Source organism: Trachurus japonicus, chromosome 10, assembly GCF_045865225.1.
Source record: "Trachurus japonicus isolate A0001 chromosome 10, Traja_1.0".
NCBI classification, from domain to species: domain Eukaryota; kingdom Metazoa; phylum Chordata; class Actinopteri; order Carangiformes; family Carangidae; genus Trachurus; species Trachurus japonicus.
Window position 1 is genome coordinate 18,427,744 of NC_140916.1, and position 136,275 is coordinate 18,564,018.

General features: G+C 43.4%; 17 protein-coding genes, 2 non-coding genes and 1 pseudogene across 37 annotated transcripts in view; 15 read left to right on the forward strand and 5 right to left on the reverse strand.

Annotated features, from left to right (window-relative positions):
- The first annotated feature begins 5,144 nt into the window (after positions 1-5,144).
- Positions 5,145-6,677, forward strand: LOC146979741 (uncharacterized). Of its 2 annotated transcripts, none has more exons than XM_085788732.1 (5): positions 5,145-5,209; positions 5,298-5,353; positions 5,435-5,719; positions 5,907-6,538; positions 6,618-6,677. In XM_085788732.1, the coding sequence occupies exons 1-5, from the start codon at positions 5,184-5,186 to the stop codon at positions 6,627-6,629; spliced, it is 1,011 nt and encodes a 336-aa protein (XP_085644858.1). In that variant the 5' UTR covers positions 5,145-5,183; the 3' UTR covers positions 6,630-6,677. The 2 variants fall into 2 exon arrangements, with proteins under 2 accessions (XP_085644858.1, XP_085644857.1); XM_085788731.1 differs by having other exon boundaries at positions 5,159-5,209; positions 5,420-5,719.
- Positions 6,678-8,816: 2,139 nt separating this feature from the next.
- LOC146979742 (uncharacterized) lies at positions 8,817-10,318 on the forward strand. 2 transcript variants are annotated; one of them, XM_085788733.1, is made up of 5 exons: positions 8,817-8,857; positions 8,946-9,001; positions 9,079-9,378; positions 9,566-10,182; positions 10,261-10,318. In XM_085788733.1, exons 1-5 carry the CDS (start codon positions 8,832-8,834, stop codon positions 10,270-10,272), a joined length of 1,011 nt encoding a protein of 336 aa, XP_085644859.1. In that variant the 5' UTR covers positions 8,817-8,831; the 3' UTR covers positions 10,273-10,318. The 2 variants fall into 2 exon arrangements, with proteins under 2 accessions (XP_085644859.1, XP_085644861.1); XM_085788735.1 differs by having other exon boundaries at positions 9,094-9,378.
- A 3,082-nt stretch (positions 10,319-13,400) lies between these two features.
- Positions 13,401-14,969, reverse strand: LOC146979743 (uncharacterized). 2 transcript variants are annotated; one of them, XM_085788736.1, is made up of 5 exons: positions 14,889-14,969; positions 14,745-14,800; positions 14,368-14,667; positions 13,551-14,179; positions 13,401-13,472 (listed from the first exon to the last, which is right to left on the reverse strand). In XM_085788736.1, exons 1-5 carry the CDS (start codon positions 14,912-14,914, stop codon positions 13,461-13,463), a joined length of 1,023 nt encoding a protein of 340 aa, XP_085644862.1. In that variant the 5' UTR covers positions 14,915-14,969; the 3' UTR covers positions 13,401-13,460. The 2 variants fall into 2 exon arrangements, with proteins under 2 accessions (XP_085644862.1, XP_085644863.1); XM_085788737.1 differs by having other exon boundaries at positions 14,368-14,652; positions 14,889-14,929.
- Positions 14,970-15,542: 573 nt separating this feature from the next.
- On the forward strand, positions 15,543-15,614 carry trnaw-cca (transfer RNA tryptophan (anticodon CCA)). Its single transcript has one exon. It is a non-coding gene; the product is annotated as a tRNA-Trp (tRNA).
- A 403-nt stretch (positions 15,615-16,017) lies between these two features.
- On the forward strand, positions 16,018-16,089 carry trnaw-cca (transfer RNA tryptophan (anticodon CCA)). Its single transcript has one exon. It is a non-coding gene; the product is annotated as a tRNA-Trp (tRNA).
- A 2,407-nt stretch (positions 16,090-18,496) lies between these two features.
- Positions 18,497-22,177, forward strand: smtnl1 (smoothelin-like 1). Its single transcript, XM_085789736.1, has 5 exons — positions 18,497-18,786; positions 19,854-20,455; positions 20,558-20,672; positions 20,778-20,929; positions 21,418-22,177. Exons 1-5 carry the CDS (start codon positions 18,694-18,696, stop codon positions 21,806-21,808), a joined length of 1,353 nt encoding a protein of 450 aa, XP_085645862.1. The 5' UTR covers positions 18,497-18,693; the 3' UTR covers positions 21,809-22,177.
- A 1,140-nt stretch (positions 22,178-23,317) lies between these two features.
- On the forward strand, positions 23,318-27,023 carry LOC146979747 (uncharacterized). Its single transcript, XM_085789737.1, has 4 exons — positions 23,318-23,699; positions 24,123-24,223; positions 24,301-24,376; positions 26,206-27,023. Exons 1-4 carry the CDS (start codon positions 23,405-23,407, stop codon positions 27,021-27,023), a joined length of 1,290 nt encoding a protein of 429 aa, XP_085645863.1. The 5' UTR covers positions 23,318-23,404.
- A 2,682-nt stretch (positions 27,024-29,705) lies between these two features.
- LOC146979748 (catenin delta-1-like) lies at positions 29,706-48,967 on the forward strand. 12 transcript variants are annotated; one of them, XM_085789739.1, is made up of 21 exons: positions 29,706-29,815; positions 34,883-35,006; positions 36,420-36,586; positions 38,851-38,919; positions 39,017-39,408; positions 40,570-40,851; positions 40,946-41,186; positions 41,306-41,528; positions 41,874-42,066; positions 42,183-42,300; positions 42,435-42,588; positions 42,848-42,865; positions 43,194-43,262; positions 43,998-44,125; positions 44,262-44,412; positions 44,527-44,719; positions 44,815-45,017; positions 45,131-45,172; positions 45,272-45,339; positions 45,540-45,644; positions 47,184-48,967. In XM_085789739.1, exons 3-20 carry the CDS (start codon positions 36,425-36,427, stop codon positions 45,597-45,599), a joined length of 2,766 nt encoding a protein of 921 aa, XP_085645865.1. In that variant the 5' UTR covers positions 29,706-29,815; positions 34,883-35,006; positions 36,420-36,424; the 3' UTR covers positions 45,600-45,644; positions 47,184-48,967. The 12 variants fall into 12 exon arrangements, with proteins under 12 accessions (XP_085645865.1, XP_085645876.1, XP_085645867.1 ...); XM_085789750.1 differs by having other exon boundaries at positions 45,540-45,594; positions 47,184-48,948; XM_085789741.1 differs by lacking the exon at positions 45,540-45,644.
- Positions 48,968-54,590: 5,623 nt separating this feature from the next.
- LOC146979749 (uncharacterized) lies at positions 54,591-61,889 on the forward strand (annotated as a pseudogene). The gene is made up of 6 exons (XR_015036808.1): positions 54,591-54,763; positions 55,864-55,979; positions 56,591-57,888; positions 59,168-60,115; positions 60,241-60,354; positions 60,950-61,889. The product of XR_015036808.1 is annotated as an uncharacterized LOC146979749 (transcript).
- Positions 61,890-63,586: 1,697 nt separating this feature from the next.
- Positions 63,587-66,092, reverse strand: LOC146979750 (beta-crystallin A1-like). The gene is made up of 6 exons (XM_085789752.1): positions 66,001-66,092; positions 65,478-65,560; positions 65,235-65,353; positions 64,868-65,009; positions 64,610-64,752; positions 63,587-64,306 (listed from the first exon to the last, which is right to left on the reverse strand). The coding sequence occupies exons 2-6, from the start codon at positions 65,550-65,552 to the stop codon at positions 64,159-64,161; spliced, it is 627 nt and encodes a 208-aa protein (XP_085645878.1). The 5' UTR covers positions 65,553-65,560; positions 66,001-66,092; the 3' UTR covers positions 63,587-64,158.
- Positions 66,093-67,563: 1,471 nt separating this feature from the next.
- Positions 67,564-69,436, forward strand: LOC146979751 (beta-crystallin B1-like). The gene is made up of 6 exons (XM_085789751.1): positions 67,564-67,687; positions 67,859-67,956; positions 68,053-68,171; positions 68,271-68,403; positions 68,504-68,646; positions 68,774-69,436. Exons 2-6 carry the CDS (start codon positions 67,864-67,866, stop codon positions 68,943-68,945), a joined length of 660 nt encoding a protein of 219 aa, XP_085645877.1. The 5' UTR covers positions 67,564-67,687; positions 67,859-67,863; the 3' UTR covers positions 68,946-69,436.
- Positions 69,437-70,830: 1,394 nt separating this feature from the next.
- Positions 70,831-83,045, reverse strand: cabp2b (calcium binding protein 2b). 2 transcript variants are annotated; one of them, XM_085789753.1, is made up of 7 exons: positions 82,932-83,045; positions 82,022-82,339; positions 72,469-72,499; positions 72,240-72,374; positions 71,622-71,731; positions 71,355-71,502; positions 70,866-71,251 (listed from the first exon to the last, which is right to left on the reverse strand). In XM_085789753.1, the coding sequence occupies exons 1-7, from the start codon at positions 83,013-83,015 to the stop codon at positions 71,226-71,228; spliced, it is 852 nt and encodes a 283-aa protein (XP_085645879.1). In that variant the 5' UTR covers positions 83,016-83,045; the 3' UTR covers positions 70,866-71,225. The 2 variants fall into 2 exon arrangements, with proteins under 2 accessions (XP_085645880.1, XP_085645879.1); XM_085789754.1 differs by lacking the exons at positions 82,022-82,339; positions 82,932-83,045 and adding an exon at positions 75,357-75,813 and having other exon boundaries at positions 70,831-71,251.
- Positions 83,046-86,922: 3,877 nt separating this feature from the next.
- On the reverse strand, positions 86,923-94,102 carry LOC146979753 (zinc-binding protein A33-like). Its single transcript, XM_085789755.1, has 6 exons — positions 93,502-94,102; positions 92,677-92,772; positions 91,068-91,301; positions 90,919-90,941; positions 88,885-89,000; positions 86,923-87,702 (listed from the first exon to the last, which is right to left on the reverse strand). Exons 1-6 carry the CDS (start codon positions 94,018-94,020, stop codon positions 87,137-87,139), a joined length of 1,554 nt encoding a protein of 517 aa, XP_085645881.1. The 5' UTR covers positions 94,021-94,102; the 3' UTR covers positions 86,923-87,136.
- A 3,291-nt stretch (positions 94,103-97,393) lies between these two features.
- LOC146979754 (endonuclease domain-containing 1 protein-like) lies at positions 97,394-99,467 on the forward strand. Its single transcript, XM_085789756.1, has 2 exons — positions 97,394-97,827; positions 98,605-99,467. The coding sequence occupies exons 1-2, from the start codon at positions 97,537-97,539 to the stop codon at positions 99,208-99,210; spliced, it is 897 nt and encodes a 298-aa protein (XP_085645882.1). The 5' UTR covers positions 97,394-97,536; the 3' UTR covers positions 99,211-99,467.
- Positions 99,468-103,138: 3,671 nt separating this feature from the next.
- Positions 103,139-104,575, forward strand: LOC146979755 (uncharacterized). The gene is made up of 2 exons (XM_085789759.1): positions 103,139-103,437; positions 103,736-104,575. The coding sequence occupies exons 1-2, from the start codon at positions 103,423-103,425 to the stop codon at positions 104,363-104,365; spliced, it is 645 nt and encodes a 214-aa protein (XP_085645885.1). The 5' UTR covers positions 103,139-103,422; the 3' UTR covers positions 104,366-104,575.
- On the reverse strand, positions 104,568-109,689 carry LOC146979756 (uncharacterized). Its single transcript, XM_085789758.1, has 5 exons — positions 109,466-109,689; positions 108,548-108,958; positions 106,989-107,272; positions 106,287-106,398; positions 104,568-106,111 (listed from the first exon to the last, which is right to left on the reverse strand). The coding sequence occupies exons 2-5, from the start codon at positions 108,888-108,890 to the stop codon at positions 105,081-105,083; spliced, it is 1,770 nt and encodes a 589-aa protein (XP_085645884.1). The 5' UTR covers positions 108,891-108,958; positions 109,466-109,689; the 3' UTR covers positions 104,568-105,080.
- A 312-nt stretch (positions 109,690-110,001) lies between these two features.
- On the forward strand, positions 110,002-111,425 carry mif (macrophage migration inhibitory factor). Its single transcript, XM_085789760.1, has 3 exons — positions 110,002-110,190; positions 110,838-111,010; positions 111,147-111,425. Exons 1-3 carry the CDS (start codon positions 110,083-110,085, stop codon positions 111,211-111,213), a joined length of 348 nt encoding a protein of 115 aa, XP_085645886.1. The 5' UTR covers positions 110,002-110,082; the 3' UTR covers positions 111,214-111,425.
- A 1,540-nt stretch (positions 111,426-112,965) lies between these two features.
- LOC146979758 (uncharacterized) lies at positions 112,966-117,865 on the forward strand. The gene is made up of 5 exons (XM_085789761.1): positions 112,966-113,175; positions 113,611-114,030; positions 114,375-114,502; positions 115,024-115,084; positions 115,744-117,865. The coding sequence occupies exons 2-5, from the start codon at positions 113,697-113,699 to the stop codon at positions 116,922-116,924; spliced, it is 1,704 nt and encodes a 567-aa protein (XP_085645887.1). The 5' UTR covers positions 112,966-113,175; positions 113,611-113,696; the 3' UTR covers positions 116,925-117,865.
- A 90-nt stretch (positions 117,866-117,955) lies between these two features.
- Positions 117,956-122,848, forward strand: LOC146979759 (uncharacterized). Its single transcript, XM_085789762.1, has 4 exons — positions 117,956-118,984; positions 120,646-120,764; positions 120,898-121,015; positions 121,155-122,848. The coding sequence occupies exons 1-4, from the start codon at positions 118,561-118,563 to the stop codon at positions 122,150-122,152; spliced, it is 1,659 nt and encodes a 552-aa protein (XP_085645888.1). The 5' UTR covers positions 117,956-118,560; the 3' UTR covers positions 122,153-122,848.
- Positions 122,849-129,688: 6,840 nt separating this feature from the next.
- The window catches only part of LOC146979760 (serine/threonine-protein phosphatase 2A 55 kDa regulatory subunit B gamma isoform), a 20,881-nt gene continuing 14,294 nt past the window's right edge, over positions 129,689-136,275 (forward strand). Inside the window, exons 1-3 of one of the 3 annotated variants that reach the window (XM_085789764.1) lie at positions 129,741-129,970; positions 130,390-130,738; positions 132,489-134,193. In XM_085789764.1, the coding sequence (XP_085645890.1) occupies positions 134,112-134,193 (82 nt within the window). In that variant the 5' untranslated portion in view covers positions 129,741-129,970; positions 130,390-130,738; positions 132,489-134,111. Of the gene's footprint in view, positions 129,971-130,389; positions 130,739-132,488; positions 134,194-136,275 lie in introns of all 3 variants that reach the window. The other 2 variants (XM_085789763.1, XM_085789765.1) reach the window with 2 other exon arrangements.

A 136,275-nucleotide genomic window follows, 5' to 3' on the forward strand; every position in this document is an offset into this window, starting at 1 on the left:
TAAGCCGCGCGCGCCTGTCGTCTTTTTAAAATCGCCTGTTTGGTTTTTGGTCATTTTCTCCAAAACCACCGGCCCGATTTCAACCAAACCTTCTGCGTTGGACTCCCCTCGGACCCCCAGATGATATATCCGAGTTTGGAGAAATTTTAATTTTTGGTCAAAAAAAAAAAAAACGTAAGCCGCGCGCCTGTCGTCTTTTTAAAATCGCCTGTTTGGTTTTTGGTCATTTTCTCCAAAACCACCGGCCCGATTTCAACCAAACCTTCTGCGTTGGACTCCCCTCGGACCCCCAGATGATATATCCGAGTTTGGAGAAATTTTTATTTTTGGTCAAAAAAAAAAAAAACGTAAGCCGCGCGCCTGTCGTCTTTTTAAAATCGCCTGTTTGGTTTTTGGTCATTTTCTCCAAAACTACCGGCCCGATTTCAACCAAACCTTCTGCGTTGGACTCCCCTCGGACCCCCAGATGATATATCCGAGTTTGGAGAAATTTTAATTTTTGGTCAAAAAAAAAAAAAACGTAAGCCGCGCGCCTGTCGTCTTTTTAAAATCGCCTGTTTGGTTTTTGGTCATTTTCTCCAAAACCACCGGCCCGATTTCAACCAAACCTTCTGCGTTGGACTCCCCTCGGACCCCCAGATGATATATCCGAGTTTGGAGAAATTTTTATTTTTGGTCAAAAAAAAAAAAACGTAAGCCGCGCGCCTGTCGTCTTTTTAAAATCGCCTGTTTGGTTTTTGGTCATTTTCTCCAAAACCACCGGCCCGATTTCAACCAAACCTTCTGCGTTGGACTCCCCTCGGACCCCCAGATGATATATCCGAGTTTGGAGAAATTTGAAGAAATTTTTATTTTTGGTCAAAAAAAAAAAAAACGTAAGCCGCGCGCCTGTCGTCTTTTTAAAATCGCCTGTTTGGTTTTTGGTCATTTTCTCCAAAACCACCGGCCCGATTTCAACCAAACCTTCTGCGTTGGACTCCCCTCGGACCCCCAGATGATATATCCGAGTTTGGAGAAATTTTTATTTTTGGTCAAAAAAAAAAAAACGTAAGCCGCGCGCGCCTGTCGTCTTTTTAAAATCGCCTGTTTGGTTTTTGGTCATTTTCTCCAAAACCACCGGCCCGATTTCAACCAAACCTTCTGCGTTGGACTCCCCTCGGACCCCCAGATGATATATCCGAGTTTGGAGAAATTTTAATTTTTGGTCAAAAAAAAAAAAAACGTAAGCCGCGCGCCTGTCGTCTTTTTAAAATCGCCTGTTTGGTTTTTGGTCATTTTCTCCAAAACCACCGGCCCGATTTCAACCAAACCTTCTGCGTTGGACTCCCCTCGGACCCCCAGATGATATATCCGAGTTTGGAGAAATTTGAAGAAATTTTATTTTTGGTCAAAAAAAAAAAAACGTAAGCCGCGCGCCTGTCGTCTTTTTAAAATCGCCTGTTTGGTTTTTGGTCATTTTCTCCAAAACCACCGGCCCGATTTCAACCAAACCTTCTGCGTTGGACTCCCCTCGGACCCCCAGATGATATATCCGAGTTTGGAGAAATTTTTATTTTTGGTCAAAAAAAAAAAAACGTAAGCCGCGCGCGCCTGTCGTCTTTTTAAAATCGCCTGTTTGGTTTTTGGTCATTTTCTCCAAAACCACCGGCCCGATTTCAACCAAACCTTCTGCGTTGGACTCCCCTCGGACCCCCAGATGATATATCCGAGTTTGGAGAAATTTTTATTTTTGGTCAAAAAAAAAAAAACGTAAGCCGCGCGCGCCTGTCGTCTTTTTAAAATCGCCTGTTTGGTTTTTGGTCATTTTCTCCAAAACCACCGGCCCGATTTCAACCAAACCTTCTGCGTTGGACTCCCCTCGGACCCCCAGATGATATATCCGAGTTTGGAGAAATTTTAATTTAAATTTTTGGTCCAAAAAAAAAAAAAACGTAAGCCGCGCGCGCCTGTCGTCTTTTTAAAATCCCCTGTTTGGTTTTTGGTCATTTTCTCCAAAACCACCGGCCCGATTTCAACCAAACCTTCTGCGTTGGACTCCCCTCGGACCCCCAGATGATATATCCGAGTTTGGAGAAATTTTAATTTTTGTTCAAAAAAAAAAAACGTAAGCCGCGCGCCTGTCGTCTTTTTAAAATCGCCTGTTTGGTTTTTGGTCATTTTCTCCAAAACCACCGGCCCGATTTCAACCAAACCTTCTGCGTTGGACTCCCCTCGGACCCCCAGATGATATATCCGAGTTTGGAGAAATTTTGATTTTTGGTCAAAAAAAAAACGTAAGCCGCGCGCCTGTCGTCTTTTTAAGATGTTTTTAAACACCGCCCCACACACACACACGATAAACCAGACTGACAGAGGATGTCCACGCACAAACACAGGCATCACACTCATACAGACAGACACACACAGACACTCACACACAGTCACACATGCACACATACACAAACAAACAAATACACAAACACAACACTGTTCCACACAGTAAAATGTAAGCAGTTAGTTGAGTCGCCATGGTAACTTCTGAGGGCAGGCTGCCAATCAATCAGATCATTAGGGAGAGAGGAGTTCTGTGGCTTTCTGCACATGTACACGCAGACAGAGAGACCGTCAGACACACAGACACACACACACACAGGTTTTCAGCTCACATTCATCAACCTCTCAATTATTTTATACTTTTGATGTAAACATCTCCAACAATTTATATTTTTCTCATGAATTTAAGTTCAGACGTTTAGTCTTTCCAACTCTATTAATAGTAGTACAATTACAGGTGGAGCCTGGGACATAGGACGCAGCTTTTAACATCTATCTATCTATCTATCTATCTATCTATCTATCTATCTATCTATCTATCTATCTATCTATCTATCTATCTATCTATCTATCTATCTATAAACCCTTTGTCTCTTTTTTTCTCTCTTTTTCTTTCTTTCTTTTACTCCTTCATTTGTATTTTACATAACTTCTTTCTATCTTTCCCTCCCTATCCATCCATCCATCCACCTCTTTATATCTATCCCCCTCTCTCTTTTTCTTCTTTCTTTCTTTCTTTCTTTCTTTCTTTCTTTCTTTCTTTCTTTCTTTCTTTCTTTCTTTCACCCCATTTCTTTTTACTTCTTTGTTTCTTTCTGTTTATCTTTCTACTCCTTTTCTCTTTCTATGTTTCTACCCCATTTCTTTCTTTCTTTCTACTGCTCTCTGTATATCTCTCTCTTTCATTTATCCACCCCAATATCTTTCCTTCTTTCTTACTACTCCTCTGTCTCTTTCATTCATTCTCTATTCTCTTTATGTTCTATTATTCTGTTTTTCTTACCTTTTTCTTTCTCTATCTACCCTTCTCTCTGTGTCTTCTTTCTTTCTGTCCTTTTGTTCTTTCTTTCTTTCTCCATCTACCCTTCCCATTTTCTTTCTTTCCTTCTGTCCTTTTCTTCGTTCTTTCTTTCTTTCTTCAGCTCATTCAGCATTGTTTCAACAATTTCTTCAGCTCATTCAGCATTGCTTTCAGCATTCACACCATTTCCATTCTTGGAAATGTTTTTTCTAGTTAGTGGATGCTATTGTCAGATTCTGCACTGAACATGTAAAGGTTTTGACCTTACATGTAAAGCTATTCCTTGAACTAGTAGCCTAACAATTTGTTCAGCACTAGTGGGCAACTGTGCACAGCAAGTGAGACTCAGCGTTAGGACTTTTTGTCACACTAGTTGACATCTTCTAGGGGATATATTGGCTTTCACTAGTTCAACTAGTAAATGTTTTTACTTCACTAGTTAACTAGGGAGATCCAAAAAAAGGTGTTACTAGTGTGACTAGTGAGCAGCTTAGAGTTAACATTTTAAGCCCCACTAACTAATAAGGTCAAGGAGACTTTTTCTAGTTTAACTAGTAAGGTGCAAATTCTTACTAGTCACACTACTGGTGATTTTGGCTTTTACAAGTGTAACTAGTGTAAAAAAAAAAAACTTGAGGTTACTAGCAAACAAGTGAGGTGAATAGCTGTTATTAGTTAGCAAGTCAGAGCTTTTGCAGCTCACTAAGACTTTAAGCATTACTAGTTGAGCCCAGTGGGCCACTAGTCTGTCAAAAAGCTGACGAGTTTGGATTTTGGTGCCACTAGTGTGGCTCTTGGCTTCACTGGTAAGGCTTAAGTTGTTACTAGTTTTAAAAGAGTGACTATTTCAGACTCTTTGTTCAGTTCGACAAAATGTCTAACTAGTGTGACCAGATGTCCAACTACTGCTGACAATTCTTGAACTAGTGACGCCTGATATCAAGGATATGGAATAAATGCCCAAACGGTTTGCCATAGCACATCTTGAAGACTAAAGCTGGTCAAAGCCTTGCTGTGAATGTGTGCATGAGAAATGTACTGATCTGATACTGGCTTTTGAACATGAACACATGCAACTGGCAGTCAGGCAGTCACTAATGCAGTGGTGGTATTACACCTCACTAGAACTGAAATTGAATGGAATTTTCACACTGCGTCACAGCTCACTCCTTTGCCTGTGGTTGAACATCTACTTTAAACTGGAAGTGCTCCACTAGCAAACAGAAAACCATTGTCATGTGTTAAGGACATAACTGTCAGCTGCTAGCCCACTATGGTACATCGCACATCGCGCACTCACTCGAGCTCAAAAGGCCAGGAAAATCTTGTCTGAATTTGAGCACAACTGATGACTGAACTCATTCTGTGGAAATGTTAAGGAAAAGCTGCCACACCATGTTTCCCTTAGTTGACCCAGTGGACTACTGAATTTTGTTTCAAAACCATCTCTCTAAACTCAGATCGTGATTTAAACTTGGCAGTGGTCTTTCTGGGCATCAACCAAAACTCAAGGTGTCACCGGAGTTCAGAAGTTAGGTGTCAAGGCTTCTGCTGCTGTGATCGTCTTTGCACTTGTATGGCCCAGTCTAAATCCTATAACAGCAACTTGATGCTGACCTTGTGATACACAGGCAAATAAAACATGATTTCTTTATGTATGAGCATGGGCACAAAGTGAGATAAGACAGCACCTGATCCTTGTTTAGACTAAGTGATGCTGTTTGCTCCGCCTTCACTGGAGCCACTGACCAGCAGCTGCTCATGGTTAGCTCATTAAACTCTAACTAATTAGGGTGGCATCCTTTATAAGCCTGCATGGTTCACTGCATCTTCAGTGTCGGCGTTCAACATGATGTCTGCACAGGTTTTCTTGGGGTAAGTAGTGCTGACTCTTGTGTAGCCTTTTGTTTTCTTGTTGGTGCAGTTTTTTCTTTCAGTTGTCTTGTTTTTAAAACTGTTTCAGGGCTTCCCTCTTTGCTCTGCTGGCTGTGAGCGTACACTGTGGCCCTGTCAAAAAAGGTAAATGACTTGTCCATGTTTTTAAACTGTTGTAATTCACTTCTGATTAACCTTTCTTGTTCTCAGGCTTCAACCCCTCAGGCTCCTATGGTGGTGGTCACACAAACGACTATGGCTATGGTACTTCTTCTGGCTCCTATGCACCTGGAGATGCGTCGTACAATGTTCCTGCTGAAGTTGTCTCCAGAGGATCTTACCAGCCGGTGCCACAGCCTGAACCTCAGCCTGCTGTTCATAGAGCGCCAGCTGCACCGGTTGCATTCAGCTCTGTTTCAGGACCTGCTGAGTCAGGACACGGCAGCGGTGCAGTGAGACGGCCTTTTGGTGCTGCACCCCCAGGAGCTGCTCATCACCCTGGTTCTCTAGGTAACAAATGTTAACCTTTCTGGACAGCAGCAGAAAGAAACTACTGTAAACATGAGTTTTGATGCATTTGTAGGCAAATGGGTAGCTGCAACTAATATTTAAAGGTCATGTCTCTAGAAATTTTGGTTTGGGTTTGCCAATGGTTTCAATTGCCAGGTCATAACTCTTGTGGTCTTGTCTCTTTCAGAAACTGAATGGGCTGTTGCACCTCCAAGTTTCTCTGGTGGGGCAAGGCCAGCTGCTGCTGCTGCTGCTTCTGGTTACGTTAGTCCACCTCTTCCACCACCTGAACCTCTGTACCAGGCAGGAGAGTTGGCCCATTCTGAGCACAGCTTTGAGGCCGGTGACTTTGAGAGTGAGACAGAGGAGACGGGCTTCCAGCCCCCACTGCCACCACCCCCTCCATTTCCTGTTCACAACTCTCCTGGACCAAGCCACACCAGCCCACCTTACCCGATGCCCGGACCGATGCCCGGACCGATGCCTTACCCTGGCTGGGGTTTCTATCCTCACTACGACTACATGTTCCTGAGTGGCCAGTATCCCCCCGGCACATTCACTCATGCCAGCAGCAGCTTTGAGCAGGGGCGGGACCACTGGCAAGATGTTCACTATGTGAGAGACCACTACCCGCAAAACTCTCCATCTGTGCCACAGGCCGAGCCCGTCAAAGGTCAGTTTGCATCCCATCAAAGCGTGAAGGCAGCGGGACCTCCTGCAACTCCCTATGGAAAAGGAGCTGCAGCAGCTTCACCTGGGCCTTCCCATGGACGCCCTGCACAGGCACCTGGCAGGCACATGGGCTACAACAGAGTCAAGGTAAGCTTGCATAACTTGGCACAAATGACATGTAGCTCTGATTATCATGTCCTAATGTTGTCTTCTTCCTGTCTTTAAGGTTGGCTACTAGGTGATGGCTCGCTCCAGCACAAGAACAAATGTTTCTGTAACAATAAATTATTCTTAAAGTACTTTGGCTTGTTTGCTCTTTGACCTCTAAAAGTGGCACCTAAGCCGTTTAAGCATTTATTCCATATCTTTGATATCAGGTGTCACTTAGTTCAAGCATTGTAAGTAGACTTTTTGTCCAACTATAGTTGAACAAAAAGTCTTACTATTTTCAGCAACTAGTGAAACTAGTAACGACACACTTCAACCTTCATATAATTTCAGAACTTTTGGGATGGTACAGCACTTGAGGTGGATGTAAGAACCCCTCCACACTAAAAACTACAAATGTGCTGACTGTCATGCCAAGGTGCTTATCCCTGATAGGAAGTGTTCCTCTCGCCGCAGGAGCATGATCGCATCAAACATCTAAATAAAGGGAACTATTGTTCATTAGTTTATCACCGGTGGCTCATCTATTAAAATGATTTAATCTGTAGTGTATGTGTTATTCAGGGTAGTATCACTTGGGCAAGCACAGTTGTTATAATGCACTGACACACTTGAGTAAAATAAACTCCCCTTTCAAAATCAAGATCGCTGTAATTATTTGCTGGCCTCGGATCAACATGATGTGATTTGTATTGTGAGTTTTATGTTGGGACTACAGATGGAATTAGCCTAGAGGCTAAATCTGGTACAACCATCCCTTCGTCATTAATGGTATTGTACATTCCTGTAATAATAAACTAAACTACTAAGATGCTCACTAGTTAGTGGATGCTATTGTCAGATTCTGCACTGAACATGTAAAGGTTTTGACCAAACCTGCTGGAAGTTTTTCTTACATGTAAAGCTATTCCTTGAACTAGTAGCCTAACAATTTGCTCAGCACTAGTGGGCAACTGTGCACAGCAAGTGAGACTCAGCGTTAGGACTTTTTGTCACACTAGTTGACATCGTCTAGGGGATATATTGGCTTTCACTAGTTCAACTAGTAAATGTTTTTACTTCACTAGTTAACTAGGGAGATCCAAAAAAAAGGTGTTACTAGTGTGACTAGTGAGCATCTTAGAGTTCATCTAGTAAACATTTTAAGCCCCACTAACTAATAAGGTCAAGGAGACTTTTTCTAGTTTAACTAGTAAGGTGCAAATTCTTACTAGTCACACTACTGGTGATTTTGGCTTTTACAAGTGTAACTAGTATAAAAAAAAACCTTGAGGTTACTAGCAAACAAGTGAGGTGAATAGCTGTTATTAGTTAGCAAGTCAGAGCTTTTGCTCAGTGTAGCCACTAGTGACGCCTGATATCAAGGATATGGAATAAATGCCCAAACGGTTTGCCATAGCACATCTTGAAGACTAAAGCTGGTCAAAGCCTTGCTGTGAATGTGTGCATGAGAAATGTACTGATCTGATACTGGCTTTTGAACATGAACACATGCAACTGGCAGTCAGGCAGTCACTAATGCAGTGGTGGTACATTACACCTCACTAGAACTGAAATTGAATGGAATTTTCACACTGCGTCACAGCTCACTCCTTTGCCTGTGGTTGAACATCTACTTTAAACTGGAAGTGCTCCACTAGCAAACAGAAAACCATTGTCATGTGTTAAGGACATAACTGTCAGCTGCTAGGCCACTATGGTACATCGCACATCGCACTCTCACTCGAGCTCAAAAGGCCAAGAAAATATTGTCTAAATTTGAGCACAACTGATGACTGAACTCATTCTGTGGAAATGTTAAGGAAAAGTTGCCACACCATGTTTCCCTTAGTTGACCCAGTGGACTACTGAATTTTGTTTCAAAACCATCTCTCTAAACTCAGATCGTGATTTAAACTTGGCAGTGGTCTTTCTGGGCATCAACCAAAACTCAAGGTGTCACCGGAGTTCAGAAGTTAGGTGTCAAGGCTTCTGCTGCTGTGATCGTCTTTGCACTTGTATGGCCCAGTCTAAATCCTATAACAGCAACTTGATGCTGACCTTGTGATACACAGGCAAATAAAACATGATTTCTTTATGTATGAGCATGGGCACAAAGTGAGATAAGACAGCACCTGATCCTCGTTTAGACTAAGTGATGCTGTTTGCTCCGCCTTCACTGGAGCCACTGACCAGCAGCTGCTCATGGTTAGCTCATTAAACTCTAACTAATTAGGGTGGCATCCTTTATAAGCCTGCATGGTTCACTGTATCTTCAGTGTTGGCGTTCAACATGATGTCTGCACAGGTTTTCTTGGGGTAAGTAGTGCTGACTCTTGCGTAGCCTTTTGTTTTCTTGTTGGTGAAGTTTTTTCATTCAGTTGTCTTGTTTTTAAAACTGTTTCAGGGCTTCCCTCTTTGCTCTGCTGGCTGTGAGCGTACACTGTGGCCCTGTCAAAAAAGGTAAATGACTTGTCCATGTTTTTAATCTGTTGTACGATTGTTTAAATTCACTTCTAATCAACCTTTCTTGTTCTCAGGCTTCAACCCCTCAGGCTTCTATAGTGGTGGTCACACAAACGACTATGGCTATGGCACTTCTTCTGGCTCCTATGCACCTGGAGATGCGTCGTACAATGCTCCTGCTGAAGTTGTCTCCAGAGGATCTTACCAGCCGGTGCCACAGCCTGAACCTCAGCCTGCTGTTCATAGAACGCCAGCTGCACCGGTTGCATTCAGCTCTGTTTCAGGACCTGCTGAGTCAGGACACGGCAGCGGTGCAGTGAGACGGCCTTTTGGTGCTGCACCCCCAGGAGCTGCTCATCACCCTGGTTCTCTAGGTAACAAATGTTAACCTTTCTGGACAGCAGCGGAAAGAAACTACTGTAAACATGAGTTTTGATGCCATGTAGGCAACTGGGTAGCTGCAACTAATATTTAAAGGTCATGTCTCTAGAAATTTTGGTTTGGGTTTGCCAATGGTTTCAATTGCCGGTCATGTAACTCTTGTGGTCTTGTCTCTTTCAGAAACTGAATGGGCTGTTGCACCTCCAAGTTTCTCTGGTGGGGCAAGGCCTGCTGCTGCTGCTGCTTCTGGTTACGTTAGTCCACCTCTTCCACCACCTGAACCTCTGTACCAGGCAGGAGAGTTGGCCCATTCTGAGCACAGCTTTGAGGCCGGTGACTTCGAGAGTGAGACAGAGGAGACGGGCTTCCAGCCCCCACTGCCACCACCCCCTCCATTTCCTGTTCACAACTCTCCTGGACCAAGCCACACCAGCCCACCTTACCCGATGCCTGGACCGATGCCTTACCCTGGCTGGGGTTTCTATCCTCACTACGACTACATGTTCCTGAGTGGCCAGTATCCCCCCGGCACACTCACTCACGCCAGCAGCAGCTTTGAGCAGGGGCGGGACCACTGGCAAGATGTTCACTATGTGAGAGACCACTACCCACAAAACTCCCCATCTGTGCCACAGGCCGAGCCCGTCAAAGGTCAGTTTGCACCCCGTCAAAGCGTGAAGGCAGCGGGACCTCCTGCAACTCCCTATAGAAAAGGAGCTGCAGCAGGTTCACCTGGGCCTTCCCATGGACGCCCTGCACAGGCACCTGGCAGGCACATGGGCTACAACAGAGTCAAGGTAAGCTTGCATAACTTGGCACAATGACATGTAGCTCTGATTATCATGTCCTAATGTTGTCTTCTTCCTGTCTTTAAGGTTGGCTACTAGGCGATGGCTCGCTCCAGCACAAGAACAAATGTTTCTGAAACAATAAATTATTCTTAAAGTACTTTGGCTTGTTTGCTCTTTGACCTGACACCTATGGGGAAGCACATTGAAGAATGTCAAGCTGGTCAAAGCCTTGTGACTAACCCTGAGGGGTATTGCACAAAACCTAGATAAGGGATTAAAGCCGGGATATGTTGGGTATCCTTGGCTGAATTTAGCCTCAAGCCGGTTGTTCAAAAGCAGGCTAAATGTATCCTGGTCAAGTTACTATGGTGATTTATTCTCTGCAGCCAGTTGGTTGATTCTGTTGTCTTTATCTGTGACTCTGATCAGAAATCAATGTGTTTCATACAGTTATTCCATGTTATGTACCTATGGCCTGATTTTTAAACACAAAATGCATGTGTTCATCTATAATTTCCATGACCACTAGTAGCTATACATCACTGGCTTCTCATAAAAAGCAATGGAGCAAAAATAGCATAGATTTTATTTTTTTATAAAATGTTAAACATATTGGTTGAGGTAAAGAGTGAGTGTGAGCACCTTCCAATTTATACACTCATCTGAATATATCAGCAATTTATTGAAGCACCAGACTGCATAATGTTCTTATTTAATCCATTTTCACCTTTTGCACTTTTGAACTTGTATTTGTTATTACAAGGAATTTGTGCATTATCAACTTCCACTGCTCATCATAAGGCAAAGTGCAAAACTGTTCATTTGTGACAGGAACATGAGTTGCGATTATAATTTTTTTTTTTTTAAGGGGTGTGTCACCTGACGTCAGCATTGAGTTCCTGATGATTGGAGGAAAGTATAGCCACACCTGTCCTCTCATCGGTGAATCTGTGATCAATCTCTGTGGTCTACTGACTTACATTATTGGACCAACTGATTAATCCAGGTGTGTCTGAGGAGTCACAATGGTCAGACACACCTGGATTAATCAGGTTGTCCAATAATGTAAGACAGGAAATGAAGGAGCAGCATTAAGTTCAGGAAGTAGTGGAGCTGTGCAAAGAGCCCATTTGAGCACAACTTGATGGCTGAACTCATTCTGTGGAAATGTTAAGGAACTTGCCACACCATGTAGTTGACCAGTGGACTGCTGAATTTTCATCTGCTTTATGACAAGAACTTTATGCAGGTATGATGCAAGCATATAGCTACATACTGATTTATTTTTCATGAGTTATGAATAGTTTTTTTAGTGAAGATGACTCACTATCTACTGCACTGTAACTGCAGCCAGAGTCAGAGCGAGTTGCCTGTTCCATTATGGCCGACTGTGAGCTACTCCTACGCTTAGTCCGACCCCCTTGATACCATCAACCAAAGCTCAAGGTGTTACTGGAGTTCAGAAGTTAGGTGTCAAGGCTTCTGCTGCTGTGATCATTTTTTCACTTGTAAGCCCAGTCTATATCCTAAATCCTATAACAGCAACTTGATGCTGACCTTGTGATACACAGGCAGATAAAACCTGATTTCTTTATGGCTGTCTTTACACTACAGATTTGTTGCCTATCCTTTTTTTTTTGGACTGTCTATTTACATGTTCTATCAGAAGTGACCCATATCTGATATCTGTATTTACACCAGCTTTGCTTGAGTGAAACAACCCACTGAAGAATAAGCTAGTGATTTCTTTTTAAAGCTGACAGTGATGGTGACAGTTGTGCCACCGTCCGATCCTCTGTCACTCACGTATAGTGAGGATGGACAAAGTCTCTTGGACAAATCATTTCAGTTTTGCCAGTAGGCACCGACCGAGGGCAAGGAACGCTTGCCCTTGGTCTGCTTATAGGCTAAATGAATGTCAGTTATGAAAATAAGAACTAGTGAGGGGGAAACAACAGACACACGGACACCACGAATATGAAACAATAATCCCTGCATGTGACAGTGACCACAGCTGGCCATGGTAGTCCAGGTAAGTCCCAGGTGTCAACCATGGGCTATAGGTTCAGCAAAACGTGTGGGCATGTGAATTAATATCTGACACGAAAGGTCTGATCTGTTTGTCAAATTGTATGATTTATTTCCACATACAGGGGCTGATCTGACAATATCCTCCATGCGTATCACGTTCATGTTACAGATCCAATCTGTGCCATCAATCAAGAATTGGCTACTTGAGTGTAAGGACAGCCTATGGTCGCTGGGCACAAAGTAAGACAGCACCTCGTGGTCTGAGTTTAGAGATGTTTTGGAACCAAAATTAGGGTCAACTTAACCAGTGAAGAAATGCATCCAACATGGTGTGGCAACTTTTCCACAGAAATTGAGTTCAGCCATCAGTTGTGCTTGATCTGATTTCCTTGAGTGAGAGTGCGATGCAGCATGTGTGGGCTGGCAGTTATATTGAAGTCAACACAAGACAAGGTGTTGCTAGTGGCACACTTCCAGGCTAAAGTAGATGTTCAACCACAGGCAAGGCGTGAGCTGTGACGCAGTGTCAAACTGCATTCAATTTCAGCTCTTAATGTATTACCACTGAATTAGTGACGCCAAAACTAGTTGCATGTTCAAGAGCCAGTATCAGACCAAAGGGGCAGTTGTCGGTCTGAGAAGTGAAGCTCACTTCCGCGTTCAAAAAACTGCAATCCCCTCGGATTCCTCTGGGGGCTGGTGTCAGAAGGGAGCATTCCCCATAGACCCCCATGTTAAAATCGCCGACTTTACATCCTCAGTAAACATGTTAAAAGCCTGGTGTCAGAACGTTTTTCGATAGTTTCTACCCCCGCACACACTCTGAGGGGGGTGAATTTTTTTTTTAACTCTGCCGTTTTACTGTTATAAGGTTAAGACTCTGGCCAATTAGGGCGCGGAAACGTTGAGTGACAGGTCCGAGCAGCTCCGTGGACAGCTGCTTCGAGGCCAGTGGGCGGGTTCTCGGCCGGCCAATCCAACATGGCGCTGTTCAGGCCGCCATATTTGAGTCACAAAAACGACTCCCCAAAACCAATGGGTGACGTCACGGACGCTACGTCCATTCTTTTTACAGTCTATGTATCAGACACATTTCTCATGCAAACAGTCACAAAGCTTTGACCAGCTTGACATTTAGTAATGTGCTTCCCCATAGGTGTCACCGTTAAGGTCAAAGAGCAAACAAGCCAAAGTACTTTAAGAAGATTTATTGGTTCAGAAACATTTGTTCTTGTGCTGGAGCGAGCCATCACCTAGTAGCCAACCTTAAAGACAGGAAGAAGACAACATTAGGACATGATATCAGAGCTACATGTCATTTGTGCCAAGTTATGCAAGCTTACCTTGACTCTGTTGTAGCCTATATGCCTGCCAGGTGCCTGTGCAGGGCGTCCATGGGAAGGCCCAGGTGAAGCTGCTGCAGCTCCTTTTCCATAGGGAGTTGCAGGAGGTCCCGCTGCCTTCACGCTTTGACGGGGTGCAAACTGACCTTTGACGGGCTCGGCCTGTGGCACAGATGGAGAGTTTTGCGGGTAGTGGTCTCTCACATAGTGGACATCTTGCCAGTGGTCCCGCCCCTGCTCAAAGCTGCTGCTGGCGTGAGTGAATGTGCCGGGGGGATACTGGCCGGTCAGGAACATGTAGTCGTAGTGAGGATAGAAACCCCAGCCAGGGTAAGGCATCGGTCCGGGCATCGGTCCAGGCATCGGGTAAGGTGGGCTGGTGTGGCTTGGTCCAGGATAGTTGTGAACAGGAAATGGAGGGGGTGGTGGCAGTGGGGGCTGGAAGCCCGTCTCCTCCGTCTCACTCTCGAAGTCACCGGCCTCAAAGCTGTGCTCAGAATGGGCCAACTCTCCTGCCTGGTACAGAGGTTCAGGTGGTGGAAGAGGTGGACTAACGTAACCAGAAGCAGCAGCAGCAGCTGGCCTTGCCCCACCAGAGAAACTTGGAGGTGCAACAGCCCATTCAGTTTCTGAAAGAGACAAGACCACAAGAGTTATTTGACCTGGCAATTGAAACCATGGTAAACCCAAACCAAAATTTCTAGAGACATGACCTTTAGATATTAGTTGCAGCTACCCAGTTGCCTACAAATGCATCAAAACTCATGTTTACAGTAGTTTCTCTCCACTCCTGTCCAGAAAGGTTAACATTTGTTACCTAGAGAACCAGGGTGATGAGCAGCTCCTGGGGGTGCAGCACCAAAAGGCCGTCTCACTGCACCGCTGCCGTGTCCTGACTCAGCAGGTCCTGAAACAGAGCTGAATGCAACCGGTGCAGCTGGCGCTCTATGAACAGCAGGCTGAGGTTCAGGCTGTGGCACCGGCTGGTAAGATCCTCTGGAGACAACTTCAGCAGGAGCATTGTACGACGCATCTCCAGGTGCATAGGAGCCAGAAGAAGTGCCATAGCCATAGTCGTTGGTGTGACCACCACCATAGGAGCCTGAGGGGTTGAAGCCTGAGAACAAGAAAGGTTGATTAGAAGTGAATTTAAACAATCATACAACAGTTTAAAAACATGGACAAGTCATTTACCTTTTTTGACAGGGCCACAGTGTACGCTCACAGCCAGCAGAGCAAAGAGGGAAGCCCTGGAACAGTTTTAAAAACAAGACAACAGAATGAAAAAACTTCACCAACAAGAAAACAAAAGGCTACGCAAGAATCAGCACTACTTACCCCAAGAAAACCTGTGCAGACATCATGTTGAATGCCGACACTGAAGACACAGTGAACCATGCAGGCTTATAAAGGATGCCACCCTAATTAGTTAGAGTTTAACGAGCTAACCATGAGCAGCTGCTGGTCAGTGGCTCCAGTGAAGGCGGAGCAAACAGCATCACTTGGCAGTGGCTCAAGGTGTCACTGGAGTTCAGAAGTTAGGTGTCAAGGCTTATGCAGTGATCACCTTTGCAATTGTACAGCCCAGAAAAAAAAAAAAAATGTACAGCCCAGCCTAAATCCTATAACAGCAACTTGATGCTGACCTTGTGATACACAGGCAGAGGCATCTACCTCCATCTCAGAAGCTGCGTGTCGTGGTCAAACAGTTGACTTCATGGAGAATGTTGACTGTGCAATTGCCAGACCTTTACTGTAAGGGGCAAATGGAAATTAGAACAATGAAAGTGAGATGTTTAGAATCTGAGCCAGTGAAAGCTAAAACAAATTCTCATAAAAGAAAATATATAGCGTTACAAACACCATGGCATATGGGATAATGACTCACTTCAGTGAGAACCAAGACAAACTGCAGCAAGCGTCATAGCTCAGCATTCAGCCCAGCTTCAGCAATTGCCATTCATTTAAAGGGCCATTACGTCTGTTCTTCCAGACCTTGTGGCGCAACGGTAGCGCGTCTGACTCCAGATCAGAAGGTTGCGTGTTCAAATCACGTCAAGGTCAGATAAGTTTCTCTATGTGCAACATTTAATAGACCATGAAAGAGCACTTATATATCTATGAACGTATATACAAGTGTGCCTTCTAGTTACCGTCTCATGTAAATTTAACAGCTCTGATAAACACTGAGCTGTTGTATTAGATGGCACTTTCCACACTCTCCGTCACCATCATTAGTTCAAATCAGAAAATATTATTCAGACAAAGACCACTCTAATAGGTAAAAGGTTGAATCCTCATTTCTTCAACTTCTTCTACTTCATCATGATTTTATATTGGGGAGTGATTACATACACTATTAGACAACACACCATATTGAGAAATACATGAGCTAAGATTAGATAAACTTCATACTGAATCCTGCTGTATTGATCCATATAAAATGCCATTGCACATACAGCTTCCAGACCTTGTGGCGCAATGGTAGCGCGTCTGACTCCAGTTCAGAAGGTTGCGTGTTCGAATCACGTCATGGTCACTGCAACAGAGTGCCTGATTGGTCTCTAGAAGACACTTCAGTGACACATCAAGCTGATTCACTCATCTCCTCCCATGCACCTTGATGTGTTGTTGAATGTTCCACAGGTGATGATGACTTAATTTTATCCCTGCACATCCATCTCCTTCATCCTGCAAATTCCTGTGTTCAATCACATAAAGACTCTGCATTGTTTTTCCTCTTTGTTTTTGAAGTTTCCATGTGCTCACATTACAGTTTTTTTTTTTTTTTACAATCGCTATGACCTGTTTGTCAATACTTTAAACACTTTTTAAAAAACTGTTACGTAACGCACATCACACCTAAAACACACAATTCCCAAAACAGTTACTATAATTTCATGCTCAAAATCAGAAAGTCTATCTAGTAGTTTCTTTGAACCTCTCCACAGTTTGCTTTTGTTGGGTTTAGTAAATGCAGGTATTTTGTATATTTTTTGCAAACACTACAAAAAGTGAACAACCATTCTCAGATCAGCTTTGCAGAATTACAGTAACACCTTACAAAAAAAGAGGAGAACAATTTCTACAGTATTGCAAAAAATCTGCATCATACTGTAACTGCTGGTCATTCACAGATGTGTGAAAATGCAATTTACAAACAGAAGAAATACAGTGAAAATGAAAAATACAAAGTCAATGCTAATCTGCCAGGTCTTTTTTTCCCCACATCTTTTTTTTTTTGTACAAGATCAGCCCTGAAAGAGCCTCAATACAGTGTGTTTCCTAGATGTTACAGTATAAAAATGGGATACACATCATATACATTTGTTTCAATCTACAAAGTGAACTGCTGCTCCCTTCGGCCTTTAGGTTCAGCTTTGAACATGAGGTTTTCTGGTTTGACAAACTGTGTGAAAGCAATTGAACAAATAGCTGCTGTTGTGGTCCTAATTGAGCTTGTGTGTAAAATACGTTACAACTAATTTTAAATGTGTTAAATGTATGTATTTTGTCTCAAAAGACCAAAAAATGTGTTAATTGTATATCCCACACAGGCTGATGTTGTGCTAACTGTGTGAAAAGTTTTGAAAAAGTGTCAAAAGTATTAAAAAACGGGTCATAACGAAAGTTTAAAAAAACAACTAAATAATAAAAAGAAAAAAACTCATACTGTACCAGGGTGCTGCCACTTTTATGGGTCCAGCAAGAACAAGAAGAGTGGTTGACCATAACCCATCATAAAGCATGCTATTCAAGTCTGTCTCTGTTGTGGACACACACACACATTCAGAATATGAGAAGCATGAGGGAGTCAGTGTAAAAACAATAATTTGAGATGACCCATAGGCTAACAGCTTTAACATGCAATCATGTCACTAAATCCATGAACACACACGCACACATTCAGTCTTTTTTTCATCCATTAATCAAAGACAAATCATAAATCCATTAATCTCTCAACATATCCTTTGTTTTTCATATTTTAGTTCATCAGGTCTGATTTTACAACTTTTACTGTGACAGATGCGGAGTTGTGCTCCAGTGATTGGACCGTGAGCCGGAGGGAGTGGAAGAGATACACAAGAAGGTGCTGACATAATTATAGCATCTCAAGACTTAGACAGAGGGGAGGAGGAGACCAGGATGTGGAGGGCTGGAGAGGGTAATGACAGACAGAGTGGAAATAAAGATAGACATTTATTTTTAAAACCATCTGTTTTGTGTTGAATGAGTAGATGCAAAGTTTAGCTGGGACAGTGAGAGAAGAAACTGGACTGGTTTGACCATGTATCTAATGTATACTCTAAGCTTTTAATGCTGATGGAAAATTTACATTTCAGTGTTTCGTATTTACATTTTATGAATCAAGAGTATAGCTCTTTCTACATAGAATAAAAAAGATAGATTCTTAGTGGGGATATAGGCTGGTTGAAGATCTTCTTACTGTAATCCAGATTGAAAGGTAGGGAAATTACTGTATTTCTGATAGATAAGTGTGTGTCTCTAATTTACTGGTGAGTGGATCATTTTGCACAGAAGTTGTTTCCTCAGAAACCAGCAAATTTGTATTTATTTTTCAAATTCCTATTTTAAATTAAACTGGTACTGCACTCACTTGGATTCAACCACATTAGCTCTACACAACTTGATCCATATCCTCGTTTTATATTCCAACCAAACAAGGAGAGATATATGCTATATATGTGTTTAAAGGACTGCATGCACCCACGTGTTTGTGTATACTGTATGTGCGTAGCCACGGTTTCCACAGCAGACGCAGCTGTCCGGCCCACTGGACTGCGCCTATGTCACTTTGACTCTATTTCGGGACCATGTGTTGTTCAAAAGGTCAGATAAAGAAGCGGAGGAATCCTCACAAAGCAGAGGGTGGGGGGTGTCGGGTGAAAGGGGGCGAAGGCGGATTTCCACAAACCAACACACAGACACATCACACAAACACATGACAGACAGTGAGGACAGAGAGGGAGACCAGGACAGAAGAGAGAGACATCAAGCAGGACTCCTGTGAAGAGGATTCACCTCTGAATGACAACTTTCTCGGGAAGAAAAGGGATCATTTAAGAGTCGTGGTTGATCTTATTTGACCTCTAATCTTTTGATTAAAGAAACTTCTCTGATCATGGATGGAGAATCACCGACCCAGGAGACAACTGAGTGTACAGGGACGTCAAATCCGACTGACACCAACAACAACAACAACAACAACGATCAGGTGTGTGTTTTGCATGTTAAGATTTAAGTAAAGTAAAAAGTTGTTCCTGTTTGTTAAAGCCTACAATGACCGGCGTTATGTTCTATACCAGGAATAGGCAGTGAGAGCATTTGGCAGGTGGTTGTGTTAGAGTGAGGAGGGCAGGAGAAGGAGAGAGACTTCGCTGGTCTGCTGTGCAGCTACACCTGTTCTTACACACACACACACACATGCACGCAGGGAGGTTATGCAAAGTAATGTACATGCACAAACACACACTGGAGTTTCCTATTCCCTCTGATGAGTCACCACTGAGATGGGTGACCTGGAGTGACTGTTGCTGCAGCAGGTCATTAATAAACAGAGCACACTAGTTTAACAGTGCTATTTTAATCAGAATGACAAAATAGTACAATCTAATTCTTAAATGAAGTATTCTATCAGGATGTGTGTATTAAGAGCTCTAAAATGACTGAAGATTGAAACAGATCATTGAATGAGGGTTTTATTTCTGTAAAGTTTAAATGATACATATATTTAGAGAGCGAAAAACATTTTGGTTTCTGATTAGTTTCATTTCATTCAACATGTGACAGTTCAACCTCTGTGCTCGACAGAAGTGAGATACTCAACATACTAAAGCTTCAGGTCTCATATTACATTAGTGATATCCCATGAGTGAGGTGTAGGCACTAGATTTAGGAGGCCAGCATCTTACATAATGTTACTGTCAAACACAAGGGTTACATAGAAATCAAAAGACACGAAATAAAACTGTGCCACTGAAATTATCCATTAGAAAAATATCTAAGCTATAGCCTACTCTATGTGAGTGTGTAGATGCACAAATATACTCTCATAATTATATTTAACCTGAAAAAACGTTTTGTATTTTTCAAAATTCAAGGTCAAAACTTGAAATTTCAGTTTCAGATTTTACTTTTTCAAGTACAAAACATTTGACCCCGATTTAGCTCAATAGAAATCAAAAGACACAAAATAAAACTGTGCCACTGAAATTATCCATTATGCATACTCTGTTACAAAAGTACATAACAAATTACAGATTTATATTTCCTGTCATGCAGGCAGATCCACCAGCGCTGGGGGACAATGAAGACACAAGTACCGAGCACACGGAGGGAGAGACGGCAGAGGGTCAGGAGTCAACAGAGGCGGGGGAGCAGAGGGAAGAGGAGACAGTAGGCGAGGAGGACGGTGCTGGAGATACAGATAAGTGTCCAACAGCTTCAAAGCCTGTTGAAGGTGACAATGAAGAGACGGGACAAGATAAAGACAAAGCATCAACTGACACAACAGATACTGAACCGGTAAATGGAGAAAAAGAAGTGGAGGGAGAGGTGAAGGAAGATAAGACAGGAGGGCAGGTGGAGGAGAAAGACACAGAAGAAGTAAAGGACAAAAATAAAGATGAAGAGAGGAGTAAAACTGAGGAAAAGCCAAATGAAGAAGAGAAAAGCAAAGTGGAAGAGAAGAAAAAACAAGTCAAAGAAGCAGATGTCGAGATGAAAGACAAAGGAAAGACTAAGGAAGTAGAAAAGCAAGGGAAGCCTAAAAGAAAGAGTGGTCCTTCCCCCGCTGCTCTCTCACGACCAAGACCCTCTGCACGCTCCATCAGGGCTGCCAACAAGAATAACATCATCGCCAAGTTTGAACAAGCTGCACCACAGTAAGTCGTCAGGCAGAACTTCAGATGGTTTGGTAAGTGACACTGAAGACTGGTCCAGTGTGGGTTTGATCAGAAACTGTGTTTTACTGTGACTGTATTTAGATCTGCGATACCGCGCAACTTCAAAGTTCAGAGGTCAGCTGCAGCCGCGGCCACCGGAGCTTCAATCAAACAGAAGATGCTTCAGTGGTGTCGCAGCAAAACTCGGAACTATGAGGTCAGTTCATCGTCCTCTTCCTCCAGTGAGACAGATTCAGCTAATTCCTGGATTGAGGCTGAGATGAAGATGAGTCTGTTCAGTTCCTGTGTCTTGATCTTTCAGGGCATCGACATAGAAAACTTCTCATCGTCCTGGTGCAACGGCCTGGCCTTCTGTGCTCTGATCCATCGCTTCTTTCCAGACGCATTCGACTACAGCTCCCTCGACCCAAAGGACAGGGAGAAAAACTTTACTCTGGCCTTTGAAACTGCAGAGTATGGACTATCTCATTCTCCCTTCCTCATTCAGTCGCTCAGTTCAGTTCAGTTCAGTTCAGTTCAGTTCAGCTCAGCTCAGTTCATTGTCTAATACAGAGAAACTAATTTAGCAGTAAGTGGTTTATTGTCAAATGAACACAGCAGTAAAACAATTAAAAGCATTAAAAGTGCTGGCACGACATACAACACAATAAAAGGTTTATTTAAAGACACTGAAAAACGGTGACAATAAGAAGAGGAATGATATATAGCAAGGTGGGGAAAACATGAGGCAGTTATTGACATCAGTGTATGTGTTCATCTCTAATTTTTAATGTTGCAGCTGGTAAAGATTGGAATAATTTTAATTAGTTATAAACTGTTGGGTATAGTCTGTGAATTTCTCCCCCATGAGCAAATAAGTGGGAATAAGAAAATATGTTTTTTACTAAATTAAAGTGAAGTTGAAATTACAAATAAAGTGGATGTCCCGCTCTTCTTCCCAGGTCCCTGGCTGACTGTTGCCCTCTGCTGGAGGTGTCTGACATGATCATGATGGGCAACAACCCGGACCCCATGTGTGTGTTCACGTACGTGCAGTCCCTCTGCCACAGCCTGTCCAAGATAGAGAAAGAGAGGAAAGACAAAGAAAAGGAGGAGAAAGAGAAGTCTGGAGATGGAGGAGAGGAAGGGGGAAAAGGAGAGGACGCAGCAGGAGAAGAGGCATCGACAGAGCAGCATGAAGAAAAGTCGGCTGAGGACGGGACGATGGACGACCAAGAGGAGAAAGAGAGAGGAGAAAGAGCTGAACCAGAGGGAGCTGGAGAGGAGGAAGATGCACCAAAGAGCTGTGAGACGGAGGAGGGTGGAGCAGCGTTAGTCGAAGCAGAGTCCTAGAAAATACTCACAACACACAGAAATACTGAAAAGACCAAAGAAGCTGTTGATGGTTGCAGTACAACAATAAGTAGGCTACAATGTCTTAGTTTGGTGTTGGACTTAATACTCTCTGAGTTTCTACTCAAAAGTGTTAATGTGATTTTACAGTTAGCTGTTTGTTTATGTTTGAAAGTGTATTACACAGTTTTTTATTGACTGCCATGCTGTTTGTCTTTGAGCACATAAACTAGAAAATCTAATTATCCTGTTTGTTCTGTGGTTATACAACACTATAAATGAAATAATGGACTTGTGTGTTGCAGAGTTTTTTGAACAACAATAAAATCCTTGTCTTGAGGGGATGTGAGGCCCAGCCAAGACAAATGAGTTATGACAACAGTATAATGGATGGTGTGTTCACCAGGGCAGTGGTTTGTCATTTTCACCACAGACAAAGTAGCATTTGAAGCAGCTATGCAAGATATAGCCTACAACACTTTATAGAGAATTACAATAGCCTACAATGAAGAGGTGTGAGAATTTAATTTGATTATGATATTTACAGCAAAGTGTAAAAGTAGGCTAACTTCTAGAGGCAGCTCAAGCTAAGTGATCACATGACAGATCACATGCAAGAACCAGACAGAAAGAAACTTGACCGTGCATCTGCCATATTTTACATTCGTACAAAGAAAGTTATACTTTGTGTAGGATTGTTTTGCAAAAACAATACAATTTTTGAGAAGGTAATTATGCGTGATCTCAATTACGTAATTACCAACATTGGGATGTTTAAATGTAATTAGAGATAAAATAGCAGGAAACTTGCTGACATATTGAAATTATATTTAGCTACAAGACCACAGGTTGAACAACAGAGAAATCATTTAATAAGAAGAACAGTGGATACAGTGATTGCAAAAATTTGATGCCATATTTTATAATCATCATTAGGCGAAGCCTACTTTTAATGTTGTTGTTGTTGTTTGGGGGTTTTGTTTCTGCACAGCAATCACTGAAGTGAAGATCCACTTTTAACAAATTCAATAGACTTTTTGTGCATACCAGAGTATTTTACTTCATAATTAATTTAGGCTACTGTTATCAGTTTGACAAACCCTGAACACTGTCTTGCAATGAGCAGTAAGAATGAATAATCTACAGATGAATATAGGCTATGAATAAAATGTTTTGACTACATCTAAATACCTTTGTAGGAGTTGCATTAAACATAAGTAAACAGGAGTTTAAATTCAGTTATGGCCTAGCCTACTAAGGCTATAGCCTACTCTCCCTCTATGTCATAATTGGTCTCTGGGTCAAAAATATTATTGATTGGTTTTTATTTTATTTTATCAATGATTGTTTTTTAGATAGGCTACCTGAGTTTGTGTCAAGTGTTAAAGATGTAGCCTACGATGTGTTGATAAAAACCTCAACACTGACCATGCAAGGGTCAGGTAGTCAGATAGTGGGAGGCCTCTGCTTTCCAGTAATTACGGTAATCGACGTAATGCTACCGGAAGAGCCATTGTGTTTCTCCTCTTGTACGCTCGCCCAGCGATTGTGTCGCGCTGTTTTTCACCGTAATTCTCGGCGGCAGCGGAGTGAAACATGTCCACAGACATGCCGCCGGGCAGCCTCAACCTGGAGGCACAGCTCCTGTCCGTCATGGACGTGCTGGTGAAGGCGGCGGTGGCGGAAATCAGTCAGCTGTTCTCGGAGAGCTCGGCGTCTGTCCGCCTGCATCTAACCCAGAGCCTGAAGGAAAACGAAACGCTGAGGATGAGGATGAAGGTGATGAGGAGCGAGCTCTTCTCCCTCCGGCTGCAGACCAGGACCAACCGGCCGGTCAGCCGCTTCTCTCCGGTCCGAGGAAACGTCTCCAAACCACGGGCGAAACCGCAAGGTAACGAGGGCTTTTACTTTGAAAAGTAGCCTAATTCATAGGCTACTCGAGTACCAAAGTAACGCCTTCTTTTTGTAGACCAATTACAGAACCACTCCTGTTGCGTTTACAGTCCAGACAGTTTATTGCTGCCATAAAAAAAAAAGCGAGTGAAGCAGATTTTCTGAAAATTCAACTGCTGATCAATAACCTTTAGTCCCAATCTGTCACACACGTCATAGGCTATAGGCCACTGATCAGAAATAACTTCATCACAAAGCCCAAAACCATGAAGTGATGTGTGGAGGTTCAAACTTTTATTATGTTGTCCCCCCTCCCCATTTTTTTTTCCATTTGACAGGTAATCTACACAGTGATATCCCTCTTCTATTCATCATCAATGATCAATGATCCTGATGTTCAGCTTTTGTCTTCCCCCTCTAGTTGTCATCAAGCCGCCAGCGGGTCAAAAGGTTGTTGGAGAGGCTGTGTCTCTGTCTCTACAGGCTGAGAGCAAGACTTCCTCCTCTGCCACTCAAGTGCAGGTAAACACACAGTTAACCTTTACTTTTGAGTAACTTTTATTACTGTTCGCTCATGCACATGTGTTATTCTGTCTTAGTGCGCAGATGTGGACAGTCCAGATGTCATTCTGATCAAAGATGAAGACGACGTTGGAGCATGTGAACCAGTTGTAGGTGAGTAGTTTTTTTTTCAGTTTGCTTTTCGTTAATGTTATACCTGACTGTTAGCAGCGGGGGGGTTTCCTGTGTTTTGATTAAAGCCATTTATCAGCTAAAACAGGATTAAAAGCGGCAGACTTCATTTGACTACACCAGGGCTGCTGTGATAGACCACGCTCCTAAAGTGTGAGTGTGTATGTTGATATGACTTAAAAGCTTGATACTCCATTCATCCTGTGTCAGATCATGTAAAGGAAGCATTTTCTTTTCTTTTTTTAACATCAAAACCTGCATGAGTACATGTTTCCAATAGTAAATTAGGAGAATATCAGCACTGGAGGACATGGCAGTTCACAATAGAAAATGTGTATAGATATAGTTTTATATACTATATGCTTAAACAAATTCATACTTGCATTTTTCCAAGTTTTCCAGGGGTCACATAGGTATCAGGGTAAGGAGGTGATATACCTAACAATTCAAAAGAATAACCCTTCTGGCAACGTGTGTGCAGCCAGCGCTTACTCTCTGAGTAGAGAGTCAATTGGCAAAACACCAAGCCAAGTGGTGGAGGAAGTGAAATAGTGATGCCATATATATCCAAAAGACATTTTAATATCCTGTCCCAAAATCCTGCCACTTGGGGACAGGCCCAGAATTGATGATATAAGGAGGCTGGTGCTAATTTGCATGTAGTGCAAGTGTAGTCGAGTCTGGTTACAAAGCAGTTTATCTTGGCTTTTTAAACCAGTGAGCAGTGAACCGAAGTTTAGTACAGTTTAGACCTGCAGAAAGTGGTGTCTGGCATTAAAGGAAGATTTAAATATCCTGTCCTCTGCTCTACCCCTTATGTAATCGTCTAACTCTTGCCACTCCAGGTTCTGTGAAATTGTGTCATTGATGCCCAGGACCCCAGAGAGGCCGCCTTAAAACTTTGATCTCACACCTCTTGACATCTCGGCCCAATTAAAAATATCATCTATTACAGTCGGTGGGGGTTTAAGAGGGAGGGAAGGTGGTAGTACAGCATGGAGTAAAATGTCTGACTGGGAGGTTTCTGAAGGGATAATATAATTTAAGGTGGTATTTATTCTGGAGCTCAGTGAAGGAGGCAACATGAAACTGAGAGAGAGATCAGAGGTCATGGGTTTGGCAGATGGAAAAGCCAGTGTGAGCTGTGGAGGCCGAACAAGAGGATGAGGAACTATTTAATCTGTATTTAATCTGCAAACAAACACAACAGGCCGGCTCTTTAAAAACACTAAGACTTTTATTACCGCTGCTATTTTATTATTTTATGCATGTCATGTCTGTTGCTTTCTGTTGTTGTAAGAGCTGCCCTGAGACAACTTCCCTTATAGCATGGCAATAAAACTACTTAGTCTTCGATCAAGACAGACCCTCACTTTAGTGTTGCAGGTTTATTATTTTCATGTATGCTTCCTATGTTGAGGTCTATGTCATGTTGGAGGATACTGCACTGCCTCTTAGGGTGATTTATTACAACACAGTGTGTTTTTAAACCATGATGCATGGTTTGACGCATTAAGTACAGCACTGGCTGATTCATCTGGCTACCCATGCGGAGCAGTGGGTGGGGGCATCACAGAACTTGTTCTTTTTAAACATTTCTTTCAACACTTGAAACTCAAACTAAAACGTTGCTGTGCAGCTATATGCACTTTTAAATTCTGTCTACAAAGTGTGTCATTTTTCGACACAACTAAAAGTTTGAGGCTATTCTTAGGAACTGGCACCTCTGCAATATATATATATATATAGTTTTTTGAAGACACCAGCCCTGATTCACAAGTGTCGTTTGTTGTGTTGTTTGTTCTTTTCAGGTCAGAGCGACTTTGGGAGCCGCGGTACGCAGGAAGACGTCGCCACAGGGACTCAGAACGTAGAGTCTGCTGCCGGTTCCTCCTGCCTGACCGACGAGAGCAGGGAGCTGAGGATCGTAAGCGTTCACGGCCGAGGAGAAGGGCCCCTGCAGGAGGAGAGCGACACCCTCTTCTCCGTCTCTGAGCTCCAGGCGTTTAGCTCCTTGTCTCCAGACCACAGCATCACCCATGACAGCCTCCTCAGCTTCACCACCGGGGCCAATGACAGAGCACCGATGAGAGCGATGCAGGATAACAGCGCTGCCCTGGTGAGAAACACTCAGCTGGACAGAACTCACTCCACTCAAACGGCTTCAACCACATTGAATTCTGCCATAAAAACACTAATGGGAGCCGAGGGTCAAGCGGGGCACCCCAGTCACATCGGCCAGTTCTCCCAGCAGCAGAACATCTTCCCTCACGCCGTCGGCAAGTCTCTGGATTGCAGCTTCTGCGGCGAGCGCTTCCTCAGCCGCGAGGACCTGATCGTCCACCGGGCGACTCACACCGGGGAGTCGCCCGTTCCGTGCGCCTTGTGCGGCAAATCGTTCGTCAACAAGACCACGCTGAACATCCACATGCGCATTCACACCGGCGAGAAGCCCTACGCTTGTCCGCAGTGCGGGAAGCGCTTCACGCAGAACGGCAGCCTGAAGATCCACCTGAGGACTCACTCCGGAGAGAAACCGTACACCTGCGGCCAGTGCTCCGCCAGCTTCAACAACCCCAGCAACCTGCGCAGACACATGATCACACACAGTAGTAATGGGGTGCTCTGATGAAAAGATTGAAAGTTTTTTTTAGCCACAGTTTGTTTTATTTGTTTTTTTATTTGACTTACACTTTTTGCTGCAATATATACTGTATTTCGGCGAAAGGTGTGTGTCAGGGGTCACTTGTACTTATTAACCCTACTACTAGAGTGTGTGTAGCGCGTATCTTGACAACTCCCCATTAAAATCAGTGGACTGTTGCAGCTCAAAATGCTCTTTGTTCAGTGAGACAAAACGTTCATTCTTTTAAATTGTAGGAAAACCAGCAATAGGAAAACAACCTCCAAAATTAAATGCCTTCTTTGTTTTGTAAATTCATACACAGTTTGAAAATTAAACATTTTTTATGCATCACCTCAGCTCCAGTCCATCATATACTGTAGTAAAACTATGGCTTTACAGACTCATTACATTGCAGCATTGGACAGCTGTAGCTCTGCTCCCTGAATGTGTGACAGAAGCTTAAATTAACAAAATCATGGACAGTGACATTGGTAAAAAAAAAAAGAAAAAAAAAGGAAACACACAACAGCTTTGTGTCTGCCATATCGATACATTTTCTATCTCTGTATGTAGTTTTATATTGTGATATATATATATATATATATTGTGATACAATAAATTTTGTGGAAAAAAGGGAGTTGAGAAACTGTTACTTTATAAAACAACCAAGCAGGAATAAGTGTTGGGCTGAATGTCATCATGTTGATACATAGCAGTTACGCTTATTGTTCTGGCCTTTCACAAATGTTTGAGGGGCTGGTACTATACGAAAAAATCGACTTCTGATATGGTTGATATTCTTTTGTAATATCTCATGACATCACCAAACTCCACTCATGACAGAACATGTTACGTGCTGTAGGTGTTTTAAACTGTTTATAAAAGTTTGCAGAGTTACAACAAGTTTACTCTTTTCACACTTGACAGACACTCAGACACCAGACACATTGACTATTGACTAATCTTTAGATAAGCCTCAGACCATTATGACTAATGAGGAATTTAAAATGTGTGACTTGTCTGGTAGTGGTCACCATACCTACTGTATGATAAGGAGAGGGCCATTTTTCCCTCACTCCTTTTTCACATGCTTCATTTCAAGATGAACTACCTCCACTGTTGACTCTGTTTCAGCTCTCCTTTCTTTCTTTTTATACTATTAGATAGTTTCAGACTGGGCAATAATCAATTTAGTGTGGATTATTTCCCCTGTGGATTTGTAGTCTGGATATGCAATTATGAATAAATATTGATTTTTTATACACAGATTTTGGTGTCGGACAAGTTTCATTGTGCACCTCTAGAGTGCAGCATTGTTTTTGTTCCTGGTAAATATTGTGACACAGGTTTACTCATACTGTAGTGCTATCTGTGGGGGTAGGTTGGGGTGAGGGGAGGGGGCGACTCTCAAGGAAACAGGGGGAAATTCCTTGCATTGTTCCTCTTTCCATCCTGCCCACACTTAAGTATTGTTTTACACATTCCCACTTGTTTGGCTTTAAATTAACCCTCTACATCTATAAAGGCAGAAATGCACAGCACTTTTGAAAGGGGACTTTAAAAAAAGAGAGAATTACTATAAGCTGGTTATTTATAAAATGAGATGAAATGTCAAGTTTTAGTTCTTCTTAAGAATCATAATTTTGCAATATAATCCCAAAATAGTTCTCTCAGACATGGTTGGATGTGATTCATCCATTAGTTTATGTGTTGCTGATCAGACACATGCAGATGATGTGACGGTCAGTGGTAGTGGTTTTGTGTGTCAGTAGGCTCTATTTGTCGCATTGGTGAGGAATGTAGTTGTAACTTCCCCAAGAAATGCTGCTTCCCCTCTGGCTATTGTTCTTGCAATCAATGAAATAACATTAGTGGGTGGTGTATAGGCCTATGTGAGGGAGAGGGGGTGACAGATGCAAAATGGGAGGAGAGAGGAGGCAGTGGGAGGTAGCCCATTTATTACACGACTGCAAGATAATTTAAATCCCCTACTCACTTTTTTTGATAATATGCTTGCTCATATCTGACAAATAGGCTAAAGGAGCTCTGTGTTTAAATCTAGTTTGAACACCTTAGGTTTTTGAGTTTATGTAGGCCTAGTTTTTTTTATTTGTGGTAAAGTTGTGCTTTTGCTGCATTTGAAGTAATTTAGGGTGAGTTTGTATTAATTGATCACAGAGTTACTTAAAAGCTGCAATTACTTTTCATTCCCAATAGGCCTTCCTACTAGCTATCTTATTGATTGTTTTTTTTGAATAGTTATACAATAGTTGGAAAAGCCTTTGTTGTCTGACCCAACGACTAAAATCGTGAACATGGTTTATTTTATAAGCTATCATAGGAAAAAATATAAAGAACAAATTTTGTGGATCCGGGGCAATTCATTAATTTTAATCCAACTGACAGACCAGTGGAAATGATTTCTGGTTTACTGGTTGGTGTGTGGTGACATATTCAGGCAGCCATATGTAATGCGGGCCCCGCATGGGAATACAAAGGCTTTGTTCCGGTGTGCTGCTGCTGCTGACGAGCACACTGAGTGTTGCCTCTGACTCGCAAGTTATGACAAACAAAACACCTGTATCATGAGAAGGGGATTTTATGCGTGCGCAGTGTTTACGGTAAAGCCGCTGGTTGACCCCGCCCTCTCTTTGATAGAAAACTCGGCGATGTCGCTTCGTCTTTAACGAGCTTGACCCAGAACCCGGAGAAGGAGGAGGGGAGAAGAGAAGAGGGGAGAAAACACACCGAAAAGCGGAGTAGTAGGCATTGGGGGGCAGGCTTTCCACAAACAGGTGAGTGAAATACTGAAATGTTTTTTTTAATGGTCGATATGACTTGGTCAGCGTTGTTGTCGTCCTTCCCCCCCGCTCTTTCCACAAACACAGACACACACACCGACATAGCGGCTGCACTGCAGCGTTGGCAAGGAGTGGTCACATCGACATATCAGCAACACGACTCTCCGTTGCTAACGTTAGCTTAGCAACACGAATCTCCGATGCTAACGTTAGCTCAGCAACGCGAATCTCCCGTTAGCTTCCGATGCTAACGCAAAGTTCACAGCTCCAGACTCGTTGTCTGCCCGCGATTACCGGCTCCAACCGACCGACCCCCGCTGATACCGAAAGCTAAACCACACAACGCCGCCTAAATTAGCTTAAAAGGTCGCTTAGCTGAACACACGCCAACTCAAGCTCTTGTGATTAATTAACCTGTGGTTTTTGCTATGCTAACACGCTAAAGCTAGCACCCGCTTGTCTTGCGGGCTATGTGGGTTATTGTGATGCTAACGTAGCAAGACAGACAGACCAAACCAGGTCACACGGGTGCTGCTGAGCTGAGCTGAGCATTGTGACCGAGCCGAGGCTGATTTGATCTCCAACATTGTCATTTATCTGAGCTGAAGTGAACTGAGTTGGCAAAAAAACCCAACCGTGTAACACAAACAAAACGCTCAAATTGCTCAAGAGTCTTTGTTCGGGAGAGTCATTTTTACACCAACGTGTTGAGATGTAACACTGTCTGCTGCTGCTCGTCTCTCATGCCCCAGATTGGTGTGTTACGTTGGCAAATCAATTCAGGATTGCATGTGGGATTTTTTTAAATTATTATTTATTCTTAGATCAGAGGGGATGAGTGTGCTGTGTAAGTGCAGTCTGTTGTAGATGGATCAGGACAAGGTCTGGTCTGCTGCTGTTATTAAGGAGAAGAAGGCTCAGAGATCAACAGGGGGCAATGACAACGTGACGGTCAGGCGGGTGTAGTGTAACCCTGACATACATAATAACCCTATACATTTACAGTTGTTTGACCCAGTTAAGGCTGCTGCTGTTGATACTATCTAACTTTTATTTATGCGTCTTTCTGGTAGAAGCAGACGGTTTTTAATCTGCAGAGCTCATCACCTGTGTAATTTAAGGTAACTGGAAACCCCCACTTCTTGTTTGACTAGATGTGTTTGTATGCTGTATCTATGTATGTTTGTTGAGCCTGTTTTGTGTATTTGAGGCGTTTTTTTTTTTTTTTTAAGGGTGGTGGTCCTTGCTGTTGGAGTGTGTCACATAACCTGGGATTTTTTTTTCTTTTTCTTTGGAGCTTGTCAGTCTGTGAACCTGTTGGGTGGGTCCTGTGCGAACTTGCTTATGTAGGAGAATACATGCCTGGGTGGGGATAACTGTCAGTCTGTGAGTGTGAACAAGTAAACTAGCTCCTCTGGCCCGTAAACACCGGTTCCATACAGGCACTGCACTGTATTATAGTGTCTTCCTTGTGGTCTTTCGGTACAGTCATGGTTTATTGTTGTATAGTATGTATGCTGGAACAAGGGGCCCAGTGGTGCAGGTGCCGCCGGCCACTAATAACACCATATGTCACCATGAAACAGCCAGGTATCAGCCTCCCCTCACCACTTGTCTCCAGGTCATTGTTTGACTGTTGATGCATGATGCTCCCAACACCGACTGCAATTGTGTCTGCTCTCTGTAGGTGTGCAGGTTAATCCACAAAGGGACTAATGCGTGCGTGCGTGTGTGTATGTGTGTGTACGCATTTGCGTGCATGTCAACATGATGTGTGTATGTGTTAGGAGGTAAGTGGATTACCGGGCTAAAGCTTCAATCTCATTACAAGCCACGCTCGGCTTAAATCACCGGCAGTGGCATCTCACTGACTTAAAAAGCAAATTGCAGTGTCGGTTACCTGGAGATGCGTGAACAGATGTGTGCACTTTGACACTGGATGGGTTGTTGTAAGTCTGTTGGGGGTTTTTTGCCACTGGTGGCAGGTGTATAGATGGTTATTGAACTGAGCGGAGTTTCATTAAGTCGACAAAGGCTGAATTGTTGGGTGCGTGTGTGTACTGTATGATCGCAGGATGACTTCTGACAGGGTCGAGTGAGTCATGCTGACTGATGGCTCCAGAAGCAGATGGAGATATGTGACTCGTGGTGTGTCAGGGCTCAATCAGATGTTTGTGGAGTTGTTGACCTCGAGGCACTGCGTTTGGCATTTGGACTGTTTGTTACAGTTGGGACAGTGGGAGGTGACCCTTTCCTTATTTGCTCCTGGTTCCCCACCCACTCATCAAAAATACTGTGCGTCTCTGTTGATAGCGACTTGGTCACTTGATGCCCATATAGTGAAGCGAATGATATACACTGTTATTTTGTCAACATCATCATCCATGGACTTTAATCCAACATTTGACCTCCTCATAAAAAGGGAACATGTTTTAAATAAACAAACCTAAGTTTATTTATTTCATTTTCGAAAGCAGAACAGAAAATGTTGGCTTAGCAAAGTAGGAAGTGGTCTGAAGTCAAATGATCAACATATTGACCAGTGGGGATTTTCGCCACAGAAACACTGTTAATGGAGGAAGCCGCCACGGTTGTTATTAACGTGTGCGTCCCATGGGTTTGCATGGTTTTGTATACTACAAGCGGTTGTGTTGAGGGAGCTGTTTCTTGGTGAACCAGTGGAGCCACCGCGTCCCTTTTTTTTTTTTTACTCATCTCTGATGTTGAATCCATAACATCCTGTTTCTCAGGAAGCAGGTAAGAGGGGAAAAGGGGAGGGGGAGCGGTCGTGGTGCGACGCTGATTGTTTTCATTGTTCAACGAAACTCGGTGCTGACTTCCAAGGCTGAAACTAACAGCTGGGAGAGAGAGAGGGACAGGAGTCATGACTGTGTATGTGACATGAGCTCGACCACACATGACGTACACACACACACACACACACGCTGACAAACACAGATGCTCTCACAATCAAATGTGTCCAGAGATGTCGGTCTCACTCTCCAACTCTATTCACACTTGCGTTCATGTTCTCAGTTGCACAAACTTCTCATTGTTCTCACAACCTCCCGGACAGACAGCTGCAAATTCCCTCCTCGGACTGTGGTTACACACACACACACACACGCTGCTTGGCAAGTAAACTCGCCAAGCAATATTAATCATAGCACATAATTATTCTTGTATGAGTGACAGTTGAGCTCATTAGCGTAATGTGATATCATGTGGCATGTTAACGGATGACATGCCGTGTCTGAGGCGACAGGAAGAGTGTGACCGTGTTTACATGTGACGTACAGTTACGGTCGTAAAGTTTGTGTGTGTGTCTCTTGGTTCTTGTGACTGCTGAGACGGACGTCTGGACGAGCATTAGCCGGCGTCCCACGTAAGGTCACTTCACAGTGGACGAGTGGGTGGGCTGCTGTGTTGAATTGGCAGGAGACAATGCAAGGAATGCAAGATGAGCTTTTTTTTTTAAATCTTTTATTCATCACTCCTTTCCTTATCTCTAACCCCCCCGCCTCCTCCTCTTTACTCCTGCTCACCCCCTCACTCCTCTTTTGTCTTACTCCACTGTCAGTCTTTCAGTTTTATTTGTTTGCAGATCTCTGCCCGTCTCTCTCTCTCTCTCTCTCTCTGTCTGTCTGTCTGTGGTGGATACAAGCAGCCCCGTCCTGGCTATGACCATATATAGGCATGTGTGGTACAGGACAGCAGTTTGTGATTTGCTCAGGTGGGAGGTTATGGCTTTGGGGCGTGACAGCCACCAAACACAGGATAGTGAGTGTGTGTGTGTGTGTGTGTGACATCATGTCTTCCTGTCAGTCAGTCTTATCCCGCATGCAAATCCCAGTTTTGGCTCTTTCACATTCCTTTGTCTTGCGAAACACTCGGCCACTCCTTATTTTCTCATCAGGCCATCCCACTTTCCTCCCTTTTTTCCCACACTGGGCACACCCCAAGCAGGGTTTTTTTTTAAATAAGCAAAGTCACATACATACGTGTGTGAGTGAGTATTACTCATTCATTTGACAGACATCCAGGAACCAGACGCAACCTCTGCAGGCTTCATTTTACCAGCTTAAGGGTGTCGTAATAGTCTATCACACGCTGATATCATCTCGTCTGTCTTTATGTTTTTTTGCACAATCTGACGCAGGTGTTAACACTCTACCTGCTGTGTGTACAAACACCTGCAGCAAAGCAGCGTCAATGCAGGACTGCGTTTGTTGACCAAACTTACGACACTCAACAGTGTCTGTACATGTTGGCTAGACAGAGTCACAGAGGAACCAAAAATTTGATTGCCCCTCCTCTACCCTGTCCAACCGGTCTTGCAGGTGTGTGTGTGTGTGTGTGTGTGTGTGTGTGTGGCAATGCCTGGCTTTATTCTACTTCCTAGCCAGGGCTAAAAGGGAGCTGCTGGCCGCTGTAGCAGAGGGTGTATCAGCAGATAAGAGGATCTGAGTCTACACTTGTTTGGCTCAGATATAACAATGTCTTTTTCTCAGAGCACAGCCGGGATAACAAAGATCTGTGAGGTGGGAGGGGGGGGGGGGATAAAAGGCAGTTAAGTTGAAAGAACAAGAGTAGTGGAGTGAAAGAGTTGGGGTAGATGAAGACTGATTAGAGAGGAAAGGCTGGAAGAAGGAAAAAAAAAGCTAAAGTTAAGCCAGAGAAAGAAAAGATAAGTAGATAAGTGAATATATGAACTTGTTCTTGAAGGCTGTTACTATCTCTGGAGCGATCTGTCTCTTTCTGCTGACAGTCAACGCTCTCTGGCCCAGAAAATGCTGCAGGTTGGTCAACTCACCGCAGCCAGCTGCCGTATGCAGGCCAAATGTTGAGTAAATACAGGGTGTGTCTAAAAGCTGGAGCTACTGTATGTCTCTGTCTTTCCTTGTGTTTCTCTGCTCAGAGCAAACAACCGTGTTGACACACTTGTACGGTATTCTCACTATGTTGCTGTTTTTCAAACAGAGGTGCTTTTGGCCTCGTCTCTGTCCCTGACCTTATTATTCCCTCACCCCTCTGTATCTCTCTCTCTCTCTCTCTCTGCAGTTCATTTCTCCTTGTTTCTGGGCTTGGTGGTTTGGTGACCTTCTACACATGAGCAGCTAGAGCTTGACCTCTGACCTTGGCGTGATCTCTCACCTCTTCTATCAAACCACGCCCACAGGCGAAGGTGTGTATCCCCTGATTTTCCTCTGAAATGTAACGTGTATCGCTGCTGCTGCTGCGTGTGATCTGCTTTGTGCTTTGACTGTGCAGAGAAGTATGCAGCTCTCTTGTGTATTGAATGTCTTTTGTTAAGTGAAACTTCCTAAAAAAAAAAAGCGTTTCTCTTTGTGCGAAACAGGCTTCATCCTCTCTGACAGCCTTTTTGTATAGTTGCTGTATCACCATGAATTATTCTGCTGATGCATAGATAAAACGATTTATGTCACTGCAATTTTTTTGACTAACAATGGCATTTTCATTTAAAGCTACACCAAGCTTTGGGATTTTAAAATTGGTTCTATCTTGAGTTTATCAACTTTTTTCACAATGTGAACAGTATATTGACTCTGGAGCATCTTAAAGAGATATTGTTTAATTTAAATAAGGATAATGTCTTGCATTGTCCTGGTATTTTACCAGCGCTGTTTTTTGCAAAGTCTACAAACTGCAGATGATTTATCATAAAATCTCTTTCTCTGCTGTTTGTATTGAAGCAAATATTTTCCAGTCTGGCATCTGAAAGCCCCAGAGGCCATGCATGCGTTAAGTGGTCATATGTTTATTGATCCGTATGTGGGGAATATTACAATAACCATCTCCACATTATTGTGATCAATATGTTGCAAAATTCATGCTCAGTGCAATAAGCTGGGTTTTCAAGACTCAGCCTCTCCCCTGTATAATGACTACCGTATTTCCTCTAATAGTAGCCGGTATCTATTTAATAGCCGGGTCTGTTATAATGGCCGGGGGCGTGGTTTACACGAACAAATAAAGGCCGTAACCTCTTCCTACACTGTTTGCATTATGTGCTGTTTTTCCACACCTGATCAGTTTACAGCGTTGTGCTATGCGCGTTGCAGTCGAATATAATCCTGATGGAAGTTTATCATTCGTTAGTAAAGGACGTAACGCACTTCCTGTGATGCAAGTTATGAATTTTTGTCAGAGCACAGAGCAGCCGCTTTTACGTTTCTTTATGGAGGAAAAACACTGAATGAATCATGACCCACGACAGATTTCCTCATAAATAGGTGTACACAAAAAGATGGCGTAATGGAAAAGCATGTCCTGTCTACAGAGGTCACTGCTGCACGGTCATTACCGAGGGCGTTGTGCAACCCCCCCAGTGGTGCTGATGGGGGAAAAAAAAGGCACTTCAGTCCGAGTCAAAATCTGTCAGCAGACAAATCAGATCCTACTTAACACCAGCCCAAGAATTTTGCATCCCATGGGTGTGGACAGACTTTGTACGGAGAGGTGTGTCTGTTTCTGTTAGCCTCGCTCTTCCTGTGCTCTGTGTGTGTGTGTGTTTGAGGCTGTATGGATGTGTGTAACGCCCCCCTCCTCCTCCTCTCTCCCCCTCGGGGCCGTGTAGTGTGTATGGAGCAGTGTGAGAGCGCAGCAGCTCTGCTGGAGTCGGTCAGGGAGCAGGAGGTGCAGTTTGAACAGCTGACCCGGGCGCTGGAGGAGGAGAGGAGGAGAGTGGGCCTCCCTGCCACCAGCCCCTCGGCCCTGGGTCACCACCACCTCCCTCACACACAGGTAACACTCCCCGACAAACATCCCCATCCCCACAGTCTGTTGTAGCCGTCTTTCATTCCCAGTACATGGATCATCATCATCCCCTCCGTCTTGAATCCTTCCAGTGAAGTCATGCATCATTTTCTCCCTCTGACTTCACCCGTTCATCGTTCATTCATCCCTCCTCTCTCCCGTCTCTCCTCCTCTCCACCAGTGCTCAGCAAGTGTGTGTCCAAGTGTGTGTTTGTTTTATCATTAAATGTCTTTCCTTTGTTGTTTATGTATCTTTTAAGAGCATCTGTCTCGTTGCCTTATCTTCAAACATATCGCTCTGTGCCCGCACGTCGCTGTGTTACTCTTAACATGCCTGAAGTTGTCATCATCACATACATTCAGCTTCAGCATGCCTTCACCGTCGCTCACCGGATACGCTCTGACACACATGTGCACCTTTCGTCGGACCCCGCTGTGGAATCTCAGTTATTTCCCTCTCTGTTTCAGCATGTCGTCCTTTGGCATGCAGCCATCTGTCCTGCATGTGTCACATAGTTTTACATTTCGTCAATTTTTTTTTAGCCTGATAATTTTTTTTTAAATGTAATTTATTAAACACTTGTCTAATGTCAGAGATTGAACATAAACTGTTTAGGGATTCACCTCACTAATTCTTGCATTTAATTTAACCTGCTTGTCATTTTCTGGATAAATCCTCATTGCAGTTTTACCAGAATCCAAGCTGATGTTCATGAACCAACAGTCAGAAATACATACATTTAGTTGTTGAATGTAGTTTTTAAGCATCAGATTTGAATGGATAGTTTAAGCTCTGAAGCAATGAATACAAATGGCAGCTGTCACTTTAATATCTCTTTGTTTGTTTGACCACAGTGAGTCATGTTGCAAATCAATGAGGAGGACAATATTTGCGTTAGTGCGATGAAGTAGAATGATCTTTAAAGTGTTTGATATGGATGGACGAACCATTCCCAGGTGATTCTTCAATTCAACAGTTTCCCATTTGATTTTCCAGAAAATGTACTTTATCACAATATTGATTTTTGCAGTGTAATGTAACACATCCTGAGAGGTGTTTAACGGTCTTGATGGTTGAAGACTTCTGCTCTGCTGTTTTGTTCACAGCCCAGTTATCTACTAGTATGTGCTCCTATACGATTTCCTTCTTCTTATTGTTGTAGTCTGTGCTCTCACTTGACTAGCACCTCACTCAGGTGCCTGTGGGCTAGGAGGAACAATTAAAGCAGCGCCATTGTCATTATCCTCTCAGGTAACACGTCAGGAAGTGCAGCATTCAGGGGTTGATATTTGAGCGTGTCTCTTTCAGCACTGGGTGTAGAATAGTTTAAAATCTATTCCTAAATATTTCCTTTCCTCTGAGGGCTTGCTGACATAGATTAGATCTAATGTTTTGTCTCTTTGAGTCCTTGGACGGGACTTCTGTGATTAGTGCGTAGCAGCTGGAGGATGAAGGCTAAGACGGAGAGATTCTGTGGTTTTGGCCTTGTCCTAACTGTTCATGGTTTTATGTCTAAAAATATTAATGGCGGTGAGCGAGGATATATACATCCTCTGCCAGCACTGCTCGTAATGCATGATAGAGCTTCTTGTAAATGGGGTAGTATTATAGGATAAAGCAGCTGCGCCTTTTCTTTGAAAAAAACCCACTTCCCATTCACTTCCCTTTGCTTTTTAAAAACAGCCTGCCTCCTTGTGGACATAGTATAATATGCAATATGATGTACCCCAGCAAGTGAAGTGGGATTTTTGTATTTCATGAGGCTCATAACATGGTTTTGTTTTGTATATAAGTCATGTCCTACACAGTAGTGGTCTGGTTATCTTGTGTTCACATGTGATTCATTTTGATGTTGTTGCTCATAACCGAGGCAGATATGTTGCATAAAAAGTATTACTCTGGGTTACGTAGAAAATGTCCGAGTTACACAGAGTGACGACCATCGATTATGTAACAGCTTAGAGCAGGAGGAAGTGGGCTGTGAGGATGGGAGAATGGCTACACTCCAAAATGTCCTTCCCCCGAGTCTGGCAGTGATTCACAGACCATGAACACACAGCGGCGACTTGGTCAGCAGTGAATGTGCTTCAGCAGCAGGAATATCATCTGGGTGGCTGTGAGAAAGTCGACCACACTGGTTACTTGGAATCTGGCCTTCACTGTCACTGCAGTGAGTGTATCAGCAAAAACCGCTGGTGGTGTCACAACATCTTTACACTGTAACTCACAGTAGTTTCTCCTTTTGTCCCAGAACGGGCGTTTAGGGGATGCAGACATAGAACGACTGAAACTGACTGACTCATACATAAACGGCACACAGGTACGTGACGGTGTTCTCAGATCCTCATGTACATTTAGTTGTTTTTCTTAATTTATGCAGTGATTTAAAAAAAGAATGTGTTATGTGTCTGCTACAGTACAGGATGGTTGACCCTGCACACGGCGCTCTGGACGAGAGCTACACGCCAGAGGACGACTCCCACGAAGTCCATTCAGTCTTTTCCGAAGAGGGAACAACGCGACGGCCCGACACGACTCTCCCTCAGATGAAGAAACCAATCTCTCGCACAGTCATGCCCTCTGACTCCATGTCCATTGACGGGGGCCTGTCGGTGTCCGGCATGGGCGGCTACAGCGCCACACTGGACCGACCGTACAGACAGCCCGGAGCCGGAGACTACCCCACAGCCACAGTACCTAGGAACTACCACTACGGCCCCGTAGGGGGCTACGACGACTACCGGGGTGGCCCGCCGTCAGAGGCATACACTAGTCTGAGCAGAGGCTCTCACATGGATGATCGTTACAGGTATAAGCCACCTACATAAAGGAGCAGTAAAAGTCTTTTCAGGGGGCACATTTTCCTCACAGCTTGTTTTTATAATATCCAGTAATTTGTAGCGGCAAAACATTCACATAAGTCACCATCAGTTTTTTGTTTTTGTTAGTGCACTTTGAATTACATATTGCAGCATCACATACACACAGGCTCTTTGTTTGAATCAGACGGGCGTGTGTCAACACTTTTACCATTCAAACAAACCTTAAAGCAGAAGTAAGTGATCCGGTCGTTTTGGCTAATGCTGCGTTCCAGGCAGGCTTTTGAAACCGTAAATTACAGCTTCAAGTCACGACTTACGACTTTGTAGCGTTCCAGGCAACCCACTCGTGTTTTTCCGACCTGTTTTACCTGTGAAAGTCACTATAACAGCCACTCTGAACTTTCGACCCGTGAACTCGTACCAGATCGAACTGGTACCACTTCACAGGTCGGAAAAACACGAGTTACGGGCTGCCTTGAACGCACCATAACGTCTTGTCAGCCGATGGAGTTAGCAGCCCCCGCCCTCGCCATGGATCTATTGGTCCTCGTCCCTACATCACCATATTCAGGCGCATCCCTTGGCTGCACACACAGCCCTTCATGCCGTTCTCTCTCCTCATTGGATAAAACTTGTAGGATACGAGAAAAGTTTTCTCCTCTGCTCAGAGCAGAGCAGAGTGACTGAGGGACCCGTGTTTCAGACCAAACACTCTATGTAAGTGATTGCTGTGGGAAGATATAACTATTTAAGACTTATATTAACACAAAAATATTGCTTACTTCTGCTTTAAGTAAGCACTATCTATTTGTGAAGCACTATGTTTTTCAGTTCTTTTAAAAGTGGTTACAACAAGATTTGCTCAAATGATTGAATATGCATTGTGGTTAAATTTGATGTCCTTCCCTTTATTCTGAGCTTATGGAAATCTAATGGAGGAAGCTACGTGTCACGGTAACCAGACAGTAACCCATAGTTCTCTTAGAAGTATCCCGTCCCCTTTCACACCAACATCAAGTCAGATAACAGGTGTTGAGATGTTTAGCTTGATCTCACGTAGAAATGTGTCCTGTGTTGGTATGAAATTGATTAAAGGGATGTGACTTGGAACATGTCTGATCACGTCTCTCTGTCGCTCCTCTCCACAGGCCGGTCGATGGCTACAGGACTCTGGATTCGGGCTACCGGGCCCCGAGCCGCCAGCAGCTCGACCCGTACGCCGCGCAGCCCCAGGTGAGCCGGGGGATGAGGGCCATGGGCTCAGCGATGGAGATGCGTTATGGCCACGGCCACTACGGTCTGGAGGACGACCAGCGCAGCGTGGGATACGATGATTACGGCATGGGGCCGCCGCCCATGCACCCCGGGGGCTACGGCACCATGCCACGTCTGGGGCCCGGCCCGGGGGGCATGGACCGACGGAGACTCAGGTAAATCTCATACTTGTTTCGTCAATGGGACAAACTATGTACGTTTATACACCTGCACTGCATTTAATCTGTGACATTCTTGCACGCCACGCAGGAGCTGCGAGGACACCTTGGATGATGTCGTGGGAGCAGTCGACCATTACGCCTGGGGGGCTCCCATGACGTTGGACAGGGGGAGCATGGCTTCACTGGACAGCACACTAAGGAAGGGTCCCCCCGCCTCGTGGAGACAGCCTGAGCTGCCAGAGGTCATCGCCATGTTGAACTACCGTCTTGACCCTGTCAAGACCAACGCTGCTGCCTTCCTCCAGCATCTCACGTTCAAAAATGACAAGGTGAAACAAAGTTCACGTTCAGCCGCAGCAAAACAGCTTTTTGGAAATACTTTTTGAATTGTTGCTCGTTGGCAAATCCTTGATGTGCGCTTGATAATGTTGCCTGTGTGTGCGTCTAGGTTAAGTCAGAAGTGCGTCGCCTGAAGGGTATCCCATCCTTGGTGTCGATGCTGGACCACCCCAGCAAGGACGTGCACCACTCAGCCTGTGGAGCGCTGAAGAACATTTCATATGGACGAGACCAAGACAACAAGATCGCCATCAAGAACTGCGACGGAGTGCCTGCCTTGGTCAGGTTACTGAGGAAAACCCGCGACCAGGAACTCACGGACACTATCACAGGTATCACTCATCACTACTCGTGTGACGCTTGTATGGATTAATTGTCTGGTATTTTTATCAATACTTTTTTTTTCTATTATTGTATGTTGTAGCCGTTTAATTTCACTTATTACTTTAGTATTCATTGGTCATAACAATCATTCTAGACAGATTATATGTCAACCAAAAAGAAAACAAAACCAAAAAATTGCATGCGAACCGGCACAGATGTGGGGAAATATTACAGATGATCAAAATCTTGACTGTGTGAGAGCAGCAGCCTGTTTAATTAATTCATTTTATCACTTGTGAGGCCAAATTGTCTTTTATTTCATTCATAATAACGATATTATTATATCACCCCAGGCACCTTGTGGAACCTTTCATCCCACGACTCGGTAAAGATGGAGATCGTGGACCACGCCCTGCACGCCCTGGCCGACGAGGTGATAGTTCCCCACTCGGGCTGGGAGCGAGGGAGCAACGGAGGAGAGGAGAGCTGCAAACCACGCCATCTGGAGTGGGAGACCGCCTTGACCAACACTGCTGGCTGCCTTAGGTATGCATGGTGTCGATGGAGGCAAAATAAAAGAATGTCAAGGAAAGGAGAGAGAGAGAGATTTATTTTGAGAAGAAAACATGCAATTATGTGCTTAACTCTCTCTTCTCCGACAGGAATGTGAGTTCAGAGCGCAGCGAGGCCAGGCGAAAGCTGAGAGAGTGCACGGGATTGGTGGATGCACTCATGTACGTTGTCCAGTCGCAGATCAACCGCAAAGACGTGGATAATAAGGTACGTATTCACTCAAAGTTAGAGTTTTTATCTGTGCTGTGTTTTTAACTGTGACGAAAGCGCCGTTTTCTTTGCGTCTCCGTCTTATCACTGTCGTCATTGTCTTATCTCCACGTCGTCTCTTGTCCCTGCAGTTGGTGGAGAACTGCGTCTGCCTCCTGAGGAATCTGTCCTATCACGTTCACCGCGAAGTCCCCGGCTGTGAACGCTACGCGGAGACAACGCCCCTCAACCAGGCCCCGGCCCCCGCCAACAAAGGTGGCTGCTTCGGCTCTCGAAAGGGCAAAGGTCAGTTCCCAGACAGCTGTTCCAGCCTCGAGTTACTCTGTTTGAGAGATGTGCTGTTGAAAGACGGGATTGCTGCTGGTGGGTTTGAGCTTGTTGGTGGCAGAAGCACCTGTCGCTGTTTTTCACACTCTACCACTGTTTCCCTCCTTTTTCCTCTCTCTCTCTCTCCCTCTCTTCCTCCTCCTTCCTTCCTCTTAACTTTCTCCCTTCTTTCCTCCCACCCTCTTCACTTGCTCCTCTCCCTCTCTGCTGTGTTTAGATGAGTGGTTTTCCAAAGGTAAGATTCTCCTCTTGGTGTTCTCATGAGCTGTTTTGAAATCATCGACCACTCTGTCGTCACTCACTTTTACTAACGCATAATAAACATTCACCAGAGAAACAAGAATGTGTTGACTTCACGTGCAGCACATGGGCATGATCACTTGATGTCACTGCATGAGTGCTTGTTCCACGGGTTGCATGGTTGCGTTTTACATCATAATGAACCAGAGTAGAGGACGGAAGATAACTGGATGCTCATCTCAACCACCCTCACATTATCAGTATCATTTCTTCATCAGCTCGGTCTTTCATGCTCTGTCGTCTTTTTGTTTTCTCGCCTGCAGGAAAGAAGGATGGAGATGATGGGAGTGGAGATCAGGTGGATATTCCAAAGAGGACAACACCAGCTAAAGGTACTTGTTCTCTCTTTACTTCAAATCATGAATTCAGAGTCTTTAGAGCAGCTTGCAGTTGTTTTAGAGGTAAATGCAGAGACTGCTTGCTGAAAAACTGTCCCTGAAGGCAACGCGCATCAGCGGTTTTGCATGAATTTACCTCTAAAACAACTCTGTCTCGTAACGTTCCATTATTATCTCATAGCGTGGTGAATGTGCAGGTGATTTGATGAGTTTGATGAGGCTCACGGCTCGGCCGTTCTAAAAATATCTTGCACTGACAAATAAAGGTAACAAACCTACTCCTAAGACTATAGGGATCATTTGCCAAAATGTTGAACTGTTCCTTTAAGGCTCAGGTCAGACCTGGCACTAACCTGGCTCATGTGATCTGATCACAAGTGGACAGCTCTAAGTACATCACCTCACACCTGCCGTTAGACTGTGTCTCCACATGGAAAGCTTCACTATGTCCAGTTCATGATAAAACTGTGACTGCATTCATCGTGTCCCAGCTGAGAGACCAACTCTGAATGACCCCCGTTCAAATGTGGTCGGAGTGATCAGATTTCACTTGTCACCTGTGTTCAGAGCCGTCCACTTGTGATGTGAACATCACTCGTCGCCCGTGTTAATGCCAGGTCTGAGTTCTCACCACGCTCAGCTGGTGGAAGTAATTCTTGGTTTGAGGCTTCACCTGCGTTAGTTGAACTCCAGTCGGTGCTGACGTCCCTCTCTGTCTGTCGAATTCAGGTTATGAGCTGTTGTTCCAACCAGAGGTGGTTCGCGTTTACACATCACTGCTCAGAGAGAGCAAGAACGCCTCGGTGCTGGAGGCCGCCGCTGGTGCCATCCAGAACCTGTGTGCTGGCCGATGGACTGTGAGTACCGTTCTTCAAAATAAAAACATCTCATATTAGTCAATTTAGGTTATTAATGATAATGTAAAAGGTGTCTTCTTAAATTACTGGACATTCATTGTCTTTGATTTATTATTCTGTGCCGTTTCCTCCTCAGTACGGGCGATATATCCGGGCCACCGTGCGCCTGGAGAAGGGTCTTCCCATGATGGCAGAACTACTGGCTCATGGCAATGACCGTGTCGTCAGAGCGATGTCTGGAGCCTTGAGAAACCTCGCCATTGACAACCGCAACTGTGAACTGCTCGGTAAGACTTAAATTTCAGACTATCGTCGGTCATATTGAATTTGATATTTGTTGTTCTTCGGTTTGCATGAGCAACTTTGTGGAAAAACTAAATGATGTTTTGTGTCTGATGCAGGGTTGCATGCAGTGCCTCACCTGGTGGCCAACCTGCCTGGAGGCCAGAGTCAGTCTGGTCGCACTCTGTCGGAGGAGACGGTGGTGTCTGTACTGAGCACGCTCTCCGAGGTGCTAGGCAACAGTCTGGAGGCGGCGAAGACCCTCCGAGCCTCGCAGGGCATCGAGAGGCTGGTGCTCATCAACAAGGACGGGTAAGAGTTTAGTGAAGCGAGCTGAAGTTATCGACACAAGGCAAAGATTTTTTTTTTCTAAGACTCTAAGGTAGCGTCTCCCTCATGTCCCACAGCAAACGTTCAGAGCGCGAGGTGCGGGGGGCCGGCCAGGTGCTGCAGCTGGTCTGGGCCCACAAGGAGCTCCGTCGGCCTCTTGAGAAGGACGGCTGGAAGAAGACGGACTTCATGGTCAACCTCAACGCCGGCACCACCAACGGCCCGAGCACCCGAGCCAACGGTACCTATGAAGACAGCACCACGCCACTGCTGGACAGAGGTCGGTGTCGGAGAAACAACACACACAGAGTTAATAGTGTATTTTATAGAAGGTGAAAATGTGTGTGTGAAGTTTTTAGTTTGTTTAACTCGGGATGTTCTGCTTCATCTTAGGAGAAAAGAGGGATCTGATTCCACTAAATGACCTTGGCCCTGGTTAGTACATTCATCACCACTGCTTTGGACCACAAAGAACTTGTAGAAAATGTTTGGTTTGTTTTTTTTGTCGGTTAATTTTCATCATCTTGTCTTTAGACGCCTACTCTACACTGGACCAGAGGGAGAGAAGACACACTCTGGATGAGACCACGGACACTTTACCGGTACTTGACGTCATGCTCCACGCACATTTCCACACTGGATGGCTCATTTAACTGCACTAACCCCTGATCTCCTGCACCACTACGAAACTCTCTCTCCTCACTTGAACCTTTTTTTTTCGTTGGCAGCCTCACAAGTACTGACAAGTTTCTTTTCTCACACTCACTTCCTGTCTCTCTCTGTTTTTCTGGTTGTCTCTCAGCGAGGGGTGTACGGGGGCAGAAAGGGCTCTCTGCCTCTGTTGGACTCCTACGATGGTTAGCCCTCCCCCCCTCCCCTCTACCCCCCCTCTGCATGTAACAGCATGGTATGTCCAACTGACCTCTCGTCCTGCATGGACTCTTCTTTTCCTTTGTCTCTGAAACATCTAAACCCTCAGTGGAACCTGGTCTCTGTCTATGATAGTGAACTGAAACTCTGGTCGAGGTTTTACCGTACCGACACTCAAGTATACGACACCCTGATGTGATGTGTACATGCTGGTATAGTATGCTGCAAGGTGCTCCATGCAGTCTGTCAGTGTAGCCAATCCCAGACTGACAATAAAAGATTCAAATCCTTTTTATTAATAAATGTTTGTGCAGTTGTGTTGTCACAATATCAGGACGTAGACTTTTAAACCAATCGTAATTTAAATATAAAAAAAGAAGAAAAAGTAACAACCACAAAATAAGGTCAGAGAACAAAAGTAATGCTACATCTCAAAACATTTTACTTGACTCTAACAGCTTTAAAACCTTTGCGACAGTGGAGTTTTGACATTTGCTGTGATCTCCGTCGTCTCAAAATAGATTTGAGTATCTTTAGTGGCAACTGCTGGAGGGGATTTACACTCGCTACAGGAATGTGGCGCAGGGTTAGAGACAAATAACTCACAACATCCAAATAGTATCAGAGTACTCTGTTGAGGCTCTATCCATTGTTGCCTTTGGCCACCGGCCCAGAGTTGTGAGTCAGAGCGCTCTCTTGTGGCTCTGCAGTGAACTACAACAACAACACGTGGCAGAAAACACAGCAGCACTCTGTTCATCTTTTCGGTGTGTTAAAGAACTGATGACCCAGCCCCCTATTGAGACTTCATATCAGTTTGATAAGTAGTATTAGATAGTAAAATAAAGTTGGAAGGAGTAGTATTGATTGATTAGTGTCCAATATCGATTACAAACTTCGGATTCAATGGATTGTAGGTTAATTTTGCCAACAAGTTGTTTTTTAGGGCTAGGTGTCGTCAGTGATTTCCTGAATCGATTCAATTCCATTTCACAAGGTCCCGATTCAATTTGATTCGATTCGATTAAATATCGATATTGATTCAATGAGGGGTATTTTATGTTCCCAGAATTTCTGTTTTGTAAGTCAGCCAATATTTGTATCACACAATCAGGTGTGGACACCAGATTCTTCAAAAGAGGAGGCTAATGGTTTAAGTCATGAGTCTGATCCAACACTGGGATGTAGCATCTCACTCGTCACTCGAGATTAACGTGGGAAACAGGAAAACTCGAAAAGGTTGATTCACAGAATTTTGAATCGATATCGCATTTTTTAATGGAAAATCGATATTGATAGATGAATTTTTCGACACACCCCTACTCATTTTAAAGTTTTTTTTTACTAGAGGGAAGTAGTAAGTAGTAGGAAAAGTAACATTAATCAGCTTTCTGATATTAAAGTATAATTGAATCACTAGTTATTGTGACAGCAGTACTGTGCTACGTGCCATACTTATACCACACAGTGAGTCTTTGTCCTGCCTCCTTGTTTGGTGTGTTGATCAACTAAATTTAATTCTGTGTTTGTATGTTTTTCACCATGTAATCGCTGTGTTTTCACTTTGTTCCTCCAGAAAAACTGATAGTGTGCATCACCCAGACTGGGCCGTCCCTGCCCTACCACTGCTACTGAGGAGAGAAGACCCAGATGCACAGACTCTCTCCCTCGCGCCCTCTCCCCCCCTCCTCCCTCTGTCTCTCTCTCTCTATCGCCACACAGATGGGATCAGAAGACGAGGGTTTGGCATCCAAAGAAAGTGGTTGTTGTTGCATTCAAAAGGTTTTTCGTGCAACACACACGTCCACATACATAACCTACTTTTTACAAATTCATTCAAGTGTAGCAACAAAAATATATTCTTTTTTTGTTTTCTTTTTTTTCCTAAATTATAGTTCTTCTGTAAAGGCAATCACCTTTGTTGACAATCATTTAATTCTGGTGTTTCATCCTGCTTGTTTTTGTTTTGTTTTTTTCTTCTTGCTGTTAACATTTTCGATGAGTTCTGTTCGTGGTCGACATGTTGCTGCCAACACCCACATCCCGATGATGAATTTGTATGTAGACTTCTATGTAGGGTATATATACTGTATATAAAAAGAAAATGGGATGACTGCATTAGTTTTGGCTCATTAATTTAAATGGTTCCCTGTACTGGGATCGTTGGGAGGTCTGGGACTCGCCAGCAGACCGGCGGTCGCCCTGTAGATTGAGAATGTTTATATAGGAGTTATTTTCCTGTCTAGAGTTATTTTCTCTCGGTTGGGATGAGCACAGGCACGGACAAGAAAAGGCAGGTGTGTGTATATTTGTCATACAGTAAACCTGTGTGTGTGTGTCTGTGTGGGGGGGTAAAAAAATGAATATGGACCTTTTTTTTCTTTCTTTCTTTCTTTTGAATGAGTGTGATTTGTGTGTTCACGGACCAGACCCATAAGACCACATGTTGATTATTTCATCCGTTCATGTTGTCTGTTTTTATCATGTGCTCCTGTTCCTGTGACAAAGCATTTTTTTTTTCTTAATTTTTAATGTACCAACTGCCTCTTTTTGTTTGATACCTTAATTTCTGGCTCTTTCTTTTTCTTTCTTTTTTTCTCCCTGTGGAAAAAAATGTCATTTTCAGCTGCTGTGATTTCGCTTGGACCAGTATAACACATCAAACTGTTTCCTGAAATGTGAAGCTAGGAACATGCACCACTAAACCTCCAAAAACTTTTAGGCGTCCTGCTTCAGAAAACCATTCCTTGCTCTGTCAGCCAACATTTACACTACGGTCGAAGTAACAAACACTTTAGGAGGGACTACTCCTTGGACTAATATTCTTTTCCGCAAACCTGTTAACAAAAGAAATCACTACTTGCTGTTCTTTATTTGCTATTTAGCCATTCATGTGTGCACATTTGCATTCGTGTGCTGTTTTTACATAAAAACACTTATGTGGGAGGCTTCTTCTTCACTCAGAGGAGACTCGAGTTTGAACAGACAGACTGGGGAGATGTTGATGTTTAATTTAAGAGGTAGACAAAAGCACATTTTGGTCTATGATATTTTTTTGTACTTTTTTTTTCTGTCTAGTTTGTATTTCAGGTGTACATGGGGGAGCAGTGGGTGAGAGCATTATGCAATGTGTTCTACTTTTTAAAGTTCCAGTTTTACCGCTGACTTGTTTTAAAGGCAAAAGAGACCAATCATCTTTGTTTTTTTTTTAAACTCTCCACACACATAGTATATTTGTACTGTTGCCTATCCATGTAAAATGATACCATTCATACCTGCCTTGGCTCTGAGAAGTTGCTTTTTTCAGTATGTAACTGGTAATACTTGTTTTTATAAATAAAGATCTTTTCTTAGACAAGATCTGGCAGCATGTTGATTGATGTGTGTGTATGGTGGCTGCTGTGCGGTGTAGATAAACACATCTAATTAAAGAGAGGCCGTCTGTCTGGCAACGTAATGTCATCCCAGCGCTCTTGTTAATACAAATGGCAAATGTAAAAACTTGACACTTCGTCAGGTATTCGCTCCCTAATATCAGTAAGCTCAGTTTGGTGTTTTCTTTTTTCTTCCGCTAATTATTGAGGCTTATTATCTGTGAAGTCAGCTCTGTCACCAGACCTTTTTTAAACTCACTACAAGGACAATAATCTCCCGACCTAAGACCCCAGACTGTCCACAGGTCGTGTGTTCATTCCTGCATAAAGCTGATTAACTTTAAATCACAACGTGCACCGGGCGCAGTTAAAGACTGTCGAGTGTTGACGTTCTCAGCTTTGCTGTCGTTTCCAGTTTCACCCTGAGCTGCATGCTGACAGGGACTACATGTTTGTGGGTGTGTGTTTCTCAGGTCCCCCAGACACGTCAGGAGGGGAACGCACGGGTTGTACGAGGACGAGAAAGTGTCCCGGCGTCTCCAGTATGCAACACATCTGAAATTCATCCTGCACAGATTGAGAAGCAGCTGCTGGATCACGAGGGCCCTAAGTGCATGTCAGCGTGAGAAAGTCTGATATTAGTCAGGCTATAATGCGCATGTGTGAGGCTGTGACCCCTAACAACTCTCACAATTTAATCTTTAGATGTTCATGTTGATAGGAGAAAAAAAAAGAAACCACTTTTCCAGGTATTGAATATTAGGCTACATGTTTACTCTCATTGGACCAGGAAGGATTTTAGAACTTGATCATGAATCATGTTCACTCGGTGTTTGTGCATATCAGATACCTTGCTGTGGGACATACAGTGGGAATATAAATATATCAAAGTTTTCAATTGGAAACACAACTAATCTAAATACGAAAATACCAGACTACCAGCATACTAACTAAATTCACGATTGATGGTGTGATATTTTATATTTAGTACTAGTCATTATACTACTAAAGTATTATGTTTCATTTCAAAATGATTTGTGTTTCATGATGCCACGCTTGAAATTTCCAAAAGGTAATTAAAGTTTTGCCAGGTTAAAAAAAACATTATGTATTTACTGGTGTCACAAAACAAATGTCACAGGTCCAGTTTTAGGAACTCGAGTGATGAGTTTGACCAACTTGAACTTGAACTGCACATATTTTCAGATTTCAGACAGGAATTTAAACCAGACTTTTTAAAGCAAAAATACTTTACTGTTTATGAAATAGTATTTCACTGGAGTTTCTTACATGTCAACATTGTGCTACAATAACGTTTCTCATATTGTATTTGTGATTTGATTCAGTCCCAGCCGTGTTAACGAAGGCAGATAGAGCAACACAGCAATTTTCAGTCACAACCAGCGGCAGTGGCAAGATGGCATCTATACATTTGTGTTGAAAACATCATTCAACCCCTCACAGGGTCTGCTATATAAACCTTTTTGCTAATGACGTTGACAAAAACTCCAATGTGACAAGATTACAGATATGAGCAACTTTGATGGTTCTGTGGGGAAATAGACTATTGTTCAACAGTCAAATATTCTGTATATACTTTTATATATTGATGTTTATACATGTTAATCTGACCTGGTTGATTTTTAATTTCTTTTGCAGATGCCTGATGCTTTCAACTCTGACTGACATTCTATCAATGTAAGTTTAACTTTAAATAAACATGTTGTTAACATATTATTTGCCCGTCACAAACATTCCTGCTAGTGTTTGCATAGGCCTACCTTCTATTTTTAAGGACGAGAGCAATTTTCATGAATCCACCTGAATCATTAAGAATAACCAGTGACGATCACATCTTTGAAACATCCATGTGCTTGGATACATGACCTCGGTACATCGAAAACCTTGGCTGCAGCCTCGGTAAGATGAGAAGTGTCAAGTTTATATAGGTTATTAAAACTCCTATAGGTGCACCTGCCCGACATGAGGTCTGTGACATCTCCCAGCCACAGTGCAGTATTTTTATTAGAGCTGTAATTACCTGTAGAAAATACTGAGCAGTAATGATTTTGTCCTCTGGCTGCAGCAATTGATATTTAATAGTGAAGTTAGTCACTGACTGTGTGTAATATCTAACCTGTGCAGCTGGTACTCAACACACACACACACACACATGCAGACACACCTCTTTAAACTTGAGACGACCAAACGCAGCAGATTCTCCCTCCCTCCCTCCCTGTGTCCTGTCATTCGGTGTCATATCTATTTAAGGCTCCCCCGCTGTTCTTCATTTCCTCTCTGTCTCTCTCTAAAGCTCAAATAGAAGCAGCGACTTTTAACTCCGGCTTCTGAGACCTGGGGAGGAAATCACTGGGAGGACGAGAGCGAGGGGGGAAATACAGCACATGTTGACAGGAATTTAAATAGTCCACCTTTCTGGCGAGACCACCAGCATGCCTGTGACCGTGCATGCATGATAAGGTAGGGAAGCCACACCGCTGGGAGAGTATGTGTGGCCCGTTCCCTTCTTTATGATCTGCGGAGCTGCTGATTTGTGGAGGAAAACGTGACACAGTCTCAGAGCGAAGAAGGAACTGCTTTCTGCTTTTTGCCCTCTAACTCATGGATTCACTCGACGTTCCTAGTCACACAGATGACGAGTGCCCAGACCTCACCCCGGCCCCGGACTCCTCCCGCCACACCTCCCACACGGGGAAAGACAACGGCTTCAGCGGCCTGGGCTACGGGTTCGGGGTGGCCTGGGACCACCTGAGGCCCTTCATCCCCTTCTTCCTCATCAGCTTCATGGTGGTGGCCCTCGTCTACCTCATGCAGGCCATCATCTTCGGAGGGCCCTTCAAAGACCCGCTCTTCTTTGTCAAGTTCAACGAGCGATGGCCCCGGCCCACCCCGGCACAACAACAGCAGGACTCCCCGACGCCCACCGGCGTTTTCAGTCCAGTTCCCTCCTCGTCCTTCCAGCAAGTCCTCTTTGACCTGCAAAGAGACAATGAAACTAATTGAGGTGTTTGATCGTGGAAACTGGAGGACATGACTTGTTTCTTCTCTCTGTGGATATGAGCAACGAGGGGAATCTCACTGCTGTTCAACGAGCAAAGACTCACAACTGACTATAAATGTAATGTGTTTTTTTTTTCTTTTAGCTGTGTATATGAGCTTTACCTTTTCTAATTCAATTATTATGGTTGCTACATGTAAGACAGGGCCTACCTAATATGGTCACATTTTCTATAAGCTTCTCCTTTAGGACATATTTGTCCAAGTTGGTTTTGTCAATCATTTACATTAAAGTAAATGGCCTCTGTTGGGTAAAACACAGATAAATCAGTCCACTGTTTTAATTAGTAAAAAAGTGTCTGACATTCATAGTAAAACAGCATTCACAAACCAAAAATAAATGGTGTATAAAACTTAATGATATACACCAGAACATTCACTGTTCCCCCTTTAGAAACTCTTACTGCACAGTTTGATACAACTTTTTCTGTCCTGACACTGAGACCTCGGCTCAGGTTCATTGCTGATATCAAATATTCAATCTGACATGAGGGTTTCCCCCTTTTCCCAAATTTAAAATCTCACTGCACAGAAATTGCTGGAATTATTTTTACACAAGGAAATGTGACACCAGAGATCGCCGTGGCTCTGAAAACTCTAGAGGTGTGATTGAATGAATGCAACCGATGACCAAAACACACACTTTATAATGAGAAAAGTATAAAAACAAATCAGATACGACCTTTGCCTCCACTGCTGTTCCCTCTTGTGACCTTGGCACAGGCTTGAATCGAGTTTACATGTAATAATAATGTCTTTGTCAAACTAAACCATCAGTGTCTGAAATGGACCTGCAACAACCATTTTCTTAACTCTGCAACGGAAGTGGACTTTGAGTTACAAGAAACACTCTCATCTGAACACCTGGACCAAACCATCATGGTACAATTAATCTGATGTACAGTACATGTAGAAAGCATTCATCATCTCCCTCAAATAACCTGTAGTTAAAGTTGTTCAGATGCCTGCAGGGCTGTATCTTATTTCCACTGATCCCATCACCTTGGGTTATCACCTACACAGATTTGCACGAGCTTATAGAGACTCCATCGGTACCCATGAATCACATGTACTCATATGCTATTGCTGCCGTTGCTGTCATGCATGGAGTGGTGGTGTGGCAGACGGTTAGCTGGAGGTGGGTAAAAATAACATCTTGTTAATTTGTTTATTCATATTACTCGGTGGCAGGATATCCAAGGTCAGTCATTACTGTGGTCTTAACTAGGCTGTGGTAAAGTTGGGTGGGAACAATTAACACAGGATTGTGTTTTATTGTGTCTCAGTGCAGACAGTGTCTTCATCAGCCACAGTCATGTCATTTAAAAACGCTCCACCATAGACAGAAATTGACATAACCATGTAAAAAAAAAGAAGTACAATTTGGGGATTTTATGCTTTTGTTACCAAACTGTTTCTTATTAAATAAATAAACAATGAACCATATTTTGATTGAGGAATTTTTGTGTCTGTAACTTTTGCTGAACAGCTGCTGATGTGGTCACATGTGACAGATGTGGAATCATAACTATGAAAATATAATCTTAACAGTAGCACAGAAAAGTCAACTAATCACAAACTAATCTCAATTAGCTACCAGCAACTATTGACTAGTAATACAGACCAAGTGATATACTGTAGCAGCAACAACCCTGACTATATCGAACTAAACAAGGGTGTGATATTACCTTAGAATTAAATGTTCCTTCTTCTTTTTTCAATATGTTGTCTTGCGGTAGTTACACAGTCCCACTTAAGGTTTTGCCTTCAAGAAGGTGATAAACTGAATTTAAATTGACAAACTTCATCTTAGAGGTTGTAGTCTATCTGTTTAATTAATAGTTTTACAATGACCTGTGTTTATTATGCTCTAATCTCACCTACACAGATTGTAGAAAGACCATAATGCAATACAAGCTAAAAACCAACACGAACCACAGCCTCCAATAATTAGAAATGGATGAACACAGAAGGATCTCCAATATCACAGTGTCAAATGTTTGCCAACCTCAGAGTGATGCTTTAATTCAGACTTCACTGTGCAGGGGCATCCTGTGCAAGTGAATTTATGATTATAATTTATAATGATTGTAATATACTTGTGCCACATCTTGTTTTATTCAGGTAGGCCTACTTTTCCAGAGACTATGTAAATACTTATATTTATGTATATTCCCGCCTAGATTCGTTTAAATATTATTTAATTTGCATCTTACAGCCTTTATGTATTTGATACAACAACATGGTCACAGGTAGACTAGCCTACCTGTGACGGCTAATGAGGATCCAAACAATAAGACATTTTTATTTTATTTTATTCTTTTCTTGTCTTTCTTCTTTTTAATTTGCATTTATTTGTTTATTTATTTATTTCGTTATTTATTTATTTATTAACAGTGTCAAATGAATTATTTGTATGTTTTTTTTTTTGTTTTTTTTTATGTAATGTTGCCTTTAGTTTCCAGTCTGCTCTCTCTCTGACTCTCCTGCCCCCTAGCGGCGCAGCGGCAGACCGCAGTCACCGCTGTTGACCACCACGCTGACCCGTGGCTGACCCCGAAATGTACAGACAAAAACGACCGAGAAACAAAAGCATGAACCGGTTATTCACTTCTCATTGAGGAATATCGATTTTAAGAGCATCTTTGTTCACTTCTGTGCCTTGGGAGAAGATTTATTGCAGAGTATTTGAGGCTCGCAGACGGTGAGTGCGCCCCGCCGCGTCTTTATTGCACCTGCCCGCGTTTATGTGTCCGTGAGTCCGGGAGGAGGGGGCCCCGGGCCCCGGCAGCTGCCCACCGGGCTCCGAGGGGTTAGTTGAGGCTAGCGGAGACAATGCGGTGCTCATGACATGTTAACTAGCATTATTATGGTCTGTCATGACTGGGTTACACCTGGTTCCTCCGGGCGGGCAGACGTGCACCGTTAGCCGGCTGCTGCTAACACGTCGTCAGGTATGCTAACGTGCAGGTGTGCTCTCATAACAGTAAGTTAGTACAGGTGAGTCTGGGCTGAGGACGGAGCACCGAGGCAGGGCGTTTTACCAAGTTTTGGGCCACGTCAAAAACGTTTTAATTGCTATTTTTTAATCAAATAAAAAATGCAATTTTGGTTGTGGAAAAAACAACAACCTCACAAGAGAAATAATAGTGCTCAGGTATGTTGTCAGAAAAAGAAGTAGTAACACCACACGGTCCCATAGTCCTGTATTCAAGAGAGTATCCAAGTAAAAGTACTAAAGTGTTTTTAAAAAATATGAAAAATTAACAATTAAAAGTACTTCTTATACAGACTCCCCTTTCAAAATGAGAGTTGTACCATAGACTGTATATAAAAGTGAGTTGTACTTGCTAAAAAATAACGTAATAGCCTACCAGGAATTGTTTTTTGTTTTGTTTGTTTTTTTAAATTATCTGAATATAAACATTAAACATGAAGAAAAAAGAAGAATCAAATCAATAGTTTATGTGAAACCAGACCTTACATCTGTTAATGTAATAAAAAAAACAAGAGTTCTCCTCTACAATAGAGCTGACAGCTCTTGTGCATTGTTGTTGTTCTTATTATCATCTATTTATTTTCCTCTTAAGCACTCTTGTTCAACTCTACACTTCTATCTGGTTTTTCTCTAGTGGAGTTGTTTTGCTTTCACTTGTCTAAACTATGTACATTTATCAGTTTCCTACGCATATGGCAGTAATACAGAGCTCTATGGATCTATTATGTTCTTTGTGTTACCTTTGTATTACATAATAATCAACATTTTGCCTCTATCTCCTCCTCCTCTCTGCTCCTGCTCTGAAGTGAATGGGGGGAAATGTGGTGTTACCAAAAACCAGGATTTGAAGCCCTCCTCCTCGCTGAGCTGCAGAGACAACAACAGTGCAGCCAGTTCTGTGACACACTGCTCAAGGCAGAAGGTACTAACTTTTTAAATGTTTATTACTGTTCTTATTTATGTACCAACATGGGCTAGTGAGAAGCAGTTTTTTTTTATAGTTTCACTTATTTACTGTATGTAAATGCTCTCTTGAATCTTAAAGGTATAGATGACAAATGACACTTTTACATCCTCACATCACATGTTGTTATTTCATGTATTTGTGGGAGCCACTATCATAATTACTAATATGACTTCCTGTCCGGTTCAGAATTGATTTTAAGATCCTGATGTTTGTTTTAAAATGTTTGAATGGTATGGCCAATGGCCCCCATATATCTACCTGAACTAATACACACGGACTGGATGTGCCCAAACACAGGATCAAAACTAAAGGTGATTAAGCTTTTTCAGTGGTTGACACTCTGGAGATTTTTAAATCTTCACTAAAAACACATTTTTTCTCTTGGGTTTTCGGACCTGTGGGAGACATAATAGTTTTTATGTACAATTTTGTCTCTTTGCAGTCTATAGTGTATTGTCTCATTTTGTACTTTGCATTTTAGTATTTATTGCTATTTATTTCCACCTAGGTTGTTTAAAAGGTGCTGTGTAAATAACCGTGACCTTGACATCTGTCCCGTCCTCCAGGCGTTTCAGTGCCGGCTCACAGTTGCGTCCTCTCAGCTATCAGCCCCCATGTCTCCTCCGCTCTCTCCTCCACGCCGGCGCCCCCTGCGGGACAGAGTCGTCTCCTGGACTTTCGGGCTCTCGGCGCCTGCACCCTCCTCCACATGGTCAGGCTGCTGTACTCCGGAGAGATGGCCGGGGAGGGGGAGGAGGAGAAGCAGGGGGCCATTTCCGCCGCGGCCAAGCTGGGCATCCACGGGCTGGTGGAGGTGAAGAAAAGCGATGATGATAAAAAAAAGCGAAATGAGGAGGGAGGGGGAGGGCAGAGCGTGGAGGTGGGAGTTCAGACTGAGCCGCTGGAGCAGGACGAGGGGAGGCGGGGGGAGTGGAGGCGGGAGGTGAGGGACGGGACCACCTACCTGTGGAAGGATACGGCGTCAAGTGTTGAAAAAGGGATGGGGACACAGACAGAGGAGCTGCAGGTGGACGCAGCTCCCCCTACTCACTCTGCAGCCGCCTTTGAGACCATTGACATGAGCGCTCTCCAAGGTGTAGTACAGACAGACGCCCATCTGCCCCCCCCTCAAATTCCCTATGTTCCCCTTTCCCTCATCTACCCCCCACAGCAAAACCAAACGCCTCAACCGTCCTCCACTCCTGCAGCCTCAATGCACGACGCCACAGCAGCTGGACACACATCTGTAGCTATGTTAGCACCACCGTACACACCCAGACCCCCGACCGAAATGCCCTCCACCAACCAGACAGCCGTGTGTGCCACCGACCCCCACAGCTGGTGGGCCGGCCCCCAAAGAGCGGCCGCAGATTTCGTAGAGGGCGAAGAATGGGAGGGCGAGCAGCTCAAACATTTCCAAGGCAACATCCCAGGGTTCATAAACTACTTCCTCAATCCGGAACAGGAGGAGGAGCAGCCCAGCAGGGGGGGGCGAGCGAGGGGGAGGCGCGCGGGGGCGGGGGCTGCCAAGAGGGCGGGGACAGGTGAGCGGCGAGCCAGGAGACCAGCGGCCAGGACGGGAGGGCGGGGGCGAGGAGGGTTAACGCAGACGGTGGACGTGCAGGATGTCGGAGTCAGCAAGCTGCAGAAGCTGTTCCTGCAGAGGTCGGGGACGAGGTCGTCCACGCCGGGTCAGGGCGGAGGAGCGGCGGGCAGGAAGTTGTTCCTGAAGACACGGGAGTTTCTGAAGCCGACCAGGAGGAGAAGGAAGGGCGACATGCCGTGGGAGTTCAGCCAGATCGGAGACATCAAAGGAGGAGGAGCGCAGCGTGGAGGGAGGAGCACAGCGCAGCAGTTTAAACAGGTGAGGGTCATGTCCTCTGAGTTTGACAGAAGGACTGTGACGGTTTTTCAAAACAACAGGAAATGTCAGATTCCTCAACAAAACAAAGTTTTTCAACAATTACCATCTTGAAATCCAGATATGTTTTATTTTGTCCTGGTCCTTGTTTGGCTTAGGACTGTAATAAGGGAAACTTGGGAAGATCCTGGTAAGTGACCTATTCCCTTAGCTTCATTAAACACCTGTTTCCAGTTTACCCTCTAATAATGAGGAAAAGGTTTTATTAAAATGTATACTATAGTCATCTTCTCCTGCAGCGCTACCGCCAGCCATATTGTCGATGGCAATTTTTATTTCAGACTGTGATATTGGTCCATCAAGGTCTTCTCTGTCTTCATTGTTAAAGCAGGCATTTCTATACGGCCAAAGAATCTATCCAGGTCTTCTGAAGAGGGTTTAAGAATAGAGAGATTCATAATATTCCTTAAATCTTTTATTGATGTCTGTCTAGAGGTGTTTTTAGTACTTCACCCTTTTCTGATTTAATGGCAGGAATGAGACGTGAGAGTAATTTCCCAGCCTTGTCACCATATTCAGAATATTTTGATTTCAAACGATACAAATCAAATTCAGTTTTTTTATTCATTAAATTTTTTACTTCAAATTTGGCCTTTTGTAGCTCTGTATACAGCTTATTGTTTTTTGGGTTTGCCTTATGTGCAGCTTCTAACTGATCATTTTTTGGTGGAGTCAATTCGTTTTTTAGCTCTTTTTTGTGTCTGTTGTTGTTTTTGTTTTGTTTTCCTTTCCTCTCACTTTTACTTTATATGAACTGAAAAATGTATTGGTAATTACAATTAATTTGATCGTGTTGCCAATAAAAAATTTAAAAGAGAAAAAACATGTGAACCTACAAACAGACTGGATTGGGACAATGTTGCCCACCAAATGGGCGTTAGTTTACAATAAATTACCACATTATATGGCCTTTACTTGTTGTTCTTTACACATGCAATATTGTGTAAGGTTATCAAACTGTCTTGTATTGTCTCGATTGATCCTAAGAAAGTAATTAAAACAAGTAATTTGTCACAATCACAGTTTTTTGAAGCCATAACCCAAAGATGTTCACCACAAAGTAAAACTAACCACATTTGACGAACTTGGACTGACTTCAACAAATGGATGAAAAAATGTTGCTCAATGATTTTTCAGTGTATAAGTTCATATCCATTAATCCCCTGAGTGTTTTACATTTTGTATTGTTTTGTAATTGATACACTTCTCTCCCTGGCAACAGGACGGTCTCCCGGTTGGCAGAGCTCCGAGCGTGAGGACCAAAGCATCTGTTGCCGTTCCTTCCACCCCCATGCACTACTACAGTTTTCACCCCTTATCTGCCCCCAGCCCCTCCTTTAACCCCACTCCATCTCCCATCATGCTGTCGGCTGCGTCCCTCCTCCACACCACCGGCCTTCCTCCTCCACCCCCTCCGCCCCACGAGGAGCAGCCCGAGCACATTGAGCGTCTCCTGGAGGAGGTGATGATGGGACTGGACATCTTACCAAACGTTACTCCACATTCCCAACCTCCTCTTCCTGTCGCCTCCTCCCCTGGGAATCATCTGGCACAAAGCAAACAACAAGGCTGTGGCAGCGGCCTCCTGCACGCAGGTCCTACGCAGGTCGTTTGTGTAGCAAGAGGAGGGAGTGGTTTCTCTTCAGGTGAGGTGCCTGTTCTGCAGCAGCAGGGAGTGGGAGCGATGCCCGACATGCTCGACCACTTCCTGCAGACCTTTGAACGACATGTTGGCAGGGACGAGCAAAGGACGGACGCTGAGAGCTCCGCAGAGCCGAGCAAGTCTGGCACTGTCCTGAACAAATACAGAGGAAGAGGAACCACGAGGCGGACCACAACAGCTAGAGATCGGCTACAGGACACACACACGCCTGGTCCGGCCAAAAGAGCACAGCCGAAACATTCAAAGACAGACAGAGCCTTGGCCTGTCTCGATCCCTCCAAAAACGCAGAGGGAAAACAAAACAAAAGAGAGGAGAGAAAAAAAAAAAGAAATTTTAAAGGAGGATACCTGTTCTCGTTGGAGAAGAAGAAGGTGAAGAAGCAAGACACGAAGGCCAAAATCCGTTATGACGGAGAAGACAAACAGCTCCAGAAGATACCTGTGGTGAAACTGAAGCGCGGCGGCCCGCTGCCGGTCAGTGTCAGCTGTCAGAGTCTGGAAGTCGGGGTGAGAAACTTTCCCAACTACTCTCTGTTAATGCAACTATCAACACCAAAAAGTCTGATAACTGGTGTTTATCGGAGAGTGATGTTGGATTGTGAGTGGTTTGTCTCTGCTTGTATATATTTCAGGATCCCGCTCCTGTGAAGGTGAAATGGCAGCGTCGTACTTCATCTCAAAAGTCAGAGACGTGGCCCACAAAGACTTATCCAATCAGGAGTAGGTTTAGAGATGCAGATATCCTGGTGAGCACTGGCCCAAGATCATATGTGTCAAATCAAATGTGTTTTCCAATCACGGCAGTGGCGATTGATCAGTCGTTCCACCACTTTGAACAACCTCGACGACTGTTACGCTGATTATTACATTTTACACAGACGTTCATGGTTGAAAGTGGAACCTCGCTGCTGTTTCCTCCAGCCTGTCATCACGTATCCTGATAAATATCTCAACATCTTCTTAATGGATTTGCACACAACAACACTACTCAAAAAAAGTTCTGAAACATTTGTCCAGTCAATCATTTCTCTCCTTTAATAATACCAATTGGTGTTGTATTTTATATCGTTGGAAAGCTTGATTAGTCAACTTTCCTATGAGGGATAACTTGTAAGGATTGTGCATCCATAAAAGGAGCAACACAGCTAAACGTGTGGGTAGCACCTGAAAAAAATATGTCAAAATCCCCATAACATGAATAAGAACAATTTCTGCAGCCTGACATTTGCAAAATTAATGATATTTCTAACAGTGTCAATCAGGGAATGGCACTAAAAACGTTTTCATGTTGTTATTTTTGTATTTGTCTTTATAATCTGATGAAGTCAATTTGCTTTGCAGGACACTTTGCCCTTTCTTGAGGAGAATCACTCGCCCACAGCACGTAAACCAGGTGGCGGTCGAGGCAGGCGCAGGAAAATTGAACAACTTGACCGTTTGTCTGACAGTGAGAGTTCGACACCACCGCAGCTGCAGCCTGAGGAGCCCTGTGGCGTGAATGGACAACGAGAGGAAGCTCAAGAGAGACGGGAGGAAGAGTTGACCGTCCAGCCAGAGGAAGAGGCAGAGGGTGCCACAAGGAGGGGAGAGAAGAGAGGAGCAGGCGGGGAGACGAGCGATGACGCCACCGTGGCCAAAAGGTTTTGTTCTGAGCAAATGTCCCAGTCAACCTCTGAGCCAGACACCTGCTCTGAATCTGCAGCTTTTGTCCCTGAGCCGGCAGCCACAGAGGCAGACGACGTGATCGATGTAGAGACCGTGTCGCTGACCGACGTAGTAGAAGAACCAGAAGAAAAAAATGCAGTGTGGAGAGAGATCACGCTCAGAGAAACAGAGAAATGCCCGGTGGAGTCAGAGGGCAGCGACGATGAGATAATCGATGTGGGGTCGACAGGAAGCTGGGAAGACGAGGTAATAGACGTGACTGGAGGGTCCAGCCCCGCCCCCGATCCAGAGGTCATCACCTGGACAGAGACTTCAGAGGGCGAGGAGGAGGAGGACGGAGAGGAGGACGTGGACGTAGTCGGGGAAAAGACAGGCTACATCTCATCGATACTCTCTGTGCGATGATCAAAGGTGAGCTCCCTGACAAGAAACTGAAGACTGAGGTGATCTGACATTTGCGTCCGTCCGACCCGGCACAAACGTTCTTTTCTTACTCGTCTGTTTTAGTTTGTGCTATTTCTTCCATTTCCCCTGTAAACATTCCTGAGATTGTAACTATGAGCTTTACGGGCAGGGAGAGTCAGGGATAGTGACAAGAGATCAAGACAAACCTGGTTTCATCGCGTCCGATTTTGTTGTCTGCTGCTGAAAATCACGTGGGGGGGATTTTTGTTTCCCTATTCAAAGAAAGATTGTGAGCATCTTGGTCCAATTGAAAGAGACTAATGTGATAAAAGACTGAGGCAGATTAATATCATTGTGCATAAAGATGCTAACAAGATCAACACAACAAGAACCGTATCATTTCATTTAGTCTCTGCTCTTGAATCAAGGATGCAGGAGACCGGGGTTGTTCAGGTTCAGCAATTTGTTACTGTTAATGTGTTAGGAGAAATTTGTTTTAACTGTCAAGTGTTGAAAGCAACTGAACACATACCAAAAAGTTTCACTGAAAAAAATAATCAGGTTGATCTGTCAGAGGATCCAAAAGAGTTTTATTAGTTGTAAATATGACTATGACTAACTTAGTTGTAAATATGGTTGATGATGTCGCCTCTGTTCTGCCACAGTTTGTAAATGTTCCAGGAAAACTCTTGTCTTCCTTGTTTTACTGTCGAGTTATGTTTCACAGCGTTCCTCGTGGCACCTTTGAGTCTAAGACTCTGATTTATACAATAAAGATTTCTCTGTGTTTTCCTTGTGTAGTATCGGGTCTATACAACATCAGTCAATCAATATGAGGCCTCTCTCCCTCTCATCAGTTTTGGGATTGGAATAAAAAGATGCGCCATACTCACTCTCACTATATGTCAGTATGGTCAGTGTAATTAAAGCAGAAGTAAGCGATCCGGTCGTTTTGGCTAACTTCCTGTCAGCCGATGGAGTTAGCAGTCTCCGCCCTTGTCATGGATCTATTGGCCCTCGTCCCTACGTCACCACATTCAGGCGCATCCCTTGGCTGCACACACAGAGAGGAACGCCCCTTTATGCCGTTCTCTCTCATTGGATAAAGGTTGTAGGATACAAGGAAAGTTTTCTCCTCGGCTTAGAGCAGAGCAGAGTGACTGACAGACCCGTGTTTCGGACCAAACACTCTATATAGGTGATTGCTGTCGGAAGATATAACTATTTAAGACTTATATTAACACAAATATTCCACTTCTGCTTTAAATAGAAAAGCAACGCTGGTAAATCAATATTTCCAGAAACACATTGTTACCACTAAAATACACATTTGAAGTTGAAGTTAATGAGTGTTGTCATTCAGCCTCTCCAGCAGTTCCTGCTCTTGTGCTGAACTATTTGTGTAGGTTTTCTGTATTTGCTGCAAATTTCCTCATATTCTGAAATACCAAATGTATTTATTTTTTCATCTTCTTATCTTGTTTTTGTTCTAACCCTAACCTCATTTGAATTCAAGGCGACCCCACGTGGGGTCCCGACCCCAAGGTTGAAAAACACTGATTTAGAGTATGTTGTCTTGTTATCACCTTAACTTAGTTTTGCAGGTCTAATTTTTAATACAGATTATCATTGAATCTGGTTTTAATTACTCCTTAACCCCTGATTCAAAAGCTTCAAGCTTGTAGTTTATTTATGCTTCTATTATCCTACTATTATTAATACTCCTCCCCTATAGTGTGTTGAGAAGAACTCCAGACTTTAAAGCGTGTTTCATGCTGCAAAGACAGGGGGAAGCAGGCAGGGAGGTGCTCTGCCTACTTTATTCATGTATTTGTGTTTTTTCTAAACTTGCTCCACACTCTTCAGGCAATCACTCACACACTTGAACAACCACAAAACAAGAAAACATGAATTGAAAATGAGTTTATTAGTTATCAACCTGTGGATCAACCTCCTACACACAACAACTAAACACATCTGAGCTGCACTGTGGCGCAGAGGAGAGTGAGCGCAGCCGGCGAAGGTTTCGCACGATCGTCGTCATCATCTCCCCTCTGTCTGGTGCCAGCTCGCTCTGGAGGAGCTCCACTCATCGCCAGGCTCAGGTGAGAGTACAGCGCAGGTGTGTGCGTTTGCGTGCGTGAGAGCGTAGGGACCTCTAAACCAAGTAAAAAGACACTGTGCGAGTGTCAAGTTATGTCAGCGTGTGTGTGTATGTGTGGAACGTGTGTTTTCCCTGTGCTTTAACAGTGCGATATTGTCTCTTATCACACTCTGGCAGCGGCTGTAAATCAGTGGTAGTGGTGTTGACTCGGGTTGGGGCGGCTGTTGAGGCTCAAGTCAGGAGGAAGGGAAGGATTGAAGAGAGAAAGAAAGAAAGAAGAGGGAAAGGAGGGGTTAGGTGGGTCAAGAGGAGGGGGGAGTCGTCGAGGGGACATGCTGTCTGTGGGCCGCGGGCCTCAGTCTCAGCTTGTCTCCTCTCAGTGCTGGATGCGCCTGATGGACTGGATCTGGGGGGTCTGGCAGTGGGAGCCCCAGTTCCTCCAGTGCTGGTAGTCTCCACTGTGTCTCTCACACTCCATGATGTACTGCTGGCCCCTGTAGCCAGGGTACTGGTAGCACACGAAGCTGTGGGACGGACAGAGAGAGACAGGATTACAGGGATGGACAGACGTGTGTAGGATAAATTAAGACGATGCTTAGTGGTCTATTTAGGATATTTGAGGTCACTGAAGTATCAGAAACTTGAAGAATAGATAAGAAAAATAAGTTGATATAAGAAAATCCAATTTAGCCAGGACAAATGTTGATCAATAATCAATAAAATTGTGCAGCACTTGAAAGAGAATCTGTGGAGAAATATGTCGAGGATTTGCAAATTAATATCTCACTGTGACAACGTCTCACACAGAGTAACTGATGGGAACTCACGCGCCGCACTGCACGTGCATGGAGCCGACTTCAGGCATCATCCAGCCCATGGCCTGCAGAGAGGGGTAGTCGTCACAGATCTCCACGCTGCGGCCCATGAAGTTCTCCCTCTCGAAGATGATCATGCGACTGCTCTGGTGGGACTGTGCAGGTAAAAGATGAAAACATTTGTCATGTTTTTTTGTTGGTTTGTTTGTTTGTTTTTTTACTGATTGTTACCTCAACGGTCAAATGTCAGGATACGATGTCTGTACTCACGGCGCAGTAGATGGGGCGCAGAGACATGAGACGCTCCACGTGGTAGGAGAGGGAACCGCTGTAGGAGTCCCAGTGGGGGTACTCTCCCCTCTCCAGGATGAACTGCTGGCCCTGGAAGTCATGGTGCTCGAAACCCACCCAGCTTCACAGAGAGAGAGAGAGAGAGAGGTCTATTTACATGATGACACAGACTTTGTCTAACTCTGCCCCTAAACCAGAAGACATTTGGAGAACAATCAGATCTAATTGCTGATAAACCAAATGTACCAAATGTCTCAGTGCTTGAATCATTTGTGTTTGTATCATTTAGTTCCCTACACTTTCTCCCTTCTGCCTTGTTGACAGAGACAGAGTCTGTGAGACTTACGCTCCGCTCTCCACCCTGATGGAGCGGATGTTGTCCAGTCCGCACTCCTGGATGTTGCAGCACTCGGAGGTGAACTCCAGGCACTTGCCCTGGAAGTGCTCCTGCTCGAACACGGTCACCTGAGGAAACAGAGCCAACATGGAGTTCAGATGCGTGGAACAAACACATGTAACCCAAACATGCCTCTAATGAAATCATATTTTAGTGCCATAAGTAAGTGCAAGTGTGTTTGTGTGTGTTTACCTTGAAGAAAGGAGCCACGCCCATTCCTGAGTTGACCAGGGGCTGCATCATTGGGGATCTTGTAGTTCTGTACATCTTTACTCCTGTGGTTCACATGAGGACAGAGAGGAGGAGGTAAAGAAAACCAGGCAGGGACTCAGGACAGAGCATCAGTCACTGATCATCAGTCTTTTTAAAATTAGTTTTAAACATGACAATGCTCAACACAGTGTCACTTCCAATTATCACATTTAACACTTTTTTTTTTTAATTTATTATCATAATTTAGCAGCAAAGTTTTGCCAGAATTCATAAAAGTCTTTAACTGAGCAGTTAAGTGGGGTCTGGGCACAAAACAATTTACTTTTTTTTGCCAATCAAAAATCAAATACAAGTGAACTATGTCAGTTAGTACAAGTTTGATCAAGTCTTGTAGCAGTCACCGTGCAGGTGTTTTTCAGAAAGTGCTTTTGGTTTTCAGTGGCTGTGTGGCGCACCTGTGTGTCTGACCTGAGCTGAGTTGAGAGCAGAGATGCAGCCTTACCTAGATTGGCACTTTATTGGAAGAGCTCGGGAGTGGTACGCGCCTACCGCCTGCCTCGCGTAGAGCTTTGAGAGAACCTGGCGCTTCAGTTTTATACCGACGGGTCGTGGAGCGCGCCTGCAGCTGCGCGTCCCCGACTCCGACTAGAACCACGTTCACCGTCCGTTTGGACTCAGCTTGTAGCGACCGGCGGCGTGGGCGCGCTCCCGACCGGGGGTGGTGGGGGCGGCTGTCGTGGCCGGGCCTGGTGCTGTTGTCCGGCTGCAGCGGCCAGCTCAGCACATCCCATAGTGCTGCTGCTGCTCCCGAACAAAGGCGCTCCGGTATGTTCGGGCCCCGGTCAGCAGTCCAGCGCGTGCCCCGGCACAAAGGGCCGGGATCGGGGGGGAGAATGTGGGGATTAACGGCGGGGGGCAGAGGCACCGCGGGGCACACAGAAGGAGACAACCGGGTCGGTCTGGATGCACGTGTAGAAATGTTAAAGGATATTAAAAAGGTTTCATTTACATGTTACAGAAGCTCATTGTCAACCTAACGATCTTGCGCGCGCACTCTGAAGGGCGCAGGTACCCTACACCTGCGTTCACCCAACTGTTGGCTATTATGGTTTAGCTTCATCAGTGGTTTTCAACGTCTGATTCTGATCTTAGACTCATTTAGACACTCTCCATGTTAAATCATTAAAATAAATAAACAAATTTCATTCATTCATTCATTCATTCATTCATTCATTATAAATCCCTCTGCACCATTTATTAAAAAGTCACCTCACGAATCAATAAATGTGGGTCTGTGGTCTCAAGAATTTTACACAGGGAAATATCTGGCAAACTCAGACCTTAAAAATTGAAGCATTTCATTTATTCATCATTTTACATGAATTTCTCTGACATTATGTGGAAACATGTAGCTCTGATCTTTTCTTCTACATGATATTAAATATTAAACATTAAACATTAAAAATAAACGGGGTGGTGCATGGCGCAGTGGGTAAAGCAGCTGCACCATGTAGAGGCTACAGTCCTCAGGCGGCCCCGGTTCGAATCCCGTGTCGGGCAGCCCTTTCCTGCATGTCATTCCCCCTCTCTCTGCCTCCCCCTTTCCTGTCTATCTCTACTGTGCTGCTATCAAATAAAGGCAAAAAGCCCAAAAATATACTTAAAAAAAACAAAAACATTAAAAATAATCATCACCTTCATCCATCTTATCTGAAAGTCACAGGTTGAGAGCCACACATCCCCGCAGCCACAGAGAAATAATAATTCATATCACTGTTTGCAGTAAGCACACTGGTTTATGTTATTGCTGTAATATGTGTATTGGTATGGTGCCATCAGAATAAGAAAGTCAGTTGTAGAGTTTTAATTATTATGCTTTAAGTTACAGGAACTTTGTTTTAAAAGTTGAACCTGAAATCCCACTTTGTGTTTCACTAGTTCTGTCAGTAACTGGACTTCGGTCTGTTTCACCAGCTGCTGTCAGTCGTCCTCTGCCTCTGCCCATCCCCTCTGTCCGTCCCTCTGTGATGATGCGGGGTTTCTTTTGTCTCTCATCTCTGACCTCAGCAGGTTTGTTTCTCTGCCCATAATCCCTCTCCTGTGGGCGCCAGCGTATAAAAGGCAGGGGCGCACTCCGAGCCACACACACTTTGAGTGAGGCTCGGCGCAGGCATCGCACACACAGACAGGTAAGGTGCACACATGCGTATACAGCACTGTGAAACCTGCTGGTGTGTGGAGATACAAAGCAGGAGAGAGACACAGTGATCGATATACTTTATCATTTTTACACATCCCTTGGACTTTGCCACGTGGTTGTATCCCTCTCTCTGAGTTGTTTCTTCTCTCTTTCCATCCAGTAATCATGTCCAGTGGAGATAAGTCCAAGACTTCTTCCCAGACCGATGGGAAGGCTGCTCAGAGCAAGAAGTCTGAGATGGGAATGATGGCCTACAAGGTGGGTGCTCTGCAATGTGACAGAGAAATCTAAGGAACGTTATGTTTCATTGTGTTGTACTGACTTGTATGTGTGTGTGCATCTCGTCTCCTCCAGATGTACGTGTTCGACCAGGAGAACTTCCAGGGTCGCATGATCGAGATCAGCAACGAGTGCATGAATGTGTGTGAGATGGGCATGGACCGCGTGCGTTCCCTGCGCGTCGAGTGCGGACCGTAAGTATCTCAAAGGAGACACATTATGCACTTTTCACATTATAAACACACATGCAGCCCGGGCATCGACAACCTCATGACGTTGTGTGTCCTCTGCAGCTTCGTGGGCTTCGAGCAGATGAACCTCTGTGGCGAGATGTACATCCTGGAGAAGGGCGAGTATCCTCGCTGGGACTCCTGGAGCAACTGCCAGAAGAACGACTACCTGCTGTCCTTCAGGCCCGTCAGAATGGTGAGTGGGAAAAGAAGACTCATTTTTACAGTTTCACTCCTCTCTTTGGCTTCAGGCTCCTCTCTAACCTCATGTTCTTCCATGGTTCTCTCTCCTCCAGGACCCTGAGAAGCACAAGATCTGTCTGTACGAGGTCGGAGAGTTCAAGGGCCGCAAGATGGAGATCATGGACGATGATGTCCCCAGCCTGTTCTCTTACGGCTTCACCGACAGAGTGGGCAGCATCATGGTCAGCTGTGGAACGTGAGTGTCTGCTGCAGATGGTTGCAGCTTAAAATATCAGGTTCAGACTTTAAAAGAAAAAAAAAAGAAAAGACGCTAACTCATCCTGTTGCTTGACACCTTTCCTCTGTTTTTTTCTCTCCCCCAGCTGGGTGGGATACCAGTTCCCTGGATACCGTGGTAGCCAGTACCTGCTGGAGAAGGGCGACTACAGGCACTTCAACGAGTACGGTGCCCGCCATCCCCAGTTCCAGTCCGTGAGGCGTATCCGTGACATGCAGTGGCACCAACAGGGCTGCTACACCATGGCCAGCAAGTGAGGCTCAGGGAAGGAGAGAAAGAGAAAGAGCGGAGGTGAGGGAGAGGGGCGGAGGAAGAGGGAAAGGGGGAGAGATGTCTGAGTACCTTTAAACGGTCTAGGATCTAAAAGCAGTGAGGGGAAGAGTGAGGATCTAGATCTGCCCCCCGATCGGAGACAACACCTCAGTGGAAGGAACATCCTCCATTCCTCTCTGTCTCTACTTTTCTCTTTCTCCCCTATGGGCTGAGCTTTGCTTTCCCCCCTTTTTTCACCCTTTTTTTTAGTCCCTCACTCCATTCCCCTCCACTGTCCTCTGAGACACCGACGAGGGAGCACAAAGCCTCTTGCTGTTTTACACTCACAATTCATGGCTCAGGGTATGATGCACCATGGGAAACGTCCCTCGAGCCCCCTTCTCCCCCGTCTTCTTGCCCCTGTGCACTGCACACTCTCTCTGCTGTACAGAATCCTGGCCAAGTTTTCAATAAAATGGAAAATCTTGATTTCAAAGATGTTGTCTTTGTTGCTTATTACTGAAAAATCACCCATGAAAATGTGAACACAACTGATAAAATAAAATATTAAGATTAATAAAAAAATAATCAGATTTGATTGATCATTGGTTTTCCGAAGCTCACTATTTTGGATTGCTAACTCGACACCAAATGTTATTTCATGCCCCTCTTCAAACTTCACAAAATATTGTGAACCAATAGTTATTTATTTGGTTTTCCTTGTGGCCATAGTAAGGCAAATAACCAATTATATAATACCTAAATGGATAAGGGTATAAAAAGGATAGTGACAAAAAAAAGAAAAAGTTAGTTAAAAAAATTAGTGCAGCCTGCAAATGCTGCCTCCCACACTCTAGTAAAATACATAATGCTGTGCTGGTTCCCACACTTTCCTGACATGACCGCCCTTTGAAAAAAGAAAAAAAAAACACCCCCACTGACCCCGACACATGAACAACAACACAGGGAAATTACAGGACAAACAAAAAGAGGAAAGTTGATTTTATCTACACTGTACCTAACTAATGCCAATTCCCCCTTACATGTTTCTTGATAAGTTTCCAATTTACAAATAAAAAAATGCAAAGTAAATGTAGCGATCAAGACCAAAATGACACTGAATAATGAGTGCAAAACACACATCATCACTTATGTGTAACCAGAGTCCTGAAGTCTGGTCAGTGTTTTGATGAATGAGTTTGACTTTATATGGTTGAAGTGGGACAGAGAGAGTAGAGATGTTGGATATTAACACTACCTACATTGTCTGAAAACTGACCACATGCGTTACTGTTTATACTTCAACATGATTTATGACCCATTTATAGAACAAAGGTATATTAACAATTTTTAATTAATGCATTTAATTTTCTCCGATGTGAAAATCTGTGACTGTCCATGACAGAGAGCTGTGTCCTGGGCTGAACTTGTGTCCTTTATATTTATTTATTTTGCCAGGTTTCAGCTTCATTCGTGGAAAACAAAGAGGTCTTAATATTCTTAATAAAAGATGCAGCGTTGCATTATCCTTTAAAAACAATGCCAGTTTTAACAGCAACATCAGAACAGATTAATCTCAGCTAAATACTGTTTAATATCTGTGTCCATTCAAGATGGGTTCTGTTGCAACTTTCAAGTTTAGATGTAACACAAGTGAGGAAACCTTTTGCTAAATATGTTCATGTTTATGCATACCTTCAGACTTGTTTGGAGCAGTTGTTCCTCTTAAAACCTTTCTACACACTGTGTTTACCTCAGCACAGACAGTGCACGCTCCTGTTTAAGCCCCAAACTTCTTCTCTCATGCCAATGATCTCCTCACTGAGTACTGTACACCATAATGTTCACTTTACAAACTCTGTATCTAATTGATAAAATCATTAGACGTTCAATTTTCATGTTTCTCTTTAATGAAAAAAACTTTAGTATTTTACAAACAAGATTTTACACTCAAAGGACAAACACAGATATATAAAAATACATCTAAAAAACACACAGTCTATGAAGCTTTTGATATGTTTCTGCTGTTATAATGCTTTATCGTGTTGCACCGTTCAGATCTGGACAGTCATGTGAGTTGTAGGCTGGATGCTATTTGTCTACTCAAAGCTTCTTCTCTTTTTTTTTCTTTTTTTTAGTTTTCCTTGATTTAATATAAAAATAGAATTTTAGATGCATGCTCCTTAGAGCAGATGAAGAAAGGTCACCACATGTGCAGTGTGTTCTCTTATCCAGCGGTTGCATAATGTCTGTTTGTCCGTCCGACTTGCAGGCAGCTGAACCAGTCAGCGGGACATCATCCGCACAAACTCTGTAAACACAAGACAGAGGAGGAGTGAGGGGGGGAGGAAGAGGATGATGAACTGTCTCTGCCAAAGACGTCCGTCAAGAGCAAAGAGGGTTTATCTCATTACCCTCGAAGTCCACCAGGCCGTCTCCGTTGAGGTCCACGTCTCTTAGGATCTCGTTGATCTCCCTGTTGGTCACTTGTTCTCCCATCAGCTTCTTCATGGCCTCGCGCAGCTCCGTCAGGCTGATCTGGCCGTCACCGTTAGAGTCAAACTGGACACCACAAAGAGAGAGAGAGAGAGATGTCACAGGACAGGTAAGAGGAGGGAGGTTCACCAGAACTGCCCCTGTGTCCCAACAGTTACTGTAGTGAACAGCGTGTTTGTCCTGACCTCTTTGAACGCATCTCGTAGCTCTTTGACCCCAATCATGTCTGCTGTCTCCGCCAGCATCTTCGGTCCCATCAGCTCCACAAAGTCCTCAAAGTCCACTTTACCTCCACCTGCAGGACACACACACACACACACACACACACACACACACACGGTGCCATGGAGCTCAGCTACAGTACAGACAACACATTTACTATTACTATACTACAACTGAAATGGTCATTATGTTCAGTTGGTGTACTGTCTCTGCTCCCACTGTAGTTCTATTCTATTCTGCTATGCCCTGTTCAATTTTATTTTACTGGTTTCTATTCTATTCTATTTCAGTCTGTTCCATTCTGCTATGCTCTGTTCCATTCTATTCTATTCTGCTATGCTGTGTAGTGTTCTGTTCTATTCTATTCTAATGGTTTCTATTCTATTCCATTCTATTCTATTCTGTTTTATTCCAGTCTGTTCCATTCTGCTATGTTCTGTTCTGTTCTGTTCTGTTCTGTTCTGTTCTGTTCTGTTCTGTTCCGTTCTATTCTATGTGACATGTTCTAGGCTGCTATGCTCTGTTCTATTCTATTCTACTGATTTCTATTCTATTCTGTGACATGCTGCTGTACCACTCACAGATCTGCTGGCTCAGCTCGATCAGCTCCATCTCCGTGGGCATGTATCCCATGGTCCTCATACACTCCCCCAGGTCTTTGTGGCTGATGTAGCCGTCTTTATTCTTGTCAAACTCCACAAACGCTTCACGCAGCTCTGGTGAAAACACAGACATTCACAGTCAGCGCTCAGAATAAGACGCTGTGTGAAGCAGAAACACACTGTGCTGTCGTAAGACAAATCATCTCACCATCAATCTCCTCTGGCCTCAGCTCCCTGTCCTGTTGGAGGGAGAAGTTTCACACATTAGATTCTCACTTCATACTCCACAAAACACACACACAAAGAGAGGGGAGGGAATATTTAGAGAGCTTGTTTGGCATAGTAGAGAGAAGTAGACACTGCCTGATTTGAGGCAGTATCACTGCAGCAACACTTGTACAAGCACCTAAATACACACACACACACACACACACACACACACACGCATTTGTAATGTGACACAGGGGCATGTTGAACAAGAAATAAAACCCAAACACAAAGTGACCAAATCAACACAGAACAAATGAATAATGAGCGGGAATTATTATTGAACACATATTTTTATGTGTAACCAAGTCCTGAAGTCTGGACTTTGACTTTATATGGAGTGAGTGAGACATTGTATATTTACATTCATTTCATGTATTATGGTTTATTACTTCACTATCATTTTACTGTAAAATGTTGAGTGTTGGGTAAGCTGCATTACACCAGTGCATCTCCAAATGAAAATCTGTCTAAATCTTTATGGATTAAATTGTATACCACAATATGATATGTATATAAATGTATATGACAATTCATATAGCACACATCACAAGTGGCAACCAGATTAGTTGTGGGTGGTTGCCAGGCAACAAACATCCAGAGATTAGGAGATCTGGGCGGTTTAGTTGGTAGAGATACGTTTAGACACATTCCATACGCTGCATCAACATACCACTCAACCTTTGCGTGCAAACTCGTCTCTACAAAAGTCCACGCCCACAGTGGAATGTGAGATTCAGTCACAGTTTAAAGTAAGAGCTTTGGAGGGGAAATAATACAGGACAAATCCCCTGTGACCATTTTATTCACTTTTTCACTATTGACACGACAAACAGTATTGTCATAAACAGTATCGTCTTTTAAGTCTTTACTTAAAACACATTTCCTTCATTTAGCTTTTCCTGATTTTATCTGACAAACTGATTTCGCCTGGTTGATCTTTTTGCTTCTACCCAGCCCTGCTAGTTTTATTGTAATTTTATTTTATTTTATTTATTTATTTATTTATTTTATCCTCTGTGATTTTATCTTCTTGTTTTAACTGTCTGTGTAAACTCTCTCTTGTTTTAACCGTGATCCTCATTTTTCTCTGTAGTACTTGTTTCTCTGCACTTTGTATTTTCATTTGATAAGTGCTCTATAAATAAAGTTTATTATAATTATTATAATTTGTATTATGAACAGATAGACAAAGTGCATTATAAATGTATAAATGGAGGTCCACTAAGGTCCACTGGCATTCATTCTAGTTAAAAAAAACCATGAAAGGAAAATACCATCAGCTTTCTATAAAATGATGATTTTCACCTACAGACCAACTTCACCGGTTTAGTAAAGAGATGGTAGAACTTTTTTTCCCCAGAGCCACAGAAGCAAACTTGTTCTTTCTAATAGCTAAAACTAATCGACATATATTTTTGTTATCTGTGAAGGAATAAACATGAAACCATCTCTCCCCCTCTTGACACATTTTCATCATTAGACATCTTATAATTTCTCTTTACGTTGTACTTTTTTGGTGCATTAACTATTTAAAGGGAATCTGCATTGAAACGAGCTGTTATGCAGTGACCCAATAGACCTCAGGAGCCCTTTTGGGGCATTTGGGGCAACTAGGTGATTGGACATTTAGCCTTGTCCTCCACTGCACCACACATTTCAGTGTAGCTCCACAAAGCCAGTCAATATTTCCATGGAACTGAATGATCGACCTCTTAAAGCACAAGCGGTGCCAAAAGGTTTGATCGTACGACCCGGACCGGAGGGAGGTGATGTGGTGGGATGACACAGCGAGGGGTCACTTACAATGTGAGGAAGAAGATGAATCGAAACGAGTGGAAAAAGGCTGTGGTGGGGGGGGAGTTTGTGTGAGGACACATCGTGCTGCACACTTTGTGTACATACGAGTGTCTGAGAAAAACCCTGTTTAAGGAAGATGCAGGCCGGGCCCACGATGTTGTGCAGCACGTTGCAGTTCTTCACCAAGGCACCAACGGGATCCTTGAACGTCGGCTTATCCTCCACGCTCTGATCCTTCTCCTGCTCTGGCTGCAGACCCTGCTGGGCCCCTGCCCTCATCTTACCCCGCAGGGACCCCTCCACTACCCCCTTCAGAGACAGACCAGCCTGTTAACCTGCCACGCTCAACATCAGTCACCCACACTGCCTCCATGACTCCTTATACACAAAACAAAACGATCATATCTTTCAAGGGACAAGGTTAAGACCCTCTGTTTTCTAGACATGCAAACATTAAGCCTGGATTACATAAACTGCTTATTATTTCAAGGCAATCCACTCACATCAGATATTTTTCTTGCTGTGTCAAACCGTCTTGATTTCGGGCGTCTCCTTCTCTGTCCGTCCTGCTGCAGTCTTACAATGCTGCCTCTCACTGAGTTCATTCTGATAAGTTTGTTCTCTAATGACTGACGTCTTGTGTCAGTACATAATGCTATTACAGTATAAGAAGTTGCCCATTGTGTCCTTGATTCAAATTTTGACTAACAGCGAGTGGAGGGAAACTTGAAGGGAGACGAGAGAAGCTTCAAAAACAAGCAGTGCAGCAGTTTCACCACACATGTCTGATATTTATAATGAGATAAGACAGAATATTTCAGGCAATTTGGTGGAAAAGTGCCAAAAGCAAGTAAGGGGGCATTGAGTTTGGATTACTTTTTCTACTCTACATACACTGTTTCCAAAGGGCAGTGACAAACTTTGATGCTCCAAGTTGCAGAGATGTTTTAGTCACGCACAGACAACCACACAAATGATAATTATTCATATAAGTTGTCAAAATAAGTGAGTCCAAACAAGTGCTCTTACCTTTGTCACTGTGTCTTTCATAGATGGTTTGGTGCAGTTACCCATTACCAAACCTCCACCAGTCAACAGCCTCTCTCACTCGTTTCCTCCCTCGCTCACTATCAGACACTTTGCTCAGTTCTTTATTTGTTTTTCAGCTCCTCTTTTCCCTTTATTTTTTCATCCGCCTTTGTCGCCTCAGAGGAGCAGCTAAGCTTCGAGCTCTGAACTCAGACACAGCGGCTCTGAGCGTCCCATGCTGGTCGCTACCCGTCACGTCTGATACCACAGAGATGAAAACCAGCTCTAATCCACACAAGAGAAATCCTCGACGACTCCACCCATGTCTGTGTGCGATCCAGACTCCAGAGATGTCACCAAACAAAAAGAAGCACAAAGCCAAACAACATGAAGAAGCTCAGCTGAAACCAGTTCACTCACAACATCACTCTCTCTTTTCTCTTCACACTTATCAACATTTTGACCCCCGCCTGTTCTCTCTCTCCCCAGCCTCCCTCTCCTTCTCCCCCTCATTCACATGTCACATCAGCATCCAAATGAATTCATCAACAGCATGAGGAGTTTCAGAGGGAGAATTAAGAGGACATAAACAGAGAGGGATTAATCCCTATTTTAGATTAAAGGGGAGGATGGGGTGGTAGAGAGAAAAAAAGAGAGGAGGGGATACAGTAAAGAGATGGAGAGGAAGAAACAAAAAGAGAAACTGACCTCAACTTGAACTTTGAACATGAACTCTACATCCTATCATCTTTATTTCCCGTTTATCTCCTCCTTATCCTGCTGCCTTTTTCTAAGCGAAAGATCAGACTGGACTAGGGCATTAACATACAGTACAGTATATAGTACTGCAGCTACGTTAGGAAAATGGTGCATCAACTTTACACAAAAAACATGTTGCACAACAGCAACTAAACAAAAAACTAAAATGCATGTATGAACTATTACAAACTCTAAAGAATGGTGGCAGATTATAAGTGTAAATGTGGGCATGAGCTTGTTAGGGCTAGGGAAACAACAGGGCGGATTTGCTTGCGAAACACAATTTTTCATGACTTTAGAAATTTAGTTTCAATATCCACCAGTCAACTGTCAACTTGTCAAACCATAAAAAACAAAAAAAAAGTCATAGTTTCTTTAAAAGCTTGTTGTAGATTCACAGAGATTCCCTCTGAGCTGTGAGTCCAACCCCCCACCATGAGCACTTGGAAATGTCTAAAGTTTAAATTCTTCTAAAGCCTCCAACTAATGAAAAAGCACCACAACACTTAACTGAAACACTTCAATGAAAGGAAGCTTATGCAAGACGCTGCGAGACTCAGAGTTTTACTGGTGTGAGAATCATTATCTGGTGTGGGGTCGGGGGCATTTGTCTTAGCAACTGCAAATAAACCCTGAACAAGCAATAACTTCTTTTCTTGGCCACTTGGGGGCAGCAGAAACAAAACTGACATAGCACTATAGGTTGAAAGGATGAACATGTTATATTAAAAGAGAGTTATTTTACACATCCAGTTGTTATGAGCAACATGATAATCCATTTCCTATTTCTTTCTTTCTTTCTTTTTTTTTTTTTGCTGTTTGGCACTAAGCAGTGTACAGAGGGTTTATAGAGACTTGAATTGTTGTCTGCTGTGGCCAATAATGACACTATTTTCATTGTTTTCACGTCATTATTTGACACATTGTTATTATCAGTTATAGCCACTTGAATGTTTCTAAAATCGGCCAATTCACACATATTTTTGCTGTCAACCATAAAATCCTTGTAATTTGTCACTTTTTCTGGCTGATCAGGGCTGCAGTGTTCAGTTGACCAATGCTGGAAAATTTATGTACATGTCCTCTTCACACAACAGGTGAATAAGAACTGATATAGAGAAGCAACTGAGATGTTTGTGAAGCAACAGTCCCACATGCATTTATAGCGTCTTGTAAGAAGCAGCCATCACCACTAGAGGCCACTTTTGGGCCAGTCTAATCACTGGATTTTTATCTGACAGCTGCAGCGGTGAAGACCTCAGACAGTGATGATACAACAACATCTACTCTCATCAGAACTTGTAGACAGATTGAGCCTTCTGTGACTGATGTAAAAAGCTTAACAGCAACAAGTGTGAATTAAAAATTACCCGGAAATGTTCTTAAGCAGAAGAACACACAGCAGATTGTTTGGTCTGGAAAGCTCTAATTGTGTGTTTTATTTGTCCAGCAGGAAAACAAGTCCTAGAATAACACCACAGCATCCTTCAAATCAATGTAAACATATGAAATGGAAATGACATTTGCTTTCAGTTTACTCTACAACATATTTTGAATTAAAGTAGTGACATTGACCTTCTATTAAACCAGTTGTCTTATCTTAATTAAAAAAATATATTTACACTAAGATTGTTATTTTCTTCCACAATAAGCCCTAAATAGGAAACATGAACAGAACAGCTTACTGTTAAACAAATCATTTTTGTTTTTGTTGATATGTAGCCTAATTATATGCACAAACGCATTTTGAAACACATATAAGCTGTATTTGTTGCATATGTGAAATTTTAATCTATCTCCAATGTAAGATCTGAAGTACAACAGACGTGAGAGGATTTAAACCTGAACATGTTTGCAATCTGAATTCAGGTAAATTATGATTTTTGTGATACTTTTTTGTAATTCATTCTGGAAGTTATACACTTTTTATCATATTCTTCTCGCTCATTTGGATGGAGACTAAAAAGATAAACCTTTGATACACATTTTCAACAATGTCCACAAAACTGACCAAAATGAGAGCAAACTTTATGGCTGAGCTGTTTTGTTGAATTGTGTTTGATTATAGATGTTCCCCTGAGTGTCTTTTCTGCATTCTTTCTCACAAATATACAGCTCATCACCACAGAAGCACAAAGTCCAAAATCTCTTCCCCTCTGAGACTTTTTTGAACTTTAAAAAGAGAAACTACATCAGTCACTGTGTATTACAGTAGTGAGGAACAACAACTGCACAACTCAGCACATCTTCATCTACCACATGAACTGCGTCTCTCTTTGAGCTCCTTCATCGTCCTACCTCATAGTTTTGTGTTCAGCATCAACCGACACCAGCAACTGCATCACTAACCCACACAACCAATACCATTAAGCCTGATTAATTACCTGGCCGACTCTCTCTGGTTTCAATTAGTCACACAAATGAGATGCTTACTATGTCCACACACACACACACACACACACACACTCATTATCATCATCAAGTTCATCGCAAAGGTGCAACAATGAGCTAAGTCCAAAACAAAGAGCGCAGAGTCACATTACCTTACTGTTGCCCATCACACACACACACACACATACTGCTGAGGCACATAGTGTGTGTACAGTATATGAAAAACACATAACTGCTGGTGTGACTGACTTCTGTCATTCATTCTGATAATCAATAAAAAGTGATATAGACGAGCATGTGTGTGTGTGTGTGTGTGTGCGTGCATGCGTGCGTGCGTGCGTGCGTGCATGTGTGTGTGTGTGTGAGCAGGTAAACCATCTGGTATCAGATGTAGCTAGTGTCCAGTAACATGAGCTGTCAATCAGAGAAAGACTGGAGGAGGCAGAAAGGAAGGAATGAGGGAACGAGGGAAGGAAGGAAGGAAGGAAGGAATTCAGAATTCAGCTTTAGCTCCTATTTGAGCTGTTTTATGAGTTATTCTTTTTTTTTTCTTCTTCTTCTTTTATTGAGCATCTGTTCTGGCTAAAATATTAACCTCCCAAGCACAATTGTCAAATAATCAAAGTGAAACAGAGGAATAAAGTAGCACAATTCCACCATCGCAGAGTGGAAGGAGATACTGTAGCCCTAAAACTCTGCGGTGTGTGTGTGTGTGTGTGTGTGTTATATACATGCCTTATTTTCATGCATGTAATTATTTAATTTCCTAAACAGAATCATGTGAATTAACACAAATAACAACGAAGACACAGACTTTCAATAACTGGCTAATTTCCAGTCAACCAGTATTTGTGTAACATGAAGAGTCTGAAGTATGAGCGAACAGCAGGTCAGCTGATCACGCAGAAATATTGTTAATCAGTCAAAAAGAGAAGAAACATCATTATCAGAAATAGATAATGAATTTATAGTCATTTGGTTTTAAATTGATCAGATCTTTGAAGGGAATCAACAGCAGTCTTAGGACCACCACAATCTAAAATAAGTACTTAGTGTAATGGAGAAATGACAGATATATTACTATTATTCAATCAGCAACCAGCATTTCAATGATACAATAAAACATTTTTATCTTTAGTAATGCATTCAATCGTATAAGATAATAATGTTAAAATCTTTAATCTGTTTATCAACTACATGTAAAAGGAGCATAGGATGGAAATACACTATTTGACTAAAGATGAGGTTCTCTGCAGGAAACTGTAAGGAGATAGTTATGATGAGACTCAAGTGTCATCAGATTAGTTATGATGTCGTATTATTTATAACTGTATTTGTTTTATGAGACGATAAGTGAAATGTTACTTTAGGAGGAGATTTTCTTCCAGCTCCGTCTGTTTCAGTTCAGTTCAGATCCGCGTGTGGGGGCTGAGGGTCTCTGAGTGGACCACATGCTCACTGTCGACGGCTTGGCTCGCTTCGTGCTATAACGCATCAGCTGTCAAAGGGAGGTTCAGGGACCCCGAGGGACCCGGCAGCGCAGCGACAAAAAGAGATACATCTCTTCTCTCCTGTCTCACTCACTCACTCACTCACTCACTCACTCACTGGAAGATGTGACTCTTTCTTCATGTGTTGTCCTTCAGGGTCAAATTGACCCAATATGTTTCCTTCCTCCATCCTTCCTTCTTTCCTTCCTGGCTTTCTCCCTTCCGTCTTTCCACAATCCTTTTTCCCTTCCTTCTTTCCTTCCTTCCTTCCCTTCGTCCTTACTTCTGCTTCTTCTTTTGATCCAGTTGACATGATCTGTTCCCTATATACCTCCTTCTTTCTTTCCTTCCCTTTTCCCTTCCTTCTCACCTCCCCTCTTCCTTCCTTGAACAAATCTGTTCCCACTCTCCAACTTTCTTTACTTCCCTTTTCCCTCCCTTCTTTCCACAATCCTTTTTCCCTCCCTTCCTTCCTTCTTCCTTGAACAAATCTGTTCCCTCCCTCCATCTTTCTTTCCTTCCTTTTTCCCTTCCTTCTTTCCACAATCCTTTTTCCCTCCCCTCCTTCTTTCCCTTCGTCCTTACTTCTTCCTTCCTTTTTGACTCAATTGACCCAATCTGTTCCCTCCCTCCTTCTATCTTTCCTTCCTTTTTCCCTTCCTTCTTTCCTCCCAATTTTTCCCTTTGTCCTTCCTTCCTTCCTTCTTTCCCTTCATCCTTTCTTGACCCAGGAGGACAACAGGATGGTTAAATACCAAAAATAAAAAGGTTTTAAAAACAAACATCTAAAGTGACTCAGCAGCAGGAAGTGAGTAGGGTTTTAACTTCTGTGTAATCTCTTTTGATTTTATTTTCATACACACACACACACAGAACCACTTTCTCACACTACTGATCTGACCCCGGGGTGACAGATGCCGTAACCCTGTAGCCATATCGTGCGGTGTCGTGTGTCGCCGCTTTGCCATGTGAGTGATGGGATGTGATTCGATACCAGGCTGATACAATGGGCTGCAGCAGAGACAGGGTGTTCATCAGATCCCCGGCTGACTATGGCTGTATCTGTTACGGATTACACTTAATGTTTGCCAAAGTAAAGGAGCTTAAATCATCCCAAACACACGCTATCTCCATCCTTAGCTTTAGCCCGCGTGGTGCTTTGCAGCTCCTGCCATTTCCCGGAAGGAGGCGGGGTCAAACAAGGAGGTAAAAACAGTTAATATTTTGTGTTGCCGTGGTGACTTCAGCTTCATGCAGCTCTGCCATGTGAGATGAGAGAGGTCAGGGGTGTGGATGGAAGAGATGGCAGGATCACAACTGGCCTTTAAAGTTGAATTGGAGGCTTAGAGTTTCAGCCATTGGCGAGACATTCAATCAGATGGAAAACTTGATGCAAGCACACACACACATTCTTGGTCTTCATATTGAGACACACAGAGACACAGCAGAAGACGATAGAATTTGTCATTTATGTGACATCCAAGAGCTGGAGAATGAAATTCATTTTGTGTTCTACTGTCCTTTCTATGACTCTATAAGACAAAAAATGTTTAGTAAGGTAGATCCAAATAACAAATTTGTGTGGTTAGACAATGCTGAGAAGCTAAAACATCTTTTTCAGTTGAATATATTTGCATTTTCTTTATTTCTTGAAAAGGCTTCGGCAATGAGACGAAGAGCGATATATAGTTGAGTACTGAAAGTAATCTTAAATTGTTTATTTATGTCACACCTGTGTGGCAGGTAACACCAACAGGAAGGACTGTCCAGTCTTTTTTTCTTGTATTTGTCATTAAATGTGTCTTGTAATCCCATACGGGATGGGCCACAGTGGTAGCATGACACGAAAATAGAAAATCAATTATTTCATTCATTCATTCATTCACACGTCGAAAAAGTGACTCCTTTATATGATGTATAATATATCTCTGAGTTTAAATAAAGGTTATGAAATGAAATATGCACACACATATATGACCTTCTGACTCACACACACACACACACACTGCAGCAGAGGGTCCCTACCTGTCCAAACACAGAGTCCACTATGGGCAGCAGGTCGACTGGCTCCACCTCCTCCTTCTCCTTCTCCTTCTCTCTCCTCTGAGATCCCTCCATCATCTCCTCCAGCTGCTCCTCCAGCATGTCTTCTTCCTCAGCTGCCGCCGCCGCCGCCGCCGCTGCCATCGTCTGGGGCAACTGACTGGGTTTCTGATGGCGAGGAGGAGGAGGAGGAAGAGGCTGAGTGGCAGCGGTCTGAAAATCTCCCCCGCCGCCCCCTCCTCCCTGCCCGATGCTGCGCTTCCTCTGCTTCTCCATCTTCTTCTTGATAGCTGCCTGCACCTGAGGTGGAAGCAGGAAAATGAGACTTGTGGAGCGTGTTCACTCATAGATGGATGTCAGTCTTTTACTGTCTTTATAATTATTGACACTTTGTCGTGTCTTGAGCCACAATAAAGTTTATAATGAAAGTGACAAAGACACAGCAACACATAATGGAATATGAAAATAAAAACAGGCTCTGAGCTTCATGCAACATCATTTCATGGGTTCTTCAGATGTAAGAAGTTTTCTGAACCCATAAAGAGGCATTTCAAGTATTTTCATTGATCCTAAAACTTAGCAGTTTTCCAAACATGGAAACACATATTTTTCACTGCATATAAACAATATTTCCTCAATTACATCAACAGGCCTGTACAGTATAACTGGATTGAAATGCCTGTGACTTTTAATTGAATTTGATGGAGCACCATCAAGACGTTCTGCAAAACTGTGAGCAGAAGAGTAGAAGAAAAGGTGTTTTAAGTACAAGAGAGGGAGAATTATACACACATATACTATATACTTCGTGCACACACATACACACTAGCTATATATGCTATTTGTATAAAAAAAAGAGACACCACACACACAAACACACACACACACATACCTGTTTTGCACTCCTCTCCGGTGGCGTGCTCATGGCTCCAGCACCGCCTCCTGCGGCGGTCGGCTCTCGAATGATCATGAACATCTCGGTGTCACAGGCTCACACACTCCCTCTCTCTCTCTCTCTCTCCCTGCCTCCCTTGCTCGCCCTCCCCCTCCTGAGCTCTCTCAGTCCCCTGCTTTTTCTCTCCTCTACAGTGGCTGCCTCTTATTTATATGTGCTAAAATTCCCAACAGAGTCAGCTAAAAGAAGTCATTAGACTTTGTTTTTTTCCAGTTTCTCTTCAAAATTTAAGATTTAAGGATAGTGATGCGGAGGCAGAGAGTTGCTTCTTTGATCAAGAAGAAAAAAATAATGAATGAAAAGATTCCAGTAAAAAAAGAGAAAAAAAGGCTAAAAAAAAGTTCTCCTTTTCCTCTATTTTCTCCTCTTTTCCTCAGTGTTGCGCCCTACCTCTGCCTCTGTCCATATCGCTCCCTTGGCTTTGTGCAGGTGAGGAGGTTTTTATCATCAGCTGTTGTCCTGACTCTGGGATAGAGTTCCTGCACCTCTGCCCCTGCTTGCTATCTCTTGGTCCTTTAGGTGACACTCTATACCTCCTGAACTTTACCTCCCTTGCGTTATCTACCTGTAACTGGTCGACCTATCTCTCTCCTTCTCTTCCTCCTCCTTCCCCCCCACCCCTTCATCACAGGTGAACACTCCTCCTGTTGCCTTGGAGCCCGTTGTTAGCAGCTACCTATTCATCCTTTGTGCAATGTGCTTCTCCTTCTCCTCATTCTCATTCTTCTCCTTCTTCACCCATCTCTACATCAAAATCTTGTGTTTTTTCTGTCTCGCTTTTCTTTAACTTCCTTAACATTCATCTCAGAATTGCCTTCACCCCATCCTCTCCTCTTCTTCGTCACCGTCAGTAATCCTCATTGCTCCCCATACTGCTCTGTTCCCTATCCCCCTCAGTGTATCTGTCCTCAATCCCCTGTCCTCCCCGTTGTCATATTTGGAGTCTTTGTTGTCACACAAATTGGATTTTTTTTTTTTTACAGAGGTGCCCAGGTCAGCTATTCATTTAGTGACAGGCAGAGAGAGAGAGAGAGAGAGAGAGAGAGCTGCTACAACAACAAACTCAGCAGCTATGTGATGATGACAGACTTTTTGTTGAGCTATAACACATCTCTTCGGTGTTGTCCTGCATGCATAATCTTATCCAACAAGCATGGCTGAGCACACATGCACACACAGGTGAGCATGCCACCACTGACCTCTATTTTTAGATGTGAATGTTCACACAAGCATGGAAACATATCATTGTGCATCACTCTAAAACAGCCCTATATAGCACTGTGTCTTTTTTTTTTTTTTTTACCAAAGGCACCAATTCCACTAAAAGCATCACTTTTCGATAAAATAAAACATCCCATCAGTGTTTCCCCAGCTCTTTGCAGCAGTTAAACAGGGATGCTGGCGGGTGTTTGGCAGCTTTGAGCTGATGAAGCGTCTCACCTTTCCCCCTTTTTTCCCCTTAACTGCCTCCCGTGAAATCTCCCTCCATTTCTCTCTCTGTATCTCCTCTTAACCCGCATTAAACATTTCTCATTCAAACTAGAACTCCAACGGTGTATTTTTCTCCAGAGTTTGAGATCATGTATAGCTCAAGCTCCTAATGAGGTTTCCATTTTTCAGGCTGTCTTTCAGCCGCCTCTCTTGTCTCCCTTCAGCCCCTCTCCTCATTGATTATTGATGGGAGAGGAGAGGCAAATTCCCAAGTGGAGGCAGAAAAGAGATCCATTACAGAAAAGCTAAGTTACACCCACCGAGGGTTAAAAATAGAGTTTGTATTCTGGGAAAGGATCAGTCATCTGAGAGAGGAAAGATGAAGGATTAATGAACAAGATGAAAAGAAATATGAGGGATGGACAAAAAAAGAGATTTTCTAGGAAAAAGTGTCAGAAAAAAAGTTTTCTATTGAGGAGAAACTTGTATCACCTCGGCCTTATCTTTTGCCTTAACACGCCCTTGACAGCAATCAAAGACGGGATGGATGACAGGAGTGGCCGCTGAGCAGTAATGTAGAAGTGAGGGCTTGTGTTACTGCTTGTTGATCAGCCTGTGATAATATCTAATTACAGATCAGGACTGTGAGGGGAGAGAGGTTGGGCTGGGCATGACCCCGGCAGGTATAGTCTTCAGACCAGCGGCCTATGGTTAATGTATAGGTAGAAGACACTTGGAGATTAAGCTGACATGGATCACAGATACGTTTTATTTGGGCCAGACTAATCCTCATTACTTATTTGTTCGTAATGGCAGTCAGAGATAATCAAATTGCCCAATTGGCACGGAGGGACTCATTAACCTTGCTTAACTGGATAGTTAAAAAGGAGCACTGTAAGTATCCATGACAAACACCAAACTCAAGCACAGTGAAGTGACACCTAATCAACTGATCATCTGGAGAAACAGGTATTTACAGCCGAAGAACGGGCGGCCATGAATCAAACGTTCAGGTTTTTGTTAAAAAATGAGGCGTTTCCAGTTCTGTATCTGTCGTGTTACATTATTCAGACATAGGTGAGACATTTCCAGATTTTTAGATAAATAATTATAATAATAAATCCAGTAATTGGTTCTATATTCTAAGTGTTGGCATCATCATCATCATCATCATCATCAGATGCATTCTACGACTAGGTACATGTTTGGCTTGGTGTACAGTCATCAACTTTTTCAATGTGATATAGTTAATAGATAAAAGGTTCAGACATATTGTACTCAGTCTCAAAGTATAAAAGCAAGCAGGGTGTTATGAATCAACTCCTTTCTGATATCCAGCCTCTCTCCCTCTCTCTCTCTCTGGGTTTCCTATGCTTTCATGACTTTAAGATCTGGACTTTTGTCCTCCAGGAGATTTGGCCTTGTCTGGTGTCTCCGTCCTTTGTGTCTAAATTCTGTGTTTGAGATTTGCCTCAAGCTTTTTTTTCACATCTCTTTGATGTAGAGGGGAACCTGTGAATCCGGTCGTATGTGTTCATTAGCACACTTGCATACGGTATGTGTTTACAATCTCTCCATAAAGGTGGTTGGAGGTTGTGCAGATTATAAAGCCCCTTGAGCTATGAAAACAAAACATAGAAACCTGACAACAACTAGTCTAAATCGTTATTAATCTGCATCTGAGATTAAAATTTCCTGAAATGCTGAGAGTGGCTTCATAAAAGCTCAGAGCTGTATTTTAAAGGCCACTGCCCGGCACAGTGATGCTTCATTCAAAGCTTTGGTTTTGGGCGCCATCTGGTGGAGTCAAATGTGCCATCGACAACCTCAGTTGGAAATCACAATGTTTCCCCTGGTGATTAATGAAGAATTCTTATCTTATTTTATCTTATCCTAACTTCCAACCTACAAAATCACACAGGGGGAATATGTACATTACATTTTAGAAGTGTAGTAGTGATGGACAAATGTTACAGTGGTGAGAGATGAGAAGATTCCACTATAAAGGCTTACAGAGGTAAAAAATATATTTTTTAATGTGTTATAAACGTTAGATACGTACGTACGTAACAACTACAATAATGACAAGACATAAAAACAGCAGTTATATTGTTAGAAGTAGTTTCAAAACACACAGTAAGATTACTGCAGCAAAACTAGTTTCAATTTCTTAATTCTTTTTTGCAAAGTCTTCACTAGTTAAGTCAGACATTTTTATTTTTTAAAATTTTTTTAGCATTGTGCCTTATCTGCCTTTTTCTGGTGAAGCCAGAAAGGATAAAGGATAAGGCAATTTCCTTATTGTCATCAAATCCCCTGAAAGGACAAAAAGCCAATAATGTGTTGGTACATCTTTCTGTACTAGCTGTTGGCACCAAGCACAGTTCATTAAAGAAAGGATCTTTAAAAAAAATCTTTAATTAAAAAAGAATAGAAAAAAAAAGATAAACCACAAATCTATAGCTTCATCAAAAATAAAAAACCCTGTATTTTTGTTGGGCCAATACACATTTGATTCCTTGATGAGTATTTATGGCAACAGCTTGGTGTTAAAATGACATGTGTCTTTCCCTATTGTAGTTTAATCTTATTTCTAGTTTTGAACTGAAGGAAAGAAGTGAAGGCTCATCATGGGTGAGTCCATCTGATTTCACCTGAATCTCTTCTACTTTTAGCAACAAACCAGTCCTGTAAAAAATTAAAAAAAACATCTACCGCCAGTGTGGTGTTACTATGGTGAGCGGTTCCCAATTGTATCCATTGATAATCGGCCAGGGATTAAAGTACGGGAAAACAGGCTCTTTAAATTTTGCATCATAAAAGGTAAAAAGGTGGCTCATGTCTCCTGCATCGTAAAACGCCACCTCGCCACGGCCGTAGTCCAGGTAGACCCCCACCCTGCGGGGAGGTTTGGAGGGATAAATCAAGCCGTCCTCTGAGTCGGTGCACGCTTCATATTCACTGGTGCCGTCGCCGTTGTCCCTCAGCACCAGGGTCCAGAAGCCGTCGTCCGGGCAGAGGCTGATCTCCTCCTTCCTGTTGACGGAGGCCGTGGCCACACCGAGCCCCCACGCTGTCTTGGAGCCCACCTCCACCTCCCAGTAGTGTCTGCCGGAGGAAAAGGCCTCAGAGCCCAGGACGATGTTGTAGCGAGTGAAGCGCTCCGGGTTGTTGGGCAGGTTTGGCTGGATTTTGCCGACCTGGACACTGGTGCGACACGTGGAAACCCATAAGCAGGGGTAGGCCGAGTCTGGGTTAAGGGTCACCGGGGTGACGGCTGGAAGACCAAACAGAGTTAGAGTTAGAAATGGACAAATAGTACAACAAAGGCGCACTGACAGAGAATCACCCAAGTAAGACTCTTTGACAATGACCTTCAAGATACTGACTGCGCAATTAGTGTAAGACGAGCTCGATAAGAGCATCAGTCCACACGGATAGAGATAAAATATAAATGATACCCTGCGTCAAGATAGAAAACTGTGATGTAACTTGAGGGAATCTTTAATCCTGCCTTCTGTCTACTGTTACAGAATCAACATCATGACATGTCACTGGCAAATGACCTGAAATGCCCTAAACAAGTCTTTGCACAAATGACTTGAGTCTGACAACAGACTAGTTTCAGTTTAGAGAGCAGATACAGTCACGGTTGAACCTCACTGTCCTCCAACTCATCCAGAAAGAGCAGGTTGATACTTGACATAACACGTAGAGAACAAATAGATGAAGGGAAACTCCACCTATTTAACATACCAAAGTCAGTTTATTAGTCACTGAGAAGACCATGTCCTTTTGTATTTTCTCTAGGAATGAACCAGATGAAGTAACATGGAGAGGACGGATGTGGGAAAGTTGATTCAAGGAGTCGTGTCTACAGCAACATATTCAAAATGTTTTGATATCAAATTCTTTAAGTGTATGATAAACAAGAAAGTTGTTCTTGTTCTATGTTGCTAAAATCCTAATATCAAAGGTTATTGGCATAGATTATGCTTTGGAAAGTTACACAATTTAAATGTTATTATAAACATGGTTCTAATTTTCACACTGAGAAAGGTTGAATAAATAAATGTGTACCAGGTTTAATGAATCAAATATTGAAATATAGTTGATTTTTGTTTTACTTCAGTTTTGTTTCTAGTCCAGATTTTTCTGGTGTAGGTGTTTGCAGCCTGAGGACTTGAAATAATGGCCTCAGCATTTCAAAAATCCTGACAGGAGGAGCCCCATAAATCAAACTTCAGGCATGCTTTGTGTGTTGTTGTATAGGATCCTGGGTTTTTGTCGCTTCACCAGCACAAATGACTAAATGAGAATATATCAGGCTCTGCTACAATCATTTTGTATGTTTTTTAATCAGTCTCTCAGAGGCTTCCCACCTTCACGGAAGATAAGAACTAAACTGTTCACGTAGGTGTGTGTGTGTGTGGGTGGTGTGAGTTTTGTGTTTATGTACCTGGCTGAAAAATGGAGCTCATTTTCCTCCAGATCCTGTACTGCAGAGGTCCCAGGAACTTTCCTGACTGCAGATCAACACCCACATCTGGAGGACGCTCAAATAAGCTCTCAGCCCTGAGAGAAAGAGAGAGTAAAAGAGAGAGAGAGAATAAGTTTTAAGCTTACAACAATTCAAAACAAAAAAACAGTAAAGAAATCCACCTTATTATTGTGTGACCCACTGATGACCAAAATTCCCTGTGGACATTTACTTGGCCACGGTCTTTTACCAACTGTATACTTGTGTAAAATATGTATAATATGATGAAAGTCACAAATTCACATGAGTCATAAAGTCTTTATGACCCAGTTCCTCCTCAGGACCACGCGTCAACTATGTGCAACAAAGATGACTCAATAAACCACTATTGCGTCCACTCATCCCGTGCCAACTCAATAACACTGACTTCAGACCAGCCTTTCTCAATGAGTTGTCCGCAAGAAACTCCTAAATTTGTTCAAATCTAATGTTTTACATTAAATTTTATTTTCTCAAACGGTCTGTGAATGACCACAAAGTCTACTGGTGACGTCAATATTCAACCAACAGATATGCAGTGACGGACTGGCACCAAAAAGAGGCCCAGGCATTTTTGACAGAGAGGCTACACATTACACCAACACCATACACAACAGACGTTGTTTTTTTTATGTATACAGCTCCTCTGTATATGTATATGTAAATATATATATATATATATATATATATGGACCACCAAAATTATTTTCAAAGGGGGGGATTGAACCCAGACTGCACTACAGCTTCTGATTGCAAGGGGTTACAATACTACTAAGTGACCTATACGCTGCTCTTGTATCCCAGTACTATTGTGTCCTCATTGTGTCTTTCAAAGTCGACCGGCCGTAACCCAGCCAGCCCCGGCGCCACATCAAAACGGCTGCATCTTCACGCAGCCGTCCCGCCCACATGGCGGCCGTTGTGGCATTTGCCCATATTGCCCTATGGCCAGTCTGTCACTGCTGATATGTAAACACAAACATCATTTGTTGTTCGACTTATTGCAGTGGATCCTTTTCGGACGCTACTTACTCACACAGCTACAGTACGCCGGTTTACAGTTTGTTCGTTTTTTATCAGTGCGACTTTTGAAAAGAAATGTGGATAAAGCTTAAGGTAGCCTGCCCTGGGATTTTACTAAACTGCATCACTTATCTGCTGCTTATTAACTATCAAATATGGACGATGTGCTGGTTGGACATGTAATTTCAAAGAAGAGCAAATGAAGCATGAAGCAAAACAGACACAAGCAAGTGTAAAGTGTAATGACGGTTTACAGTCTGTTTGATGACGTTCAGCTCCTCTTCATTTGCTGTGCAATATATATGTAAAGTGGATGGATGGCCGATAATTACAGGTCTGTAACAGGAAGCGTGGAGGGTGTTGGTCAATAGCCAAGTGGTTTGGGTGCATACCACTGAGTGCAAATTCCCTGAGCAGTGAATCTCCAGTTTGACATGTGGCCACTCTGGTTTTCGACCGTATGTATTCTTTACTGCCCTATCCAATACAAGCATTAAGATGCCTCCTTCCTGGGGTGGTGCGTGGCGCAGTGGTTAGAGCGGCCGCCCCATGTAGAGGCTACAGTCCTCAACGCAGGCGTCCCCAATTCGAATCCTGCGTCAGGCAGACCTTTCCTGCATGTCATTCCCCCTCTCTCTGCCTCCCCCTTTCCTGTCTATCTCACTGTGTTATCAAATAAAGGCAAAAAAGCCAAAAAATATACTTAAAAAAAAAAAGATGCCTCCTTCCTTCACGTGAACTCACCACCGTACTATAGCAGTAGGTTGGTGTTGGGGATGTTTGGGGAGTTAGGTGTCCGGGAGTTTTATTTTAGTGGTTAAGTGAGTTTGAGAAACTGATTGATTTAGACTATTAACTTGGACTGTGACACAGAAATTAGATAGAAATGAATGGGGTCAGTAAGAAATCACTTCCATTTAATTATCTTATTATGATCAAGATGAAACTCACCCTCCAATGAAATCTTTGATTCCCTGAAAAAGAGCAGATCACAACAAGCCTGTGATTACAGATAATGTGTCCGAGTGCACCAACAATATTCTTTGGTATTTCCTCTTGTTGAGAGAAAGGTGAATCATCCGTTCATTCTCATTTCTCACCTTGAGCTGCTCTGGGTTTTCCTCCTCCCTCAGTTTGATGCGAAGCTGGTCGGCCGTGTTTTCCAGTTGGCTGATTTGCTCTGTCGCTTGAGTGAGCGCCTCCTCCAGCATGTTGAGTTTTTCCTCTTTCTGCTTCTGCAGTTTCTCCTTGATGCGCTCCTCCTCCTCGAGAAGGAACTCTTTCAGACGGCCAAACTCCGCCGAGACCAACTCCTCCAGATCTCCAGCTCGCTCCTAAAACAGAGGGAGGAGGTCAGCAAGGACACGAGCTCCAAGAAGAATTTTCCTGCTTCCTGCCTTCTTTCTTTCTTCCTTTCTTTCTTTCTTTTTTTTTCCAATTCAAAGGCAAAACTGTAAATCACACCGTTTCTTTTTCTGTTTTTTTTTCTTTGAGGGGTCATTCTGTTGTAAAAGAATGAATATTCAGTTAACTAAGAAAATAAAAACATTAATGATCAACTTCCCTCATCTTGAAGCTTGATGTTCCTTGAACTAACACTAATACACATAGTTTTACTCAGTTGGTGAAAGCTGAAAAAAAAAAATTCACAGCAAAACTTCTGAGTGACAGAGTGAATAATGTGTTGTTGGTCTTTTTGGGGGATTTTTTCAAATATGTTGATTTACACTTGGAAAGTTACCAAATGCACAGTGGGTGTTTCTTTTACACTGATCATGTCTATACATAAATATCATATTGAGCATGTACCAGTCTTCTGGGTGACGTTTGCATATGTGTTTTGAGTGGAAAAAAACACAGGCACACAGAGATACACAGAAAGAGAAATTAGCATGAAAAGACTATTGACAAACTTCCTCTCTACGTCGCTCACCCACATCCTGTCGTACTGAGAGAGAGACAGAAGTGAAAATCTGTGAGTCTGCACATAAACTGGGTCAAACAGACAGACAGGAAAACCAACAGACAGACGGGCAGGATGGAGAGAGACAGCTCATAGTAGGCAAGAGCACCGACGCTGCACAAACCCTCCGCTCTTCACTCCGATCTCAGTTGAACACACAGTCACAGTCAGTTTCACACACACCTACACAAACACATAGGTGAGTGCCGAAGTGAAAAAAGAGAGAGAGAGAAAAAAGCTGCTGTTATCTCTTAACGTAAGGGTGTGAACATGCAGTCTTTTGTATACACATGTCTGTGTGCACACTGTGTGTCTGTTTCCGTTAAAATGTGAGACTGTGAGAAAGACAAACATGACATGACCTGTGTGAATGTTTATGAACCAGGACCAGACGTCTGTGTTTGGAAAACATGGGATTCACCGGCATGTCCTATGAACAACAATTAGTCAGAGCCTGTTGTGTCACCACTGGACATAATAACGATGAGTCAGCCGTGATTTACATTTGTCAGACAGGTATGGTAGAGGTATGCAGGTGAATGTTGCTATAGCGACCAGAATTTCTGGTTTTATTCAAAGGACAACACACACACACACACACACACACACACACACACACACACAAGTATTGTTGCTTGAGTTACGTTCATGATATTTTCTCTCCCTCTTTCTCTCTTTCTTTCAGGATAAACAATACAAATAGCCCACACACAGATACACAAACAGACACATGTTTGATTTGATACCTTGATGAGGAGGATCTTCTCATTCGTCTCTTTCTGGAAGAGCGTGGCCTCCTCTGTCTGCAGCTGAACCCTCTCCAGAGCCACAGAGAGCTTGTCCTGTTGGTCGGCAGCAGAATTAGAAAATCACATGCAAAACATGGTTAAAAAGTGAGGTCAGTAAACTGGATTAAACTCAAATGAAGAGTTAATTGGATTGGTGCCTGTCTCTGAACAGCAACATTGACCAAAATGGGAGTCATATGATGTGTACACCCTTTCCCAACTGAACGCTCTCTGACCCAAACAAAATGGGAGAGCAGCAACGGTAAACAACGTTTAAGGACGCACAGACAGACAGAGGCCTCTCAGTGAGTCTCCAAACACACTGATGACGGTCAGCTGCCAGGTTAAAAGTGTAGGCTGCTTTTAAGAGCTCACATCGACCTGCTGAATTCTTTGAAAACACAAAGTAACCAAAAGGCTGCTGGAGGAAAACAAGGGGTCGTCTGTTTCCAAAAATACATAAAGTCACGCCTCAGCATCTCTGTGAAAGCCCTGTTTGTTTACACCAGAAAAATTAATAAAGGGTTTGATTTGTTTTTAGGAAGTTATGTCAAACTTGAGGAGCATTCCCATCCTTCACAAAGAGGCGTGTCAAATCATGGTGGAGTGTGGCACTCCCTGAAATATGAGTCCTTGTTTAATCCTGTAGCTCCATATCAGATATTAAACACTAATGTAGCTGAAAACAGAGGAAACAACATAAACAACATTGCTCATCACCTGATCTCCGGAAATGGTGTGTGTGTGTGAGTGTGTGTTTTGTTGGACTCTAAAAATCCCTACCTTGTAGTTCTCAAAAGCCTCGATGATAGGGATGACATTGTGGGTCTTGTGGTCCCGGGACATGCCGCACACCAGGCAGATGGGCAGCTGGTCGTCCTCACAGTAGAGCTTCAGCTTCTCCTCATGCTCCTCACACATATCCATACCCAGGCCCGGCCAGTGCCCGATGGACGTGGCCACACTGCTCATGCTGGACCCGGGCTCCCGTTCCTCCGGCTCCTCCAGCGCGCCCTCGATGTCCCACCCGGTGATCCCCGCCGCCGGGTCCATGGCCCGGGCTCTGCGCACACTGTCCACGACGTTGCACAGGAGCGAGTTGGGCCGCAGCTTCCGAGCGCACGACTTTCGACACTTCGGACAACTCGACAGTTCGTCGGCCTTGGCCTCCCAGCACTGGATGATGCACACCTGGCAGAAGTGGTGCCCGCACTCGAGGATCACCGGATCACGGAACAGCTCCAGACACACCGGACAGGTCAACTCCGACTGGAGCTCCTCAAGCGCGTTGGCCTCCGCCATTCTCGGCTGAACACATAGTCCTGAGAGAGACGTCTGATGGCAACACGGTGACAACTAGAGTAGACTGCTCTTCTTCCGCGCACTGGCAGAGAGGGAGTGGTCTCGGCTCACAGCACAGCAGATGTTTTCACGGAAGAGACAGAGGGCGTGCAGCAACAGGCTCGGTGCAGAGCAGTCTGCTCCATGACAGTGCGGCGCGCACGGTCACTGCGTGCCCGAGGCCAAACAGCTCTTATTAGAAAGAAAGAAAGAATAACGAATGAAGGGAGTCGAAGGCAAGCCAACTCTGAATACTACATTCACAGATATGTAGTAGTTGCACATAGGCCTACATGAAATGCAACTTGGCCATACTGGCCCCGTCCCAGCTTGCACGTAATGCACAGCCTACATACCTTACTTGCACTGTACTGTGCACTTCCACATTTTAATGCATATCGTACATCCTACAGTCTATGCATGTAGTAGCCTATGCCTAACTTTATTCTAGTCATGCAATGTCCATGAGTTGGTATAGGTATAGCCTTGCAATATTCAGGGACTATGGTCAAGGAGCTATATTTTTTTCGAAATGATTGGTTCAATAGTTAGCAACCCAATGTCAAAAATCAGCTCATGTTTCCCATTAAATTCCCAAAAGGTAGCCTTAATGTCTACATTTTATAGCAGCTAATTTAGCAACTAGTTTGTCACACTCCACTGCTAAGCTTCAGTCACTTTACGCAAGTTAGCATATGGCACTGTTTAAAAACAAACAAACAAAAAACCCTAATGCTAGCCGTGGAGTGTCCAATGATGTGATATCCAGAGGTCCACAGATTCAATCTTTGTGTCTTTGTAATAGTTAGTAATGTTTGCACTATTGTCACTGACACTCTGACAACACAAACACATTTTGCTAGATACCATCACTATTTCTTACTTGAATAGAAACAGGTCTTCTTCTTTAACTTACCTAAGTGGTTTGACCTGACCACCTATCCTCCACAAGCACCATGGACTCCAGGCTATTTGATGGCCTGTGGCCACGAAATAGGCTACTTCCCTATTTTATTTTCATGCTGATGTTATTATTGGTAATACCATGACCTTGGGGGTGGTCACAAGACCTTGTCTGAATTATGCATTAATGATATAAATAACCTTGTGTCACTAAATCTTTTTGAATGATACCAACTCGGTCCTGCTCCTGCCCAGGCTAACTGTTCAGTAGACGAGGGACTTTCAGCAGTTGCACTCTGACATAGTGTGACTGGACCTCATGTGGTATTTCTGAGTGGGAATGTCAGTAACCTATGAGCAAGATTTTTTAAATATAGAAAATTTGCACTAAATTTGAATCTCAAGTTTTTCAACCAAAAATCATCCAAATCATCATCTGTTTCATCTTTTTTTTTCTTCTTTTTTTTCTTTTTTTTTCAAACTTTTCTGATACAGTGTATTTTCGGAGTTTGTTAGGCCTGCTTACTCATACCTCCCAGGTGTTCAATGCAGCTTCCAAAACACTCCCTGCAGCCTCTGAGTCAGTAATACAAAACAAGGAAGAAGAAGGGAAACTCGCTGACACAGTGTGCATCATTGTAAATAGGACTCAGCAAATCTACTCTATGTGGAAACCAAGACCATTCCTGGTCACCCACAGGTTGCGACTCATCACCAATGCCTGTAAAAGCAGTGGCAACAAGTTTCACTTGACCAGGATTAGTTTCTGTGTCCTGGATAGTCATACCCCTGGACACTCACTAGATGGCCATGATTTACAGTCCACCACCCACATCTCAAAGACAAGCTTCAAGAGTTTTACGGTTTATGCTCCTCTCGTTCAAATCCTGGAATTTCTCCTCTGGCAAAAAGACCAAATGTTGGGGAACTGTCCAAAGTTATTGTACTGTTTATACCAAGCTGCTACGTCTGTTCTATGCATTCATACAGCAATGTGTGCAAGGAAGGGTAGATGGTTTTATACAGTATTGTATTTACAGTATTTATACTGTATTGACTTAATAAAATAAAAAGGCCAACAATCAAAGTGTTTTCATTTCTTAGATCTTCTTAGATCGTGCTCACAACAACAATGGTGAGGCAAAGAGTGTATGAGCCCAGAATTTGACCTGACATGAGCTTAAAAAAAACACAATCTTGTTGAAGATTTATATCAATAAAATACTCAAAACAAGTATTGTATTGTCCATCAACTCAGCTCATGGATGTGGCATTCAGCTACTTCAATGTACGTCACGGTCACCCTGGTTTCCCACAGATGCAACCTATGAACTTTCCACGGTCCTTAATAGGGAAATATAGCAATTTCTGCAAAATGACCGAAACGGGGGATTTTCCTAGTAACGCATAAGGCACATCATGAAACAAAGAAGCCCCACACTTTATGTAAAATAATAGTTGAGAAACAACGGAAGTAGTCTTCTATGTATAGAATAAGGATCTCTTATGGGCTGGCCTTTCAGGAAATATTATATGTGGCACTGGTTCCCACAATAAGGGGAGTTTCAATGAGACACACAAAAAAAACACACGGAGAGACAGAAAACAAAACCTGCTGAGTGGAGGATATCTGTGTGATATTTGCAAAGAAGCTGTTGCCATTAAACATCTGAGGTGGCATTAAAGAGCTCCTGAGGCAGTTTAGGACAGTGCTGTATAAATCCAGCAAGGAAGTTCTTCCCGTCTCTTTTGGAGGAGATATTGTCGTGGAAATTCTTAGCGGTTTGCTGTTGGTGAATAATGAAACACAGACTTCTGCCGGCCGACACATTTTTATTTCCTTGCAAGGAAAGGTCAGTCCTCACCCAAGCGGTGATGGTAAAGGAAAGACCCAGAGCACCAAGTAACATCTACATTTATACTTCACCTCTTAGGGGTCTTCAAAGGGGTTTTTGGTCTAGTGGGGGCCCTGGTTTTCACACCTCACAGGAACTGATATCCTCCTAGTTTTGTTTTCCCATCTGGGGTGTCCTGCAGGAGTTGACCCCCCATGGGAAAATAACAGTGGCCACAAATCAGAAACAGCACTGTCAACATTTTCTCCTGGTGTTCTTTGTGTCCTACATACAAACAAACTGTCTCAGGTGTCAGCGACAAATTTGCGCCATGAAAAGGATCCAAATATCAGAATTACAGGACATCTACAGTTTTTTGGTGCAGCTTTTTTTTCTCGCTTACATTGAGACTCTAATCAAAAGATTAAGAATGTGAAAATTAATGATTTTTTCCTCTGCTCACACTGATGATTTATTTATTTATTTATTTGCTAGTTTCCCAGAATAAAGCCTGACATTTTGTGAGCAGGGGAAGTCTGATGGGAAATGGGGGCTGGGAGTGGGTTAAAACTTCCATCTGCACATTTCCTGCTGTCAGTATATATATAGGAGGAAACCCCAGTGACAGCTCACAAGCGCCCAAACTCCGGACGCTGAAGGGACACAAAGGAACTATAGGTCTCAGTTAAGGTTTTTAGCTCTGATACAGAAGACCTCTGTCAGGACGTCTCAAAGGAAGATGCTGCAAGTCACAGCGGGAGCTCTGCTCCTTTTCCTGCCCTGGTTTGGTTGCCTGGTCCTTGGAGAGGTCAGCGAAGACTTTTCCAGCTGCCTTGATTTCTTCTATGATAAAACTCCACCACAGGCTATCAATGGAGCAGGATACCAGCCAATATGCCAACGCTACAAAAACCAGTACCGCTTCGCCAGCCTGTACAACCGTCAGCATCGCACACCACTGTATTCTGCGTACATACTCAGCCCTCCAGATGGCAAACGGCCCAATTCAACTTGGATGTTTGAACCACAAGTAAGTAGAAAGACAGTGTGTGATTATTAAGAGCATTACTGATGTGTTTCGATATGCAGATGACTATATATTGATTATCTGGGAAAACCCATATTCTGACAAGAGCAAAGTTAAGCAAAATTCTTCCTCAGCTGAGACAGAGGGATCCCTCCTTTGATTCAGTGAATTTGCAGAGTTTTAAGGCATTGTTGTCAAAGTGCAATGCTCTAATAAAGACATGTTAAAAAAGTACAATGCTACATGTGTCTAAATAACTAAGATGATCGTCCAGTCCTCACACTGGAATACAGATTTAGAAAAAGAGGTATGCTTGATGGTGAGTGTGTAATTAATCATTTTAATTGAGTTTTTGCCAATAACTTCAAGCAGAAGCTGGAATCCTTTTCTGAATTGTAACTATAAAAATACTGTCACTCACATCTTTTCTCTTTTTTAGAGTCTCAACAATTTATTTGTTAGAAACTCCACAATTCATTTATTTATTGCAACGTTTCGGTTGTAGACCTTCATCAGACAAACCATTCAATGTCAGTGACAAGTAAAGTTCATGACGTCAGAGTTACGTATATCAGTATTTTTTGAAAAATAAATCTTGTTGAAAACAAACTCTTGTTCTAAATGACAAAAAAGCACATTACAATTAATCAAAAAAAAACAACAACAACAAATAACCATTTACATTTCATCATAATAGTTTCAAATAGGCATTGGTCAATTCTTGTACGAATAGACACACCAGAGTCAACAGTTGCATGTATCTCTCTCTCTCTCCTCCAGTTAGCCTTTTCCCGTGCTGACTCAGAGATGAAACCTTTCCCTGACCCTGTGGACCAGAATGTGATTGAGAGCCAGGCAGAGCGTCTGGACTACAAGAACTCCAACTTCACCAAAGGTCATCTTAATCCCAGCATGCACCAGCTGACAAAAGAGGACCGCGAGGCCACCTTCACCCTTACTAACATCGTCCCTCAGCGGGCGGGCTCCAACTCGGGCCCCTGGAGCAAACTGGAGAATGAGATGTTGAGGAAATTTAAGGCCTACTGTGATGGGCCGATGTATGTGATCACTGGGGCCATGCCTTATGAGTCTGGAGCACGTTGGATTAACAACAGGGTGTCTGTTCCTGAGTATATGTGGTCTGCCTACTGCTGCCCATCCTACAAACCCAACCTTCCTGAATCTGTGCAGTCATTTTTCCCCACGTATGCTGCGGTGGGAAGAAATGACCGCAACAGTGGAGAGGAGATTGTGCCGGTTAATGCCAAAGCAAGAGCCTCAGTGCGAGGTTATGACGTGAGGCGGATGACCTTAGAGACTCTGGAGGGGATCCTCAGGCAAAGGCTGGACATCCCCATCAGTCTGTTCCACGGCCAGTGTCAGTAGGAATGGGGAAATGCTTCAGTCACATGTTAAAATCAAATGAATCACCACATACGACACATACCTTTAATGTCTGATTGGAATGAAGAAGTTAAGGAGATTTAATTCCCTCATTTCCTGTTTCTTGAATTACTGAATGATTGTTTAATCATGACATTATCATTTTGTGAATGAACTTCTCCAATTATTTTCTTTGAAAGCATAATCTTGTAATGTGCTCAGTAAACGACCTGATGATTTTACTTGCAAAATAAAAATGAAAAAAAAAACACACAGGACTTTGGTTTAAATTAGAGTTTTTGTCACTGTTTGTTCACAAATGATGAAAAAAAGTTATAACTTTGTTCATACAAATACCAACACATAAACAAATGTTCAGGACTGCATACATTCTGACGCTGACAGAAAGGTATTGAGGTATGACCCAAAAAATGAAGGTATGGAAGGAATGGAGATATCAAGGCCAAATGAGTTAATGGACTCTTCATCCTCCCAAAACTCATATATCCCACTCTCTGTACATTGTGTAGGCTACTTGTGTTTATATTGACAAAATGACTTCAGCGGGTGCACCTGTAAGATCCTACCTACAATCACTGTCATGTTGCTAAACAGTGAAGTGAAATTAACATCTTAAATTGATCAACCATGCTTTCTAATGTAAAAAAGATGGGTTGGGGTGAGTGCTTCAAAGGCCAGAGGAAAAAAAAATGGAGTAACTCAAGGTGCTCTTCAAGGAAAAGTGGTAAAATGAATAGAGAAAGAAAACTGACTGTCTAGGAATGGCTGGTATCTGGTGCAGTCAAAAAGGAGAGATCCCGAGGCACTCTTGGATGAAGCAGAGATGTATTTAATAAATAAAAAAGAACCCAATGCGTTCATCTATGCTTTCTAATGTTTTGGGAATATGTGGAACTTTAAGATGAGGAAACTATCAGTGATTTTCAGTGCATGTTCCTACAGTAGCCAAATCAACAAAGACAAAGCCACTGTACTGCAGCTCCACTTGGAAAGGGGGGTGAAGGTATGGGTGACCATTTGGTTACAATTTGCTATCTCACCACTAGATGCCGATAATCCTTTGCTCCTGCACCATGAATCATGAATAGGCTACTATTACAGTGTCACACCCAACATTTTAACACAATCTTATTCAAACAAATACAAAGGACAAATGGCGACTGAGCACTAAGACAAACCAAGAAAGTAAAGAAAAAAAAAAAAAAGGTTAAGTAAGGTGAATGTTGAATATTTTTAAGCATCCACTCTACAAAGAAAGTTAAGGAACAGTTATGTTTACATTTATGTACCGGTATGTTGGTTTTATTGAAGTAAGTTACTGCTCCTTCTTCAACAGTAATTTCTTTAATTGCTAATTTAAAAGCTTTTAGCTACCAGATTTTCATGCTGTGATCTTTGCTGGAGGCGACATGCCTGTTTATAAATATGTGTGATTAAGTATAATACATTATATTTTTGCATAGTTTATTGTGAATATTTCAAAAACAATTATATTTTTACGGAGAAATTGATTTAAGCTGTCTTCATCGTTCAGCCTTACAAAGAGAAGGGTGTACAGTATTTTCATTTTTACATACTGAACATGTTTGCATAAGACAGTTGGCGAAATTGCTACTGACATGATAGGGAAAAACGTACAGGAGAGCAGTAAAACGTACCGGGCAGTTAATTTGATCTACAGATACTGAACACCACTGTGAGGCTCACAGCAGATGAATTCCCCAATTTGTTTCTCCATAGTCATTAGTCTATAATGTGGAGCAAATAACTTTAAAGGCCCTAAAAATATGTCACTGACTTGCATGTGTCATAAAGTCTGTTTCATGAGCAGTATCAAGGCAATGAGCTTTTGTTCTCTTTCAGTTCACTTATTACCTGCAGTGCACACAAATTATGAAAATACAGTATGTTATCAAAATAAGTATTCGGGACATACTCTTGGTGAATATAATAAGAGTTTAGGACCCAGTAAAGTCTGAAGTATCTTTCATTGTACTACTACACTCTTTAAACGTGTCATCATTTATTTGGTAATTTTTTTTATACAAGGAACATCGCAGGGAAATTACTCAATCAGACATCAAAAAAGTCATGGTTTTTGAATTCTGACAAAAAAAAGGTTGACTTTTTGACATTAGTGTTTTCCAAATCTGCATTTGGGTTGGAATTCTGCGGATTTAAGGGGTCTGAGTCTGATATTTGAATTTCCACCAAAAAATAGGTGGCAGTGGCAGTTTGTTCACGTTGTTTGCTTACCAGTAATTAGAAACATCACAATACATTATTCACAATATATTACAGCATATTTCTTATTCTCACCTAAAACGACTCGTTATGATTTCAGACACCCCTGGAGGGGACTGTGCCATTTTTCCATTAGCCGAATGTCAAGTTTTTATTGCCTTCCTCTTATCAGTGCACAGCTCAAGTGTCTCTGCTCCTGAGCTTTGCACAAGCAAATTGAGAAACTGTAGGTAAATGTAATTTGTTCAATATGGTGTCCAGGGTACAGGTGCTGAATATTATCAAAATCCATGTGTGCTGAAGGCAAAATGTTGTCAGTGGTTAATAAAGTATATTTGTGTATAAGTGCTGTAGTTAGTGCACATGTGATATACCAAGTTTCTATTACTTTATCCAAACAAGATATTGTTTGTGTAACACTCGTATAGTTTCTTTATTTAAAATATGTGATCAAAATGTGGGCAATCTTGCTTTGACATATATCATATTTGACTATATAAACAAGACGGAAATGTGCTGTCAATATTATCACATTTAATGAACAAAGGGACAACTGCCATGCTCTGTGATACATATATACCTGAAACTTCCAATTGTGTTTGGAAGTATTTTTTGTACCGACAAATATTTAATTTGGTTAAATAAATGTTGGATTACATCTTATATTTTCCATGTCCTCTCTTTTTCATAGAGTGATTTGTTGTTGCTCTTCCTCATTCTGAATGTATATGTTATTAAAATTGCGAATCAATACTCTTAACAATTATTATTTAGTTATTTAGTAATTATGTCATTAATGCAAAGAATAGGCTATATGGTTCTATTTCCAGAACTGACTACATGATACCGTAAATTTCAATTAAAAAAATTAAGTGCATTTAGTATACAACAGTAATGTGGTGGTAGTAGTCTACTGTAAAATCATTGTAAAATACAGCAATTATTCAGTACATGGTATTATGACAGAGTAGTCAGAGAGCTGTAAAACTAAATGTGTTTAGTATATTACTGTTGATTTGCCTGGCAATCTTTTGTCCTACACACACACACACACACACACACACACGGACCACCCCCAGAGGCTGAAGAAAGAGTATTTAACCTGCAGGCTGTCTCAGTTATTTCACCAACGGAGAAACAGGCAACACTCATCGTGCTCAACGTGGAGGAAACCTTGTTGGTGAGACTGCTCAGAAGTGACTTGTCAGAGAGGTCTTAGACCAGTGTTTTTCAACCTTGGGGTCGGGACCCCATGTGGGGTCGTCTGAAATTGAAATGGGGTAGCCTGAAATGTCTGGTATTTGATACTCAAAAAAATTACTGATAAAAATATATATTTTTTTTACTAATTATTATTCTTTTTAAAATTCTGATTTAAAACACCACACACAATCTTAAACAACAGTATTCTATACTTTAACTTTCTCAAATATAAAGCGAGTTCAAATACTGTAAAATGCAGCATATGAAAATATCGGAGCTGGCTCATCTTGATTGAGGGCATGGGGTCGCCAGAAATGTGTGATGTCAAAATGGGGTCACAAGCCAAAAAAGGTTGGGAACCACTGTCTTAGACTGACCACTGTCTGACTGGCATCTCTGTCTCCATCACAGGTGGCCTACATACCGTCAGTTCTCAGGATGTCTCACAGGAAGATGCTGCGGTTCTCCACAGGAGCTCTGCTTCTTCTCCTACCCTGGTTCAGTGGCCTGGTCCTCGGCAGGGTCGTTGATAACTTTAATGATTGTAAAAATAATGATGGTGATACATTCTTTTACAACGGCAATGCACCGACAGGTATAACTGGAAATCAGTATCAGCCAATCTGCCAGCACTAAGAACCGCTTCGCCACCCTGTATGACCGTAACCGTCGTTCTGCACTGTACTCTGCATACATACTCAACCCTCCAGAATCTGGACGGGGCGGAAAACTATTGAGGAAAAATGGATGTATGAACCCCAGGTAAGATATAGGCAGGATACTGTTATTAGTCTTACAGATCATTTGTGTGAAAGTCACAAAGTCTTTTATTTTTTCTGAACATGACCCATCAAAATATTACTCGTTGGTTGTGAATTAAAAAAACAAAAACTTTTTTTTTTTCATCAGATCAATTTAGATAATAATAACATGGGATTTAATTATAGCCAACGATTACAGACAATAGAAAATATGAACTATCCAAGCATCAATTATCCATACTGTTTTGCCTTATAAAGGGTTATAATGGTAAAGTGATATCTTCTTCTTCTCTTTTAAGCTTGCAAACCGTAAGACAGGTGACCCAGCCATGCAACCCTTCCCAACTACAGACAGCAATGTGATTGATAGCCAGGCAGTGGTTGAGGACTACCAGGACTCATCAATCTACACCAGGGGCCATCTCGCCCCCTTCAGTCACCTGCACACAGAGGATGACCGTGTTTCCACCTTCACCTTGACAAACATTGTTCCTCAGCGGGAAGGGTCCAACGCAGGCCCCTGGAGCACACTGGAGAATGAGATAATTGAGTTAAAAAATGTCTGCCAAGGAAACATGTATGTGATCACTGGAGTCATGCCTGGAAATCAGTGGTTCAAGACCCAGACCAAGGTGGGAGGAAAGGACAAGGAGACAAACAAGGTGTCTATCCCCAAATACCTGTGGTCTGCCTACTGCTGTCCAAATCCCATCCCTAACCTCCCTGTGGATAAAAAGTCACTTTTCCCAACCCATGCTGCAGTGGGAAGCAATGTTGACCAAAAGCCAACAGGTGACACCGTGGGAGTCGAAGTAGAAGACTTTGTTGTAACACCAATGTCCTTGGCAGGGTTAGAGAAAATCCTGAAAAAAGAGCTGAAAATGCAAAATCTGAATCTGTTTGACAGGCAGTGTCAACAGCAGCAGTAACAAAGCGTGATGAGCTTTAGCAGGAGTCTGTTATCTTAACTGCAGTCACAGCCAGGGTGCCTATGGGAGTCAAAGTGCAGCACACCGCCCCCTGGTGTCTGCTCAGCCTCACTGCTGCTTTGCTGAATAAATGTTTAATCAAACTACTGTCTTGTCTCATGATGGTTGGAAATGAATAAACTAAAATGTGTGAAGAGTCGTGTGATGAATTGAAATATTTATTTCTTAATGACATGACCAAAACACAAACATACAAAACACCAAGCTGTCAATGATATTGTCAGAGAAAAACAAAGGCCGTAGCTCAGATTTTAACACGAGTGAATTACTGATAAAAAGATAAAAATGTACAATTTATTGATCATCATAAATAAGTACATACTTTGTACATAAAAATGACAACAACTCCAATTAAAATAGCTGGATGTCTGAGATTATCATTATTTCTCCTCCTACGGAGAAACACCATACAGAATTGTCTTGCTGTCTATTGGCTTCTTTACTTAGTCCACATTAAGAAATCATCCACACACGTATCCACTCCTCCACCTTCGAGTCCGTTTAACTTCTCATCCAGTCAGAGAGTAAGAAAAGAAACACAGAGAGTAAAAGGACCATGTGACAGTCACATTCATCACCTAAATTCTGCCACATTCAGCTCAAGTTCAGCACTTTTTTTCTTTCCAGTTCTGTCAACGATGTGAAGGGAGTGACTCTAAAAACACTGGTGGTTTTTCAGCTGCTCCACGTCGCTGAAGCCTCGTCCGCAGTTGGAGCATTGGAGCGCCGCCTTTTCACTGGTGTGTATGAGTTGGTGTCGCTTCAAGTACTCCACGCGACTGAAGCGCTTTCCGCACGCGTCGCACCCGTACGGACGTTCGCCCGTGTGGATCCGCTGGTGCCGCTCCAAGTTGCCGAGGCGGCTGAAGCTGCGTCCGCACTGCGGGCACCGGTGCGGCCTCTCGCCGGTGTGCACCAGATGATGCCGTTCCAGCGAGCGCGAGTGCGTGAAGCGCTTCCCGCAGATCTCGCAGCAGTGCGGCCGTTCGGCGGCGCAGGCGCACTCGTGGTTCTTGAGCGCCCAGGAGTGGCTGAAGGTGTTGCCGCAGTGGGCGCAGGGGTAGAGACCCTCCTCTCCGCTGCCCTGCATGTGGGCGCCCCCTAGTGGACACGGGTGCTCGTCCAGCTCGGCCTCGGAGGTGAAGCCTCCTCCGCACTGTGGGCAGAAGTGGAGCAGGTCCCCGGCGCCCTCCTCTTCCCCTCCGCTCTCCCCCACGCTCCCAGGAGCAGACAAGTGGGGGAGGGGGTCCGAGTCGCCCTGATCCATCCCGTCCGAGTCGGTCATGACTGTGACCGAATCGCCCTCCCTCAACTTCTTCGACCAGCCTATCCTCAGCTCCGCCGCTCCCACCCTCACGCTGTCCTTTATGACGCTTTGTCCTATGTGGTCTTCTCTCTGCAAGGTGGGGGGCTGCGGCTCCAGCTCGTCGTCCTGCTCCATTCCGTCCAGACCGATGTATTTGGGGGCCAAGCCGCCGCCTTGCACCGCCTTCGAGTCGGGGCTGACGGGCTGGGAACCCGTCATGGTGGCCTGCTCGCGCCCTCTCTCGGCCCTCAGCGCAGACTCCAGCCCCCTCAGCTCCTCCATGGTCATGCCGCTCTCCGACGGCTCCGTCGAGTCGACCTCCCAGTCCTCCTCGGCTCTGTCTCCTGGGTGCAGGGTCGGGGGGTGGTCTGACAGTTCGCCTGCGTAGGGAACAGGGGGAGCGGGAGAGATAGAAAGGAGGAGATGGTGAGAAAGTTGGCATGAGCAATCATTTCCACTTTTTTTTTTATTATTATTTTTTTTAGGGACTATCAGTTTCCAAGTATTTCAGCTATAACTTCCCCTCCCTCAATTAGTATATCCTGGGCAAATTACCATCGCTGTGAGCTCTGGAGCCGGCGTGGAGCTTCTGATTGGATGAGCCCATCTTCAACGCCTCCTTGATTAGCTGGAGAGAGGCGGGTTGATAGCCCTCTGTTTCAGGAAACTGCATAAACAAACAGATACAGGACAAACAACTGAAATCGGGGAATTCACACCGCATATTGATAAATTCATGAAAACTTAATGTGCAGCATTCATCAAAGCCACATTATGTCACATCAGAACTGAATTTGGGCTTAACGTTATTTTTCTTTGGAGCCATTTTAGTAGATTTCACAGGGAGGCTAATAACACATTCTGCATGCTATGAATATTCAAATACATAAAGAGGTATGAAAAGTGGATCTGTGCCCCGCCACTTGGTCATGTGGTGGAATAGCAAACAGCTTTTCACCTCTACTAGTAGTATTTCTACCTAAAAGCTCACTGCACTTGAGATGTGGAGAGCTCTACTCAACAGGCCCCTCTGGAAGCTAAATATCGAATCAACAGCCGTCCCTTCATCCGCCACATCGCTGCAGTGATTCGATGGCTCAAAAACACGAGCAGAACTCTCTGCGTCTCCGTGTGTTATCACTCTCGTTTCTCGTCTGTGTTCTGTTTCATTCTATATGAAGCTGCTGAGCAGTGCAGAGATGATGTGCCACTTTCTCCTCCTACTCCTCCTCCTCTGAGAAAGCCCGTCTCCCTCACCTCCTCTTTGATGTTGGCCGTCTCCTCCCCCTCACCGCTGAGGCTGCCCTCCCCTGCCTCGTCCTCCACCATCCCTCCTTCATCCTCTTCATCCCCGGGGAACTGGATGAGGTACATCTCCCTGGCCTCCTTCCCCCCTCTTCCTCCTGCTCCTGCTACCAGCCCCACAGCTCCTCCACTTCCTCCTCCTCCTCCTCCCCCACCGCTACCTCCTCCTTCCTCCCACACACCTCCAGGCCAGCCTTTGCCATAGGCTGCTGCCAGGGCCTTTTTTGACTTGCCTCCTGCGGAGAAGAGAGGAAGACGAAGGAAGGGTGGGAGGGAGGTTGAGAGATGAAGGAGAAAGTGAGGAGGAAGAGGAGGAGGAGGAGGAGGGGGCAGAAGAAAGGGAGGGAGCAGGGAGACAGGAAGGAGAGAGAATGAAATATGAGGGGGAGAGATAAGTGGGAGGAGATGATTGCAAGGCCAGAAAAGAAAGATGAAGGAGAAAAGAGGGTGGAGAAGTAGGAGATGAGGAGGGGGTGAGCAGCAGAGGAGAACAGGAGCAGAGCATAGGGTCGGGAGGGGGGAAAAGGGAGCAGGGGGAGGAGACGTGAACGTGATGAACGAGTGAAGAGAGAGGGGGCATAGAAGGACAAGAAAGTGGAAAGGAGACAAAAACACGTGACAGTGAAAAGAGGAGTGAAAGACAGAAGAGGGGGGGGGAGTGGGTAGGAGGAGGAGGAGGAGGAGGGGAGAGGATGAAGAGGTGGAAAGAGGAGAGAGACAGAGAAAGACAGAGAGAGGAGAAGTGGAAGTGGAGAGGGAGTGTGTAATTATCATGGTGGAGAGGAGCGGAAGAGGAGTGGGTGGAGGAGGAGGAGGAGGAGGAGGTGGGGGAGTGAGCGGAGGAGGGAGGGAGAGAGGGAGGAGGGAGTGTGTGTACAACGTGATGAAGGAGAGAACAGAGCAGGAGGAGGTGGGGGCGGGGAGAAAGGAAAGAAGGAGAGGGCGTGAAGGAGAGAGGAGCGGGAAGGGGAGGAGGTAAGAGTTGGAGAGACAGAGAGAGAGAAGTGAAGGAGGTGGGGGGAGGGAGAGGAGCAAGACAGGAAGGGAGGAGGGAGGAGGAGGAGGGAAGGAGAGAAAGAGAGAGAGTGCAAGAGCACAGAGGAGTGGGAGGGACAGAATGCAGAGAGAGAGAGAGAGAGGAGAGGGGGAGGTGAAGGACAGAGGGAGCGATCATGAAGAGGAGGCGGAGGAGGAAGGGAGGCGGGAGGAGGGAGGGGGAGGGAGAGAGGAAGGAGGGAGGGAGAGAGAGATCAGCTCTTGCCAGATGGTTTCCAACAAAACAAGTGCGTCTTCACATAAGCCCTGACTGCATAGTAAGAACCCTGTTTCTCATTTTAAAAAAAGAGAAAAACACACACACACAATCACAGTGAAACATGTGGGCTGGTTTAGCAGAAATGTGTCATTTCACTTTGATGGTAGATCTACCTCATGTGCCACAATCTAGAGATGATGTAACCCTCCTTGTTGGGGTAGGAGGAGGAGGAGAAGCCATTATTAGAAATACTTACGGCTCATCTCAACTTTTCGTTTATGCCGCCTTCCTGCTCCTTTTCCTGCTCCTGCTCCTTTTCCCTCCTGCTGCTCCTCCTCCTCCTCCTCCTCCAGCCCGGCGTTGCGGCGGGTGGCCGCCCAGCCCATCCCGTACTTGCGCTCGTTTCTCAGCTTGTTCTCGGTGAGCCGGAGCCGCAGCTTGAGCGTCTCGTTCTCCTTCCTGTTGAGGGACAGCTCCACCAGGTAGCTGTTCACCGTCTCCTGGAACAGTTTGGTGATCTCGCACACCGAGGCTCGGATCAGGCTGTCCATCACGGCCGTCAGATGCGTCTCAAACGTGGTCACCGACTCCTCCATCATCGTGGCTGGTCGCCACCACCACCACGACCACCACCACGACGGGGTCACGGAGATTTTGAGATGAGGACCTGATGATGTTTGATTGACAGCTTCAGTTTGTTGTCGTCGTTACCATCGTTACATTTAACCCCCCGGTTATCCCCTCTGGGATCACAAAAGTTTCACAATGTTGTGATTAGCTAGTCTAACGTTACACCTCCGATCTAGACCTGACCCATAAATGTCAGTTTGAAAAAAACAAGTTCATGTCGATAGCAGCTAAGCTACATCTGGACAGCAAAGTGTGACAGGGCTCAACGAATCACGTAGTAACATAATTGTTATTCCTGTATAATTTATTTAAGAAATATACATTGCCAGTTTATATTAATTCTAATTTTAAAGTACAACAGTGATATTCTGGTTAAGTAAACAGCAAATAACACAACCCTAGTGAGGTAGCATTTTGGTAAACTTGTATTGATCGATACGGTAATGTTTGAGTGCGAGGGGAGCAGCAGCAGCAGCCTCCGTAAGGTTTTAAAGTGAATGTGCTAGCAGCAGCAGCCTGGCTAATCTAGCTTTTGTATACGCACCGTATGCGAGGAGGAGAAATCCGCGGGACCGACTTCAGCGAGAAACGGCGGCACTCGGTAACAATGTGACGGTTCACGGTCGAGCCTGGTCGTTGTTTGAGCGCAGAGACACGGTGACAAAGGAAAGAGCCATCCAACTTCTGCCCTCTCTCCCTCGCTCTCCCTCTCTGCCACTGTTTTCCTTCTCGCCTCCTTCGGGCACTGCTTGACGATGACTAGCGACGCACTGCGCATGCGCGGTACCGTAATTACCCTACACCGAGGAGCAGCCGCACCCTGAAAAGAGCACGCACACAGATTTCACCCATATCTTCCAGATTTGTGTAACCCCAAACCGCGATGTTAAGAAATGAAGGCGCTTCTGACGCCTAAATAAAGGCGGGTCTTCCGCTAGGTGAAGGTTGTGTTAAGCTATAAGTCAGAGTTTCATCACCACCAGCGTCTTCCGGGGTGGAGAACATGAGAGGCGCTGTGGTCACATGGTTGCGCAGCTTTCAGAAATAAGTAGGAGAAGAAGAAGGAGCAGGGCAACTGTCAGTCTGCATTTCCGCCTGTGTGAGTCGTAGCATCTGCATCGAGTGAGTGGGAGAAAGGAAGCGCTAAAAACCGGAGTAATCATGCCGATGTTTGTAGTGAGCACCAACGTGGCAAAGGGTGATGTGCCAGCGGCCCTGCTGTCCGAGGCCTCGGAGGAGCTGGCCAAGGCTATGGGCAAACCCGCACAGGTAGGCCAGACAGGGGTCGCCCGCTTAGCCCTGCAGAATCTATTCATAAAACTTAAGTCCCTGGCGTTGTTGTAGATTTAACTCTGCTGCACCAGCACCTGTACCCTGATCTCCAGTCAGTAGACATGAAATGCCTCTCTATGGCATGTGTAAGACTGGTATCTTCTTGTGCAATACTGCAGACACAATCTTGACCGTTATTTGTACAGAGTTGGGTTGATGATTGATTGATCAGTTAACTAATACTCAGGGTGCAAGTCTTCTAACAATGTTTTATGGATCATCCAATCATATTTAAAGATACTCTTAAATCTCAACGACAATTTCATGACAAAATCTGGATTTACATATATTAAGGGCTCCCACCAAAATAATAATCCACTATAAGTAGTTGTACTGTAATTTAAGCAGTTGAATTATGAATATATCGAGACCAACAATATAGTGATCCAAAGAAAATCATAGTTCCCTTTGGGGGATGTCTGAGTTATAATTCATGATTTTGAAACATTACACTATTTTTTTATGGTTTGTGTGTGCTGAAAATACAAAGTCACAGCTTCAAAAACTGACACCATACTGACACAATCAGTGCATTTCACTGTGGACTGACATCAGTTTCGTGTATCTATCCTTTTGTGTACTAGTACATAGCTGTGCACATCAACCCTGACCAAATGATGATGTTTGGAGGAAAAGGAGATCCCTGCGCACTCTGCTCCCTCACCAGTATTGGCAAGATCAGCGGTGCTCACAACAAGCAATACTCCAAACTCCTGTGTGGGCTCCTCAACAAACACCTGGGAATCTCTCCTGACAGGTAAGCACAGTTTGACAAGTAAATGTAGTAGTATTGAGACAGAGACACAGAAATTAAGACACTCCTGTATCTTTCATACCTTACTTACAGTTAATGTCCTATCTCATTAACCTAATTCTCTTTGTGTCTATTTCAGGATTTATATTAACTTTGTAGACATGGATGCCGCCAACGTGGCCTGGAACAACACAACCTTTGGCTGAGATGGAGGTCGACACACTGAAATAGAAGATCATTCCAGTACTTTCCACATGGATGAGCATAGTGAACAGTGACAGAATGAAAAAGCAGGCACTTGGTAATCCATTGGCCAATATGCTGTACAACTATGTTAAAAGCACTTAACTGGACCCTTTAGCTTTGCACTGAACCTTTCCGCTTTAAATGCAATAAAGCAAATCCTGTAGATCATGAATTTGTCTCTCCTCTCTTTGATTCTCTAGCCTCACTAAGAAACTGTATTTTTCAAGCAGGTTAATGTTGTAAGATTCAGCCCTGGAAAACATCCTTCAATTGACAATATCTTTTCCACAATTATTCTCTGAAAAGCACATGTGTAATGACTCCTTTCCTTTCAAATCTTCCAAGCCATGACAGTGAGTCATTATGCACAATATGAGGACCATACACCACAATTTGTCATAATTTATACCCCTGCTGAAAAAAGGCCTTTTTAGCCAGACAGAAAAGTTTTGCATGTTATGACTTGCAACCTCTCACTTTTCAATTAAGCCAAGGGTATAAAGTGAAGTGTTGCCTCACATCTGCCTCAAATATATTCTGTACCTCTCTGTCTAACATCTTGGTGGGATCAGCCTCACTGTGTGTGCTTTTTCTAAAAACCTCTATGCATGGAGTGGGTGACTGTCATTGCTCATGATGGCATTCATTTTTCTGAGCATCCTCACTCCAGCTACCTACTCAACCCCTTCCTGACTGATACCAGTGATGTTACTTGATTTTTTAATCAGCTAGTTCAATCTGTTCCTATCAGCTGTACGAGCACCATCACACTAAAAAACACAGCACTGGTCGCAAAGTTAAAAAAGCAGCACAACAGCGGTTTACAAATGTTAAAAGAGCTAGCCTTCTCAAAAATAGTCTCTGGCTCGAGGCAGTCTACAAAAAAGGCCAGAGACTATTACTGGAGTAATCATAATATGATTGTACAGCTTGTAACCATTCTGCTGAAGTAAAGAGTGATGACAATCAATCAGTTATTTAGCCTACTGTATTGTCAGTGGGACATGTTCATTTAATAGTCAGATATTTAGCATTTTCTTGTCACCTGTGGACAGTGAAATGCACATACACACTAAACATAGACTAAGTATATTGAAGTAGGCCACTGTCTTCACTGTGACATGCATTAACTTCATCTTGGACAGTTGCATGTGTAGCCTACATATACAGAGGAGGAGGAATGATAGCCTAAACTGACACCTAACTGTCATGGCAATATTTTCTGATTTAAAAAACAGTCTCCTACTTTGTGCAGTGAGTTTTGGTCCAGATGTGATGTGATACTGCTTCTTTGTACCCTCCTACCTAACTGCACCAGCTGTGTGTTGTAGCTTTATGTTCATTACTACTGTCCACCCTCATATTTAGCCTCCAGTTAAAACCATTGATCTATTATAATACATCCATGGTTAAAACGTGTAGGCACCTGGCTGGCTGCATCCGACCTCCTCGTTTTCATCACATCACCCGATGTCACCGCGTTTCCTTGTATAGTGGTTGCTATGGTAACTCGGCTGAGCAATAAATAGGAAAAAAACTAAAACAAAAATATATATACATACAACTTAACGTCTGTTCCTATTCCACCCAATGGCACGGTCATTTTTATTAATCTTTTTTTGTGTGGGGTAAATTGTAAATGATCAGACTGTAAAAGGAGTTGAGTAAAAATGACGTTGTAGTGACGCAGCCTTCCTGTTCCTCCTCCATGGCAGCCTGAGTAAAAAATGGCGGATAGACGACCGTCGTGCGCTGGCCTTTCGTTGGCTAGATAATTAGAAACAAAAGCAGTTTATTTGATATTAAAGCGTCAGGTGTGGGCAAGCGATCAGTGTAATGTGTGTGTGTGTGTTTGTGTGTGTTGCAGACAAAGTCACGGACCGTCAGTCATCCCAAAGTGCAGCGTTTGCGCCGCCTTAACGGTCAGTTACGAGTTACCCGCCATGTTTAACATCATTCATATCTGTAATTATTTTGTAACTTCTGAAGGTTTGGTCATTACCTTACAGCACGTGTTATATGAATGCATGTGCGTGTGGCAGTAACACAACTACCGCTCTGCTGTTAGTTCCTCCAAACAGTGCTAATTCAGTGGAAACACAGCTAGCGTTAGCTCACGGTAACGTTAATGCAAAGGTGGCAGCAGCAGGCTATCGAAATGAGTTCCTTCACTTGTCGTTGCTGATGAATTCCCCACTTGATGTAATATAAATATATGAAATTATTCATTCCACAGACCTAGATATGAAGTAATAGCTGTGAAGTGGGGTAATGGAAAGAGAGAGAGAGAGATAAAATTACACTCAAGTGACCCAGTCTTACCTATGCCTAACCTGAACTCATATGCATCTGTTTAGGGGTCAAGCAACTAAAGGACCAGTGCAGCAGCATCACACAGGACTGATCAACGACACCTGCAAACTGTTGCCAGCCATCTTCAATTATGACTGACTTTCTGACAAGAGGGTTCAGGGCCCAGCTGACCACAGCCATGGACTCAGTCCTGAGGAAGGCTCTGACTGACATAATGGTCATCTTTGAGAGCAGCCTCCATGACCATCAAATGGACATAGTGCAGAAAGGAGAGGAGATTGCTCACCTGAAGATAAAGTTACAGACAGCAGAAATCAAACTGAAAGACGGGGTGCAGGGCGGAGCTGAAGGAGGAGTAGAGACGAACAGAAAAGAAAAACCAACGAAAAAAGCACAAAAAGAGTCTGAAGTTGTTCCGAAGCCCTCTGGACAAAACTCCGAAGTTCCTGAGATTGATTTTGAAGGTACTGTGTAGCAGTGTGTTTTCCTATCTTTATTTTTTGTAATATTCTGTCACTTTGAATGGAAATAGGTTTTTGTGACTGTCAGAGGCAAAAAAAACTCACTATAGCAAACAAATCATCAAACATTACAACTTAAATGGAGATAACCTGTTCCATGTCATGGTGTGACAAGTAGTTTTAGGTGAATTCCAGTTATTTCCATTGCACAAAATATTGTAAATTGCAGTACAACTGTATAAGTTGCATGTGCATGTCAGTGTGAGTTTGAACTGTACAACACAATATTGTATGAGTTACATATGCAGCTTGATGATGTTTATGTCTTTGTTTTTTCATTTGGTTAGTGCCTGATGACTGGTGTGCTCCCCTGGGCTGTGACACCACAACCAAACCAGACGAAAATGTGTGTCCCAGTGTAAGACTGCGTCCACTGTTGATTCCACTGTGGCGAATCCCAATCATCAAGCAAGAGGTGTGTAACTGAGGTGGCTGCATCTGGCAGCATTTGATTTACAAGCAGAGAAAACTGCAGATGACAGCGTGATTATTTATGCTGATTGACGAGTCTGCACATCCTGTTGTGTTGTTGATTTTTTTTGTAAGCAGTTGATGGCAGAGTAATAATACAGAGCAATGTCAGTTCTGAGTGACAGGTGAAATGAGCAGCTGCAAATTTGATCCACTTACATCATTGATTTGTTGTATTGGAAACCATAATGGCTCTCAGGAGATGTTGCATCAGCCAGGGGCAAGAAGCTGACAGGTGTATAGTTTTTACAGGAAAGGCTGAAGCACTAATTTGTTCTGTATTGGCCGCCTGACACCTTTTCATCGCAGCCTGGATATATTTGTATTTTTTAAGCTGTTCTGTGTTCGGAAGAACTAGTCTACCCTCTTACATTTAGACAGACATAACTCCACATGTTGCTGTTTTCTTTCTTGCTTTTGCGGTTTCAATCATTAGTGATACAACCAATAATGTTTGTGTTTTAGGTGGCTAACTGTGACATTGACACCCACCAGCAAGGAACAGGTCTCAGGAGATCCACGAGAGGTGAGTTTTGTTCTTCGCTTATTGTCCCATTTATTATTTTGTGCTGAAAGTATTTGGTATTGACGAAGTGAAGACTGTAATTGCCTTCTCGTGTCCATGCTTACTTTAACTCTGATTCACTTATTGTTTTCACATACAGCTATTTTTTTGATCCCATAGGCCGCTTTTGTGAAGTGAAATACTTTCTTTGCTATCTTTTCTAATAAAAGGTTGAATGTCCTGTTATTCTTAATTAATGGGTTAGTTCATCAAAATTATTCAAATGTGCTGCACGTGGCTGTCTGTCCATGTACAGTGTTTCCTCTACATTCATTTATGAGTGGTGGGTCGCCATTCCTAAATCCTAGCCGCCGCTCCTTCAAATTTTATTATATTATTGTCGCAAATAAACCACCGCCGCATGTCTTCCGTTCATTTATCTCTGCATAGCGCCGTTTCTTATTGGCATTCACACACACAGAGAAGCACGCATGCATGACAGCAGTGCATGGTGAAAGCGAAACTTATTACGGTCCGATCGCCTCTTGTTCCTGACAGCCACAAGATTATAGGTTTAAGTTCAGCTCAATATTTTTTTTGAAAGTGTTTTATTCATGTTAGCTATGCTTTTTCATTCAGACATAGTTTGACATTGACGGTTTGTAATGTTTCTTTCACAGGCACCCTATTAAATGAGAGGCAGGAAGTCACTCGGGACAAAAGTTTACAAAAGAAGAAGCAAACAACGCGACGTAAACCAGTGAAAGGTGACATTAAAAAATTGCTCCAGGACATCAAAGACGAATATTCTTTACAAAAAGACGGGATAGTTCTTAGAAGAAGAGTGAGAAATTTAACAGGAGAGGAGCAAAGAAATACAAGGAAGAGAAGAAGAGAGGAAAAGGAAATCACAGCCGCTGAGTCAAAGCCTGTAGAACAGGAGACAGAGAAAGATAACAGAAAGAAGTATCCATGCAAATTCTGTACAAAGGTATTTGATACGGTGTTTGGTCGAGATGTGCACACTCGATCGCACAAAACGTGCAGAGGTTGCAAAAAAGAGTTCTCCTTTCCAAGTCTTCTCAGCTGTCATAAACGGTCTTGTGAAAAACTCAAGAAATTGTTAAAGAAGAAAGCAGAACGCACAAACCCTCCACAGCCTGAGTCCCACGATGAAGAGAAACCAACTCTAACAAACAAGAAACAGCCGCGCGACTCAAAGGAAAGTTTGCCTTCCTCTGACACCGAACCATCAGTCCCGAACAGTGAACCTACCACAACACTTACCTGTTCATTCTGCAACAAGTGGTTTACGTCACGCTGCAGGCTTTTGGACCATTTGCGTGTTCACACTGGGGAAAAACCGTTTATTTGCCCCGTGTGCCCGAAGAGGTTCCGCTTGAAGCAGATGCGCAAAAATCACGTAGCAAGAATGCACCCGAAACGAACAGATTCCACTGAGCCAAATGGAGACCTTGCGTGGACCAAACCTTTAGAGGACACTGAAGATAATCAACAGGATGTGATTCCTCCCAGTAAAGATTCAAGTCACACCGGCAACCATGTTAAGGAACAACGCAATCTGGTTGTGAAGCTCAAGAAGTACCCATGGCAAGCAAAGGGTGTGAAAAGCGCTAATGGTTTCAGCTGCTTATCGTGTCAAAAGTTAGTGACAACCAAGCGCGCCTTAAGGGAACACGTTCGCCTCCACACAGGAGAGAGGCCCGTCAAATGCGAGGAGTGCTCCGCAAAGTTTCGTACTGCTAAGCAGCTATACGTACACAAAAAAAAGATGCATATTCCTGGGGCGCAGGGTGTGAAGCGGCGGAAAAAAGGCAAATCAAAATTAAAGACACAATAAGCATTGTGTATAGTCGTAGAGAGGACTGGCCAAACGCCTACAAGGTTTGTGGAAAAGGCTTTATGATAAAACGACACCTCAGGAACCACATGGAGCGTGACCATAAAGAAACCGGTGTATAAATGAGATCAACTCAGCTGTGGACATTGAACATGGACACTATCATAATTTATTGTTTTGTTTTTGAAATATCACAGACAGTTCACATTATGAAAAGGACACAGTACTGTGATACTGAGACAAAAAGTAATAGAACTGATTCATTACAGTAAATCTTTAACCTGACAAAGCAGTACTTCATCACATTGATGCAAAGGTCATAAAATACCAATATTGCCTTAAATTAGACTTCACCACCACCTTGGAAACAAGCTGCACAACAACCTGCTAAGTATGCAGTATAAAGTGTATCTATCAAATTGCCCACCTCTGTTTTTGTTTTCACAAAATGACTGCTCACCTGAGAGTGGCAGGTGATTTATTTGGTTATAGACTCAACTTCTGGGAGCAGCCTTGCAATGTTGATTGTCCTGCTTTCATCAAATGTAATTGTTTTGCTGTGAAGTCTCTCCTGTTGTGTGACAGATCTCTAAAGAAAATGTTGCACCCACGCTTGAGTTACCTTGTTGTTTCAACTAATGCCTGAGTTTTGAAACTGTTCTTTCTAACAGGCCCAAACAGAATTTGTTTTATTGTTTATTACGTTTTGTATTGCTTTTCATCATTCAATAGTAGTAGTAACTTGTAGTAGTCTCCAGTAGTTCTATTTTCTCCAAAAGTTGTGTTGCTAGACAGAGACATTATCAACATTACATTGAATAAAAACCATATTTTATAGCTTGTCTTGTATATTATTGTATAATACGTTGTTTTGTTACGTGTGTATTTTACATTAAGAGATGGTGTACTACCTCGTTATTAAACTTTATGATAAATCTCAACGTGTATGTGTACAACATGACACAGTGTATTTATTTGAGGTTGTGTGTTTTTTGTTTTCATATCAGATTGAAGAATCAGTTCGCTCTATTATCGCGAGACTTGCGACGTGACCACATCACAGACATCAACCTGCTAGCCGGGGGACGACGAGTGAGCAGCAGATCTGTGGTTGTGACCGCCTTGCATGGTTTTAATGTTCACCAGGGAAGATATTTGTAAACCGACTGTCGGGAGTCGCTGTCGACCCGCGTCTATGGCTGTTTCCATTTCATTCACACGGTTTCCTTGAGTCTTGGCTTTAACAGGACAGAGCTGGCTACGCTTCGTTGGCTCTCTTGTTTACACGGTAGCTAGAGGTGATGTTAGCTAACATACCTTAAAGCTCTTGTTTACAGCCGGTTTTCTTCCCAATAGCCAAAAGCTGACGATGTTTATATCTTTGTATTATGCAAACTGGCTTACTGTGTTACACCGCATCGCTTGTCATCACTGTGTATAGCAGTGGCGTTAGCCTAAGTTACCGAGCAGACTCAATTGCATTGACACCACAGCTTTATTGATAACGCCGAAAACACCGCAACGCTTGACCACTTTCCCGATATTAAATCACAGCGCGGTCGGGCCGGTCAAAGCAAAAAGAGCTGCAATAGATGGCGATTAGAAATAGCATAGCTACTCAGCATGGCCACATCTAATGGCAGCTCATAGATGCCAGGGCAGAGGAGTGTACAGTGTTAGCCACATCGTCCCTCAGCTGCCTCTGGAGGCCAGACCCAGAGGAAAACAACAGTGGTGCGAATCAATCGTTGACGTCAAAACATCAGCACTAAAACAAAGCACAATGGAGGCCGTGAGGAGTGCTTTCCACGCTCAGCTGGCCACCGTCATGGACTCGCTGCTGGCAGCCGCCGTGTGTGAAATAGCCAAGATCTTCGAGAGCAGCCTGTGTGAACAGCAGGCGGAGCTGGTGCAGAAAACCGAGGAGATCTCCATCCTCCGAGGCAAGCTGGAGAAGGTGGAGAGGAGGCAGAAGGCGAAGGGCGGAGGGAGCGAGGAGGGGGAGATGCCATCAGGAGACAGAGAGGGCAGCTTGAGGCAGCAGACCCTATCAGGAGCAGGTATTGCAGCAGTAGCCTATTATCCTTATTCAACTCAGGATTAAAAGTTCATGCAGCACACACAACACAATGGTCGTTGTTGTTGTAGTTTGGGAAAAACTTGTAGATGAGTCAAAAGTTTGGACTTTTGGACTAATCTTTCTTTCTTTTTTATTACTTTCTACATTGTAGATATAAATGGAAAACATCAAAACTATGGAGGAACACATTGAATTATGTAGTAAACAAAAAAAGTTACAACAACAAAGCTGAATATGTTTATACCGTATATTAGATTTTTAAAAGTAGCCGCTGGCTTTCATGACAGCTTTTTGCACACTTGTAGTCATCAGCTCTATGAGGTCGTCACCTGCAACAGTTTTCTAACACAATGACAGTTTTGTCTTTACCATACTGTATAACTGTGTGTTCCTTCATAGTTTTGACATCTTTAGTATGAATCTACAATGTAAAGAAAGACCATTGAATGAGAAGTTGTGTCCAAACCGTTAAGTGGTAGTATCTTAAACCCCTCCATTGCTCAACCCCATTTTTCATTAAAGTAATCCATATCCAGTATGCTTCGACAATGAGCTATTAAAACTAGTACTATTATGAATCAGTCCACCAGCCACATTCAACCCGTTTTTGTTTTTGTTTTTTTTTCATAAATACCTGTCAAATAATGTCTTTAAAGACAATTTCAGTTATAACGCATTTTGAACCTGGCTGGTCTCAGTGCAACCCATGGCAGAGAGACAGCTCTTGTTAACATTTCTGAATGATTTGGATCAAATTCTGATTGTTGAAACATGTTTCTCCTTATTCTGTTTGACCTTCAACACTACTGATCATGATCCTTTTCATTACATTCATCCTGGGAAATGGGTTGATCCGTCTCATACACTTCTAAGCTTTTTTTTTTTTAGCCATATATTACTGGAAAAAATGTCAAAATTGGAGAACACATTTGAAACACTAAATGTTGATTAAGTTGTGACCCACAGCAATGACCTGACTGTTCTCAGTCTACTGTGCCTGCAATAAAAACTCATGCCACGGCATCAGTATGGCATGAATTTTCACAGCTGTGCTGAGTCTGACCCGCACAGCTGTATGTGTCAGTGAGTCCAGCTGACCCAAATAACTGACCGCCTTTCAGCCACTATTGAGTATGACCTAAAACATCCTTCAGCTAAATGAAGATATGACTGAGATCCTCCTAGTTGGCATAAATCATTATCTAATATTAGTGTGAGAGCCCATTTGAAATCTTTGACCAGAGTGGCCTTCTACTTGCACATTGCAATTTTAAAGATGAAAAAATGAAAGATGAGGAAAACTTAGTTTACTCTTTTGTCTCTAGTTCTGACTACACTAATGCTCTGTATTATTGCCCTCCAAAAACGGCTATTGCTGAACTACTCTCTCTACAGAATAAAGTTCTTCAGTGAGTTTCCAAAGTGCTAAATGCCCTTTTATTGTTCTATGATTGTCCACAAGCTGTAAGATCCTTCACAGCTGCATTTTAAACTATTCCCAGAGAACTTACTTACAACTTTCTTAATTCAGCAAATTTTTGTACTTTTCTTGCAGTTTCCATTTTGCTGCTGACATGCAAACCACTTTGAGAGGCACCAGACTTTATTGATACACTAACCATAGATTCTTTACTTGCACAGGACTGAATGAGGGTAAAGATATGTCTTCTCACCAAGACCCGGTGGAGGGGCTCACTCAGAGTCTGAGCGGGCTGAAAGAGGAGGTCACAGGCCAGGATGGAGCTTCAGTAAAGCATGAGGTCAGACCCTGTCTTGTCTCTCCATCAGCTGGAGGCTGAAGTAGTTGGCCATCCACACAAAGTGTTGTTTTGACCACACAATGCGGTTGGTTTTCCTGCATCTTACACACTTATTTTGACTTGTGCTTCCCAGCGAGCTGCATCGCGGCCTATGACTGGGTCCGTTGCTGTCCAAGCGGGAGAGGGAAGCCTTGCTGCTGGGGACCAGAGGCAGATTGATTCCCTGTCTGTCACACAAACCAAGACAAAATGTAAGTAGCCTTCTAAATTTAGTTCTACTCTTATTCACTTTTATACTAGAAGCAAGATTATTTTGAGTGTCAAAGGAGATATCATAGGAGGTGAGATGAAAGACTGTCAATTTTCCTTTTGCCCCTAATTTGTCCACAGTGTCTCATTGGGATCAGGACAATCACAGTGCAGACCACAGACCCCTCCAGGATCAAACCTCCACCCCTTTTCTTTCTATCTCTCAGAGTGGACGTTGCTCCCCCAGGCCTGACCCAAACCTAGCTCAACCAGGGGAGTGGTTACCAGGGTTGGACGCCACCCGAGGTGGGGTGTCCGGTCTTGAGAATCTTCAGGCAGATGGCACCGGCTGCTCCGGTCCAGCCAGCAGCAGCGCCGGTGCCGAAGGAGGACCCTGCTTCCGACCCGGTTTCGGCTCCGACGAGACCAGCAACGAAGATGACGAGAGCTCTTTTCCTTTCCTGGACCAGGAGCCCGAGAACCAGAACTCCAGTAGGAACTCAGTGCAAGGCCAGAGCGTTGGGCAGAGGGGAGCTCGGCAGGATCAACCCCAAGCTCCCTCTGCCGAATCACTGTGGAGACCCAGAGACGACAGGGGCGGGAGAGGCCCCATCAATCATACACGGCGACTCACAACATTTGGCAACAGAGACCCTCTCCGACCACAGTCCAATTCACAGTCTCTGGCGCTACGGCACACAAACACCCTCAGCCACCCTCCAGCTCCCGGTGGAGGGAATGGACGACCTTACACCTGCCCATACTGCGCCAAGTGTTTCACCTATCCCTCCCACCAGCGGAGACACCTTTTGCGCCACACGGGAGTCAGACTTCATCCCTGTCAGTTTTGTGACAAGAGCTTCCTCACTCCCTCTGAGCTTACTGTGCACACTCGCACGCACACTGGTGAGCGACCTTTTGGGTGCACGCAGTGTGGTAAACGTTTTGCCCGCAGTGGGAACTTGAGAGCCCACCAACGGGATGTTCACATGGGGAAGAGGCCCTTTGCATGCACAGAGTGTGGGAAGAGGTTTGCTCACAGGGGGAACCTCAGGGTCCACAATCATAGAGTCCACCAAGGAGATCCCTACTACATGGAGGATCAGCAAGAGCCTGACATCGGCCCTAATCCCATTTGAATAGATTAAGAAAATGATGGATTGCACTTGAATTCTGTTTGTAAACTAAATGCTAGGAACTCATGTCAGGGTAATGGGCCCTAAACTTATTGCTCAACACTCAAAACAATGTGAAAGTATTTCATATTTTTGTTCACATTTGATGTGTGGCGACAGTTAAATGAACCCCAAACAGTAATTTTACAACATCAAAAATATTATTTTATTTTTGAAAGAAATGGTAGATCAGAGTTATGGTATTATGGCTCACACTTAAAGGGAGCGATTTGTATTTAAATGTATTATAAATGACTGGATGTAATGATCAAGAAATGAGAAACATTGGCTGCTGTTATAAAAAACAGTTACTCCAGGATGACGGTGTTGTTCCTCCCGATCAGTGGAAGGTCACAGAGCAAATCTAAGTACCATTTCCTTACTTGAGGTGGAAAACTATAAAACCATTTTCCATAAAACCAGTAAAGAAAGTCTTGATGTTAGATTTAGACATGTGGCATGCAGAGGTAGGCTAGCACGTCTCTTCTTTCAAAATTTGTGCTTATCTACTGCCCATCTCCTCAAACTTTTATTTACACTGTGCTTTAAAATAGAAACAGTATTGCAACAAGTACATAGCTGTGTTGTTAAAGAAGAACTGTGCTTTTATTTTCCATCATGTTTTTGCAAAGTCAAATTAAATGATATAGTGTTGTTGAATCTATTTGTTCTCCTTCGCCTGATACATTCATGCATTGAGCAGTACAATCTAATGTGGTTGCACCATTGCTTGTCAGACACCAGGGGGCAATATGAGTATATCAAATTATAGCAATAGAAATGGCTATGGGTGGCATTGAAAATAGATTACAGATAGAGGTGTCTGGCATATTTTACTGTGTGGTCTATGGTGACAGATATGTCATTCCGTCAATTTATTCTTTACTGAAGTTGGTGTTGGTGAAGCAAAACCGAAATGTGAATGTATCCAAGTACTGGATGAGTGTGTTCACATGTACAAAATATATTTGTGTAAAATCAGAGGCAAAATGCTTGAGCCTCATATTGTCACTGTTGAGTGGAAACCTTGTTCATTCCTAAACCATTACTTTTCAGGAAATGGTAGAAAAGTGTATTTTGAAAGTACCGGTAATTGAACCCTGTGATTTAGCGACAAACTCTTGCATTCACTTTACATTGGTTAAGTATTTGAAAAAATCCACAGATGGGCTCAGAGTTATTGGTAGCATTCATATATGAAAAAAATTATATAAGTAGAAACTAGGTTTCCATTTAACAGTTATGAAATTTGCTTCAACTGAACTGTAGAATCACAACATTGGCATCGGACATTGTGGATTTCGTCCCTGATTGACCTACATGCATACTGGCCTGAAAATATATCGAGTGTATGGGACGCGTTGAGGTCGATGACATATTTGTCCCTGTCTCTCACTCCCTGTCTCTTTTCACGCCCGGTCTCTCTGCTGAGTGAGGCCTGGTCAAGCCGTGTGTTATGTATTCCCCAGGCTGCTGAGTCCTCGGTTTGCTCGCTGAAAGATTACATCCAGTGACCGCTTTTGGTGACCTCCCCTCCCTCAAAGGTCACCTGTGTTTGTCTCTCCCTCTGGGGTTTTACTTTCACACTTGTTAAAATTAAACAGTTTTTTTAAAGAGCACACAACCTAAGGCCAACCCTACACTTGCTATAAAGCAGGACAGAGAGAAAGCCTAACATAGGAACGAGTGTATATCATGTTCACAGAGTTGTATGTGTGCGTGTGACTGAACTACTCTTAATGTGAGAGGATTGAGTCCCCACTGAGTAAAGCTTCTGGCTCTCACAGAGCTTTTAGGGGCATGTACTGTGTAAACGCTGTATTTATGTGCGGATGAAAGCCCTAAATCTATCTACAGATTTGGGTCTCAAAATAGGCACGTCTCTTTGTTTTGTTTTTTTCATAAGCAAGGGTCACATATAGGCTTTACAGTTTGTTTATTTGGTTACATGTGTAATCTCCTTTTTGCTCTAAGCGGCTTTGCTCCAGGGGAAGAAAGGTAACAAATGAACAGTTGATCAGTCTGGAAGGACTACACAGCACTGGTAATTTGAATTTATGTGAAGAAGGCACTACATAAAGTTAACACTGATATAGATATTTAATCAGTCCACCCTCTAAAAACGACATGTCAGTGTTTTACCCATGTTTTGCCCTCTGATGTTGGGGTAAAATCAGATAAACTCATTTGACCAAAGTCTAATGGCCCTATGGTTCACTCGTCTCATTATCTGATTTGGTATATTTTCAGCTTTTCTGTTTATTTTTTACAGCCAACATGTAAAATAGTACCTCCATCACTGTCAGGTAACCATGTTTATCACCAGCTGATAGTGTTATTGCTCCATTTTGCAGCAGAGATCAGGCTCTAATGTGCTCTTTAACTTTTATGTCACCATGTGTCAGTTTATTTCTTTCATCCCTGGGGCTGCTGCTTTGATTTGCCCTCCCCCCAAAAAAACACTCTCAACCTCCAGCAGCTTCCTTGCCCCTGGCCCAAAGAGTCATTCCATCACCGTCCAATAATCCTTGAGGAGTGAAATTATCCCCCCGACACCGAGGTACTACACTTTCCTCCCCAAACATGTCATGTAGAAGCAAAAAGACTGCAAGTATTAACCACCACCAAGGAATCAGGCAAATTATACCACTGGGTATTGCATGTGTGTGTGTGTGTTGGTTTTTATGTGGCAGTGCAATCACTCTCTGTCTTTTATCTTTTCCATTGTCAAGAGTGCTTACGTCTGTTTTTTCATGCATGTTATGGTTATGTTTACATGTGCACATTTACTTGCCTTTGTGTGTGTGTGCGTTGCAGTAACTGCCATGGGTTTAGTATTGCCCCCAAGGCTGCTCATAATCTACCCAGTCCCACCACTCCCCATGGGCTGCAGTTTCATGCGGGTTGCCATTACTGTAGTGAAACCCCCCTTTAGGGGATTACAGTGCTGTCTCCTGCTCAAGGCAGTGAGTTGATCCATCGTCTGCTGACTGTATTTAAGCACTCACTTAATGTGCTAATAGTGTTAGACTGGAGAAATGCGGCAAAGCTTTTAACTTTCATCTCTTAAAGCTCTTTGTCTGTAGAATTTGCTGATTTCATGGCTGCCTGTCTTAAATCCATTTGTATTTTCTCAGCTTTGGAAAAATATTAACTGAGGTGTTGATATGTGTGATAAAAATGTATTATTATTATTATTATTATTAGGCTATTATTATTATTATTATTATTATTATTATTATTATGATTATCATCGTTATTATTATTATTTTAAATCAAAGACACTGATGGGATTGTTTTGCTATTATTTTGGATGTGGTGTGAGTGTGTGATGCCAACAGTTGAATGGAGGGACAGCTTTCTGCTCAGGCACTGGGCTTTTATGTGTGTGTGTGTGTGTGTGTGTGTGTGTGTGAGTGAGAGAGAGAGAGAGAGAGAGAGAGAGAGAGATCACTGGACCACTGTCACTGGGTTGAGTCCACACCAGGCAGTGGCATGGACTGTTTCTCTTCACATTTTGGGGGTCACAGAGCATGATGGGGGTGGAGTAGGAGTACATTATCTTCCCCTCTCAGAGTTCCTGGGTTTCCCAAGTGTGTGTATGTGGTTGAATGAGTGACTGTCTGCACAAATTCACCATAGGCTGCTCTTTGGTTGCTAAGCAACCCTGTGGCTGCACGGTGGAGTGGGGGTGGAAAAGGAAAAGAAGCACCAGGTCAACAGAGACAGACACTCACAAGCATTACAGCGTCTGATTGGACACATCAGTGCTCCTGATGAATGGTGCTGATCGTTATCATGCTGGCTGTCTGCAGGCCTGAACACTATTTGGGTCTCAAAGTCCACCTGAGACGAGATGAAACGGGGTCAACTTGTGGGTTTTGGATGAATCAGATTTTGTTCATCACCAATGACAAATGTAATTTGGTCAATAGTTAAATGTGTTTGCATGTTGCCTTGATTTTATACTTATGTAGGCCTATTGAATGCGCTGATTTGTTGACAGCTTCGGCTTGTGAACTCAATATGAGTCACCAATGATTCAACACATCAGCTGTAAACCCTCTATTCTATTTAATCTGTTGTTGTTGTTGTTGTTTGTCACTTAGCCTAGTTTCCATCATGTCAGTCAGATCAGATCAGGGTTTGCTTTTATATGCTCAGATGAAGACCTAATGAAGATTGTCCACCAGTTTCTCAGTGATTTCTCCTCGTGGAGATGACGTGAGGACACAACATGCTCACAGAGTCACTCCAAGGTAAAACAGGTCCAGGAGAAGGAGTGGAGGGTCGTTGTCACGCTCCACCGTCACCAAGGTAACGTGACTGGTCCAAGCCTTCATGGCTGAATGGCCTGGTCGCTATGGGAGACAGGTGTGAGGCTGCTGGTTTCACACAGGCCCAGGGTCAGGCATGGTAGGTTAACAAGGACAAGCGGAACTGGATTTACTGTACAAGAGCAAAAACCACATGCAGAGGTGATGATGGTGATTATAGTATTACAATGATTATTATGGTCATGAGGATTTTACAATATGACAGTGTGGAGAGAGTCTGACTGTGTGTGTGTGTGTGTGTGTGTGTGTGTGTGTGTGTGTGTGTGTGTGTGTCACTATTGTTTATAATTGTATTGTGTGACCAATTTAAATCTGCCTAGAACAGCGATTTAGCTCAGCTTTATGTCTGTAAACCGAGTTAGCTCCTTGTTATTTCTTCTTCCCTCCAAAAATGTTAGGTTTGGTCACTCACTCATCAACCCCGGTTGCAATCTTCAGCTGAAAATCTGAGTATCAAATGCAGAGAGACAAACAATGGACTGATAAATGAAGCTGAACTCCTGGCAAGCTAAGATATTTTCTTCTCTTCTCGTCCGTGTGTCATCGAGAGGGACAGGTGAGTGGACACTTACCATCATCCCTTAAGTTATTTCACCACAACAGTTTGTTAATGCTAACAGGCTAACACGTTAGCTTCAGCGATGTCAACCCGCTAAAATATCTCACAACTGCGTTTTTTGTGTATTTTTTTTGCTCCATAAACAGGTTAAAGCAGATTTCTGATCAATTAGCTGTTTATTTCTGTTGGTTAATGTATCACAGACGGTTTACATATCTTTCCAGTGGCGCGGGCTAAATGCTAATCAGTGGTGTAGCAGCAGCAGGTGTGTTTTCCAGTAGGTGAGGTGACTAGTTTCTTGTCTCCATTGTTGCCAAACTACTAATGGGTGGACATACGATGAAAATCAAACAAACAAAAAAACATAGGACCAAGCATGCATTTTTAATGATTCTATGTTGTTTAATTATGCATTTAAGTTCATTTAGGATTTTTTCGACTGACCAATCTCCAATCTCCTTCTCCAACTGAGTTGATAAATGGAAACTTTGCTAGATCAACTAACTTATCAGAAACAGCTTTAGATTGCCAACAGTTAAGTATCATGTCCTCATGGTTGAATATAGATTGAGCCCACCTATATAGTAATACCAATAGATATAAGATTCAAAATTCAAAAAACCTTTTATAAATAAAGTGCAAGAACACCCAAGACATTAAAAACATTTGTGGTACACCCCCCTCTCCCTCTGTGCTTGGAGGCTTTGTACTCTGGATCAGATCTTACACTGATGGAACTCGCTACAAGAGGAAAACACTAAACCTAATGGTTTTATAGATTTAACTGGAGGGGGATTTGGGTGGCATATGGCTGGGGTGAACATGTGGAGACAGGTAGAACAGGAGCTATAAGGGACACAGTGGGGGGGCTTATGGGGAGCTTTGTGGTGGATGTTAGGCTGGCGGGGGGCAGTTAGAAGGGCAGATATGGCAGCGGTGTGTGGTGCATTGCCCATCACTGGTGGTAAGTAGTGGGGTGGGGGAGGGCGAAGCTGGCAGTCTTGGAGTAAGTCAGATAAACAGCTCTTCTTGTTCCCTGCTGTGGGGGGGTGGGGGGTGGGGTGAGGGGGGGGTTAAAGCCTGGTGGCAGACAGCCAGCACTAGTGATGGCACCAACTGTCACTGGCAGCCCCTCACTCTGCTGCCATTCTGTGTGTGTGTGTTGATTGGTGAATTGAAGTGTTTCTCAGTGGTCATTTCTAGCAGGGCTGGGATTTAGGGGTACTTGAAATATTTATCTCAATAATGTAATAAGGGTATTCTCTGTTATTGATATCAGAATATGGCAAATTAATTAAGCATCAGAACTTAGCCCATTAAACTGGTATGCAAAGTAGGGGTCGGTGGATTATTACCTTCAGTGTCATTTTGAGTTTGGATAGCCTAATATCAGAGAACTGAGAAATTATTCATTGATTAGTTGATAAACACTTGCAATTTGCAACTTTTATGATGACTTTTATTCATTAATGAAGTCAAGAGCAAATGTTACAGATTCTAGCCTCTGAAATGTGAATATTTGCTTTTTCTTATTCATACAGTGTATTATAGTGAATAGTGAGGTCATGTGGTTTATCATGGATGTGACTAAGCAATAAACTGAAAAGTAGTGGTAAAGAAAAATGTATTAAAAATGTGCACCTTAGGAATTCACCTCATAAATCATGACACATGGCCCATTTACATAATTTAATAATAACATAAAATTATAATAACATTACATACATTTGCACTGTAGTACATATTATCAATAGCAATAATTCTGGTTGGGGTTTTCATACTGTTTTTTGTATTGTTTTGGTTTGTTTTGTTTTGTTTTTATCCTCTGTGAGGCACTTGGTGTTACTTCACTGTATGAAAAGTGCCATATAAATAAAGCTGATTTGATTTGATTTGATTTGATTTGATTTGGTTCTGGCATTAGTAGTTTGTACTGGACTGAAACCGTTTTCTTGTCCACCACAAAGTCCAGCATTTGCTTATCAGTTGGTAGCACAATAGTTTGACATTTAAGGAGATACACTTTCTTGTGTTAACTTATCACACAGTTATGTGAGTGTAGTAATGATATAGTGGTATCGGCCTCCTCAGCAACTCTCAAAGAAAGTGAAAGTAGAGCAGCAGAAATACACACATTCGCTTTTATATCGGCTGAGCTCATATCATGATCATATCATACTGCTCTAAATTGATAAATAGTAATTAAATTATTGATCAGCTGCGCCTTCTATGTAGATGTGCATTTGAAGAAAGTCTGCTGTGTATTTAAGGGTGTGTGTGTGTGTGTTCTTCAGTGGTGTGTTAATTGTCTCTGTGTTTAATTGAATTATGTCTCTAGGTGGAACATCCAGTAGTCACTGTGCCGTGGTTCATATTCAGCACTCAGTGAAGTGAAACAGTGGCGCTCCTCTCTCCTGCTCTCTGCTTTCTCTCCCATTAATCACAACCTTATAAGACACTCAGCCACTTCCGCTCTGTCACCCACTCCTCCGTCCCTCTGTTTCTTTATCATATTTAATCACCTGCAGCCAGTGGTCAGGCAGATATCAGCTCAGTGACGATTGGGTACCACCGAGGAGTGGGCGGGACCTCCTCTGATGCATCACACACACGTACCAGCGCAGCAGGACAGATCCCCTCTCTCTCTCTCTCACTCTCCCACTCTCCCTCCCCCTCTCTCTACCTCTCACTCTGCCTTTCATACATACGCCAGAGCGCAGACTGCAGCAGAACGAAGGGCCAGTAGGATTTTCCTCCTCATACTGGAACAGCCTAGAAACCAGGAAGACAGGTTCTCGCCGAGGAAGAGAGAGAGAGAGAGAGAGAGGCGTTATCCATGGAGAATCCGTTGAGGAGTACCTGACCCATAAGCTGCCGAGTGTGTAGGTGAGTGTGCGTTTGTGTCACCGTTCATGTGTGTCCATGCGTGCGAGTTCACTGCAGAAGCAGCAGCACTGCAGATACACCGACCGGAGGCTCTGCTCATCCCTTTCCTCCCCTCCCCCCACTCTCCTCCTCCTCCTCTTCCTCCTCATCTCCTCTTCCTCTCGTGGAGCATCCATTACCAAGTAGGGACTTTACCCATTCCTGAGATCACAGGGCTGTGTATGTATATTGTGTTTGTCGGAGAGCGTAATTGGTCTGGGCCACACCTGGACTCAGCAAACTGAAAGCTGGACACGAGGTCCACTTCATTTTTTCTCGCCTCCTCGTCGTGAGCGATGTGTGTGCTCTTGTGAATCACAAATCCAGCTCACCCCTGGTAGTTTCTAAACTGTTTTCAATTAATCCTCCTCCTCCTGCAGGGTTGCATCTGGCTCTCAAAAGCAGCCGTGTAGACTCCTACTCGCACCCATCCCTCCTCCCCCCCCTGGACCGGCCCACCCCCTCCTCCCTACCTGCCCCTCATCCTCATTTAAGGATAGGATGCCTGGCTCTGCGCCCCTGTGCTGAGGAGGCGTCGGCGGGCAGCAGTATGGGCGCTGTGCTGGCCAGCATCCCCACAACCCCCTCCACCACCACCGATCTGCCACCACCACGCTGCCCCACCGAGACGGGCGCTCCCCCCAGCCCCGCCGATGGGCGAAGACACTGACGCCACCCCGACGCTCAACCACCGCGGCTTCCTCCCCGACCACAACTATGTGACTGAAGGTAAGAAGATGACAGAGGCAAATGTGTGTGTGTGTGTGTGTGTGTGTGTCCGTTTGTTAACGGCGTGTGAGTGTGCAATTTGTGTATTGGACCTTTGGAGAGAGTGTGTGCATCTGTGTGTGTGTGTGTGATGCGTGTCTGTCAGACTAAATAAGCTCTGGACAGCTTCCTAATCTTCTATAAGCTCTGTGTTGATCAGGTTTCAGACAGACAGAGTTGTTGATGAGCAACATGAAGCAAAACACTCCTCTGCAAAATTAATCTTTGGCAAGTTCCCCGCTCCTCCTCCTCCTCCTCCTCCTCCCCCCATCCTCTCATACTGTTTGGTCAGTTGTATGTATGCTTTACACCTGATTTGTTTCTTTGTGTTTATTTGACTTTTGATAATCACCTCTTTACCTTTGTGCAGCACAGCTATTTTGTTACACTGCAGGGAAGAATTGATCTGGCCTGTGTCCAAGTGTGTGTGTCTGTGTGTCTGTGTGTCTCTGTGTCTGTATCAGAGACAGAGTAAGGGAACATTTCTTTTTCTGTAATAGCAGAAATGTCTAGAAGAGAAGCTAGTAATTTCCGCCACATTCTTCCGTACCCATCGCACTGCATGTCATCTGTTACATCGTGATAGAGCCACAGACATGCGCTCTCTGTTGCTCCCTCCTCTCGAATATAACAGGTGCAGAAGTCAAATTAGATATGTAAGCATATCAGATCTCATGGTTGGGGTTGGATCAGGGTTTTATTTCATAAAAACAGATGTATTGTAACCCTGGATAACCTCTCCTTCTGCTGATTCTCAGTTACACCACTAATCTCACCTGCACACCAGCTTCCCTGCCTGCTTTCCTGCCTGCCTGCCTGTCTGCTCCCAATCTGTTCCTCACACTCAGCTCATTGTTCGCCACGCCTCTTAGACCTGAATAGTGGATTATCATCCAGGGGTCATAAATGTGTCACGAGTTCATTTGTGATCCTTGTATCACTGGCAGAAAGGGAACTGTGCTTCCTGTGTCGGTGCAGTAATATAATTTCACTTGCACAGACTGAAGCACATACTGTAGTCAGGGGAGACCTGTAGTGCTGCCTGTTGATTGTGTAAATATGTGTGTGCATTCGCCGAGAAGATTTCTGTGTTGTCTCTTTGTTTGTCTGTGCGTATGAGAGCGTATGTATGTGAATGTGTTACACATGCAGCGTTTCCACGAGCGAGGTTTGTCTTTGTCCATTTCAGAGAAGAATTTTGATGAGTGAGTGGCAGAACATCAGATGTAACATCCCATCACCAATCGTCCATTATTGCCATAGTAACAGTCCTTGATGATAAACATGCCTCTTTTCATGCTTGGCCGATATGACTGACAGGTCGTCTCCACCCACCAATAATGGCAGTATTAATTATTCTGCACATTGCAGGCAGACACAGACATTATTCAGGGTGAATTGCTGATTAGCTCACACCAAGGTGGACACACCGCTGAGCAGTATCGGTCTGCAACACTTAAACAACCTGAAAAGAGATAAGTAGAGAAGAACGAGTGCAAAAACCTCACAAGAATTCCCCTCATCATCCCAAATGAAGGCCATTATCCGTCACAAATAAATGAAATGATTCATTACCTGCCTCTTGTTCTACATCCACTCCAACCCCCCTCCACCTTTCCTCCATATTCCACCCCATCCCCCGTCCTCCTCCCCATTTCCATCCCCCACTGCCTTCCCCTCACTCCCTCCCTCCCTCTCTTTCCCCCTTCAGTCCTCTGATGCAACTCACAGCATTGCCTGGTGCTGAAGTGGCACATCTGCCAAACTATTATCCAACAGTGCTCTAAAGGCTGCCCAAACACAATGTGCCTATGTGTGTGTGTGTGTGTGTTAAAGAGGAATACATAGGGTGGTGGTGGAGTCAGAGGTGGTGCATGTAATTTTATGCCTGGGTGTATTTTGTTATCTCCTGTGTGTCTACATCTCTGTTCTTCTTTTTTTTTTTTTTTTTTGCATTCTTATTCATGTCTGTGTCTCTGAGTGCACACTGTGTGTCTTTCTGTTGAATCAGGTGTGTGTATGTATATGTATGGATGTGTGTCTGGAAGTGTTTTATGTGTGAGTATATGTGTGTGTGCGCATACATAACAGTGTGTCTGTCTGTAGCTCTCCCCATGGGGATTCCCCTGGCCTTTAACTCCTACAGGGGAGGGATGCTTAACCTCCCTCTACCTCACCCTGCCCTCCCTCCTTCCCTCCATCTCTTACTCCCCTCCTCTCACTCCCTTTGGCTTTCTTTTAGTATCTCCCTTTTGCTACAAACTCACCTCCAGCTGGAGTAGCATTGCATTCCGGGATGAATGAGTAAATTTTAAAAAAAGAAAGAAATTGTTTCACTTTTTGAGGTTTTTGTACATTATTTATGAATGATTACGTGTCATAAATAATGCACACACATCAACCTCCTTATTAATGTGTGTCATTTAGATGATTGTCTGCCTTTAAAGCTGTGGAGTGAGAAGCTGTAAAATCTCTCAAACAACTTTGCTTTTAGAGAGATGTGTTTTTGACAGAATGTCACAGTCTAGTGAGGAGCCAAACATAAACATACACCTGAATCATACAATACTGCAGCGACAGGGGCCACTGTAAAGTCCACAATTGTATAAAACATGAAAATATACATTTTCAGACCTAAACATTTACTTTCATTCATTTTTCTGTCATGAAACTTTGAATTGAATACTTTAACATCATCATTATACTACTAAGTATCTTGTTAGTATCTCGTGAGAGGAACTTTTGAATTAGTTTGATTAAAGATGAATTCAAAAAAGAATAATCGATAAAGTAATTGTTGTTCACAGCTCTCTTACATTACCATTATATAATTGTCACTCCTGTGGAAATGTGAGAAAGCGATCCAGCCTCTGGCTTTCTCTTCATGCAGTGAGGACGCTTTCAATCATCTGCAAAGACGACTTTCATGAGAGAGGCCTAACAACACTTACCAAAACTGTCCCATCAGTTGTTTGATTGTGTTCATCCGTTTCTTGGCTAGCCTTCTCACAGGACCCAAAAATGTGAATATTTCATGTTACGTGATAGATACGGTATGATCATGAATACGCCACCAGTAGAGACTCTCTGTGGTGAGTACTCATGGCTGATTGTGGTGCTGTAGTAATTCAGTCCCTACCCTTTACCCTAACCCCCTACCCCGCCCTGCTGGGTCCTCCCTCCTTCCTTACCTTCTGCCTCCCTGTTGCTCTCCTCCCTCCCTTGCCTTCCCTCCCCTCCATCCTTGCTCCTCTTGCAGGGCTGCTCCTGGCTATAGCCTGAAGAGCTCCGCCCATCCCGTCCACCCCTCTCCACCCTGGAGTCCTCCCCCAGGATGTTGAGCCCCATCCAGGTCCTGTGCTCCGACATCACTAACCTTTCTCTGGAGCCTGAGCCGTTTGCCGCTTACACTGAAGGTGTGTGCTCTATATCCTGTTCTATCCCGAAGGTCATATCTATGTCGCACAATTGCGCCACATGACCCTAGTGTGAGATATGAGAGTCCACGTGTGTGCGTGCCTGCGCGGTCGGTTGTATGTGAGAGTGCGTATGTGTTTAGCTTGAGTGTGAGTGGTTTGAATCAGTTTGAATGTACATATTTTGAACGTGACTTTGTCTCTGTCTGTCTGCCCCATCCTTTTTTGTGTCTCTATTTTTGTACTTGCCACTTTATTTTTGTCTCAGTCTCCCTGCGTCTGTGTGTGTGTGTGTGTGTGTGTGATCTCTTTAAATAGTCTGACCAGACGACACCACATCTCCTCCAAAGCATAGCTGTCTTACATCTATTTTTGTTTAATATGAAGGAAGACACATACAAGCTTCCACATCCATGCACAGACACACTTTTGAAACCTTTTAAACATCTCACTGTGTAGGCATCCATTATTCCCTCAATGTATTAATTATTTGTGTGGTCTATAAAAGACTTGATGATTGGGGGAAAACCTGTCACAGTCTCTCAGAGGTTCAGTCTGAAAAACCGTCTTTGATCCAATGGTAATTGGTTTGTTACTGTGAAAGGCTATAGACACCAGTTAAATTTCAATCTGAGATGGTTAAAACATTGCAGATTAATTTTCTTTTGACTGACTTATAGTTTTGAATCTAAACATAATACATACACACAAATATGACGGGCAGCATAAAAAAGCGCGAGACTTTTTTGAATATAGGATTACATTTCAGTATTTATGAGGCTTGACACATAATCTGAGTTTAGACTGGGTGTGAACCAGCTAAGCCACTAATCTTTTTTTTATGTTACAGTCTCACAAATCAGTTTGAAAAACAAATTGATTTTTTATCAAAAATGAAGCACATGTTGCAGCTGTGAACATTCAGGCTGTCAGAGGATGATTTGCAGTTAGATAAAGACGCATTACAGGCGTTTTGTACACGTGTTGGAGCGGGCTCGGTTTGTGTTTCTAATTGTTTGTGTCCATAACCATTAGGCTCACACCAGCTCTTTCCCATTGTGGCGATGTGTGTTTTGAGAAATGGCAGGTTCCCTGCTGTGCTGGGCTTCAATCATTTCTCTTCACACATGTGCACCTCCAACACAAACACGTACACCAGTTTTTCCAGATAACTCCAAAACGGCAGGACAGGGATCAATTCAACGTCTCCCTCCGGCAGTCTCTCCCCTCATCTCCTTCGCTCCCTCTTTTCTTTTCTCTCTCCAGCCCGTTTATTTCTCTACAGGGTAATTGAGTACACACACTTGTGCTCACGCACACAGGAAATGCAGGGTGCTTGAGCTGCATGCACACACACACTCCCAAACACACATACACAAAAATCCCCTGCTGAGTGGATGCTTGTCCATGCTTTCAAGGAGTGTGTGTTTTTGGCTCAGCTTTAATGGTCCATGTTTACCCAGACCCAAGATATCTATAATTGGGACTGTAGGACGTCTGCTCCCCTGTCTGTCCCTATAGTAGCCAGAATTGAAGAAAAAAAAAAAACCTCCCTCCCCTTTAGCTATGACACCACCCTCGCGTAGCCCATAATCCTCCTCTGCTCTTCTCTGCCTTATCTTATTTTGTAGACACAGATTTTAGATTCCATCATCATTTCAGCCAAACCATGTACAGAAAAAAGTGGAAAAATGCAGTTCCCTAAATCCGTGGGTGAGATCGTCATACCATCGCCCACTCATTCCAGATATTCACTTTACCATGCATTAAGACAAAGGAAAACAGCAAATCCTCCAAACTGCATCTAGGGAATATTAACCTTTTTTGTATTGAAATTATGAATCGAAAATCCAAATCATTGATTTCCTGTCAGTCAGCTTTGTCAATTAATTGACTAATATGCTAAGGTTTACCTGTCAGTAGCAGTCTCTAAAATCTGCTTTAGCCAGTTAAATCTCAGTGAATAGCATTGAAAAATGCTGGGTAAAATGGCCGTGACATTTTGAAAAGGCATGTTTTGTTCAGCCAATATCCACATATTTTCAAATATCTTCATTTTATAATTTGATAAATATTGTAAAA

Bases quoted from the DNA above. Each gene is read 5' to 3' on its own strand.
- cabp2b (XM_085789753.1), bottom strand. From the start codon at position 83,015: ATGTTCATGATCATTCGAGAGCCGACCGCCGCAGGAGGCGGTGCTGGA. The intron at 82,340-82,931 runs GTATGTGTGTGT...CTTCCACCTCAG, and splicing joins CGGAGAGGAGTGCAAAACAG to GTGCAGGCAGCTATCAAGAA. The intron at 72,500-82,021 runs GTAGGGACCCTC...TCCCTCCAACAG, and splicing joins TGGACTCTGTGTTTGGACAG to GACAGGGAGCTGAGGCCAGA.
- smtnl1 (XM_085789736.1), top strand. From the start codon at position 18,694: ATGGATGGAGAATCACCGACCCAGGAGACAACTGAGTGTACAGGGACG. The intron at 20,456-20,557 runs GTAAGTCGTCAG...GACTGTATTTAG, and splicing joins TTTGAACAAGCTGCACCACA to ATCTGCGATACCGCGCAACT. The intron at 20,673-20,777 runs GTCAGTTCATCG...TTGATCTTTCAG, and splicing joins GCAAAACTCGGAACTATGAG to GGCATCGACATAGAAAACTT.
- LOC146979747 (XM_085789737.1), top strand. From the start codon at position 23,405: ATGTCCACAGACATGCCGCCGGGCAGCCTCAACCTGGAGGCACAGCTC. The intron at 24,224-24,300 runs GTAAACACACAG...ATTCTGTCTTAG, and splicing joins CCTCTGCCACTCAAGTGCAG to TGCGCAGATGTGGACAGTCC. The intron at 24,377-26,205 runs GTGAGTAGTTTT...TGTTCTTTTCAG, and splicing joins AGCATGTGAACCAGTTGTAG to GTCAGAGCGACTTTGGGAGC.
- LOC146979751 (XM_085789751.1), top strand. From the start codon at position 67,864: ATGTCCAGTGGAGATAAGTCCAAGACTTCTTCCCAGACCGATGGGAAG. The intron at 67,957-68,052 runs GTGGGTGCTCTG...CGTCTCCTCCAG, and splicing joins TGGGAATGATGGCCTACAAG to ATGTACGTGTTCGACCAGGA. The intron at 68,172-68,270 runs GTAAGTATCTCA...TGTCCTCTGCAG, and splicing joins CTGCGCGTCGAGTGCGGACC to CTTCGTGGGCTTCGAGCAGA.
- LOC146979741 (XM_085788731.1), top strand. From the start codon at position 5,184: ATGATGTCTGCACAGGTTTTCTTGGG. The intron at 5,210-5,297 runs GTAAGTAGTGCT...AAACTGTTTCAG, and splicing joins TCTGCACAGGTTTTCTTGGG to GGCTTCCCTCTTTGCTCTGC. The intron at 5,720-5,906 runs GTAACAAATGTT...TGTCTCTTTCAG, and splicing joins TCATCACCCTGGTTCTCTAG to AAACTGAATGGGCTGTTGCA.
- LOC146979756 (XM_085789758.1), bottom strand. From the start codon at position 108,890: ATGATGGAGGAGTCGGTGACCACGTTTGAGACGCATCTGACGGCCGTG. The intron at 107,273-108,547 runs GTAAGTATTTCT...TCTTCTCCGCAG, and splicing joins ACGAAAAGTTGAGATGAGCC to GAGGCAAGTCAAAAAAGGCC. The intron at 106,399-106,988 runs GTGAGGGAGACG...TTGTTTATGCAG, and splicing joins CGGCCAACATCAAAGAGGAG to TTTCCTGAAACAGAGGGCTA.
- LOC146979743 (XM_085788736.1), bottom strand. From the start codon at position 14,914: ATGATGTCTGCACAGGTTTTCTTGGG. The intron at 14,801-14,888 runs GTAAGTAGTGCT...AAACTGTTCCAG, and splicing joins TCTGCACAGGTTTTCTTGGG to GGCTTCCCTCTTTGCTCTGC. The intron at 14,668-14,744 runs GTAAATGACTTG...TCTTGTTCTCAG, and splicing joins CTGTGGCCCTGTCAAAAAAG to GCTTCAACCCCTCAGGCTCC.
- LOC146979750 (XM_085789752.1), bottom strand. From the start codon at position 65,552: ATGTACAGAACTACAAGATCCCCAATGATGCAGCCCCTGGTCAACTCA. The intron at 64,753-64,867 runs GTGAGTACAGAC...TTACCTGCACAG, and splicing joins TGCGCCCCATCTACTGCGCC to TCCCACCAGAGCAGTCGCAT. The intron at 64,307-64,609 runs GTGAGTTCCCAT...TCCGTCCCACAG, and splicing joins ATGCACGTGCAGTGCGGCGC to CTTCGTGTGCTACCAGTACC.
- LOC146979759 (XM_085789762.1), top strand. From the start codon at position 118,561: ATGGCAGCTCATAGATGCCAGGGCAGAGGAGTGTACAGTGTTAGCCAC. The intron at 118,985-120,645 runs GTATTGCAGCAG...TTACTTGCACAG, and splicing joins GCAGACCCTATCAGGAGCAG to GACTGAATGAGGGTAAAGAT. The intron at 120,765-120,897 runs GTCAGACCCTGT...TGTGCTTCCCAG, and splicing joins GAGCTTCAGTAAAGCATGAG to CGAGCTGCATCGCGGCCTAT.
- LOC146979742 (XM_085788733.1), top strand. From the start codon at position 8,832: ATGATGTCTGCACAGGTTTTCTTGGG. The intron at 8,858-8,945 runs GTAAGTAGTGCT...AAACTGTTTCAG, and splicing joins TCTGCACAGGTTTTCTTGGG to GGCTTCCCTCTTTGCTCTGC. The intron at 9,379-9,565 runs GTAACAAATGTT...TGTCTCTTTCAG, and splicing joins TCATCACCCTGGTTCTCTAG to AAACTGAATGGGCTGTTGCA.
- LOC146979758 (XM_085789761.1), top strand. From the start codon at position 113,697: ATGACTGACTTTCTGACAAGAGGGTTCAGGGCCCAGCTGACCACAGCC. The intron at 114,031-114,374 runs GTACTGTGTAGC...TCATTTGGTTAG, and splicing joins TCCTGAGATTGATTTTGAAG to TGCCTGATGACTGGTGTGCT. The intron at 115,085-115,743 runs GTGAGTTTTGTT...TTTCTTTCACAG, and splicing joins TCTCAGGAGATCCACGAGAG to GCACCCTATTAAATGAGAGG.
- mif (XM_085789760.1), top strand. From the start codon at position 110,083: ATGCCGATGTTTGTAGTGAGCACCAACGTGGCAAAGGGTGATGTGCCA. The intron at 110,191-110,837 runs GTAGGCCAGACA...TTTGTGTACTAG, and splicing joins CTATGGGCAAACCCGCACAG to TACATAGCTGTGCACATCAA. The intron at 111,011-111,146 runs GTAAGCACAGTT...TGTCTATTTCAG, and splicing joins CTGGGAATCTCTCCTGACAG to GATTTATATTAACTTTGTAG.
- LOC146979753 (XM_085789755.1), bottom strand. From the start codon at position 94,020: ATGGCGGAGGCCAACGCGCTTGAGGAGCTCCAGTCGGAGTTGACCTGT. The intron at 92,773-93,501 runs GTAGGGATTTTT...GCCGACCAACAG, and splicing joins AGGCTTTTGAGAACTACAAG to GACAAGCTCTCTGTGGCTCT. The intron at 91,302-92,676 runs GTATCAAATCAA...CCTCTGTTTTAG, and splicing joins AGAAGATCCTCCTCATCAAG to GAGCGAGCTGGAGATCTGGA.
- LOC146979748 (XM_085789738.1), top strand. From the start codon at position 36,365: ATGGATGTGTGTAACGCCCCCCTCCTCCTCCTCTCTCCCCCTCGGGGC. The intron at 36,587-38,850 runs GTAACACTCCCC...CTTTTGTCCCAG, and splicing joins ACCACCTCCCTCACACACAG to AACGGGCGTTTAGGGGATGC. The intron at 45,173-45,271 runs GTTAGTACATTC...TCTTGTCTTTAG, and splicing joins ACTAAATGACCTTGGCCCTG to ACGCCTACTCTACACTGGAC.
- LOC146979754 (XM_085789756.1), top strand. From the start codon at position 97,537: ATGCTGCAAGTCACAGCGGGAGCTCTGCTCCTTTTCCTGCCCTGGTTT. The intron at 97,828-98,604 runs GTAAGTAGAAAG...TCTCTCCTCCAG, and splicing joins CTTGGATGTTTGAACCACAA to TTAGCCTTTTCCCGTGCTGA.